The following is a 144,179-nucleotide window of genomic DNA, read 5'->3' as shown; positions in this document are numbered from 1 at the left end:
ATACTACTGTCAGGGAAGTGTCCTGTGCAGTGTCTCTACCCAAACACTTTTTTCACTCTTCAATTTTCACTTTATCAGCTGAAAATACAATTTGGGGCTTAGTGGCTTGATTGTAAATTGAAATTCATTGAAGCATTTACATGACATTTAGCAATGGTTGCATAATTCAGGAATAATAAAACGTGTCAAATTGAAAGGATTCCCTTTCTGCTTGTGCCGTCTCATCATTAAGCCTACACACATAGTAATAAAAAATGTTTGTACATATTGTATGTGTTTGTACACGTGTGAGACTGTGTTATTGAGCAGAATTATATATGCATGGGTGGGGATCTGCTTGGAAGAATATTAATGCTACTGTCATGCAATGTATGCTTCACAGTAACACGAATGCATACATGGAATTCTTAATATATAGTAGACATCAAGGAAAATTCAAGTTAGGCATCAATCACACAGTCGTAGAAACTGCCTGGTAACCTCTGGTCACTAAGGGAAAATGTCTATTGCTGGTTGTTGCTGGTTGTTGCTAGTTGAAAAAAATGTAGCAAGAAAAAAGCCTTCTTGTGCTTGCTTTGGGCTCTAACAGATTGCTGTGGTTGTCTTTATGTTGCATGGAAGATGCTGACTTGTCTGCAAACACTAGCCAAATACTCACCAAGTGGTAATCAAAGTTGAAAAATTGTGACCAAATCTGGACATATTTGCTTTCATATTAAAAGTCGTGCCTTGCTGCACTTCAGTAAACATGTTTCAAAAGCCCCAGCTTTTAATTGAGATCTATGGTTCCTTGAAAGGAAGGGGGGAGGAGGAGGGAGGGGGAGTCTTTAGTCCTGCATGTCTGGGGATTTAGCAGTTGATTTCACAGCGATTTCCAGCAACCAGCTAACATACATGCACAGTTTGTTCTGCAGTTTGTATATGCTATTTTGCATCAGTATAAGGGAAAAAAAGGGCAAGATTGAGGTGAAAAACAGAGAGTAGAGCAATCCAAGCCAAATATAAAGGGCTCTCGAAGCAGCTACAGAAAAAGCAGGTGTTTGTGCTCTTATCGGGCTGGAGACATGCCATATCAGCCACAGTCTTTGAAATATGAGATAGCATTGCATGATAAAGAACATTTGATGTTGAAATAGACTGATAGATGCACACTGTGTGAAGCAAAGGAAGAGCCTTTAAATTTGCATGTCACATCCTGAAGATCAGATTTAAGGCTTTCAACCATCTGTGATAATTCAGGGCTGAAGATGCTGAAAATTGTTATCTGTGGAATCATATGCTGTGAGTAGATTGCTTTATGAATTATTTGTATACTTGAATTATACATAACAGCATGTCTCTTTGCTAAGTTTCAACTGCCAGATTTTCCCCTTTTTTTCTGAATTTTATAAATGTTACAATAAAACAATTTTGTTAGGGGTAAAAAAAAAAAAGGTTACTTACAAAAATGCATTCTCATTTAAAAAATGGTCTGGATGGGCTAGATCTACCAGTTAGATGTGATATTTCTTAAACTTGCACTTTGTTGATGACATGCACACTTTAAGCATCTTATAAAACAGAATGTCAGAAAGCATGCTGCTGATTTGAACCGAGGAGAGTTCTGTAACTCCATTTAGCTCAGTTCTGTAGCTGTCATTCTACATCTGTTAAACTCCTTTACTCAGTGTGTTCTTTCCCTCTCTCTGTGTGTATTCTGAATGAAAGGACACTGAGTACATTAAGCACTTAAATGCCTGAATGTGGATAAATCTGGGGAAATAAAAATGAGTTATGAGCTTTATTACAATCTTGTGCAATCTCAAACACCTTTCTCTCTTATTTTCCAATTCTAATTACAGTTGTTCTATATGTATGTATGTGTGCGTGTGTGTGGTTTAGATGATGTATGAATACATGGTGAAAACGTGCCTTCTACTCTCAGTAATCTAAACTGTTTTGAGTGGTCAGTGACAGTAGAAAAAGGCTTTATAAATGTGGGCATGTATGGGACTGGGTTCTCTGCTTAAGTTCATGCCCATTTCTGTATCTATCAAGGCACAAAAATCTACAAATAACGCCTCATTGTGTGCAACATATGCATGCATGAGAGCATCCAGGTGTTTGGTGTATGCATGTGTGTGAGTGTAAGCTCGTTTCATTGCAGCTGGCTCACTGCTGTATGCTCCTCTACACTGAGGCACTCGGACAGACCCCTTCAGCATTAATTACTGCAGCCATTAATCAGACCAGCACAGATAGCTGTGTAATCCCTCTATAATGCAGTTTTCTGGAGGGGGCCACCAGTGTTAATTGTATTTGATTGGATGCTAGTATGATGCTGCACACAGAACATCTTAAGGTAATAATTAGAAGATAGATCAATTGGTCCTTTGTGACACTGATCCTGTAGTCGAGGCTGCACTGCAGTTCCAAGGTCTGTTTAAATCAAGAGCGTAATTTTGGCCTTAAGTCCTAGGCTGAATTGGCTAAGATGCTTATAACCTATAATAAAATGTAGTAAATTAATGTACAGAAATGTATTTGCATCTGTACACAAATACATCACAAAAGGATAACATATAATTAGTGGTATTACATAAACTGGTTTTTTTGGCATTGGTTTTGAAGATGACATTAATGACTTTAGCTTATTATTTAACTGGGTTAGAAACTTTGTGTTTAAAGTACATGAGAAATATACATAACAGCACACCTATTCCATTATAGTACATTTATTAAAGAATTATTAATGTGTGTTTTCGGTTGTTCCTCAAGGTCCTATTCTGTCCTTTTACAGAGCTGAATTTGGGGCATACGTGAGAAGCATTCCACCCACCCATAGTATTTTACCAGTGTCTGTGTGATTTTAGTCAATCCTACCTCAATATATTCAGCTTCCTGCGCTCATGTTGTACTCTGTATGTGCAGAGCATATTATTCTAATGGAGGAAAAATATATAATTTTGTGAAACATTAAATGTATCCATAATAAAAGACATGATTTAATGCTTGGCTACTGTAATATATTATTTTACTTATCCTTTCTCCACCATGTCTGCTTTCTGTACCAGTTTTGAAATGACACATCAATCATTTGTAAAAGCCTCAGGTGTCATTTTTACATGACGTGTTAAAAATAAATTCACTCTAAATGCAAAAGAACAGCTCATGAACATTTTCAGTGCTCACCTACACAAAGGTGTTACCTTTGGTTTTGTGAAATTAAGATTCTTCAGTCTTAAGTTCTCAGACACAAACGCCACATGGGACTTTTGTGTCCCGTGCCACATTTGTGTATGTTGAGTTTGGTAGTGATTTGCGGATCGATACTGAAATATCGATTCCTCCGATACCAGTCATTTATGTTCTAGAATCGATTCTCACATTAAAATATCGATATTTTAGTAATTTAGGGTAAATTTGTAGTTTATCATTAACAGGAACACGATGGAAAGAAACTATTTCATTTGGATTGTCTACAACTGGAAGGAACTACTTCCTCTTCCGCCTTTCATAGTCATGTGCGAAATACGGCTGTATAAATGTGACAGCCCTCACATCGCTAGAGTTTGGCATTTCTTGGGGCAGTCTCGATTTGGTTGCTTCACTGGTTCTCTTGGTTCTCTCGAGTAAGAACACATAGCCTCACTTCAGATTCAATGCAGAAAAAAAGTGCAAGAAAAAAAAAATAGATGTGGCTATCTGGAGTTTGGTTAGATTTGTATAGAGGCCTGTATACTCCAGTGCAGTGTGCAGGGTCCTAAGTTCATCACATCTCATGATTTTTATAGACTAATCTTTAATAAATTTATATTTATTGCAACTTAACCATACTTGCACTGTGAACTGCAATGTTGTATAACCTGCTTTTTGTCACCCTTCTGTTGCAACAGTGTTTTCAGTCATTCACTCTGAGATGTAGATATGTCTTCGCCCACTTTAAGTGTCTGGCCTTGTTTCCACTAGAAGTACTATAGTTTATAGACTGCTATTCATTCTCTGACATCACTATTAGATACCCTTCTTTTTACAGTAATCTTGATTATATGAGTCCCATTGAACAAAGCTTGTGTTAATCTTCTGATGGGGTTATCACTCTTGTTCTGATTGTGCTTCAGGTTTCTGGGTAATTGATCCAGTTTCCAGAAAGAGGTTTAGCATCCTGTGCCATACACTACTCCCATAAAAACCTTCAGTATGATCATGTCAACACTGAGAAAGCCTCTCTTTGTTTAGAAAAACAACATCTGATACTTTAAGTTCTGATACCATGTCTGACACACTATCACAACGCTACAAAAGCAATTTTGTACAGGAAGAGCCAATGTTTTTGGCTTTCTTTACATTCTGTTTATCATTATTTTTTTTTTATATTAGACACTGACCATAGGGGTTGATTTGCAAAGCAATATCTTCACATTGTCTGAGCCGTCACTGTCAAACATATTTCCACTACTAATACTTAAAAACTACTTAATACTTGAAGTTGTTTACTTGAAGTACCTGGATGTCTGTTTAATAGTGGTGCAACGGATCGCGGTTGATCCGTAATCCGAACCGATCCCACTCCACGGTTCGGCACGCACGTGATCCAAAGATTCAAAAAAGAAGAAAAAAAAGTATGTGTATGGTGGCGTGGTGGGTCTGTCAAGCGATAGTTATGGCCAGTGCTAGCGATCCAAGTGGAGGAGCAGAGGAGTTTGCGGTGTTTAAGCAGCCCTTTGCTGCCCAATCCGACCGGGCTAAAGCTATTACAAAAGCTATTGGGGTGTTTAGCTGCAGACGGGAGGCCGTATTCCGTTGTGCAAAACAAGGGGTTTAAACTATGATGAACATGCTTGAGCCACACTATGATATCCCGTTGTGCGTCCACTTTAGTGGCAAGATCGTTCCAAGCATGTATGAGCAGGAAAAGATTTAAGTTATGGCTGAACTGTCCCAGGCATCTTCTGTTGCCCTAACTACTACAAACGGGTGGACCTCCAGGGCAACGGAAAGCTACGTGACCGTGACAGCTCATTATATTACAGCGGAGTGCGATATAATGAGCGGTATGTATTATTGTAGGGTCTACCTTACAATATAAAGCACCTTGAGGCGACTGTTGTTGTGATTGGGTGCTTTATAAATAAAATTGAATTGAATTGAGTGGTAGATACACAAAGCCCTATACTGCCCTATATTGTACCATAATCTTTTTTTTTAATAACTGCGTGGAATGAGTCTAGACTTTAATGTTTTTAACAGGCAAAAAATACTTCAATAAGTAATTAATTAAATGTTCAATTTTTGTCTTTCTTTTTTTGCTGATCCGAAAATTGATCCGATCCGTGACTTAAAACCGTGACCCGATCCGAACCGTGAGATTTTTGATCTGTTGCACCACTACTGTTTATGATTTAAGTATAGAGCATTTATAGATTGGAAAGTCGGAGGTTTGATCCCTGGCTGCCGTTTCTCTCCTGCCCATGCTTTTCTATTCTTTTTAGGCCCCCTTGAACTGTTCCACATTTTGCCACATTACAGCCACAAACATGAATCAATTTTATTGGAATTCCACGTGAAAGACCAATACAAAGTGGTGTACACGTGAGAAGTGGAACGAAAATCATACATGATTCCAAACATTTTTTATAAATAAATAACTGCAAAGTGGGGTGTGTGTAATTATTCAGCCCCCTGAGTCAATACTTTGTAGAACCACCTTTTGCTGCAATTACAGCTGCCAGTCTTTTAGGGTATGTCTCTACCAGCTTTACACATCTAGAGACTGAAATCTTTGCCCATTCTTCTTTGCAAAACAGCTCCAGCTCAGTCAGATTAGATGGACAGCATTTGTGAACAGCAGTTTCCAGATCTTGCCACAGATTCTCGATTGGATTTAGATCTGGACTTTGACTGGGCCATTCTAACACATGGATATGTTTTGTTTTAAACCATTCCATTGTTACCCTGGCTTTATGTGTAGGGTCGTTGTCCTGCTGGAAGGTGAACCTCCGCCCCAGTCTCAAGTCTTTTACAGACTCCAAGAGGTTTTCTTCCAAGATTGCCCTGTATTTGGCTCCATCCATCTTCCCATCAACTCTGACCAGCTGTCCCTGCTGAAGAGAAGCGCCCCCAGAGCATGATGCTGCCACCACCATATTTGACAGTGGGGATGGTGTGTTCAGAGTGATGTGCAGTGTTAGTTTTCTGCCACACATAGCGTTTTGCATTTTGGCCAAAAAGTTCCATTTTGGTCTCATCTGACCAGAGCACCTTCTTCCAGCCTCTTTCGAGGATGCCAATGTTCACATTTTAGACAGAGAGGACACATGGTTTGAAAGAGGAGTGAAAGAAGCCATCTATGTCCACTGTGAGCGACCATCTTTGAACAGAGGCGGTGGTTTACGACACCAACTGTCTGCCATCTATAATTCAGTTTTGAGTTCCCTCCCCAGACGCCTTAACGCCCACTCACATCCTGGGCCATCTGACCTCAGGAATTCGCATGATAAGGTGGGGCCAGGTTTCACAATGAGCTCACCCGAAACCGTGGCTGATTGGGACCCACACCCATTTTCACACCTTGGTTTAGGCGATTAGAGAATCATCAGGGGGTCCTTTTGTCCCTCTGTGGGGGGATATTCTCCCACTAGGTTTAAATCTGGGACTCACCACCATTTGACATTAGAACTGAAGAAGCTTCTCGGATGAGAGGTGAAACGTCTTCAAGCAACTTAAAGAAGTCCAGACGCTTGTCTTTGCAAGCTCCTTTGACTACGATGACCTGGATGACTGAGAACCTTCACAGACTTCTTCCACATGTTTGCACATGGCTTGTGGCAAACTGCAAACAGGGATTCTTATGGTTTTCTGTTAACAATGGCTTTCTTCTTGCCACTCTTCCATAAAGGTCAACTTTGTGCAGTGCACGACTAATAGTTGTCCTATGGACAGATTCCCCCACCTGAGCTGTAGATCTCTGCAGCTCGTTCAGAGTCACCATGGGCCTCTTGGCTGCATTTCTGATCAGCGCTCTCCTTGTTCGGCCTGTGAGTTTAGGTGGACGGCCTTGTCTTGGTAGGTTTACAGTTGTTCCATACTCCTTCCATTTCTGAATGATCGCTTGAACAGTGGTCCGTGGGATGTTCAAGGCTTGGGAAATCTTTTTGTAGCCTAAGCCTGCTTTAAATTTCTCAATAACTTTATCCCTGACCTGTCTGGTGTGTTCTTTGGACTTCATGGTGTTGTTGCTCCCAATATTCTCTTAGACAATCTCTGAGGCTGTCACAGAGCAGCTGTATTTGTACTGACATTAGATTACACACAGGTGCACTCTATTTAGTCATCAGGCAGTGTCTATGGGCAACTGACTGCACTCAGACCAAAGGGGGCTGAATAATTACGCACACCCCACTTTGCAGTTACTTATTTGTAAAAAATGTTTGGGATAATGTATGATTTTCATTCCACTTCTCACGTGTACACCACTTTGTGTTGGTCTTTCACGTGGAATTCCAATAAAATTGATTCATGTTTGTGGCTGTAATGTGACAAAAGTTCAAGGGGGCCAAATACTTTTGCAAGCCACTGTATAAAGTGGCTGCAATATGTAAACAGTTAATGCTATTACAGATAGATACATAAGGTGGTTCAGGTATTAGGTTAGTATGCTTATAGGGACAAGTCATAGGTACATTTAGGTCATATTTCAAAGGGTCAAAATACACACAAGGGTTTTGCGACTGGCTTGGGAATGCCTTGTCATCACCAGGGAGAATCTGGAGGTGGCTTGGGAGAGTTGGGCATTTCTACTTAGACTGACAAATCTGTGAATCTGACGTGGAGAATTGTTGAAAAGTTCTTTCCATCACATAAACAATTAATCCAATTATTCTGTTGAACTACTTGATTTAAACTCCAGATTTAAAGTCCATGAAAGTCTACCAGTTTACTTGTGTTTTGTCGACATGGAGAAGGAATTCAACATTTGTTTTCAGGGTGTACTTTTTGGGAGTATTCAGTATCAAGCCTGTTATTATGGGGTATTTGGTCCCTGTCTATATGTTAGGCTGCCCTTCGTCATGGATTGTGTTCTGTTCATTTTTGCAACTAATTGTTGGCACAGCCAAAGGCTGAAACCTGTCCACTGGAGTGGTTAGAAGCTCGGTGCAAAGTAGTCAGGATAAAATTAGACTCTCAGAGTCTGAGGCATAGAGGTACAGAGCTGAAAAGCCATCTTTCATAACGTTTGAGCTTATTAAATAGGTAGTTTGATAAAGGACTCTTATTGGCTTTTAACCACACAGCTTTTGATAGCAGTTACAGTAGCAGCTGGACAATCTACTTGTCCAACATATTTCATGGCCCCAGGCCGCTGGTTGTGTCAAACCCTGATAAGAGGCAGAAGTGATTCCTCTGAAGGGTTTCTGGGCTTACCCTCAAATATAGGGTGAGGAACTCGGTTATTCAAGAGGTGCTCAGGCTAGATAGAGTAGGAGTTTCTTTGCAGTGAAAGTAGCAAGTGGAGGTGGCTTGAGCATCAGATTAGTATGTTCTGGGACAGCTCTGAGGTGAGATGCCATCATTGTAAAATCAAGAAAAAATTATTTCTCACTCCACCTGGGTTAGTTTCTTTGGCCTCATTGCTGCACACTGTTTGTGTGTGTCAGAAATGGGCCAGCTTCACCGATAACAGTGGCATTTTAACTGCTGTTGTGAAAAAGAAAACAGTATTTGGGTTGAATATTTTTCTCGACTTTTAGTCACAAATATTAGTGAAATGCCCACTCTGTTCAGTCCTGCGGCACCACTAAGAACTGCAGTTTTATTTCAGTAATTTATGATGCTTCATGTAATATGAAAATAGGTTACTGATATAAAAAAATCTGTTATTGTTGTTGCATCTGCCTGCTTGCTTTGCAGGTGAAATAATGTAACTGACCAGAACAGGACAGCAGCTGGCCAGTCTACTTGTCCGACATACTTTTTTAATGTGTCTGGGCCATAGGTGTTGATCTATGATAACAGACTGAAGTGACTCTTCTAAAGACTTTCTGGACGCATCCACAGCAATAGGGTGAAGAGCTCCGTTATTCAAGAGACACTCATAGAGTAGATAGGTAATTTCTTTGCAACAAAAATAACCAGTTGAGGTGGTTCAGGCATTAGATTAGATAGTATTCTTAGGAACAACTCCCAGGTATGTTTAGGTCATATCTGAAAGACACAGAACACATAAGAGACTTGTGACTGGTTTGGGAATGCCTCGGCATCACCCAGGATAAGGTGGAGGTGGTGACTTGGTAGAGAGATGGCACAGCATTTCTGCTTAGACTGACAAATCTATGAGTCTGACATAGACAATTGTTCTTTCTTTCCACCACCAAAAAGAGTTGATAGGCATGTGATAACACAATACCTCTCGGCAGTGATCTCCTGGTAGCCGTGGTGCTTTTTGTTTTGTTTGCTGACATTTACCAAAATAATTTTCAGTCAAATTACATTAACTTCATTTTTTTTCTTAAACAATCCTTCATCACCATTAGAAAATAAAATCAAGCAATAGAGTAATAATAATGAGCTTGAATTAATCTTCACTTTAAAACCACTTGTATCTTTTCCTTCAATTCCTTTTTAAAATAAGACCTACAATAGAAATTCTAGTGGGAGAATATGCTATCGTTTTTCAAGCGCCACTAAGTCCCCAGCAGCATCAATCAATGTAGAACGCTTTCCACAACAAACACAATCTCATTAATGTGTATAGAACCTCGTGTGAGTACAATGTGCACTGAAACAGCAGCAGACAAAGGGAACACTAACCTGTTATTTGTCTCCATCTTCCTCTATTGGGCATATCGATTTTTTTTCTCCTTTGTTTTCAATGTAGTGTAAGAATGTTAAAAACACATAAAACATTAAATTAACACTAACAAACATGTATAACATAGATATATAACATTAATAACATGTTGTTTTCTGGTACTGAGAAAGTCTCATGTATTCTGTTAGATTAACCTTTTTTAATTTGTTTATTTTTGTGATTAAAAAATAGCATCAATTAAAGTGACTGCAGTTCATCCTGAGGGTATTTGATGGCAATACGTCCTGTAGTTATTGAAATATTTCTCTCACAGGCACAAATATGAACCTCATAGTACTAGTAACGAAAAGGTACCTCATGCAACTCGGATTTGTCATCAAGAAACCATACCAGACATAGCATAACCAAACTAGTTCCACAATTTGGATGTCCAACCATTACCCACTTTGGACGTCAATGTGACGTTCAAAGTGGGTACTTTAGACTGGACAAGTTTTTGGGCTCTACCAAGTAATCTCCCTCACTGTGCCACAAAAGGCAATTTGGTTCTCATCTGAAAACTTTGTAAATGGACAAGATCCAGAATTCAGAGGTCAGGTTTACAAACAAATGAGACAAGAACATTCAACGAGCACAAAGGGCAAGGGCTATACTAAAACGGGGATATTTTATGATTTTTTTTACAACATTTTTAAATGTTAAAGCATCACCTTGAAGCATTACATACTAAATTACTTATTTTATTATTTTTACACATATGTATGAAAGAGGATGAGGGCCACTGGAAAAAAAAAGTGGGCACAACTTTTTTCTCAAAATTTTTCAAAAAATGAAAATAAGAATCTCTGTGTTACGCCCCTAGTCTAGGCGTGTAGAGACGCACATAAGGTTGGAGGAGAGAGAGACAAGTACCCGCCCGGGTTCCCAAGCCAAACATCTGAAACCAGTTATGAGTAAAACAAAGGTGATTTTATTGAAGGTCAGGAAGCATAGCTCCAGGGTGAACCCAGGCCAAAATAATAAACAAAACCAACTAAGTCCCGCCAGAGGAAACTAACTAAACCCTAAGAAAGAAACAAAACAAACAAATGACAATAATATCCCTGGCTCCCTGGCTCCGAAAACAGGATAAAACTGTTCAAAAGAAAAAGGGTTAGGGTTAGGGTCACCCCTTCCGCTTCAGCCTATGCGTGCCTAAGCACTACGTTAATACACCAGTGGCGGCTCACACAGATACACAGAAAAGTATAGGTTGGAAACCAGGGCCAGGTCCTCGTCTGCTGTCAAACTGCTCACTCGCTTTTCTCTCTCTCTCCCTCTGGCGGCAGCTGTCAGAGGGGCTTTTTGAACGCAGTCACGTGTTCCATGGTCCAATCAGCAGCTCACTACTCTTCATTAGGGGAGGAACCTGCAAAGAGTTTTAAGCACATTAGAGAGACACAGAAACAAAGCAGCCCACACAGAGTCCTTATGGCCACAGCCGTAACACTCTGATATACTAATTGTAAAGGTAATAGTCACTGATCAAACTTGGGTGGATTATTTCAGTAGTGGTCACTTTCAGTCACTTCGTCAGTTTTAGCCTTACACACTGCCACCTTATAATGCGCACTCTATTTTTTTGAGATAGCATATTTTCAAGTAGAATCTATTTTTATGATGCAACTCATTTTATTTCATGTAGAAAATAACAGTTATTAAGTTTAAAGTACACTCTCAAGTTTGTCTAATAAATTCAACAAAAAAACCCCAACATTTTTTGGTGGTGTTGAAGTCCCCCCAGAAAAGTCAATAAAAAAGTCTACGCCATGCATGCATGCAACAATGAGACAGTCCCAGTCTGAGAGAGCTGTCATGTGTCAGTCTGATGATTTAGTACCTAAGAAGCAAGGCAGTTCAACCCCCCCTTCAAAAAGTATAATATTTTGTAAAATATGAACAAAAACTGTTCCTGCCAAAGTAGGAAACAACAAGCTTGTTTCACTACTTGAGGCAAAAACACAACATTCGAGTACAAGCAGGCTATGAAGGAGGAGATGCTAGCAACTAGTGATGTGCAAACCAAATTTAAACAATTGAGCATTACTGGAGCACTCACTAACTGCACTACATATGACAGGGACAGCAGACGGTGGATGGAAATTACCAATATGGTTACATGGTGGAAAAGCAGGGCTTAAAGCAGCTGGTTAAAAAGCTTGAGGCAAGATACTACATGACAGGTAGAAAACATTTTTCAGTATGACAATATGGTGTATGATTCTGAAAACGTATACTGTTATTTAAGTTATTATTAAACTAAAGGGTTAATCAGCCATTTCATAGTTTTATTATTAAAATTTAGAGGGAAAACAATCTGTTACTTTTGTCATTACATTTGAGTTATGCTGTGTCCCTACTTTTACATGATAGTGCTGTTGCTGACAGCGTGTTACAAATGTTACAAATGGCCCAAATCATTTCATCTTCAATAAAATGATTAATGTGGCAACTCTCCTAGGTGTTAAAATAAAGTTTATTGACATCAATAGAAAAAGTTGATTTAAGAGGTTAGCATGAAGTTAGCTTGCTAGGTTTATGCCATGCTCTAAGGAATGAGTGAGGAATTTAAAAAAAAAATGGTTCTGGTATTACTTTGGACATGAATAAAAACAGAAAGCTAAACAGCAGAAATGTTTGTAAGGTTCTTCAATTTGGGCTAGCTGGTATATAATGATGTGCTAGGTGGATATCTACAGACCTGTGGTTAAGGTAATATAAACACATTCAGTGTGTCATCATTTTAGGTGGGGGAACTTGCACAATCGGTGGCTGACTAAATACTTTTTTGCCCCACTGTATATATAAGCGCTATGTAAATGCAGGCCATTTATATTTTAGAGTGGGATTTGGGGCAATTATCTCAGATTTGACACATTTCAGGGTGAGTAACAGTAACAGTACATAGATGTATGAACAGAATAATTATGTTTATTAACCTCTGACTGAGCAGGAGTATACTCCAGTCCAGTATACTACAATTACCACTGCAAGAAGTCAATTACAGTTTTTTTTTTCTTTCTCGGCACTAATTCATGCACACATTACTTGCACCATTTGATGATTAAATTGCATTTATGTTTAATAGTGGCCACATAGAAACAGTATTCATCCATTTTTCCGTCAGTATATAGTGTATATTATACTGTATTTGTTTACTTGCACTACTCTAATTTATGTGCAGGAAACTTGGGAAACATTGAGGAAAAGTTTAAATGAAGAGGGCAACATAAAACAACTGTAAACAGGGCTCTAGACTAACTTCTTAGGTGTATCAGTGGAAAATTTACGTGCACCCAAATTTTTCAACCGCATCCCTTAACACCGCAGCTTTACATGTTCACTTTTTTTTAAAAGAAAATTGCTGTCCATACAGACAATACTGATTTGTAAATGATTAACTAACAATCTTGTCAACACAAAGTTCTTTATTTGGAGCACATTTTTACAAGAAAGATAAGCTACCCTATTTTTCAGACCATAAGGTGCACTTGATTATAAGGCGCATAAAGCAAAACCAAACAGTCAGATAGGTCTAACTTTACTCAACTCATTCTTCTTGCTTCCTCCATTTCCGTACCATTTTGGGATCCTTATAAACACACAATACGGTAATATTATGTTGAAGCACGGTACGTACTCTGCGAGGCTCTTGACTACGGTACCCATAATATTCCAACAATCCATCAAGTGGTGCTTACCAAAGTCATACTAAAACATTTTGACAGCTTTTTGCGCACCATGTACCACATAAAATCAGTTCGTGGTCAGTAAGCACAACCAGAATTCATACATAAGGCACACTTTTGAGAAAATGAAGGGATTTTAAGTGCACCTTATAGTCTGAAAAATATGGTATTGAATAAGTTCTTGTGCTTAAAGTGCTTCACTGAGCTGAAATTTAAACTTAAACTATCTCAAGATATATAAAATAAAAAGAAAGTCAAAATCAAAAAATGCCTCAAAAGCTTCAAACTGAACATTTCAATATCTGAACATCTTACCTTGGGCATGGGGATCTGAGAGGTTCCGCCCTTGACTATTGCTGATTGGTTTAGACCACGATATGGGCATAATGTGTGTCTGTTGTCGACCACACAGAAACTTTCAGAGCTGCTGAGACTTTTTTTTTTTTTTTTTTTTTTTTTTACTCGAACCGTTGGTCGACCTACGATTTTCTTTTAGTCGCACCATTGAGAGATTAGGTCGCATTTGCGACCACATTGGTCGCACTCTAGAGCCCTGGTAAATCAAGGCTCTAATCAAATCAAGTCAGCACTTGCTCTTCCAGTTGTACAAAATAAAGGCAAAATGTTTTCACTTCTTAAGCATGATCATCCATATCAATAAGTGAAATAGAGAAAGCTCAACAAAGCAAAAAGCAAAAAAAACAAAAACAAAAAACAAAACAACAGGAAAGCTAATGTGAAATGTCATTAGGTATGTTATTAGCTAAAAAAAATTGTCAAAAATTTAACATTTGTGAGCTAAAATCATAGTGATTGATCAATGCAGGGTACTACTACAGCAACGGTTCAGTAGACTGTTGTAGCATGCTAGATACCTTTTATCTCATGTTCATTTGGGTTTTATTCTTTACCTTTAGTGTTTGATCACCTTTTAAGTTAGTTAAATCTTAGCTCCTGCACTTGCATTTTTTCACAAATCATCTAATACATTACCAATTGACAGGAAAAAAGTGCATTACTAACACATTTGTATACAGTGCTGACACCACCCAATTACATCTGTTCAGACAGTGAAATTGGGCTATTTTTTGAATTTCTGTACCACATCTATTTAAATTAAACTTGTCATGCTCCAAATATGATGGCTGTCAAAATGCTAGAGTGAACCAGCAATAACTCAACAAGGAAATAAATAAATAATTACATAGAAGGCTGTGGTCAGCAAAAGTGCTTACTACCACAGCCTTCTGCCTCTTTCTCTACCCTCCCCAAAATATTATTGTCCCAACTCAGCAACACTGGGCTTATGTTTTTGGATTAGATGTCTCGGAATTTAGGGATAGTCACGCAAGTAAGGCAAACCAGGTAGTGTCACAGGTGTGAAGAGAATTAGACTATGAGATTAGAGCTGAGATGAGCTACTAAGGGACTCTACCTCTGGACAGCTGCAAAGTTATAGTGGTTCTAATTTCCCTTCCCGAATGAGGAATGGTATCTCACTTGGCAGAGATTCAAGCCAGAATATGGGAACAGAGAAAGGACTGAAAACAACAGAGCAGCTTTGTCCTTATGTGCCTTTACCTTCAGTGAAGCCATTGCGTTAAAATCTATTAGTTTTTAATCCCTTTTTCATATATATAGCATAATCTGCCTGGGATTGATAAAGATTGCTAAAATACATTGCTTTAGGAGGTCTTTACTAAATGGATTTTCAATGCCACATTTGAGATCTTTCCTCAGTTGGAATACAAATTGAATATATTTGGGACTTTTTGCACAACTGTGCTTTGCCTGAGCTACAAGATGCAAAGATTTGATACAGTGTTATAATTTCACAGTTTTCTCCAGTTGTCTGACACAGAAAGTACTGATTGATTCAGGAAAAAAACAAGGCACTTTATGAAACTACTCAAGGGTACAACTTTCTCATTAAAAAGAACCTTTCTTAGAGTATTTTATCTTGTGTCTTCTGTGGAGGGTAGAGATCTGTCTAAGTCATGGACACAAAGTACACAAACCATAGAAGCATAGATCAGAGCCATCAAAATCATGCAATTAGCATGGAAGCAGCATTTCTCAGCTTCCCATGATGATATTTCAAATTGAGTTATTTTCTGTTTTTTATCATCGAAGACCAAAACACATTTTCAGACATTCCTAAAATGGCAAAATTGTTCTTCAGCCACATGTTGTTGAAGGCTCACTCTTGCATCATCTATCTGATTTAGACGTCTTCTTCGTCTTTCAACTTTGAGGCAGAAAGTGATTCCGTTTACCGTGCTTCTTTGCTTAATCTTTAGTCTCACAAAAACATGTATTTTTTACAGGATTAAATGAGGTATCATAACCTGCAGTCAAAAAGAACTGTGCCTTAAATATAAAGAATGTAAAATCACTTTCTGAGGATAGATTGACAACAGCGAGGCTGAAAAGAAAGTGACACTATGTAATCACTTCTTCAAATTCTATTGCATTGTTATTAGAGCAGAAAATAAAAATAGAAAAACTAGACCACAGCATAAACTATTATAAAGAGTAAATAATTTTTTGATTTTATTTTTATTATTATTCATACATCAGTAAAAGATACAGTATCAGTAAGATCAATAAGTGGAGGTATGAAGAAGTAGAAGTTTGGTGTTTTGATATTCTTTACAAACTTGGGGCAACTTTTGTAAGAACTTTTCTCATATATGTGCCTTATGAGCCAAGATAGGTCGGTGTGTAATAGTAATAGATACTGTATTGTGTTTTACAATAATCTTATTGAATGGAAAGGTTATTTCAGAATGCTGCAATCAATTAAATAATAATAGAAACTTTCACAGTGTTATTTAGAGACTACTACTGGTGATTTGGGACATAAACAATTTAAGTTTTCTATTAGTCCTATTCTCCCAAGTTTTGAGGCAAAAATGGTAGAGTTCATTGTATTGATTGCTGTATGGGTTTGAAATGTTTGTTTTTTTGTATTCTTGTCTAGTATAATTGTTTATCTTAGAAGAAGACAGAGAGATCACGGCCGCCTCCAAGACTATGAGCTACTGTGAGCTTTCTCAAAAATATGGTGGCAGGTCATAAAAGGCATTCCCTTTTTTGAGATTATTTTTCTCTAAAACAATGAGTAAAGAGATTCAGAGGCCAGCCTGTAGCTACTCATCACAATTCAAATGTTCAAAGCAAAGGGCATCATGCTAGTGTCCACTGAAAATAAGGATGCAAAGAACAGGGATGATACACAGAACTCAAGATTTAAGGAGAATTGTAGATTTAGACAAATTGGAAATGTCTCATTCTGGAACTTTGAATCACAGTGAAGTGATTTTTATGCCGGATTGAGAGGGTGTGAACCATGCATAAAGCCCCTGGTTCACAAACCACACCTTCAAAACTTGAATGAAATGTGCCGCTGTCCACTTGGACAGTTCACATGCCTTCTGGAGAAAACTTCTATAAATCAGAATACTTTATTAATCTCTGAGGAAGCTGACTATGGTTAGTTATGAGAAAGATTGAGCAAGTTTACACAGTGGCAAGAGATATATTTGGAGGAGCAAATGTGAGGCTTTTAAAGAACACTTTACCAAATGTCAGGCAAGGTGGTAGCATCATGCTCTGGGGCTGTTTGCTGTAAGTTGTTCTGGTGGACTGCATAAACTGGATGGACTAATGAAGAAGAGAACAACCTCCAAATTCTTCATTGTTACCTCACTCATTAGCTTAATGTTCAACCATATTGGTTACAACTGGGTGTTTCAAAAGGACAAATACACATCAAGACTGATTTTGGTCCTGATGAAGCAGGCTAGCATTAAGCTTCTGAAAAATCTTTCCCAAAGCAAATTTATAGACTACACTTAAAAGGTCTGTGCCAGGAAACCAGCCAACTTTAACTGACTCTGCCAATTCTGCCCAGAAAACTGGTCATATAGCAAAGCAAAATTATGTCAGAAGCTTGTTGGAAACTCGTGCTCACAATTCTTGTTTTCTTAAGATTTTAAAGGAGTGTGCTGTACCATCATTTCATCCTGCAAAACCAACAGTTCAAAGAGGTCATTTAAAACCCCAAATTACCATGGCATTTATGCCCATGATGAGTGTATGTAAACATTTGACCACAACTGTAAGCCGATAATGTGTGCTGAATGTACACAATAAAACATGTGCAACTCCCATAATTGTTGGTACCATCTCAGGCTGTATATTCTATCAGCAGAGTGAACGCAAATGTGTGGTGGGAACCTACTGAAATAATATACTCTGCTTAATTTTAAGTATGCAATAATTAATGAGCTAATAGTGTCATATTAAAGTCTATATGTCTGAGCTCTTCTTTTAATAAGATAGATAAAGGCAAAACGAATAAATAAATAAAAGGACTACATCATTGCTTTTCACCTTCATAGTTGGGGGCAGAAGTGGTTCTGTGTTTCCTCCTGCTGTCATAACTGGTGTTTATACTTTGACCTGTTGGCAACAAAGCTTCTAATCATCTGACCTTAAAGAGCCTGAGGTTTGGGGGTGTTTTTGTGATTGCTGTGTAGGACAGTGAATGAGTCATACTACAAGGGCTTTTTCCAAGGCCACTTTCCCAGTGGTGGCTCCTGCGGCATATTTATATTACTTCACCACCAAAGAGGTTGTGGAGAAGAAGGAGGAACAAACATAGATCACTAGTGGTTTGGCATCATGTATGCAAACTGCTACTAAAACACACAATAATTACTTTAATATTATTATTCTATCCTTTATTTGGGAAGGATAATATTTTCTGTATAATTCCTTGAGAGAAAGTAGGTGGATGCAAGATGGATGCAAAACAATCTACAGTTTTCCTTGAAAGTCTGCCCTTTGTATTCAGTGGTATCCGTGTATAACAGCATTGTTACTTGCAAGTCTCCATCTCTTCAAGACATGAATTCTCTTTTGGTCTTTGTCAGTGACAGTGTTGATGTTCTCTGGGTTTAAGGTCAGACTTCTGGCATGATGACTAGTCAGTGGAGAATGAGAAAATTATAGAAGTACAAAGAGGGAGTCTAGCTTCAGAACTGCAGACATTGCAGTTAGTTACATAGGACACAGTTCAAATGTGTTTATTCAGCCAGCCATTTTTGACACAGGGGATTTGTATTGAAGTGACATAGAACAGAAAACCTGAAATCCTTTACCCTAATGCCACATCCACCTCCCACTCATGTGAAATCCAGAGGTATTTTGAAGCCACTCTGGCTCTGATGGAATGGCTCTATTGGGAGATGCCTGGAAGGCATCCTAATCAATGCCTGATTTACCCCCAACTGGCTCGTTTCAATGCAAATGGTCAGAATTGCTTTACTGAGCCATTTAAGCATGTTTTAACACCTACTTTTTTTTAATTGCTAATTTTAGTCATGTGTTTTTCTTGGATTTTTGTCTCATTTATTTCATTTTTATGTCATTTTTATTTATTCCATGGATTTTAAATGTTTGTGTATTCAGAGTATTTTCAGGCAACAGTTTCCACCATTTTTCTTGAGTACTATTGTGCTGTTTACAGGTTACAGTATTTCAGGTTGTCCGCAGGAATAATAATAATTCTTTATATATCAAACTGAAAATTCTAAACTTTTAATATTTGAACACAATTGTCCAGTTTGCCCATTTTACATTTGTAGTAACTTATTCCTAAGTGTGCAGTATTATTAATATTTATATTAATTGTATTTATATTAAAATATTTATAATGTAAGAAAATTTTTTTGAAGAAAAAAACCCAAAATAAACAAAAAAATAATGATGATGATAATGTACTTATGTTTTTGTGAAAAGAAATATAATTTCTTTGCTCTTATCTCTTAATATTTTAAACAGGGTGATAGTGTTACATTATGCTAAAAATGTATCCAACGTTGTTTCTGATTTGCTATTTCAAAAACTGTTTATGGTTGCTGAAGAAGACACAACAGAGCCACTTCGATGTCTGTGGTGACTCTAGGACTTACTGTAGTACTGTTACTTTATAAATCTGCTCTTTGTTACTAAGTGAAGTTGTGACAGATAAACAATAGCAATCTTTCTGATTGTTATTTAAATCTACATGAATCCAGGAGATGGACAGAGTTAAAGCAACATAAACTTTAACTGTAGGCCTTCATTGTTAACACACCATGTTCTGCTATCTTAAAATGTGTTTAGCCTATGGACAAACAAAACTTCTTCACCTACAAATATAATACTACAACATAGCAGAACTTAGTAGAGTCAACCTCCCATCTTGAGCCATAGTCTACTCATTTTACTATTGGAGGTGTTTGTCAGTGGAAGAAACCACGGCGTGTTCTAATAGAGACGATGAATTCGACACATAGTAATTCAACCAGACAGTCATCTTCCCTTTTTGACACATCAGTCAAAGTGCATGACATGCTATTTAGCTGCCAGGCAGTAATAGGTGGAATAAAGGTCACATTCTATGTTTAAACAAATATCGACAACCTCAGAAACCCAATTTTTTTTTTTTTGCTGCAAATCATGGTGACTTAATGAAACATAAATAACAAAAGGACAGATGGATAGATTTGGCTTTTATGCACAACCAAGTGCTCTTCTTCATCCTCTTTAAAACTAAACACAAGCACAAACATATTCCAGTGGTACAGTAACTTTTTTAAGTATAGTGAAAGTACAGACTCAACCCGATGTCTTATTGCTGCTTATTGATTTTTTTTCCTAACAAACGTCCTGTAAAATGTGAAAGCAACATATCAGTGATTACTGATTTTGGCGACTCAGATCTAGAGCTACTGAGAGCCTGTCAGTTTTCCTTTCCTGCTTCATCCTTTTATTCCTGCCTGTCGGCCAGAAGACTGGACAGAAGGTCAGAGAGTTGATCTGTGCCAAAACTCTGAGGATTTTACCCCTCCCCCTTTTCTCTCGTTCTCCCTTTCATATGTGCAGATTCTGGACCTCCTAATGAGAATATGTTACTCCCCAATACCATCTGTTCCACTTGCACTCTGTATGAGAAAATAAAGAAAATGTGACATCATTCCAACGAGACTGATTAATCAAAGTCATGGGGTATTTGCACTTTGTAGAAGTATGTCACTGTCTGTCTGCAGAATACTTTTCTGTGTTTAACAGAAAACACATGTGAATAAGGATAATGAATATGGAAAATTGAGCATCCTAAGTTTATTTAAAACAAATTTGACACTTTTAGTTATCTGCACATCGCCTGGACTCAAACTCTAACTCTGTTTTTTTTTTTCAAATATAGCTGCATATTTATTTAACTCTGATAACATGTACAACAATCACCATAGCAGTCCACACAATGCATTTATTGTTCTTTCATTTGAAGAACAATAATATCTTGAAATGACAGCTTAGACTTTTAATAATGAAAGACACTCATCAAGGGGCCAAAATAATGATGTAGGCAGGGCTTTGTTATTCGCCTCTGTCTTTTGACCCTGGTCATTCTGTAAATATGCAGACTTGTTTATTTTTCTCCATTAAATCGCCACACACACACACACTGATTAATACCATGGAAATGGCTGTTGTGAAGAAAGACATTCATATCTACAATTTTTAGTAAAAACTAGTAGAAGATGATTTGTCTTGGTGGCTGGTTTCCATTTCTGCAGCATCGCAGCAAACATACAGTGCTGTCACTGTCAAGATGGGCATTTCTGTGAGCTCAGTGCACACCAGTATTATTCCAATCAAATCTAGTCCTGTCTGTGGGCATGAACTTCCTCCCTTTCCCAAATAAGAAATGACAGCCCAGAGTGCTGCTCTGGTAGACCAATCAAAGAACAGCTTCGGGATGTTACAGTGATTACCAGGACAACCTATGCTGGACCAGAAAGAGGCCACAGGCATCAGAAAGAGAAAAGTAACTTAATAACACAGTTAGTGTCAGCGGTCATACAACCTTGTGCACAGCAGACACAGCAGGGATAAAAATTATAGAGTTACAGTTAAGTTGCTACAACCATGGCTGTTAAATGTGAAAGGTTGCACAAGACAGACATGAGCTCAGAGCAGTAAAACAGTATTTAAAGATTTGGGAGGGAATTCGATTTTAATCAAGACTGGTAACATTCTTACTGACTGTTCTTTTCAATATATCTGGCATTTAATTAAGAAAAGGCACTGAAAGAGGTGAACAAGTTCAATACACTTTAATAAATTTTAGAACTCTACTGATTCAGAAATAGACATTACCAAATGATTTCAACAGCTTCACTGCATAGACTGTACTGTAGGCTTGTGACCAAACCATGAATTCTTTACCAGTTACTTATTTTTGATGGAAAAATAGTCACTCATTAATTGTTACACTGCTCTTGCTAAAAACCTAGGCCAGGCTAACGCGTGGTGAAACATAGTATATAGTATACCTTTATACTAGGTGGTACAGCCTTGCACTGGTTAGCATGTCATCCCTGTGCATCTGCCTTCTCTCTAGGTACTCCAGCTTCTCCCCACACTCCAAAGACATGCATGTTAGGTTAAGTAGTGGTTTTAAATTAGCCATATATGGGAATGTGTTTCTCCTGTGTCCAGCAGGTCCCCTGGATGCTTGTCTTGGTTATTATCGGGTATCATTAAATCATGGATGATTTAAATCAATTTGAAAAACTGGATAGCATTAGTGGGACATTGCAGTGCTGTCACTGTGTTTGGCCTGAAGCACTTTCTAAATAAGTTTAAGAGAGTTAAAGTGAATGTAATATGGTGGAAAATGCCAAGAGCAATTGCTTTAAAGGCCGTAGTCACAGAAACTAATTCCATTGATTTGGATTAAGTTGGATTTTGACTCCACTCCACAAAGAAATAAGCATCAGACAGTCCCAGACAAAAGTCATTAAAAAAAAAACCTAAAAATGGATATGATACATTTGAGATAATAAATAAATACAAAAAATGCAAGAAGCACATTTTCACTAATATGAAGTTAACCATAGTAATTATTTTCCTAGGCAAAAGACAAATAAGACATGTGGGATTTTTAGTTGTTCTTCATGTGAAATCTGTGTAATTCATGTCAGTGCTACCACCTCCTTACTCCTATGCTGTTCCTTGACACTCCAAGTACAATTTGTGTCCATGAAGAGGAATGAATAGATTACTATTTTAAAAGCTGCCACCAGTCAGACTGTGTTAAAGCCATTCTTCAATCCGTGTACTTAAAAAATGAAAAATATAAAAAGCGTGTTGAAACCATGCATCAAAGCTTAAACGTAGTTACTGTTTCATAAACTGCCATTTTACTGTTTTGTGTAGCAAAGCCACTTGGCTCACAACACTGAGGCACAATGAATACTATAATAGTATTCAGTTTGAAATGTGAAAAAAACTAAAAAAAACATAGTACTTATAGAAAAAAAATGATATAACAACATCTAACGTCTTCTTCTTAGAAGTCTGAATTGTTGGTGTAAAGACCCATTGACTGAGCTCTTCCAATCAATATATGCATTCATCTATTAGCTACAGTGTTTTGCTTTAGTTTCTGATCCAGAAAGGTAAATACAAACTAAAATAGAATAAAATTTCGAGGAAGCAGCATCTTCCAGGAATTTTATTTCCTGGTGTTTTTTTTATTTTTGAGTATCTTAGTAGAACAGTCCACAATGTCTTTTGGAAATACTAGTAAGTATTGCACATAATGCCTCATCAAGTGCTTATCTCCGAATGAAAATGATATAATGTGATGAAATTCAAAGGCTCCTGATATAAATGACAAAAACATCACACTTTGGTTGTTTTTGGACTAACTAAGAAATAGATTATTTGTCACTCTTCTTGTCTGATACGTAGAATAAAGTTTTCAAGAAAAGAAGATTTTTCTTTTTTTCCTTGTGTTGATTTTTTCCCAGTATTTCTAGTCCCTATTATTTATTTGTAGGAACTACACTTAACAGTAATAGTCGATACATTTATAAGCTAACAGATATATTATGTGTTTGAAATTTGAACTGATTTGAGGAGTATGAACCTGGAGCAACAGAGCTTAAGTAAAATATTTTACTTTACACAAAGTCAGAAAGGAAAGTAAGGTGGATGTGAAAGTTTGTACATTATTGCAAGGCTGTGGTTGTGATAACTTTTGAGGGATCACATCGCCCCAGTATTCAAATATGTTCATAACCAACTTCCTAAACTTGTCTTCCCCATAACAGCAGAGGTCATTTTGACCTCTGCTGAACAATCTGTACTCAGACCAAAAAGTCTTTTAATATTCTAACAAGAAAATCCTTTAAGAATTCAATCACACTCTAACCTCCTCCAGAACAAATCTTAAAGGCACTGCTTAAGAACTAGAAAAGAAAAGATTAGGATCATATTGTAAAGAACTTGGATCTGAAGAACGGAGTTAGGAATTTCTGAGTTATGGGTATTCAGAGCGATATCCTAGAAAGCTTCCAGTATCCATTGGGATTAACTATCCAAGTACTGTATCATTGGCACCATTATTCAGTGATTGAAATGCAACAAAGACGAAAGCTCACTCTCTGTACTTCATTTGATGCCATCTTCAAAGAATGTTTGATGTCTTTTGATTTTACAGTAATGCCACCCATGACCCCACCTTTGCAAATACTTACTGATATGCAATAAAGTGCTATTTTGATATTAAATCTGATATTGCACTCAGCAGTGTGTCCCACAGTAGAAACTTGGCTTTCTCTTTGAACACACAGACTGTCTCATTTTCTTCCAGCCCAGTACCATACACAAGTGTATCTCACACACAACTTGAATGTTAAAGTAATCATTGAAACAGATGGCATTACTTGGATGCAAATAGAATGCCAAGAAATTGTTTGAACATGCTGAGTGCAAACTGTTTTATCACAGACAGGAATCTGATCATTGGGCTGTTTTTTTTTTTAGTTTTTTTTTTTTTTAGAATGCTTATATGGTCAAATCACACATCAAGACACTATCCCATATTACATCAACACGTGGCAATAACATATTTCCATCCCAAGGACATGTGCTCCTTCAGATGTTCAAATCTGAAACTGCTTTCTCAAACTATAGCTAGTGTTGATGATGCGCATTATATCATTTTAATATATTCACATTTTCTTTTTGTCTTACTGCTCTCTGCATTTCCTTCTGTAAAATGTCTGTAATTTTACCTTTTCTGTCATTTTTTGACATCCACATCTTGTATGATTAAAGGCTAAAGAAATATTCTTGAAATACAGAAAGCACACTAGTCTCTTTTTCATGCTTTTACTGTACTTTGAGATAGTAAGAGAACTGTTGTTGTCAACAAAAATCAAGGACCATCTAGTGTGAATGAGAATGAAGGTAATAATGAAAGAGAGAATAATTCATGCATTAGCTGGAAACCTTCTTGACACATTTGAATCATGAAAGTCATTTACTAGAAAGGCCAATATTGTAAAGGGAGATGAAAGTCTTATATGAATGCTTGCCCAGCTTGCTTCTCTTATATGGCTTTAGTAAAGAGAGATTTATATCCTCCCTCTGAAGCTTCCAGGAGTGTCATATTTGTCTGTTTTTTTCCTCCACACTGTCATATTCAGACTATATTGACTTGCGTGTTTTCTCAGTATGAATGCTTCTCCAATGATATTGTGTCTTTAGACAAATGGATGGCCATCTATATCCATCCATCTACCTACTGTTCCATATTGCCTAACAAAGAACCTTATTAAAAGTAGATGTTAGTTTTTTTTTTAATCAGCCTGTATTGTATATTCTAGGTTAAACACAGGAAGTCATTTAAACGAAAACGAAATAAAACGAATGAATAAAAATAGAGAATTCTGGTGAGATTAAAAAAAAAAAAAAAAACAGTTAATGCACTTATGTAGCCATGGTGACCAGGACCAGTCGCTAATCAACATGATGCTAAACTAATCAATAGACTCGCTCATGTAAACTCTTTTCCACATCACAGGCCTTATCCTTCTTAAGAAGAGTAAGATTAAGGCACCGTTTAAAACAGGCATTCCAGTCATAGGATAATACACATGGAAGTGCATGTTTTACCCAGTATGTAAATGAGATACATTTGTTACTCTGATTCACTGATTGCTCAAATTTTTAGATTGCTCCATATTGCACTTACTCTTTCCACAATTTACAACAGGCTGGCAGATGCTTAAAAATAATGACCAAGTGACAGAATAAACAGAAATAAATTTCAGACTTGGAAATTATTAAACTAGCAAATATTATCAGCAGTTTTACTTCTGTTTATCTTAGCAGCATGCAAATAAGTGTATTTTATAAACATTGACATAAAACATGAACTTAAAGCTAGAGGGATTATTTTTTATTGTATTTTGTTTTGAATATTTAGGTCTGAAATACCTATTTGAATTGAATGCTTCAGCAATTATCTGTGGTAGAAATGTTAACAAAAATGTTGATTGAAGCAGTAGCAGCGGCACACACAACATAAATGATGCATTGGAAGCCTCAATTCCAAATAAATTTGATGTACTTTATACATATCAGTGCACAGTGGGGTTAAAAAATATCTCTCTCGCGCGCGCTCTCCTTTCTCTCGCCAATTATATTCATTAAATAAATTTAGCGATTTTTTTTTTTAATGTTCATGTAAAAATGTGGAAATCTCATTTATGGCTTGATCCTTTTCCTTGGTTGTGTTAGAAAATTATTTTCCAAGGACCATTGCTATTGAAAAACTGACATAAAATCAACAGATGGCATCATGCATGAATCTCAATTTCCATATCAGAGCACTTTCTACACTCCCCGGATGGATGGCTACGCAGTATATGGAAAGCACTGATCATCAGAAGCCTTAGATTAGACATGAAACAGAACAAATATGCAGTAGTTGTACAAATTTGTCTCCAAATATGCATTAATCATAACATTAGCGGTTTTTCCCATGGTTAAAAAAAAATAAATGGAGGGAAATAAAGTCTCTGATTTGTCAATCTGGAGAAATAGAGATGCCAGGATTTCAGCAGTTAGCAAAGCCGTGACAAATTTGCAATCTCTGGAGATTTGGTTTTATCCAAAAGAAGTTATTTTATGACTTCTTAAGTTTGTTATTATTGACTGCATCATCTAGAATCAAAGGAGAGGCATTTTACTAAGTTTTAACTATAGAAATAAGGCAACATGGGGAAAAAAAGCATAATTTTATACCTTTGAGTCTGTATTGTTAACATCTGCTGTCTAATTTAAAACTAAAAAAAGGACTTGTGAACATTTTGTTCCTTCTTTGGAGTGTTTTTTAAGGATGGTATACATCACATCTTATTTTCCACTTGTCTCAATATATAATGATGAATGGCATTATTAAATTTGGAACCAAATACTTGGTATTTATACTGCGTAGTCCTGTTCACTCTACAGTTACCCCACAAAAGATGAATTTTCATGTCAGCACAGACGAGTTGAAGACAGGGAAGTAACAATCTCTTAACAAAAGAACAAGTGGAAAAAAGCAGCAACAAAATAGAACAATGCAGTGAAATTCCTTGAACACTGTTATGGTGCCATGCTGATATTTGTGCAGGAAATATTTGTATATAAAATTATAAAGACCACATGTTGTAATAGTGACATTAGGTAATGAGCAATCAAAGTCAGTGCTTATTTAATTGTTTCAATGACTGATCGGTAGACTACAAAGTGCACAACTACCAGTGTTGGAAGGAAAAAGTAATTAGTTATAGTTACTTCTTCAAAAAAGTAACTGAGTTACACTATTATAAAACTACCTAATTACTAGGAAAAGTAACTATTGTGTTACTTTAAAAAAAAAAAGTTTAACCCTCTGGGGCCCAGGGTATAATTGGCTGTTTTTTTTTCTCTATCATTGATTTTACCTCTGCATTTCACCTTTAAAAACTATTTATCTTGCCTTGTTTGGTATCATTCTTTTCAGCACAACCTCACACGTTTAAATTTGATGTTATTTTTTCATTTTGACATACTATATTAACACAATTCATATAAAATCAGACAAAAAAAAACAGTAGAAAAAAAGTTACATTTTTTACTGTAACAACCACAAATATGTTTAACAAATCATTTTCATAACTTGAAATGCAAATATACACTGTAAATTTTAAAAACCTATGCAAAAGTTTTGCAAACAACAAAGTTATATGCAACTATTTACCTAAAGATGCAGCCAAGGCATTTTTTTATAACCATTTCAAACTATTTACAGAGCATTGAGGTGTTCTGCATCAAATAAGAAGTTTTACAAAGGATCTGTGCCACTCCAAAAAATTATTTATGTCCACTAAGACAGAGGAGCACATCACAAGCCTGATACCTGCAGGCCTGAATGCAAGAAGCGTATAACTCCTCCTGTTTTCCACCTGGAGACAGCGTTTACACTGCCTTTGGTGGCACTTAGACAGCCACTGTGACACTGAGTCGCTGCCTCATTGTTTTGACACACAAAACAAAACTATTGACTAGACTACACACTAACTACACAATCCAAACATGCCAAACGTCACAAATCTCTCACATCTCAAAACTCACTGTCTCTCTTGTCGACGTCACTCCTAAAACTTCACCCTCTTCCTAAACAACGGCACATGTTTCCATATAATTTTTTGATTGGTCGACATGGTACATTTTCCACCAATAGTAAAGGGGTGTTTTTTGTTTTCTTAAAATTGACTAAAGTATTTATGAAAAAACATTTTGTATATTTTTTTTATCATGACTCTGGTTTCACGTGACCTATCAACACAATTTAAAAACTGGTATATCTCAGTTCAGTTTAGTTAACTAAGCTCCATAAACACACCGGTGTGCTTATGGAGTGAACCCTAACCCAAAAGCAGACACGGGAGAAGTGAACTGATGCTCAAACAAAAAGCGAGCCATTTATTTCAGGCTGGTGTCCAAAAACAGGAAAAACAAGGCAAGGTGGACAAGGGCATAACTAAACTAAAACCTAAACTGGGAAAGAACTAAACTAACTATGAAAACACTGACGAGAGACAAGAACATGAAACTGAACAGGAACATGCAAAACATAAACATGAAAAAGTCTAAACATGAGCATGCAAATGAAACTGAAACTTGGCAGTAGCAAAACAAAAGGAACAGCTAGAGACAGAGGACTTAAATACACAAGAGGGTAATGAGAGAAGTGGAAACACCTGGGGAGACACAGCTGACACAAATGATCATGACGCCAAAGGAAAAAGTAAAACAAAAAGAGAAACAAAACAGTTGCCGACATGTCTATTCCATCAGATTTGTAATCAAATTAAAGAGAAGCTTAAATGCAAAAAGATAAAATTGGTTCTGATTCTTTGATATATGTCTGCTGTTTATTGTCTTTAAGCTGCTTTGTTAAATGTCTCTTAGGTCTCTTTGCCAGTCAGTCCCCACTTTGTGTGGGATTAGCTTTGCTATTCAATATCAAGCCAATGCATGTTTGGTGGAACATGTTGAGAAACAGGCTAAAAATGCTTGTTTAAGTTCATCTGTCTGGGCCTGCAGAGCTCCCTCCCTTTGTCTCTGTCTAATTATATGAGATCTGCAAGCTGCCATTTGGTGGTATCGATTTGTGCTACCAGTTACACACAAGGCTCTGGCCCCTCTAGATAATGTCTGTGGAGTGTTTGCCCACACTGTGTAGTAATTATTGGCTTGCCAGCTCTGTTGTTCAGGATATGAATAAGTATCAACACTACAGGTAAGCCATTATCATCCATGATGTGTCTTTCTCCTGAGATTTTGCAACTCAGAGACAGAGCAGCAGAGAGAGAGAGACAAGTTTAGGAGCATGGCAAGCTCAAGGTGTTTATGTGTTTGGGAGAGACAGAGGCATATGAAAAGGCAGAGAGGGAGAAATCACAAAGTAATGTAGCATGTAATTCAGCCATATGTTAATATTCACCTGGGGGCAGAGGCAATACCAGAAGAACATATCTATGGAACTCTGATGCCATGATTTTCCATGGCAACAGGTAAATAAAAAGCAGTGCCTCCATTTTATTCCAGTGGAGCTAGAAATATTAATGCCTGTCATTGTGGACCATGACATTTATCTTAAAAACACATGAGAGGAGAGAGGAGTCAATAAGTTAACTCTATTACATTTTATTCAGCACGCTTGCCTCATTCATCATTTACCTGACTTGAATTTCCTTTAATGGATGATGATGATGATGATAAAGGAATCCTTCTGGAATCCTACCTTATATTATATTGATACTAATGTACTTTAAATGCACTTATACGGTTGTTACTTTTTCAGTTGTACGAGCTAAATGCAGGTGACAGCAACTGAATATGAAAATATGGCTCAAAAAGAGGGAGTGTTTACTCAGTCATAATAATTTTCATTTCCAGTTAGTGTTGATATGCTAGTTTACATGTAAAACTCTTTTTCAGCAGTCTTTAATGAGCAAATTTTTATCATCACATTATTTTCAACAACAAAAATTGTCGTGATGTGTGCTGTGGCAGGCAGGAGATTGGACCCAAAAGGACTCGCAGGACACAAAGGGATGAACTAAAAGAGGCAGCTTTTATTGCAGTGTGAAAAACTCAAATACAGAAAACAAAAACAAATAATAACTATAGCTAACAAACTAAGGACAAAAGGAACTGGAAAAAAAGAAACCAGAACTAGGAACTATGGAGACCAGGAACATGAAGGAAACGCACAGCACTGAGGAGATATGACGTGACAACGAGCAAGGGAAGACTGAGAACTAAAATACACAGGCAGAAACATGAGAGGATGGGGGATATGTGGAAACACAGCTGAGACAAATCAGACATAATGAGACAAAGGAAAGCAAAACTAGATACACTGACACTGGACAAGGACTATCAAAATAAAACAGGAAACACAGAGACCGAAACTCCGACTTAGGACACACAAGCTTAACACAACAACTGGGGACAATTTGCAGTATCCACCACTCAGTGACAGAATTAACATTATGCACCAATTAAGGAAGAAATTTTCTCCCAATGTGACTGATCACTAAAAAAATGAAAAATTAAAGTTTGTTCCCTTATCTGCCTCTTTATGGAGATTTGTTTTTATTTCAATTCACCTAAAGGCACTTTATATTGTAGGGTAGAGACCATACAATAATAGAATAAGTGCATGTATTAGTGTAATTGACACTCTGAGAATTACTTTAATGTTTGCAGCGTTATTTTGCCCATAATACAAAGAATAATTGATGAATCCCAGATATTCCTACCACCACCATAGTATACGGGTGAAAGACATAGCATCTTAGATCTGTAGGTTCTCACTCATCCAGGTCATGGTAGTCTAAGGAGCTTGAAAAGAAGGCGATTGAACTTCTCTAAGTTGTTTATTTTTTGTTTTGTTTTGTTTTTTTAAGATGTTTCACCTCTTGTCCAATAGACTTGCCCTAACCCTAAAAAACACAGGATCATAATTTGTTTTTAACAGCGTTGCAAGTCTGCAATGTGGACACACTGAATCTGTGTTACGTTCTAGCAAGGGAAGGACCGCAGGGCTTCTGTTGCAAAGTGACTCAGCTTGTGACTTGGCAAGTGCAAGTACATGGCTTTGCTCTATAAAAAAGTCCTGCATGGTAGTCGTTGTGGCTCTGGGAAAACAGCTAGTATTAAACAAATCTGCTTTCTTAAGTGTGTGTGTACTTTGTTTGAGTGAATCCAGTGAGAGAAACAGAGCAAGTTATTTGTTTGACTCACCAATTGGCAAAGTAGAATATTGTGTTTATTAATGTGCCACATTTGAGGTTATATTTGAGCTGTGAAAATTACACCAGACTTGACTTTCTTGTCTTGATGGCCAAAATGTGCACTGTGAGACTTCGTCGTAGTAGTAAGACAACTATACTAAAAAAAAACACTCATTCAAAGTTCCTAATAACAAATCTGAGACTTTTTCTTAATGTTTTTTTGTCTGTTTCTTTTTTGTGTGTTTTTAAGGGGCGATGCATTGGGTTGACCGGGGTCTTTGTTTGTAGTAATATTACTTTTATTATTATTATTTGTATATTTCTCTTTGCATGTTTGAGTTTCCTTTGAGGTGCTGCTGTTCCCTTCCACATTCTTTCTTTTTTTTTTTTTTTTAGATGGCTTCCATTTAATTAACCATAATTCCTGGGTTCATAATGCTGTCAATATGGTCTTCTGAAGTGTAAGTCCTTGTTAAAGGTGCCTTTATTGACTAGCTAAAGTGATCTAACATCCACAGATACACCTATGGATCACATAACCACCACTATGGCCTTCATTTTAGATTAAGATCATGTGTACATGCTGCATGGTTGTGCTCTGGCAGAGGTGGGTCGAGTACCCAAAAATTGCACTCAAGTAAGAGTAGCATTACTTTAAAATATTATTACTCAAGTAAAAGTGAAAAATAGTTGTCAAAAAAGTTACTCAAGTAAGAGTAAAAAAGTACTTGGCAAAAAGCCTACTCAAGTAGTGAGTAACTGTTTGAAATGTCCGATTTATTTTATAAATAAATGCTATCAGACAAACAAAAATAAATAAATATACAAATTGTAGTATTTTCAAATAGAATATATGTAAAAACATCAAAAAATAAGGCACAAAAATCCTAATTTCCAGATTTCAGTTTTTCACAACAAAGCTTTTTTCAGCAATACCTACAGTAAATAATATAAATATATAAACAGTGCAAACAATATACAGCGACAAGATATGCTGTAAACTTTATATTCATTTTTGCTCCAAATGGCACAGCAGCCTCAGAGAAAACATTAGAACGAGGCAACTTCAACATACAAGGCAGCTCAGTTTACCATAAATTGTATAAGTGCGCATTTATTTCTACATATTTAGCAAAAATGTGCCATTTCTTCACTCAGTGAAGTGATGGTTAAGCTTCAGCAGCAGTTTGCTGTCAAGGTTCTTGCTGTGAAGCTGTAACTGTTTAGCAGTTAACAGGAGTCCTGCATGACTGAGAAGTCCTTCACAAGCTCCAGATGCAGGAAGAGTTATACTGATTTTAATCGACAGCTTCCTGATGTGAGGAAAGCTATGCAATAGATCCACACCTCCAGTGAATGGACATGAAAGGTACCTCTCCAGCTCCCCTGCTTCTGGCTTTCCTGACCCCATGGATCCATCATCTTAGTCGATTAGGCTGTTGTTTGCGCTGGCCTCATCCAGCTCTGAGTCTAGGTGATGTCTGATGAAGTTGAGACCTGTGGAAAGATGTATGGTTTTCAATAGAATTAGCTCTGGTCATTATAGTGCTGTACACTGGCAAACTGCAGATGTTTGGCAAGAAGATTTGATCACACTGGAGATGTTTTTTACTAACTCTTGTCCAAAAACAAAATCTTGTCATTCATATCCCACACAAACAGTTTGCAATTAATTCCGGACTGCTAGCCAATAGATCATCCTGTTTGGCTGTTACTCTGGGCATCACTGTGTTTCTCGTCTTTTCCCATAACGTGATATAGCTCTATTTTTCTTTTGCCTGGGTGGCAGCTCTACGCTTCCGTATCCGAGGCTTTTCAATGTGGCCTCACAAAATTATCACGACTACAACAACCATGAAAAGAGTTGGATGGACATTGCTGATCAATTGCACCTGTCTGGTCAATGTTTTTCATTAGTAATTTAGCAAAGTTGATGGTGGTGGTGGTGTGTGTGTGCCTGTGTGAGTGAAAGACAGAGAGAGGGAGAGCGAGGGACAGATTTTGTATGATAAGCTTCATGTTATGGACACACAGTTTGAGCACTCAAGTCGCATCAGAGCACCAGGCCGTATAGTGTGAGACCCTGCATCGTGATCTATGAACTTCTAACCCCTGACATTCAATTGTACAGTTTGAGCAGGAGCTGAATAACGCGACTGAAAAAAAAATCGCAGTGTTTGTCCAGCTTAATGCAGACTGTTTAAACTAAACAAGCTGCTGTTTCACATAATAAATCATGTCACCCGCAGTATTGCCTTCTGTTTTAACAGTTAAAGCAGTAGAGACGAGCTGTTTGCATGTGCGTGGGACTCTAGCGTCATTAACCAGGCTAGCTGTTAGCGAAACATTCTTTGTATCTGAGGCCAAGGGTGTTCATCCTCTTCAGCTCTAGTGTAGACAACTAGCTCTGCCATGTTTTCATATGTTTCTTCTTTCCGTGTGTCCGCTACTTTGAAACGCTTGGGCGGCCACAGTTTGGTAAAACAGTTACCGGAAACTCCACTGGCGGCATATTATCTAGTGTGTTAAACTTTTTTTTTTTAAGTAACGAGTCGAATTTTGCAAATGTAGCGGAGTAAAAGTACAGTTTCTTCTTTACAAATGTACTCAAGTAAAAGTAAAAAGTAAAAGTACATTTTTTTTCAAAAACTTACTCAAGTAAATGTAACTCTTTACTACCCACCTCTGTGCTCTGGACATGGTTGTATCTTTTTTATGATTAATTTTTCACTTTACACAGTGGAGTAACCAGGCCATCAATCTAAATGAAACGAAATAAGACCAGAAACATAAGCAAAATGAGACCCATATATCAATACTTTTTTTTTTTCTTCGTGATTTTCTGTTTTTGGCAACATTTCTAATTTTTCCATAGCTATTGGATTCATCTAATGCACCATTAGTTGAGCCCACTATAGTGAGGTTTGCATGATAGTAGATGTCCAGTTTTAGGCGACTGTGCCTCCAACCTTATGGCAATGTTGGAATAATCACATATGTAAAAAAAAAAATCAGAATAAAACTTTAAAGATGAAAGACTGTAATTTAGACTGCTATAAAGTTAAAGTCACTTGAAGCAACTCAAAGTTTGGATTTGCACTTCTGACTTTGCGTGGTCTATCCTCCATCCCACTTGTGAGTAATTTGTTTTGGCAGGGGGATCTACTATCCATCCCACTTTCTTCCTCTTCCAAACAGAAATACAATATTTTAATATTGTTTTCTAGTCACATTGCAAGTGGCAGAGATCAAGTGACTGTTTGTGCCAACAGCTTTTTGTGGTATGGTGGAACAGAAGAGTAATACCTGCAAGCAATCTTTACATTTCATAAAGAACACTACAGTACATGCCCTTCACATTTTTTGGCAACAGCTGTTAGGTATTCACTCAAGTTCTTCATATTAATTGTCTATTTGCTGAAGTAGTCAGAATTGAAGGCATTCTTCCTTTGAAATGGAAGATTGTTTATTGTATAAATGCATAGATTGCATGTATTGCAGGAATCCTTGAATATGGAGAAAACTTCTGATTGGATATCACTGAGACGTCCTCCTTTACTTTACCCACAACCTGACATGAACATTTGTCTTGATAAAAGAACAACAAGCAGTACGTTTGAATTTTACCCAAATGTTTTTTTTTCCACAGAGAAAGTAATTGTACTTATTGTCTGTGTGTGAGTGTGTGTGTGTGTGTGTGTGTGTGTGTGTGTGTGTGTGTGTGTGTGTGTGTGTGTGTGTGTGTGTGTGTGTGTGTGAGTGAACCAAATACAATGCCTCAAGGTCTTTTCAAATTGAAAATGTAATGACCCCCAAAAACGTTGTCCTTCAGTGTGGTATAAAGTAACACTGGTTGAATATTTTTAACCATACTATAACATTTAAACCAGTCTAGGCTAGAGCTGATATAGATTTAACATATAGATTTAACAAACTTTATTTACATCATATTGCATATAACATATGATATTATCCACAAGGTTTTACAATTGCTACAAGTTTTTTTTTACCTGACAGCTGTTTTTGAACTGCTAATTTAAAACAAAAAAAAGGTATATTTCTGATCCAGACTTACTGGAATTGCTTAGAAGACATCATCTTACCCTTAGCTGATTTATTAGAGGGTTTAAAAAGGTTAAAAAGTAATCATGAAGTAGCCATTTAGTAACTAAGCCGAGTGCAGAGGTGGCAAATTATGTTCTGGTCATCCGCTGTTTAATGGTCAGAGTTTTTTATCCCGTGTCACATCTGGCTCCATATTCTATTCCTCTTCTTACTAATCACTTTAAAATATTGTTAGCCTGCCTATTAGGCATTAACACAAGCAGCTCTTTTGAATGCTATCATTTACCAGGCATTGATTCCCATTGTCTTACTTAACCAGGCTGTAAATGACCTTTCAAGGAGAAAGATGATTAAGGTGATCAAGAGGGAGCCTCATGGTGTTGAATTATTTTCAACCTCTCAAGGTTATACCTTATAGCAGCCAAATAAAGACTACCTAATAACACCTAATGTTGCATGTTTCCTTTCCACTTGTGCTTTTTTTAAGCTTACATTGGGATTTTGGCATGTAAGAAGTCAAAGGCATAGGATTGACTTTTAATGAGAGCCTTCTGAACAGTTTTCTCTGCATCCGTATGCTTTTTAGCTCCTTTCACATATACAATTATAGATTCTTTTGAGACAGATTTATTGATTGATTGAATCACCAACCAATGTGTAGTTTAGCCTTAATGTTATAATGATGATTTACACATTATTAAAGTCAAGTATGATTAATGGTTGGATTACTTACATCAGCTAGGTGTCAATGAGAGTCTTTACAGGGGGATTTTTACCTACTAAAGCTATTAAAATCATGTTACACAGACTACATGACATACTGGATAATGTTGATTGTATTCACCCATCACTGTTTACTGCAGATGTTACAAATGCAAATGCAGCTCACTAGCAATTCATAGTACCCCCCATGCCCTGTTTTTTCATACCTTTTTATATTGGCAATAATATATACAAACCTGGCAGGTCTTCATAGACCTATACTCAGTTTAATACATTTAATACATTTTGAAATCTATTAAAAATTAAAAAAAAAAAAAAGACTAAACGCAAGTATGTTAAAACTGCTATGGAAAGGTTCACACAATCTACACCTCAATCACTGCACTGAGTAAATGAATGAATCATTTTTCCAAAGTGAAACCACTGAAAAATGACATGGTCTTTATCTAACCTTAAATCTTGCTAAGTAAAAAAATGCAAACACAGATGTGCACTACTTATGTTTCTTTGGGGTTTAGTGGCCATTTACTGTTTTTTTCCCCTCTGTTTATCTGCCCTATGGCAGGCAGGTTGTGAATAGATGGCCCACTCGATCCCTTATGAGCCTGAGCAGAAATACAGCCACACAGAGGATTAGAGTGAGAGAGGATCGGCCGTCAGATCCAGATGCTGCAAATCTGCTCCCAGCCTCACATGTGAATAGGTATACCATTGTTTAGAACACTGCTTGTTTTGCAAGAACAGAGACATGGCCGTGGAGATAAATAAGCTGAAACTGAGGTTACACCAAATCTAAATCTGCTATGATACAGGATTACAAGGTTTATGTCATGCTTAAATCTTTATCCTCTGATTGTCACTCAAGATTTCCTCAGTAGCAAACTTACTAAGCCTTTAATGGTTGTGCATTAGCAGATAATTCTAACAGAAATATGGGAGCTGTGAAGAGATGTATAGCATGCTGATGATAACCAGAGATGGGCAGTAACGCATTACTGTAATCCGATTACTTTTTTCAAGTAACGAGTAAAGTAAGGGATTACTATTGCAAAAAAGGTAATTAGATTACTGTTACTTTCCCGTAAGCACGCTGCGTTACTAAAACCGTGATTTTTTTGCAAGAGTGTCTCATGACAATGATGTAAGCGAGTGAGACGTTCGTGACAACAGCTGTGTACAGATCAACAATGGATGATATAAGGAGTGCGGCAGAGAGTATGCCTGTGCAGTGTTTAAAGCGTGGAAGTACTGACCTTACTTTGAATTTGATTCTGTAAAAAGTGACAAAAACATTAGCGTCCGCTGCTCACTGCGTGGGAAGAAAACTTCTTTTTACAGCAAAAAAAATCCCCCTAAACTTCCAAGCAAGCACCGACAGTACACTGCCACGGGAATGTGAAACTCCCAGATCCTTCCACTAACCGCTACGACACACCTGCACCAGGGCAAACCTCCGCCTGCCCCACTCCTGCTATACAGGTGAAAATAGAGCAACAGGAGCGCTGACTCTTTGATTTTATTCATTTTCTGCTGTAAACACAAAAAACTATTTTATTTTATATGCTGGAATATGCAGAAATTAGGTTTAAATGTTAAACAAATTTCTTCCAGTCAGAGAATGTTGCATATAATTTAATATTTGCTTGATGCGTAAAGTTAATGGATTAAAACTAATAAAACTAGTTTCAAAAATAGACTTTTTCATTTGATTACATTTTATATGATGGATTATGCAGAAAAAATAGAACTGGGCTGAAAGATCTATTGCTTTATTACCTATTCAGGTTGTAAATCATTTTTTAAAAAAAGTAACTAAGTAACTAAGTAACTAATTACTTTTGAAAATAAGTAATCAGTAAAGTAGCAGATTACTTTTCAGGGGAAGTAATCAGTAATTAGTTACTGATTACATTTTCAAGTAACTTGACCAACACTGATGATAACCTATTGTCATGTAACTGGTTTCATGGTTATGACTCAAATTGTGCTCGTTTTGGGTAATTTGATGAAGATTCTACATTGTACACTGTATTTTATTCCAAAGACACACTGTTGCACTAATGCAGCGATAGCTCTCTTACCATAATTACAACATGAAATGCCTTCAACACTCACATTAAGGTCTGTATGGAAAAATTATTGTTAATTTTTTTTCAGTGATCATCTTAATGTGACAGTCTACAGTGTCACTATTAACACTATTAACACTGTATTAACACTATCCGCTATTAAAAAAAAGTAATGTATGATTGTGCCAGAGGCACTTCACGTTTTGTGATGAGGGCATAAAAAATATTTATTCATTAGGGGATATCAAAATTATAATGGGTGATTGGGGAAACTGATGACTAATAAATTAAAGCTTAATTTCTGACATTAAAGTAGTGGGGATAGCTCAGGATTCAGCATGATAATCTGCCAAGTACAGTAAATAATATGGTTTTTATTTTAAGGATTTGAAAAACATTATTTGACATAAATCAACACAACCAAACTTGCTAAAGAATGTGACTTTCAGATGCATAATTTGGATGGACTAAATCACATATCATCTATAACATAAATCTGTTTTTTTCCCTTATCACCTTTTTTTCCTTTCAAATTTTACACAGCATATTTCAGCTGCCTACATCATCTTTGCATCACTAAATTCTGATACTTAGCCATAATCCACAAAAGAAGTTACACACTGGCTAAAAGGAATACATAATTTCTTAATGCCCACGCATTCTGGCAACCAAACCTCACATAACCCTGAAAGTTTGTCAGACCATATTTGCTTGGGCTGTACTTTACTGCCCAAACAGTGGCAGAGAGTCAGTTGGCAATATGGTTGGCAACAACTCGTCTGCTGTCACTTATAAAATGGTCTCAAAGAGAAAACACTGAAAAAGTAAGAATGAATCTTTGATTTTGATAAGTTATTTGAGCCATAATCATGATGGGTATGGGGAGGTCAAAATGGCTAATTTTGTACATGAAAAATGATTTTGTTAATATTCACAAAAATGATGTTAGTTACTCATTTCCACTGTACATTATTTAAACTAAAAATAGAAGGTAGCTTAAGTTTACTTCTTTGCGAAAGGAGTTCATTGCTTATCAAAAAAACATATTGACTTCAATATATTCTGAACTTCTCAAACAAATTTTGGCACATGACAGTTTTATCCAGTATTTCAAAGGATGTAATATATGACTTTATTTTATTTTTTTTATGTAATTTTTGGCACTATAACATATGGCACTGCTTAAATTATTTATATAATATGTTGGTTAAAATCCCTTTCCTTTCTTTTCTTTGCAAGCCTCCCTGAAATCAAAGAGATAGTCTGAGGAAGCTCTGCGAAAACGTGTGCTGTCCTCACTGGTATGGTTGAATAGATATGCAGTGTGCATGTAGTGTTTAGCATCTTTTAAAAGACAGAAGCGCTTAGAAATATTTAATAACTTTATGTAAAATGCTTTTTATTGGGATCTCATTACAGATTTCATTAACCTCAACTGACTCAGAATTTGTAGTGTCTCTGCAATGAGAATAAGGGCTCTCATTAATTTATTTAGCCATTCATTCATTCCATAAGTACTTCTGTTCAACCAATGTTCAAAGCACATCTTGAGCCATAATAGAGGCAAAAAGTTTAAATGGTTGTCTGCTGAAGTTCAAACCAAGGGCCAGAAAGTAAGAAATGTGACTTAAATCATGGTTGTAAGTCAGGCAGATGTTTCTTAAACTGCTGATCTACAGAGTGCTTCTTTCTTTCCAAAAAAAAAAGAGAGACAAAGAAAGCATGAAAGAAGGAATTGCTTCTTGCAAGGTAATAAAATGGACAGTGAGTGTATATAATTTGTGTGATAAATGTTCATGTTTTATCATTGTTAATATCAGTACACATGCTAACAGGTACCATTTGCACATGGCAATGATTTGTAATATATTGGTTATTTAATGATGAACTGATTTAATAACTAAGCCAGTTATTCAGTCCCTTCACTCTAGTATCACAGTTAGAACATTTTAGAGTTCATTATTTTAAACCATGGTTTTAATTTTTTTTGTTTTAATTCCAGATACATGAATGAATCAAAAACTGAGCAAAAACTGGTTAAAGATGGAAACTACAAATTCATTCTTCTAACATGAGCCTTATGGGCCAAAGGAAGCCACTGATAAGCGGTACAGTTAGAGATTAGTGAGGATCAAAGTGGACATTAAATAGGATGAGAAACACACTGATGCACTAATTATCAAGTCTGTGAAATATGATGAATTGCTTTGGATTTCAGAAACAACTTTACTGTGGCGTTAGTAAAATATTTTCCATTGGCTCTACACGCTAACCCAATTCAAAACGATTTGTGACTGCAAAGGAGTAAATATGGATGTGGACAATTACACAAGTGATCAACTAGTGAAATATGCACAGGCCTGCAGTCTTGCCTTTCTGTCCTATCTCTCGCACACCTTACAACATTATTTTATTGCTGCTGAGCCCTGCAGGAAATCACTTGTGATGTCTCGTACCCTCCAAAAACATCATGAATAATGAATGGAAGATCTCAAAATAAATAACACACATTATTAATGTATTCAGAGCCTCATTTAGAGGGGGCAGCTGTAGGTGCCACAGCACCCCTTTCTCACTAAATATGTGAGCATGTAGAATCACAAAGAACACTAAACAATGGGAAGGGTATTGTGCACTTCATCAAATCTGCAATGCAACTGAAAAATAACAAAACCAAATAATGGAGAAATGGGAATTTTAGAGCGAGGAGAAGTAGGGCGAACGTTGAGTGAAGAGTGTGTTGGAGTGGTCAAAAAACTCCTGGGCTTTCAATGGGCAGATGGCACACTCAACGTTTTAGGTCACACAAACACAATTTTCACCCACCATTTATTCTTTGTCTGTCCACAGAGGACAGATTTATAGTGCATGATCCTGTAAATATCCGCAAAAACGACAAGAATCTCACTGAAGATTTTTTTTGGGGGTTCTGAGTTGTACCCAGTTCTCATGACCAGTGATCATTCTAAATATGAAGGTTAGATCAGAAAAAGAAACTGAGGTTTGCTGTTTGTGCAACCGTGAAGTAGGTGGTCAAGAGGTGAATGAGGACGCAACTTAAAAAATTTAGTCAGTCAAATGATTTCTTGCTTTTGTTGCTAGAGCTGCAGAATTACACATGGCTACCAACCTCTGAGGGTGTTTTTAGTCATCTGGCCTCTGGTTGTGCAGCGTCTTTGGGTCCTCTGGGTTATTAGGAGAATTCTTGTTTCTTGTTCTGGTGCTTGTTTAGTTTAAATCTTGGAATTTGGGAGCAAAGTAAAAATTCTGGACTTTGTGTCAAGTTGTTCTTATGCACTTTTGGTGGTGAGGTACAGCACATTTTGTGCCTGGTCTGAAATTGTGTTTAGGTGGGCTATGGAATGAAGCCAACAGCTACAAAAATGCCAGGGCTCAGAGTGTCCCAGCAAAGCACCTCTTGCCTGATATGTGGTCTACCAGTGGTCAGCTTGAGAACAGCTGATTGGCTTGTCCAGCCATAGATATTCCAACTCAAGCAGCACTGGTGTCCTGCTGTATGATGAAACACTATAGCTAACTTTGACCACAGAGAATGTTCCTGCATACTTGTATTATAATAATAAAAAACGTTAGAAAGATCAAAAGGAGTGAAATGATATTCTCTACTTAAACAAAGAATTAATGGCAAATGCCTTTAGTTTTGTTTTTGCAATTCACATCAAATGTGCAAAAATTATATTTGCTAAATTATACTAAATTGATTGAATTTCCCACACCTTTCTGCTTTTAGACACTCGACATTTTCACGTGGTATCATTTTTAAAATTGAATGTGCCAAAGCAAAACTAAATAAATAAATTGTGTAACTGTGCAAATAGCTACAGTTCGTTGTGATGGTTTAGTTAAGAATATGTCAAATGGCGTGCTTGAATACTCAAGCGATTTTATATATTAAAAGGTTTAATTCATGCTCTGAGGCAAATATGTAGCAAGAAGATTTTACTGAAAAGGGGGGTTTACTTAATGATGTCTCCCTCAACTGGAAAGCAAAGAGGGCGGTGCTCTTTACTACCATATGCCAGACACACAGACAGGCAGGTCGACAGTTATGAAGACAGATGAATGATGCAACGCCTTCAGCACTGAGGGAAATGAGATCAGATGTTGACAGCTAGATCGACAGATCCCTGGTCTGGCATTCAAATGTTTTCTCACATCTCTTATTGCATGGTTCATGAATGGATACACTCTACAAGATAAGACATACTGTAACTGGCCTATCTGTAAATAAATGCTTTGCTTTTTTCCCTTTGCTCTATTATACATGCTGTATAATATACCTGAGTTTAGCATATGTGCAGTACAGCAGGTTGCCTAAGATAAACGCTTCACAAGCAATAATCTTCCTGAAGACCTGAAGTCTTTGGTGTCAGCCGCCATGTTAAAAAACTGCATCGTGTAGGCCTATTTCATAATTCATGTACAACTCAGCCAGCATTTATAAATAAGTTCTAAGGTGCTGAAGCCTGTGAGGGAATATAACACATATTAATCGACCTCCAGAATTGTCAAAGGTGTTTCTTCTCTTATCTTTCATTCTCATTTACTTTGTTTTATTTGCAGTATAGCATAGGCCCCTCTCTCCTGATGATTCTTACAGCATTTTAAAATACAAATAGACATGATATAAATAACCCAATATAAACAAAATCTAGTCTGTCATGGGAGAGCAGTCCTATGCGACAATCTGCCCGAGGCCATCATCAGAATACCATACACCTAACAGCAGAAGCGAACCAGTAGGTGGCAGTGGCGTCCCATTTGCAAGATACACATGGGAGGAATCTGTCTGTCTCTGCACTTAAGCTAAATCACTCTCTCTCTTTCTTCCTCTCTGTCGCTTGCTTGCTTGCTCGCCTGCTGGATGTTTTCTGCCACGCACGCACACACTAATAAACAACTATTTGTGTTTGTTTCCCCCTTTTTTAAACTGACCAGTGAATAAAAGGGGCGATGGTAAAGAATCGGTTAATGAATGCCAGTCTTCAGGACGACATGAACGCACACGGTGAAATTTTAGAAGCTGTAGAAGTTCAAAGAGAGCACCATGAAGACTGAAAGAGAGGGAAAACAATATCTCCTGCCCTCGCTGCTCCAGTCCTGCGGTTGACGGCAGAGTCGATCCACCAGCAGTGACTGGCGGAACAGTCTCAGTTGGAGAAAGCAGCTTGTCAGTGGGAGGTAACCTACATGATGCCCCCTCCTGAACTTATCAATTCATCGTCCGTCCGTGCTGCGCCCGGCGTTTTATTTTGGTACGAAAATGCTGAGCGCACTGAGGCACTGTAAAGCGCACCGATGGATACAGCCTGCTTGCACGTCTTGGAACGGGTTATTTTGTGAAGCAGCCTAAAACACACGGCAGTCTACAAGAGAGAGAGAGGAAGCCTGGACTTGGACAACCACCCATTTGTGGATAATAACCCTAAAAAAAAATTAAACATTAAATAAAAAAAACCTTACCCCGGTGTGTGTCACATCAATGGAGAGGCGAGGGTCGAATATCCGAAATATACAGCGGGGGCGCAGAAGTGATGACAGCCTTTGATGAACCATAACTCCCGTCCAGACAAGGTGAGATCAAAGCTCCGTTCGGAAAACATGTAAGAATAGAGCTTTTGGTGTATAACGAAGGCTCTTCACACTTGGGAGCCGCTGCCTGAATTTGTGATGGGGTTTTAAAGGCTTCTGAAGGATACCGCCTGGAATTTTTTCTTCCGATGCTGCATCCCAGAATAACGAATTTCCCTCTTAAATATGGAGAACGGAGCAATCTGAAGAGAGAGATTATCTCTAATCGTGACAACTTTATCACTTCAACAACATACAGGATACCCTTTCAATCACTGTACTGCGGAACTTCTTTTTATCGGTAAAACCAGGAGGGGGAAGAGAAATAAGCATCTTGAAATCCGCACTGGGCTGTGCGGTGAAATTTAATCAGGGCTGATAGCTAAGAAGCAATAGGGACTTGATGAAAAGTTACATTTGACACGTAGGCGAGCAGTCGGGTTCTTAAAATAACCCCACCTTAACAGCTCAACGTGTGGATGATGGTCTACCGTAAGGTCTACATGAAAGGCTTTAAGAGCATATTATTGATATCAGAGAGAAAATAAAAAGTCGTCACTTGGAGAAAATCTTGGACCACAGTGGGCATCGCTTTGCCACGAGTTGTTTCAACAATGGCACTTGTGGGTGCCTTCTGAAATGTGCGTCTTGAAAAGGGAGGAAATATCGGATGCATTATCATCACTGTGAGAGTTAATTGCATTGCATCCGGACTAATGTTTGGATTACATACAAAGTCGTGTTGAGACGTGGAAGAAAATGAGTGTGAAAAGCAAAGGTAACAAAGGATTCTCCAAAACTGCCTGAGTATTGCGGATTTTTTTTTTCGATGCAGTTTTTGCGGAGGCAGCGGAAGAAGAGCTGTTCTTCGCCGGCGGAGATCTTCCAGACCTTGGCATTTCTCTGTAAATAAGTAAGTTATTGTTTATAATGTACTGGGAGGGAAAGCATATTTCTAAATGTCTTACTATTCTCTATAGTATAACTATCCTATTCAGCCCTTTCGCTCTGTTGGATGTCAAAATGCGGAAGTTTATCTTCGCTGTTTGATGATTGATATGTACAAAATCAGCACGCAGCGCTCCCGAGGTTTTGCCATTTATATTACTTATACTGCGACCTCTAACGAAGAGATATTTAATTGTAGGGTGATTCAGAGCATCATGGAATGACGCGCGCTTTCGCATTGGTGTGCTTGTTTTAACTGCGCGTCTTCGAGTGCGCAGTATCAAGATTAGATGTCTTAAACTCTTAAAAGAAAAAGGGAGAGACCGATTTGAGCCTCTAAATTAAACAGGTAAAGAAGAATCTTTGTGAATGGAAGTGCACTTAAAGCATCTGATTTTGGTTTTTCACACTGTAACGTGACTAAACGGGGACACGCCACCTGCAATCCCTACACCCGCCTATCAATCCATCCAGTCTGTACTTCTGTGCGCTCAACCTACTTTCAGTATAGGAAAGTCTGCCATGTTTTAGCACGTGTTCTTGTACGCTACAGCAACCGCGAAAAATACTTAACATGACCCAAAACATGTTCAAGTTAGATTTGAAAATCCAAGCTTTGGATGACCTAGCTGACGATTGATTAATGACCAAATATTGTGTTTTCTTCCTCTCCACCCTCCCCCTTCTTTTCTCGGGGTCCCTTACACAAAAAGCACTTGTTCACCGCCCTCCGTGGTAGCCGGAGAGGGAGCTGTCCTTTCTCCTGGTGCTGAAATTAAAAGTGGCGGCAGTCACTCATCCTCTACTCAGCTGGAAAAGGCATAGATGTTATAGATAATGGCTCAAGAATCACAACCACTAAAAAGGCTGAAGAATATCCTTGACTGTGTGCAACTAAGCAACAGATGTGATATTGGCGAAGTTCATAGCATTTCATGTGGCACAACATGTTTTGTAAATCATTTTGTAATCTGACTCATTTTACCTGCTCCTCGAATTAAAGATTAAACATTTTATTAAAGTATCAACCCCAGCACATATACATACACCACACCCACAACTCATAAAATATGCAGATAAGTACATGAAGTGCCACTGGTTGTGTGTTATGTTGGTGGTGGGCTTAAAAATAGATGTTTGTCAAGAAGGTGACAAACCAGTGTTGGTGGTAAAAGCATAAATAGAGGTGGCTGTCACTCTTGAGACAAAGAATAAATTGCATCTCTCACCTGTGAAAGTGAGAAACATGGCAGACATTATTCACCCACTTGAAAGGAAAGCCCTCCATATGATGGAGTGGCATCACCTTGGGGAGACAAATTAGACTGCTGATTTTATGTTTTTGCCCTGTCAGAGGCTTATGCAAGATAAATCCCCCCTACATTTTCCCAAGTTTGCTGATGTTTGTTGGCAGCTGGTACAGAGTGATTCATAGTAATAAGCAGAGAGACTCTTCCTCCTCCCCATTTAACACTACTCAAACCTTTTTTTCATCCCCGTGGAGATTTTCTTGGAGAGGGAAATGGGTTGTAGCTATGGGTTGTAAGGATCCAGCCAAAATAAGGAGCAAATGGGTTTGAAACTGACTGATTCACTGGGCCACTCTGGATTAGTGCTTGTTTATTTCACTACACTAGATGGACAACAACTGTATCTCCAGTGTGTCCCTATTAGTCCTTCTAAACAGTAGGAAATAGCCTTAGAGCAGGTGCAACTCAGGGACCAAGTGGGACTTTCATCTGCTCACACAAATCCAGTCTTCGGCTGATGATGTTTCTACCATAGACATCTGTTTCATGTCCAATTTCTCTAGCCATTGTTGTCTGACTTATCTATTGAAAATCATTCCAAGCAGCCGCGTCAGAAAATTAATGAACTTGTCATCTGGGAAAGGGCACCATTGCAATAAGGTGCCAGGGTCTTGCAAAGCGACAGGCTGTATACCCATGTTCCCTCCCCACACTCCCTTTGTCATTTTTCCCCTCCTCAGCTTGTGACTCAGTTCAGATCAAGGCCAGCACTGTGTGCCTTATAATAAAATGTTCATTTTTCAAATCGGATTAATCTCTGTAAAGCCTGGCTTAGGACACCATTAGCATTCATTTCTTTCACTGCCGGGGACTTGTATCAATAATGGAACTACCCCTACATTTTTCATCTTCTCTGGGTATAAAATCTCTCAGGGGGTTTCATTCAGTGAGAAAGAGAACAGTTACAGTGATCCGTTATCTACTCCCTTTTGTATTGGAAACCAGCAGTGCAATGCTGGGGGTCTTGAGTGCTAGGCTAGATAGGAGCTGAAAGCCATAATGCTGGAGGTGAAAGGCAGAGGTGGGACCAAGTCATTGTTTTGCAAGTCTCAAGTAAGTCTCAAGTCTTTATCCTCAAGTCTCAAGTCAAGTCTCAAGTAATGTCAGGCAAGTCAGAGTCGAGTCTCAAGTCACTGGTGTAAAAGTCCGAGTCAAGTCACAAGTCTGAAACTTTGAATTTCAAGTCCTTTCGAGTCTTTAAAAAAAACAAACGAAAAAATAATGTTGCAGTTATGCTAAATGTAAATATTAGACCATGTAATTTTAAAATCTGTGTTTTTCTCAACACATGACAAAATAGTGAACTTAGAAAATATACACAAATTGTGAAATTGCACCTCTTTAAAATGCAGCTCAATTAAACCTAGCTCCAAGAATAATTTTCACCGACAGTTCTGAGATAAGCTGCATGTTATTCTTGGATGCGGTTGTAGGACCGGCTTTAAAATCGCATGACAAAAATATCATACACATTAAAAAAAAACTGTATCACCAACATAGCCTGGACAACATTTGCTAGTTAGATGAATTCAGCTATCTCATCTTAGCATATTTATATGCATATTTATAATCATACGGTTCTTGGAGTGAGTGCACACACTCATGAAGTTTAGTAACTTCCGGTCACTGCAACAAGCCCAGGTACAGTTTACCGACAGATGGGTGCAGGACCTTGAAACGCACCGTGTCGAACGAAAGACCATCGTACGTATCATAAGTTTACCAGTCTCACAAATCGTCGTCATAAATATACATTCCTTAACCGTTTATTAATAGGACCTTTGAGCTCAACGGTAATTAATTAGTAGTGGAAATAATTTCTGGTAGCATCACAGAAATGTAGCAGTGACAACAATATTGTATGCTGTAATCGTACTGGGCAATTAGTGATACAAAAAACCTGTTTTATCCTGTGAATAAAAGTATATGTTTTTGTCAATGTACCATAATAACAGAAGCGAAACACAATATTGTGTCAGGACAATTCACTATTTATGCACAATAAATAAAGGAGCATAGCGCGACAATTTCTGTTCAGCGGCAGACTTGCTTGTAACCTATATCACCAATTATGTTATGAAAATGACGTATTAACTACTAAAAAACACTGACCTTCGTGTAAATGCTTGGAGCAGACTAACCTGTGAGCTGGAGGGTTCTGGGACGTTATATTTGATCTTTGAATGGCTGCAATCCAGGCCATCCCTCGCCTCTTTGTTACTTCGGAAACATGGCTCGAACAATTTCTCTTCAACGACGTAATCCGATAACAACCGATCTCTTTACCCGTCGGCTTCCCGTGGCTGTCATGCGACCGGCTATTGCAGTTAATAATACAACGGCTTCTTGACATTTTTGTGTTTCTTTTTATCGCTGTATAACTGATTTTAATTGAAAGCCTGCGTGCGCTAGTACCGCTTGCCACGAGTTCCCAGAATCCTTCGCGGTTCTACCCGTGAATGACGTCACATTTTCAATCTCTATATAATATGCATGTTAAATTTTATATTTGGGGTAAAATATCAAGTCTTTTCAAGTAAACCGGTTCAAGTCCAATTCAAGTCCCAAGTCATTGGTGTAAAAGTCCAAGTCAAGTCACAAGTCTTAGAACATTTTTTCAAGTCAAGTCTAAAGTCATAAAATTAATGACTCGAGTCTGACTCGAGTCCAAGTCATGTGACTCGAGTCCACACCTCTGGTGAAAGGAGCCTTCATACGAAGATGATGTTGATAGATATGGTATAATTAATTATAATAATAATGGACTCAAGCTAAAACCATATACTTGCAGTAATAATTAATTGTGCTCTTAGCTTACGGTACATTTGGATTTTAGTATTGTGAATGTATTTTTATTAAACACCCCGTTGAGCATAACTATACATAGTGGCACAGGGTTTATGGCAATATTATATCCACATAGATATTATATTAGAGAAACTTGTAAGTGTGTGGAGCTCAAGAATAGGACAGAAGCAGCAAAAATATATTTTGAAGCTGTTGGAAGTGCATGTCTAAAATCCACAGTCATGGCTGATGACTGCAGATTTTAGACATGTGGGTGTGACATGTTGATTAATCATGCATAGCTGAAGAGGTAGGCGAGAAGAGAGTCACCTTAAAGGAAACATCTGAAAGATGCTTTCATAAGCCAGCGGTGGATTACTACTAATGTGATGGCTACTGACACAGTGTTGCAAATCTGCATCTTATGCAGCTATTGTGAGTGTGATAAAGAAGCTAACCTCAGTTTCTTCTTCTGGATGACGCATGTAATCTTTTGAAGAGAGTGCTGTGGTAAAATGTGGGAATTTGTCACAGTTTTGTCACTGTAAGTGCACTATATCAGTGGCTTCCTCATGTAGTCGTTACAGTACTCTACCACTGTGTAAGATCATCTGAACCTGAGATTTCTTTTTTATCAACTAGACACAAGCAAGCATCTTGGGCACAGCACAGCACACATGCACCATGAATGGTATCTGCAGCAGCCCTGCTCATTAGTCATCCTTTCCTGCATGTCTGTCTGAATGTTCTGTCCAAAAGAAAGAACAGCTGAGCAGGGGGACGGCCACAGCACATTCCACCATCCGATGGATTAATCAATTGGTGTTCCAGCTCAGCCCATCCAGCTCAGCCCATCCAGCTCAGCCCATCCATCTCAGCGAATAATCTGGGAGACATCATAAAAGTGCCATTCTATCATTCTAGAGGTCAGAGAGCATTGCTTCTTTTTTTCTGTCCCGGCTCCCACTCACATCGTGGGAACACTAGTAGACTGAATGAAATGTAGATAAGTGTACTCGGTGTGGCAACATTGTGCGGTGTTTGCTGGTGTTTTGAATCAACATAGATTCAAACATTTTTGCTACTGTGATTCATGGCTAATAAAGAATTCTTTCAACTCCATCATAATTGCTCTGATTCGTTGCTTCCCTTGTAAAATTCAGCTAAGAGTACTGACCTGAATTCAGGATGCGTCATTACTCACCGCTTGCCTTACATCACCCACCTTACCAGTCATGATGATGGTGTCTTTTCGACTTAGTAATCCTCACCTTCCTCTTCACTGCCAGTTTCTCTTTTCTTGACCTCACTGGAATGTCACATGCTACTAAAATGAGAGTGACAGCACCCGAGGTAGGAATGATGTGATGACTCGGTTAATAATATCTTGCTTAATAAGTACAGGGCAAACACAGACACATTCTTTCCCTCTTTCTTTCGCTGTCACACACATGCATGTGCACATGCACAGATACACACACTTCCACAGCAAATTAATATGTATGCACCACAGAGGAGTCATTCTTCCTGTCTTCAGGGCAACTGGGCAGTGTCTGTTTAAAGTGATACTGGCCCTGGCCTCCACATTAATTCTTGCTCTTAAATTAAAAGGTTAAATGAGGTGGGAATGGGTGCCAGGCTATCTCTTTCTCCCTCATTTTACTTTTCTCCAGAATCTGCCTTATGGAGGTATGGATATCTAAGTATTGTTTAAAAAAAAGACAAAAATTAAATTGACAGCAGGTTACAAAAGAAGACATTTCCCCTCAAGTGCTGTTTCCTCAATCTTTTGCTGTTGACAGTGGAATTTAAGAGTGAGCTTTGTGTGCTGGGGGCTTCATACCCTGTGCTCTAAACACTCAAAGTTAAAAACATTTGAACTGGAGATATGCCCTTCAAACAGGTTTTTAGTGGTCGCATAGCAACAGATCCATGACTAGCACATCCCAAGGCAGCTTCTAAGCTGTTAACTAAAACACAGGTTGTCAGTGGACACCAGCTTTTAGTGACAAAACTAAAATCTAAATTTGATACGGTCGGATGTTTTAAAATTAAACACCACAATTCTGTCTTTCTTCACTTTCTTAACAAGGTTTTGTAATATGCAGCCTGAATCCTGTTAGCATAATCAATCTGAAAGAGGATGATGAATGGTGGAAAAGCCATGTCTATATGGTTGCAAGTGTTTAGCTTTAAACATATACTGTTTTTGAGATTAAAAAATATATATTTATTTGACGGCTCTCTGCGGATAGGAGGATTTTTTTGTCCGGATAGTGTTGTGTCCTTAGAAATAGCAAGCTTTATCTGCTGGGTAGATGCACAGATTTTGTATCTCACTCTCCAAGACAGCAAAAATAGCACTTAACTAGGGGTTCCTTATTTTTACCCTTATTGTAGTTTTTGGAGTCCCCAGGTGAAAGCATCAAAGCATAGGAAACCTGGAAAAAGAAAGCAATGACACAATAAAAGAAAAAAAAGATTCAGCTGTTGGAACATAAATGACTTATATGGAAGAGAAAAAAAATCTACAACAAAAAAGTACAACACGGTGCCCAAACAAGCAACAACATATTCTGGCCACTGAACATAAGCCTGTTGATTCACTGACTGATAAAAGGTTATATTTTTAACATTTAATAAGCTCTTTGAAGCATAAGCTGTTTGCACACCATTACATGCAAAATCTAAACTGGCTGATTTGTCCTCAATGGCCATGCATGTGAATTTTGATTATCAAATGGATTCTCTGTAGATTTTTGCTTAGCATATGTATGTGTGTGAAACCACATGCAGGTGCCTTTCAAAACTAGTGTCTTCTGCAGACCCAAGAGTGCAGAAAGAGTGCCTGGGATCTGGACATCTGGGTCTAGCTTTGCCGTCTGTCTCTCAGATCAGCTTTTTAACTCATAAGCTCAGTCGGGCTGGCAATCACATGGTAGCTCAACTGAGATCCGCAGCAGGAGTCTGGTCATCAGTCAAAGCCCCACAATACAACACAGCATGGTCACACACCAGTTAGTCGTCTCATTGTTAGACTTTCAAGTTATACAGACATTGCATCTTTGATCATTCAAAAACAAGCTATATATATAACATGTGTTGCTGACAACTCTAGCACCTTTAAAGATACTCTTATACTCTTATCATGCGTTTTCATTCAGGTACATGTGCATGCACGCAGAATCGTGTTTTTATTTTTTAAATAAATGATATATTTTTGATTTGTGCATCAGTGTATCAGTGAGTCTCAGTATCTTTTTTTGTTGCTTTTCTCTCACTACCCACTCACCCTGTTAGACTCTGACCTTAATGTGTCACTCATCCTAGCACCTGCATGTAGGCAAGGCTGCCCTACTATGATAGTTTTGATCTGACAAGAATTGACTTACACTTGATTTAATCCAAGTTGTCTCTATAGAGTCTTCTGTGGTACCAGTCTGTTTCGCCGCTTAGGTCAAGGCCTTGTGACAGCGGCTGTCAGTCCGCTCTGCAACTGCATGTGTGAAAAGAAATAAAAGCTGCCGAAAATGCTGGATGGAAATAAGAGAACTCATGCATGCCTGGCTAATGGCTCATCTCCCTCATAGACAACAATGGGGCTCAAGAGTTGCGAGTTCGCTTTGTAATTGGAAGGTTGCCGGTTCGAGCCCCGGCTCGAACAGTCTCGGTCGTTTTGTCCTTGGGCAAGACACTTCACCTGTTGCCAGTGTTGGGAAGGTTACTTTTAAAATGTATTCCATTACAGATAAGATAAGATAACCTTTATTAGTCCCACACGTGGGAAATTTGTTTTGTCACAGCAGGAAGTGGACAGTGCAAAAGTTATGACGCAAAAATTAGAATACAATAAGAATAAATACAGTACACAACTGTACAGAATAGAATAAAATAATATACTATATACAGTAGAATAAAATAGAATAAAAATATACAATAAGATAAAAATAGAATACGAATGCTATATACAACTGAGTAAAAATACAACGATGCCAGAAAAGATTATTGCACTTAGTGTTATTGCATATGTATGGATGTGTGTGTTTGTTCAGTTAAAGTCTTTGTTGTGGAGTCTGACAGCAGTGGGGATTACAGATCACAGATTACAGAATACATGCCCCAAAATGTATTCTGTAACCTATTCCGTTACGTTACTCAATGAGAGTAACGTATTCTGAATACTTTGGATTACTTAATATATTATCATGCTGTTTACAACTACATGAATGTGCTATTGTTGTGATTTATTATGGTTACTGAAGGTCCGCGGCTCCGAACCGTAGTAAAGGGACCTCTGGCTAATACGGTGGGTTCTGTGTCGGGCTCGTAGCCGAAAACTAGCTTTACTTTGTTGTCTGGGTCAACTTTGCTTGCGAGAGACAGAGAGAGGCGTTGAAAGGCTGCTCCAACTTAACTTATTGTTTTTGGAGGAAAATACGAACACGGTGTACAGTCGAGTCTTAATAGCTTACTTACAACTGGGCTCGTCAGGCACTCTTCTTGGCTGCAGTGGTTATTATTATATTTACATGCTTCCAGCTCCCTTTTTTGCTTGATGACAGCTCGTACTTTTCCTTTTTCTCCCTCCCTCGCTCACAGACACATAACGGGTATGGCAGTCCATTCTCCCTGCAGCACGGACTACACTGCCTATGATGCTACATTCTTTAGAGGTATACCTGTAGCATTCTGCCTATTAGCTTAGCACAACAACAACAAAAAGGCCTCTCTCACCCAGGAAACACGCAGAGAGAGAGCGTCACCCTGTAACCATGGCAACCGTAACGCTGCCGCCTGGAACAACAGAACGTAGCTGTCAAACAAAACCGAAACAGTCCTGACCCACCACAATATGAAACAGGAAAGTACTGCAGTGTAATCCATTTATTTCAACAAAGTAACTGTATTCTAAATATCACCTTTTTAAACGGTAACTGTAACGGAATACAGTTACTCATATTTTGTCATTTAAATACGTAACGGCGGTACATGTATTCCGTTACTCCCCAACACTGCCCGTTGCCTACTGGTGGTGGTCAGAGGGTCCGGTGGCACCAGTGTCCGGCAGCCTCGCCTCTGTCAGATGTGGATGTGTAAAGCGCAGTGTTGGGGAGTAACGGAATACATGTACCGCCGTTACATATTAAAATACAAACTATGAGTAACTGTAACTGTAATACATTTTAAAAGTAACCTTCCCAACACTGGTAAAGCGCTATACAAATACAGGCCATTTACCATTTACAAGTAGTATGTTTAATTCTAAACATATGAAACCCTTAAACATTCAAACTGTCAGTTTGTCAGGAATTAAGACTGGGAGACAATTATTTTCTTCCTGGTTACAACTCATCAATAAAGATAATTGGAAAGCTGTAAAAAACAAACAAACCAAAAAGCAACACATAACAACAACAAAGTTCTCTATGAATGACTCATGTTTATCTGTACATCAGGGTGTAATTCTAATGGATAAAAACACAAAATTAAACTGATTGGTCTAAGCAGTCATAGAGAGAAAAGCCAAAAGCAAAACTCCTTGCACAGAGTTTTTCTTTGAGCTGTTTTTAAAAAAAAGAAATGTTTGTTAAAGAGCCATTTGGCAGCTGCCAATCTGAAAAAAATATCTGCCAGTTTTAAATGCATCACGTGAGGTGGTTATAGACAGGTTGATAAATCACATTGCTACAGCGAAATCTGGAAATATTAGGGAATGTAATTTTCCTTTTGGGCACTCAGACTGAAAAATTGTACTTGTGTCCACATAACAGAAACTAAGACATAATTCCCAGCAGTAATACACCCAACTGTTTTGTGTCAGTGCTTGCAGATGGGAAGCCTATTAGGAATCACATAACAGAAGACAACAAAGTTCTTGTTAAGTGTTTGTCATATTTTTATTGCTACTGAATTGCCACTTAGCATAACTGCACAAAAGTGGGTCGGATCTCAGGAATTTTGTCTCAGATCTCTGTGAAATAGCTTAAGGATTATATTTCTTCCTTTAAACTTTAGATTTTTCTTTACACTTCTAAGCTACTAACTCCCACACTGGGCTGAATCATAAGTAATCTACTGTCAAACATCATCAAGTTTTAATGGTGATACTCATTTTACAGCATACGATGTTGCATAATATGTGATATTATTTATAATGGAGGATTTTGTGTCATGTGGAACTCAGGTGTAATATTTCTAGTTTTCTAGTTTGTTTGAATATTATGAAACAGCTGTGACCTCCTCATCGAGTCGCGCTATCCATAGAAGAGTCTCTGATATTCCTTGTATGTGACTGTGGTTTGATCCTTCCCTGCTCCGAGTCTGTCGCAGTGATATAGTGATTATGTATAGTAACAGGGGAACGTTCCAGGCTCTATGTTGACTGCTAATTGGGCTCCAGTGTAACGACTGTGTCATATTAATGACCCAGATCCAGCTCATTGTAATATTCATTAGGTGTGAGGATTGCCTTTTCTCTCTGGGGCTGCATAGTACAGAGGTTTATGAGTGTGTGTCTGTTTGTGTGTGTAAACGATGGTGTTTGTATGTCTGTGTTGATGCAAGCGTGGGTGTTGGAAACAAAGGTCGATCACTGCGTACGGCTCTTCTTCACTTGATCCTTTTGTGTTTCTGGAAAGCACTATCCTTGCTTCACTGATTTGGGTTTCCTCCTTTGCAACTTTATTTTTAGGAAAAAGTGATAGGGATTCAAATCTCCACCTGACTTGCAAACAAATATTGAGCCACAAGTATGTCTCTTTGTGCAAAATTACTGAAAAAGATGATGGAAAAACAGACTTGAAATCAGGTGGACTATGCTAAACCATGCGTTTCAAAACAAAATCCAGAATAAACCTTTTTTTTAGCAGAGGCTCACAAAACCCTTCGGGAGACTTACTGTTTTTAGGACAGTGTGGACAGGTTAAAAGAATATTCTGTGCTTGATGAAACAGGTGGGACGCCTATGGTCACTGGCATGCAATCATTCCTCTTCCCCACCCCCACTGATATGGTCTGGATTTGCATAACACTAAGCATGCATGAGCATAAAAGCGAGTCAGTTTCTTTCTGTTTTCATTAGCTTCATCTCTACCTCTTTCTTTAATCTATAAGGGCCCTATCATGTCCAGGCCATCATATTGCTTTTTTTTTTTTGCTCCAAGGCACAGTTCTGCTATTCTATTTCATTTTGCAATGCTTGAATTGGAATGTGGAGTTTTGTAGTTAAAAGAGGTCATATGAATGTTAGGTGCCCCTTACAGCGAAAAAGGTTAAAACCCTTCAGTAAGGAAGTGGAATAGAAACAAGCTCTTCCTATTGTACTCTGGATAAGATCACAGCAGACATGCCTGGTTGACTGCTATAACAGGACAAGGTCTTTTGAAGGACAAAGCAGTTCCGTAAATGCAGAATGTATAAGTCATGAACTGCTGTCTTGCTATTTCCTTATCACTGTCTGTACTGTGGACAATCAACCTCAAACTTCACAGCACCCTGCCCTACGTGACTCTCTCTTAATTTGAATTCTTTCTTTAGTTTCATTTCAGTGTTCATTTTTGAATGATGAACCTTAATGGCAAATTGTGTTTCCTTGTACTGACTAAAGTGATGCATAAAAACAGGGGGTGTTAAAAAGGCTTCTGTCTTCTAAAGACAAATTAGGTTTTAATGAAGAATGAAAGTGGCTCTGTGGAGTCTCTGGCATAAAGTCAGAGCACAGTAACTTTTGTGCAGTGATGAGGTATTCATTATATCCAGTTAAGAATGGCAGCTATCAATCTGTAAATGAGCTGTATAAGTCACATCAATTATACTGCAAGTGTTGGAAGGACACCCATAAATGTCAAAAATGCAAATAGTCTTCAATGGATGGCTGGGCAAACAGGAGAAAGTCTTTTTTCAACCCAAAAAGCTCGGATACTCGATCCTCTCATTTAACGTGACAATGGAGGATTTCATCATGCTGAAGAAAACGAGATTCATTGACTTAGGGGAGATACAGTGTTCTCACTAGTGAAATAGGAGAACAAATCTTCATAACACTGTTCTGCCATTTTTGTACTCATTTGTAACAACATCAAAGGATCAGCTGCATTGTGATTACAGCCTCTGTGAAGTGGACCTTAATCCAAATTAACCGACGGAAAAATGCTGGAATATGGTAACAAGGACTATATTGTTTTGAATACTTCAATAAGAAAGTTCTGCATAAACTTTTAGAATTAAATTAAGCATTTTTTATCCAGTGTTGTCAAGCGACTGTACGTCAGGAACATTTTAATTTCTTTCTTCATATCAAGTGTCTTGTTTTCACCCTTTTTAGTGCTACAGAGGTACAGTAACATGAAGTGGGACACTGGGTCTCTCCTTATGAATTCAATGTATAACAAAAATAAAATATAGTTTGATAACGACTGAAAACACATATCAGTATGTATATTTACTGGTAGATTTATTATTGCTAATTCCAAGTGGGCATTTGCTTGCTTGTTCATCGATGGCAAACAGTAGTGTGCAGCAGTGGAAACAGCTGTTTGGTAAAACCTCATCATCAGACCATTTTCTACTGCTTATCTGGGTCTGAATCACAGGGACACCCTAAGCAAGGAAGCCCAGACCTCACTCTCCCTAGCCACTTCCTCCAGCTCACCCGGGGTACACATAATCTCTCCACCGTGTCCTGAGAGAAAACTCATTTTAGCCACTTGTACCCATGGTCTTTTTCTTTCACTTGTGACCATAGGTGGGTAAATCGACAACTACAAACTACAACTGCAGAATGATAAATAGTCCCCATTGATACAGGTGCTATACCAATCCATGTTTCAATATCATGCTTTCCTCTCCCCTCACTCATAAAGGCCCCTATACTTAAACTCTTCCACTTGGGTCAGCCACTCATCCCTGATCTGGGCTCAGACTTGGAGAGACTCATTTTTAATCCTGCCAAAACAACCATGTCATCTCTCCAAAAAACAGAGACAAGATTCTGAGGCCACCAAGGTGGAAGCTTCCTGCCCCTTAGCGCCACCTAGACATTCTGGTTGGATGCCTGCTCCATGCATCAGTGTGATTGCAGATTGCCTTGAAGTAATGCTTCCACTCCATGAACATATCCTCAGTGAAGTCAGAAGCACCCCACCCACACTGTAAACCGGGTGTGTCGAGTACCACTTTCACCTGATAGTTTGCCAGAATCGCTTTGAGGCTGACTGAAAGTCTTGTTCCATCAAACCCCTCCCACATTTGAGTTTTTGCCTCACCTACTCCCAGAGCTACCTGCTAGTACCTGTCAGCTGCCTACGGAGTCCCACAAGCTAACCAAGCCCAGTGGGACTCCTTCTTTGGCTCGGTGGATCCCTTCACCATCTGGATGATGGGGCTAAGACCTGGTACCTAGTGGTAAAGGTTTATAATAACCTTAACCTAAAAAACAAAACAAAAAAATACTACACATAATAACAGTTTCATTGATTGTTGAAATTTCAACCTTGCTTCTCAGATGACAGATTTTGACTAGATTTTGAGGATCTGAATTTTATAGATCCAGTGGAAATATTATCACATTTTCTTTTGAATTTACACTATAAATGACAAGTTCACTGGGAAGAACACTCCATAAGAGTGTTAGTGTCATTGTGGGAAATATGTAATTCCATATTTATATTATAAATTTAACCCATGAAGTTACAAAGGTTGAACACGTATATCTAATGGTATATTACAGTATATGAGGTCCATTATTATGGGAATGTTCAACCTGCACTCACACAAATAATTTAATTAAAAAAATGTTGTTGCTTTTTTCTAATTGGTTAGAATTTGGCTTTAGGCACTAAAACTGCTTGACTGGATATAGGAAAATATGTTAACGTAGAACCCAATCAGTAGTGATTGAATGCATACTTTAATACAAATTGGTCAGTATATTGTACTTTGGCATAATGTCTGGATAAAATGTCCACGGGACAAAGCATTATCTATTTTATTTGACCGTAAAATATATCACACATTTAGTTTAATGCCTCACCTTGAAAATGGGTAACTGGCCAAGAAGACTGCTGTTCACTCCACATGTCATGTGTGCTGAGTGTGGTTGCTGTAGCTTTTGGTGTGTCAGACCTGCTTGTGAACTCAGACAGCAAGTTAATTCCACTCACCAGATGCCTGGCTAACTTGGTGTTGTGTTTGACATTGCTGTCCCTCCTTCTCTAGCTGTGTCTTTGGTTGTCATTCAATTTAGCAAGATCAGGCAAACCTTCTCTCCTTCTCTACCCAATCAAGGAAGTCACAGAAATAATGATGCTTCTGGATTATGCAGTAAATTTGCATTAAAATGACAGTTTAATTGCAATTTCTAAAAGAAATATACATAAGGCCATACATCTCACACATTAGTTGATATTATGTCTATGAAAACCCTAAAGATGTGGGAAAAGGAAATACAAATGGAAAAAAGAAAGAAAGAAAGCTTCAGAGAGTGTGTTAAAATGGAGAACTGCACTTTGATATACCACGGTAAAGCTCTTGCCTTTTCAGTGCAGCTAGGGTCCACAGTGATTTACCATGTTTCAAACTCAATGCCCAGAGCTGTTACAGGATTAAAGTCTTTATGAAATGTGGTGGACCACATATGCTTACATATGAAAGATTACTGAGTGTTTGAGAGGGGCATATCCTGGTTAGCATAAATATACAGTAATTGTCCTAATTAGAGAAGGTAAATAAAGAGGTGTCCCACAAAGACATTAAACTGCAGATATAAATATCAGGGAAACACATTATTAGGTTATAGTATATAGTTAGTATTCAACCGAGTTGCTGCTATAAGTAACAGCACACTGTATTTCGTATAAAATGGAAATAATACTGCAAGATTTGCAAGGCCTAATCCTACTAAGGCATCGTTATGTTATGCAGTAGTAGTAGCTTGGATTTACAGGAGGATCCCAGACTGATGTGTGAGGACAAAGAAAGTCACTGAAGGTCTATTTAAACCAGTCACCCTCTTTTAGAAAACCAGGTTACTTATAGTGAATTGTCAATTAAAGTATGCTTTAGGCAGTATTTCTATTACCCTGTAGTGAGGCTTCTCAGGCAGATAGCTGAGCATTGTCTCACTGTATGAACAAGAATGTGAACATGACAAACTTCTACTGAAATATGAAGTGAACAACCAATGAGAGCAGGTACATGTCTGTCTCTCAGTGAAAACATCAAAAAGAATCTGTGCTTTTGACTTCATATACTTGACAAACAGCCATGCGATGTATGATCGGTATAATTCAATTCAAAATGTCCCAGTATGTTTTTTTTTACTTTATAGATTTATTATTTTGGAATGTGCTTCTTTCATTTCGTCTAAGGGAATCTATTCATTTCCACTCTTGTTGAACTCTTCCAAACTCTCTTCTTCTATTGCCAGTCTAAATACCCTAAACACTAAGTGTTATATCTTCCCCTCTTATCGTCGCTATCCTGCTCCACATTTTCTCTTTCACTAATCTCATTGTGCTTTATGCAAAGGAGCTGGTTTTGAGAACTGTTTATCCACATTTTCCTCATTTCCTGGTGCCTGTGATGGCAGATCCAGTAACCTGTGTGCCTTCAATCACACAGCTATTCCAGGAGAGCAACAATACCCGAGCTGATTTCAGCTCTACTGTTCCCTTGGTAATGGGAAAGTTAAAGATGGTTGGCTGCTGGAGCATCGTGCAAACAAGGCAGACTTGTGGGGTGCACTGTTCCTCCATAAAGCAAGCACATCAGTGCTATTGTTAGCACTTAGCAGGAGATTAGCACTGATGGCTGTATGGGAGCTAGCAGGCTTGGCTGGTGTTCTGAGTCGGATGCTAACCCAGCCCACCCCTGCTGCTTTTGCCACCATGTCAAAATTAGTCTAAAAAGCTGCAGACATGATTTCTTGCCCTGATGGCAATGCAGTCAATCCATCTCCAGTGACTGTGATACCACCACTCTGGAGATCACTATCAGCATAATGAATAGTGCACCCAATCCCATCTAGTAGATGATAAAACTCCAGAATCAAAGATTTACTTGGCCATTGTTCACTGGTCTGATTTCTTTAAGTCTAACAAACTCACAGTACATCATCAAAAGACAACTCATAGGTGCCAAGCAAAAAGTGAAGTCTGCACTGTATTTTTGCAACTTGAACCTAGCTAAGTAAATGCCAAAGCCTGATTTCATTAACATTGCAATTATAGATGAGATTACTGAAACAGCAAATGGCATTCAGTCTGTATCTTTTATTCTGTGTACCTGTTTCCTAATACATATGAACACAGACTATTTTTCACTACCTATCTGATTGATTACAGTGCATGATTAATTAGCAGACAGATTGCTAAACGGTGGTGAACATGGTATGATGTGCAGAGGTAAAGAGTAGACTCTCCAAGGAATTCAGTAATGTCCTCTTTGCCCTGCTCACTCTCTCACTCTTTCCCTCTCATCCTTCTATCCCATCTATTTCTTCCTCTCCTTCTATATTAAGCTCTTCTGGGTTAATCATTCCTAGAGGACGACAGTACCACAGTGCTGCAAAAAGTGATACACAGCTGTGTGGAGTGGGGTCTTGTGCAACTACTTCCAGTGATTACAGACCCTTTCAGGGATAACTAGATATCTTACAGCCACACTGTGCTTAGCACTATACACTTCAAAAGACGTGATGGGTTTTAATGCTGTCTTTGCTTTGTCACAGAGCCAATTTAATTGACCTTATTTGTCATTTATTCTTATATTTGCCTGAACTTTTACTCTAGCATCACAAGAGGGTTTTCTAATCTCCATCTTATTATAGGGCATTTCTTCACCTCACCTAACACCCTTGCACCCTATTCTGCTCATGGATCCGGTGGGAGGGCACGTGCTCTGATTCATTTGCTTGCATATGGAGGATACGTCCAGCTCTGATGGATGGCTTTGGCTCTTGTAATCCCTCAGCAGTTCACAGTTTACATAGAATTTGTTTTCAGTGTCCCAAAGGGCCACATCCTCAAATAAAGTGAAACAAATAAAAGCTCCACATGCATGCAGTGGTACAAAACATGCCGACAAGCAATTCCACGGCTATAACTAGATCTATGTACACACATACACACAATAGCTGTTTCTTTATTTAAAAAATTACATGTGCTTATAATCCATTATTCACTAATGCCTAGACATATGACTAAAAAAGTAAAAATAAAAGCTGCACAGAAAGGGGAAAAAAAATTATTTATGGTGATGTGAGATAATTAAAGTGTTCTAATGTCCTCACATAAAATCAGAGGTTGCCAGTAACCGTTTAGTCTGCTCCATGTCCAAATTAGTCTGCATGGTAACTCTCTTAATCAATGTGGTTGCAAACTGTGATGTGATGTGACTGCTAACATGAAGTCTCTCTCTCTTCTTTACGCACACACACATACATAAACACACACAGACACACACACACTCGGGGGTTCTCCAGCTAAAGTTAAATGTCTGCCAGCTGAGCGTGTCCCTCAGTTGGGCTTTTGTTCATTTCCAGCTGAAGGTCTGTAATTTGTCCGCCAGTAATTTGTCAGGAACGAAGGCCTAGGGATGCCAAGTTTGTCAGAAGTTATATAAAATATAAAAATACACAGCTGAGATTTTCAATTAATATTTTTTGCTTTTTAACATAGAGAGTGAGCCTGTGTGTGTGCAAGCATCTGCTCTTACAGGCTTCACTTCTAAACACTGTCTACTTTATGGGTGTATAGGTGTGTACGCTGTCTGTGTGCAATGATTTCTGTCATTTCTTTAGTTCATGCATTGCTAAATTGCCCTCCCAAGCATTATTGTCATAGTAAGATGTTTGTTGGGGTAATTTTGGGAAGGAACTGGGTTTAATTAATTCCACTGTAAAAACCTTGAACCACAGATCCACTGAGATTCTTATCCAGATGGCTATTTGTCATTCTAAGGTTTAGAAAACAAAAGCACTTTTGGGGATTATAGATAGACTGTGAGTTTGGTTTAATGTAAATATACACATCACATCTAGATCATGATTCTTAGCAGCAGCATAACCAAAATTAATCCTGTAGTAGCAAACGGCAGAAAAACTGGGAATTGAAATATTCTGTAGGGGAAAATGTGTTGTCAATTAACAATATTATGTTCATTGTTAACATACACACAAGTGATAAGTTAAGAGAAATTGACATTAAGTCCCTTAGTAAGGTGTGTGCTCCCAGAGTGCCTTGAATTTTGTACCTTATACTTGTATCTCATCATTCATTCCTCAAGCTTCCATAACTTTATTGGAAAGATGGAACATCCCCCTTTAAAAAGATATTCCCTGATTTGGTATTTTGAAGATGATGGAGGAAAGTAACACTTCAGCCAATAACAGCCCCCACAGCAAATGCCCTGGAATGTGATTGACATCATTTTCATCAAACCATTTTGTGAGCTTTATAACCCCTTGGATGTGAGCATTCTCATCCTGGAAGAAAATACTCCCATCACAGAAATGTTTTATCGCTAGATGAACGTGATCGCTCAGAACAAAGTGATTGTTCTGAGCGATCGGTGATTTTCTGTGATCCTGTGAACGGGCCAGTAAAATACCCCCAGCTGTCAACAAGAATCACCGGATCCCCTCACTGTGAGGGTCAAGCATTCAGGTTCTCCATTAATTTGTTCCTCTTTTGTATTCATGGCTTGTTAGACAGTTGGGTTAATAACTGACAATAATTGAAAATGAAGTCTTTGTTTAATATACTTGCTGATACGTTCATTCCCTATAATTCCTCTTGCTGTGATACGAGGATATATTTCAGTCATGTAATATAAAAAACAAAAGAAAAAAGAAAAACAGGCTAAAGATTGTTTGGTTCTGAATTTTGTGTACAGCATACTTTTTCAGTATCTACTGAAAGGGTTCACCTTGTCTTGTTTGCAGATCTGAAACAAACTGTATACGCTCTTGTTTTGATCCATGCTTTTTGATGCCAAATTGAATGCACAAGCCCTTGAAAGATTTCTACATCTGTAAAACCTCAGTGACCAAAATGCCTGAGACTCTGCTGGGTAAAAGGAAGGCATGTGGCAGGAGCCATGTACTTCTTCGGTTCATTTCATCTCTCTATGCTCTCTCTTTCTCTCATTCTGTATTTCTACAGGTCTCTGCCTGACTCAGAATAGCTCTACAAACCCAAGTACTGCTTCTTAGACAAGGAGCAGCAGTAGTATTGTGGGAGAGCATTCACACACTTGTTTTATTATTAAATCCTGGTTATGTAAACCATGAGCAGACATCACTAACGCATAATGATTCACCACAGTTCAATTGTGTAACGGGCCTAATTCAAGGAATCATGAGCAATGTATGTGAGTGAGAATATGTAAGGAGGTGGCTGCGTCATTTGATTGATTTCTAGTTTTACTTCAACTGTTTCTTTCAGGACTTTGATCTTCATGTGTAATTAAGTGCCTAGAAGTGGTTGGTGGTTGAACTGTATCTGACGAACTCAAAATTGTGTCATACATTCTTTGGCAAAAAAAAGGTTTTCAGTTTGTATTATATAGCACTAGTTCTTAAGTACTGGCTATTACAATTAGTTTGTAAGAGCCAATCAAAATCTGGTTAATACTGTAAAGCAGTGGTTGATAATATCACTTCAAAGCCAGATTATTTAACTTTTGATAGACAAATGTGCCAGTCTATTATTTTATAAACTGAAAAAGTTTGAATTCATCAAAACTAAAACTTCCTTTTGTAAAGAAGTGGTTTATAGCTAGACCTACCTATTTTAGCAAATCTGTAATAAAAATATTTCTGAATTACCACAGTGCTTTTATTTATTAATCTTATTTAATTTTTTGTATTATTTTAATTTTAATAAAGAGAATCTTAGTTTTATTTATTTTTACAAATGAGCTCGAGTCATTTATCAATCAAGTAAAAATGCCACAGGCAGTCATCCTGTTTAGCACGATGTTTGACTTATTCCTGTAATTAATAAATACTCTGTTGATGCATCTTGCAAATGGTTACCATATCAAAACAAGAAATAACTGATCAACCGGTTCCCAAAAGACAAAATGAACATTAAAATACAAGACTTTGAACACTACTTTTAACCTCAGGAAAATTAGCCTTTAGCATCCTAATCACAATTGAAGACCCACCTTTTGTGTATCTTACAGCCACTACTACTAGTAGATGACATTTATTTTGTTGCTACATTCTCAAATCAAGCATGACCTAGCCATTTGGGTTATAGCTCAGACCGTAGTTTAGTAAATCATAATGGCATACCTCCTCTGACAGACAATGGGTGGAATATTTATGAAAGAAAAAATATCAACTATTACAAAACCTGTAAGAACAAACTGCATGAACAAAAATGAAAGGTATTGGAACAGCCAATAACTCCCTGACACACAAATACACCGAGCTATACACAGCTGCCAGACACAACAGGATCAACTTTAGTTAAAATACATCTCAGTAAATATGCAACATACAAATTCAAGTTCAATTCAAGTTTATTTATATAAAGCAAAAGCACAACAGTTCCCCCAAGGCATTTTATACAGTAATATTCTACAAAAATATTAGAGAGAAAATCCCAGCAGTCAGACAATCCCCTATGAGCAAGCATTAGGTGATGGTGGGAAGAATAAAATCCCTTTTGACAGGAAGAAACCTCCAGCAGATCCAGGCTCTGGAGAGAGAAGACAAAATTAAATGATATGCAGCAAGGAGTGAAAAAGGGTGAGAGACTTAGTGTATCATCTTAGTGTAGACGTTCCCTAGCAACTTAAACCTAAATACTGAGGGATGGTTCAGGGTCACCTGATCTAACCGTAACTATGAGCTTCATCAAAAAAAACACTAATTTTAAGTATAATCTTTAAAGTATAGTCTCACTCTCTCTTAATAAATTACAATTATTAATCAAAAATGTTGATGATTACAAAGAGGTCTATTCATATGTATTCAATTATTATTATTTTTTTTTTTGAAGAATGTAAGGGCAACCATTTGGCTAATCATTGTTTTGCCAAGTAGAAGTGCCTTATTTTGGAATAATTATGGACAAAGGTGAATGAAGCACCATTAAGATCGGCGGCAACATCTTCAGAGAAAACAACTTTTGTGCTGAAAATTCAACACTTCCTTCTGAAATCCTCCCTAAAATACTGGAAAGAGGAAAGTTTGTCAACCAGTTGTAAAAAAGCATAGTTTTAAAAGAAATGGTGTAATCAAGTAGTTTTTGCCGCTTTTTTGTCATATATTCTTAATAAATAATGTGTAATAGCCAAATGAAGACTTGTGTTCAGGGACATAATATACAAAGTTTGTGTTGAGGAACATAGTAAAAAAACAGTTCCAAAAAATTGTAAATTCATGTCCAGCAACAAAAATGAATAGATTTAAAGTTATGACAATATCACGAACTAGGGCTGCTCAATTAATCGAATTTTAATCACGATTACGATCTGGGCTTTCAACGATCATTAAAAATGACTGAGCCGATTATTAGCCCCTCCCTCGTTTATCCGCGACACCTTAAAGGCCGGTCCGTGAAAATATTGTCGGGCATAAACCGGTCCGTGGTGCAAAAAAGGTTGGAGACCGCTGATTAAGAGGACCCGAGGGAAGCTCGGAAAGCTAAGCAGAAGTTATTTGGAAAGGAGAGTGACTGCCGTTGGTTGAAAAGAGAGGTAAAAAAAAAAAAACTTCAGTGGTGTTGCACACTATTTTATATTATTTTTTAAAGTCATTGTTAACCCTTTAAAGCCATCAGAGCAGCATGCTCCGTTTTGTGTAACTATTTTTAAATCCCTGTAGAACCTGGACCATGTAAGCTAGCGCAATAATTTGTTTTGCATATGAAACCAGAGGAGTTGTACTTACATCTCATACCATCAGCTTGTCCTCGTCACGGTTTCGTTCCACATAAAGCTTTGCAAAAATTGCATAAAAAGCGCTTGCAGGAACAAAAACATAATATTCCAGAAACACGCTTCGCTGATCCGATCAGCTGTTCGTAACACTTCCCACAGTGAAACAGGCGTCAGCGCGAACTATCACATGTCCGCCATTTCCTGGCCGAAACCGGAAGTGACGTCATTTTCGCGGAAATGTAGTTTTTTTTACTTGTAGGCCTTAAAGGCCTATACTGGTCATGTGTGACTTTTCTGAATAGTTTCTGGGATGCTTAGAACTCGAATTGCACTGCTGGAAATAGTTTATTTTGATGCACCTGCTGTTTTCTTTGAAAATTTGCATCATAGGATTGTTTTTTTGTTTTTCCTGCAGTATATAAAAATTGGTGTATCTCCAAAATAAAACTATGAACACACTCAAAATAAGTTTCCTGTTGTTGTAAACTATTTTTTGCAACTTTTTTGTATTTAAAGTTTTGAGGGATAAACCTCTTAAATTTCTCCAAGTAGAAATACATGTAAAAAAACAAACAAAAACGATTTTCAATTTTTTTTTGTAGTTTATTGCACTTTTTTGCAATTAATGTAGTTACTATGGACTTAATTCATACATATTATTAAAATATGGGCTATAACAGTTGTATAGCAACTTGAAATGCTCCCATAAATGGCACTACAACATGTAAAAAAATAATATAAGCTCTGGCGGACTTGGTTCTATAGTAGGTCTTAAAGGGTTAAATAAATATCGTCAAATAATCGAGATCTCAATTTCAGTGAAAATAATCGTGATTATCATTTTTGCCATAATCGAGCAGCCCTATCACGAACTGTTGGGAGGCTGGGCTGAACCGACACAATGCACTAAAAGGATTTATCGAAAAACACATACTAAAAGATAAGACTTTTAACAGACATAACAACTGAGACAGTGGAATACTGGAGGAAGATGATCCTGAAGCTAAAAAAAAAAGACCAAGACCTCAAAACTAGGCATAGAATAGTAAACCATCTTCAAATAGTTATTATATCGTACAAAAAAACTGAGTCTGAGCATTGCTAGAACACAAGGAGACTGCAACAGGATGGTTCCCGTTGTAGTCTCCTTTTAAACTTAACCTGCAAAACATATGAATCAAAACCAACTCAGATACACATCAACATTAAATGTCAAATATCAGGGACAGCACACAGTCCTTGGGCCATGACAATATCATCATTTTAATGGTTTTTCAGATTTGAATAGACAGCTTTATTTTACCTTTCAAGTCATATTATATCTATTCATTAAAAAATAATATGAAAATAACCCTTACTGAATCTCAGGCATTTTGGTCCTTACTGAAAAAATAACTTGAATGAAATGGCTCCTCTCATCTTATCTGTTGACGTGCAACACTGATGGCCTATTTTATCCTTTCATCTTACTCTTACCTTAATTCTCTTGCTCTTATTTGGTTGATGTCCTTGATATCCTCAAGGGCTCCATAGTGATGAAGCCAAATTACTTTAATAATGGAGTATCTAGATTAATAATCTAAAATCCCGCATCATTACCTTGATATTTGGTGCACAAGCCTGTTATTTAGCAGCCATTTTGAAATGAATTATACTTAATTAAATACTTTTTAAAAAAATCCGAATATGACTGGTGAACGTTCATTTTCTTTTTTCTGATGACTTGACAAGCTGCCATTTTTAGATTATTAAATTAGATTATTCCTGATATTTTACCACAGCAAAGAATCCGCTTAAATATAAATGAAAAGCTGACTTTCCATCGAGGTCATATGTTGATGGTACACAATCAACAATGCTCACTTAAAAAGATAAAGATAAAACATTGGCAGGTCTTGCTGTGCAGTGCCATCTGACCTGGCACCCCTCCCAAAACTGAAATAGAGGGGAATCACAGCTGCTGTCTCGCACGTTCTCTCCACTCTCTGTGTCTTGCTCCCCCACAGACACACATTACCCCATCCATCCAAGCCACGTTGTGGAAAGCACCATTTTAGTTATGTTTAATTTGTTTTCCTCTGCATTCCCAGCGTTCCTGAATGAATTATCATAGTGATCTCATGTCTTGACACAGTAGGTAAGAAGATTAAGTCATGTATATAATATAAGTAGAAGATTATTTAAAAAAAATAATGCCATGGGGTTTTCAGTGTAACATTTTAATATTATTATTATTATTATTATTATTATTATTATTATACCTATTATTTCATACATTTTAATGTAACTTACCTGTTAATTACATATGACTTCTTTCATGAATAGTGTGAACAATTAAAGGTTGTCTGGAGCAACATGGACATAGAATATCATCCGGCCAGTTCATTGGTCACACCTTGCTAGTACCGGGTTGCACCTGCTTTTGCCTACAGAACTCTTTTTTTTATGTTATTTTTATGCTGTCAGACCCTCCCATCATAATCTCAGAGCTGATATTGAAACTGATCAGTCCGAAACTTTGCTTTCCAATTTTGGTGAGCCAGAGTGAATTGTAGCCTCAGTTTCTTTTTGCAGCTGACAGGAGTGGCACCCAATCTTTGGACACTGTAGTCCATCTGCTTCAAGGGTTGATGTGTTGTATGCAAGGCATGCAAAGATGCTCTCCTGCTTACTGTAGAAGCAAAGAGTGGTTATTTGAGAGTGCTTCCTATCAGCTCAAAGCAGTTTGGCTATTCTCCTCTGACCTTTGGAATTAACAAGGTATTTTTACCCAGAGGACTGCTGATTACTGGATATTTTAGCTTTTTTGGCCCATTCTCTGTAAACCCTAGAGATAGTTTTATTAGAAAGTTTCAGCAGATCAGCAATTTCTGAAATACTCAGCCCGCTGGCACTCAAAGTCACTTAAATCATCTTTATTCCCTGTTTTGATGCAGGGTTTAGACTTTAGCAGGTTTTCTTGACCTTGTCTACACACCAAAATGACTTGTTGTCATGTTAATAGCTGGTTATATTTTTGAATTAATGAACAGATGTATGAAAGACAGTATATGATGGACTAGCAGTGATATGTGACCAAGCGGGTTTGATTATAAAATAAGACTCATTTTGCAGAATTTACATCCCTGAGAAGATCCAAACAGTGGCTCTAAGCCAGAACGTGTGTAGTGTAGGAGCACACAGTTATGTGGAGTGTAGTGAGCAATGACCCATGCTGAGGTTCTGCTTCGATAATTAAAGTTCATTGCTTTTCCATTGCGCTTTTTTTATTTATAGTGTAATTTAATTTGGCATACGGGGACAAAAAATAAAGTGCACTTTAGAGTCTAATTGATGCTCGTTTCTTCTTAGTCTTGCCTTCTCAGCATTCTTCCTCCTCGACCAATGAAGTTAACTAGGCAGAGGATGGAGTGCAGGGGAGAGTTACAGGAGAAGGAGGAAGTCATAGAGAAGGCTAGACGAGGAAAGAAATAAGAAAATAAGAAGGTTAACAGGTGGGGGTGGGTGGTTGGGGGGTGCAAATTTGATTTCTTCTACACCCATTGTTAGCTTGTGGCTTTGAGAGGCAGTGAAAGCAGAGTCCATTTTCTTGTTACAGTCGTGAGGGAGATTAGCAGAGACTGGGCTTGTTTCTATTTGAGGAATAATGAACAGTCTCTCTTTCTATACAAGCCCCACTCTTGCAGCAGGTCCCTTATTCATCTCCCCCGTCCCTCACACCCGTCGTCTCTCTCTCCATAGAAATGTAGAAGCATTTGATGGTTCGTCATTCCTCATCATGTTTTCATCCAGCTTATGAAATCTGACAGTAGATGGGGATTGTGTTGTGCCACGACAGAGAGAAAAGCATCACACGGAAATAGCAAACTCCTGGGGTCACACACCAGCGCCAGGTGAGAATTCCTACAGGGGAGCGTCACTGCTAAGGAGCACTTTGCTGTAGCAACAATGTCAACTTAATTATGTAGTTGCTCAAAACTTGCACTGTATAAAGGCTGAAGCCTTCCCTGGATGATAGAAAGGGGAAGGGGTTGTCTCAAATCACTCTCAAAGTATAAGCTGCCATGCATACTTTCTGCTGCACTTGTATTTTTAGCATCCTGACTTCTTGCAGCTATGGAGAACCTCCCAAATGACCTGAATATGAGATCGCATTTGACACCTTTGTTCATTAAGAGAAATTGGGAACAAAAAAGCATCTTTTCATTGCCTCCCATGGTAACACCAGAATGTCTGGAACGGGTCATGGAGAGGTAGCTTTATGATGCTTATGTAACCGCAGTTCTCTGCCTCCCAATAATTCACTCTGGTCCTGGTGGAGTAAAGGTGTCAGCCATTCACACTACTAGTTCATCCAAACAGAAATTGAATGATGAAAGGAGAATATCAAGGGGGATGGAGGAGGACAAGTGGCTCTTTTAATGACTGTGGTGTGTGATGGGAATGCTGTTAATGAGGAGGGCTGGGATAAGAAGCTATGCTTCCCACGTAGAGGGAGACAAACCTGGGAGGAGCCTTAAGAACAACTCAGCTCAGCTTTCTTGGTGCTTCTAGAGCAAAGCAAAGCCAAGCAAAGCTCTGCAGACCACAGGCGTGTGGGATGAATAGAGTTTGACTGTGAGGCAGGAAAAGATGGCATTGAGAATGAGCAATTTCCCTTTTTCTTCTTCTCTTCCCCCTTCTCCCAGAGAGACAGTGGCAGCTCTCTGGTGAAGATCAGAAAGGTGGGAGATGGAAAGTGAGCAGGAGTGGGAGAAAGAGGGAGAAGAGAGAGACTGTAGCCCTGGGAGGGTATATCTCCAGTCAGTAATTCCACTGGGGGGTCTCCCCTCTGCTCTTCAGCTTCCATCTCCAGATGAAACATAAATAACCTCAGACGGCCTCCCTCTCTGCTGAGAGAGAGAGAGAGAGAGAGGGTTCCCAAGAACTGTGTTCACTTTCCATACAGTTATCGCCCTGTCACCCCTCTTTAACTCAGTCTTTTTTTTTCACACACACTACCAGACATGCATGTCAGTGATTTCAGTCTAACATAGTTTTACATGACCACAGCATAGGTATGGAAAACTTTGATAAAATATTTACAATAAGACATCAAAACACACACATGGACATGGCATGATGTACCAATTCACCCAATCTGTGGACACACAGTAAGAAACCATAGTTATTTTTATTTTTTAGTCTTAGTCTTAGTTTAGGAATTATGTTACATTATGGTTGTATGTTGTGTATGCAAATACAGTAACTACAATGATTTTTGTGTTGGCTTTGTGCACTTCCAAAAGATGGAGGAATCACAACACACTCCAGCTGTGTTGGAAAACCTCTTCTGGAGACCTAACATGCTGTTCATACCATGTCGATTCTTTGTGGGCAGAAACAGTTCCCCATTACAAATCAATGCAATAATGCACCAGATGTTAAATAATCTCACTTATAAGTTTGTTCATCACCCAAAAGTAACTTGTATTACTAACAAAGTGACCACATTTAATTTTTGCCTTCATTTCTTGCCACTTAAGCACTCTCTCAAGTATTACATGCATAATAAAACTCCACAATCCAGTTTCATGGCATGTGTTAAGGTGCAACTCTAATTCTGAAAATGCTGTGGCACTATGTAAAATTGTTAATACAAATAGAATGCAATGATTTGCAAGGGTCCTAAACCTATACTTTGATCATAATTTTTGAATTTTCTCCAAATTCTCTGACTCTCTTGACAATGTTAGCGAACATTATTCTGGAAGTGTTCCACAATATGTAGACACACAGATTTTTTTTATTTTGTTTTTGTTCTTTGCAGACTGCTGAACTTCTTCCCATCTATATTTCTGCAAAACTGCCTTTTAAAGACATTCTTTTCATATTACGTTATGTTACTGACCTGTAATATAAGTAATTAGCAGCATGTCAGTAACATAACCAATTATAACCTAATTGGTTATAACATTTTTCTCCAGGCGTTTCTTTTCTTTACCATTTACTTACATAGTATGATGCAGATTTTGTAAATAATATTTTGTGGTAAATTTCATTTACATATTGTATGGACACTTATATTGCATATACATACATTTACAACATAATACCATATTCTGGTGATTCATGCACTCACTTTACTTGGCTTCAGGAAGACACAAATTAAGTCATATTCTAATCTATAGATCCTCACTTCTTCTCTTATTCCTCTTTCACCGCCTCCGTCTACAATGAAAATGTTCAACATCATAATCTGGCACTCATATTACATCCTTTCTTTGATACTATGTCAGCATTTCCTTTCTTAACTGTATTATCAACTTCAACTCTTGATACCTGTAATGAATGCTCTGCTTGGTGTAGATATTGTACTGTAAATCCGCTTAGCATGCCTAGCGCTGAGCCCACCAGGGAAGGGTAGCTACACTTCTGCATCCTCACTCTGTTGCATGGGTTATAGCTGTAGTCTAATATCAAGTCTTTTGTGTGAAAATGTGTCCACGTGGATTTTCAGACAGGTGGGTGAAAAATTGTCTTAGTATGTGGAAACAGAGATGCATGCATTTACAGATTGTTATACTAACCTGTGGACCAGAATCTGGGATCTTTCTTACATGGCTGAAAAGTCAAGGGAAATACAAAATTCTGCACATGGACACATACCAAAGCCTTCACACTTCTCTAGAGAAGTCCACAACACCACGCAGCTTTAAAGTACTTGATGATGAAAACAGTAGCTTAATGTAAAGGTTGTTTTGAGAGTAACATAACAGAAAATATCATTGGGGTGGTTAAATTAAATGGACTTGTCTCCCTGGAAACAACAATATATTTAACAAAATACAGTGCAATATGCCTCACAGATTATGGTTTCTTGTTAGGAGAAATATGCATAAAAAGCTACAAGGTCAGTAAAAAATATGCTAACTAATTGGTGATGGAGTCTGATTATTTGAAATTAATATTTCCTGTGTGGAGGTAGAAATGGTTGTCTCACCGCAGCAGAAAACACCAGCTAAACAACTTCAATGTGTGCAATCATAGTCAGATCAGTCAATAAAAGAGACCCAAGAACAGAACTCATACTCTAGGGACCTTGATCATATAAACAAGATTACATTAGACAAGTCAGTGCCTTTGGAAATTTAAAACTCAGAGTTTCATATCTTCAGTGTAACGAAAATGATAGAGCAAGCAGGATCATTCTATCATAAAATAGCTTAATTAGACTGTACCGATAAGTCTGTTTTTCTACCAAATGAGACACCAATTGAAGTCCACTTTTTAATTTCTGAAAAAGAACAGATGGAGGAAATTACTCCAACTTGTCAGTTTGCCACGGAGCATGTTATTCACTTCAACAACTGCTCAAGTTTAGTTCTCAAAAAGTATGGTGTACATTTCACATGCGGTGAATTACCATCACATGTGCCACGAGTAAAGTTTGCTTTCAGGGTTTTCTGCCAAGTAGACTCACTAAGATGTGATTTATGTTGCTGAAAATTTGGATTTTAACATTGACTCTTTTCTGGCACGATGCTCGTAGGAGCAGTGGTTACGCTGTCACAGCAAGAGAATTCCTGGTTTAAACCCACTGACTGGAAATATACTGAAACAAACATGTCCATTAACCTGCTTGGGCCTTTTTGTGTGGAGTTTGCATGTTCTCTCTGGGTACTCTGGCTTCTTCCCACAGACATGCATGCTAGGCTGATTGGTGATGCTAAATTGCCCAGGTGTTCATGTGAGCACGAACGGTTGTCTCTATGTGTTAGATGTGCAATAAACTGGTGCACACCACCTTTCCCCCTATGACAGCTCGGACGGGCTCCGGCATACCTTTACCCTTAGCTGGACAAGCAGTTTAAGACAATGGGTGGATATTATTCTTCCCTACACCTAACCAGAGTTTTGTTGACTAAACCTATTCAAACTGTAAGAGAAAACTGAATCGAATATAAAAGAATTGAAAGCTTTCTTTTAGAAAGCCTTTCTGGTGCAAAGTCATGAAAGCAAACTTCTCTCAACAGCCATCACACCACAAAATGAAATAAATAATAAGAATTCTACTGCTCTCCACTCTTCTCTTTCCCCATGTGTCTCTCACCCTCTTTGCTCATATATCACTCATTTGCCCAAAGTAATCCACATACCACTTTGCCTTTTCTTCTTAATTTGTATTCACCTTTTCTCCTGCTCGAAGGTTTTCATTTCTCTGTCTTACCTTGCATTTTATTCCTTGGCTGCGCTTTTTACCTTGATCGCTTCACTCTGTTCTTTTAAGAGTAATCTTGTCCTCTTTTTATTCTCTTTCACTTTTGCTCTCTTTTTTTTTTGTTAATTAAGAGGGACCGCGCACAGATTCAATTTCAGTGTCAGATCAAATAGATTTGCATTGCATATGCTGTTTTGCTTACTGTTCTGTGCCTCCTCTGTTAATCAAGACGTCATCTGTTCTCATGCCTTTTTCTCCGGCTTTCACCAGAATTTCAAGTTAGACATTTTAAGGAAGAAACACCATATTGATAACTTATTTCTCTCTCTCTCCGAGGGGCGAGTCATGTTTCCTCTTTCATCTTCCATTCATCTCCTCGTACTACTTTTTCCCTCTGTTTTTCATCACCTTTTTTTTTCATAAGTGTTGGTATTGTGTCCTTATTTGCCTGTCTCTAAATACTTGTCACATTTTTTAATTCTTAATGTCTTTGTTCTCTAAGTATAACCATCTCCATGTAGTCATTCAGTTCCTAATTACTGGGTCTACATGAAAACAGATCATAGTGTCTTTGAAGGCACTAACTTTTTTGATGGGGCCAAACCAATTACCTCTCACATCATGAACAACTGACAGCTGCTTTCTGTATTGGTGAAAATCTAAGATAAGGCAGCGAGTGTGAATCCATTCCGCAAGCAGATCAGGAGAAAACAAAATTCTGTTGTTTTTTTATTTGTTAAAATTATTTAACGACTGATCTGAGTAAAACCAAGAGTCATAACTGTTCCTTCTATCATTTCCCTCCGTCTTGTTGTTTTAGCTACTCTATTATCCTCTATAGTGCAATCTGTCAGCCTTTCTTCTTCTCAGAACATATCTCATCCCTCCCCTCGTGTTTGAAATCTCTTTGGACTCCAAATGCTAATTTAGTCAGGCACTTAATCAGACATATTAATTCCATATCTCCCCTGATTGCACTAATTCCACTCTGCAACGAGTTCCTGTGCGGCATCCTCGGTTCAGCAGCATTTCAAACTGTTGTGCTAACCAAGGTCTGTAAAAGTGTTTCTTTTAAACAGCAAATTATAATGCTTTTACAGTGAATCTTTTGTAGGGATAATATGTTGAGGACAATGCTACATGCTGTAGTCTGTGATGTATCCCATTTTTCTCTTAGCCTTCAGCCCTGCAGGGCTTCCAATTCTATTGGACTTGAAAATAGCTATGTTTTGCATCACTCTAAAACACTACAGATGAAACTATTCTGTTACAATAGACAGACCTCATCCTGCACCGGTTTCTGAATTGCAGATAAGAAGATCTGGCAGTATGACATCATACCATCAGACACCATATTTCAAGCAAGTCTGGTTGTCAGTAGGCGTGATGATCAACTGTACTAGCACATACAGGCATTCAAACATACACAGGCACGCACACACACACTGACACACACACACATGGAGAAAAAAATCAGAATTTTCCAGAAAAGCCTGTAAGCCCTTATATTGTCTACCAACAAACTGTGCACATAGCTGAGGCATGTATTAATTAATAACATAGATTTGGTCACATTCTAATTTAATTAAGTCCCAGATCATGTAATTGAGAGAATTATGAAATGGCTTTCTTTGTTCCAGATAATTGTATTCTATCTAAATGCCTACTTTTAAGTCTGTTAATTTGTTTTATCTCGTCATCATTATCTTCCTCATTCTGTTGTTTTTAGTAGAAAATATAGCTTGGAATCCATGTGTGCTTGTACAACACATCAAAGCAAAGTTGAGAGATTTCATGGATCTTTTAAAGCTCTTGATATAATCATACCGCTTTTAGTAGTAAAATACAATATAAAAGAGGAACAGTATGCACACATTTGCTCTAACATGTCTATAGACATTAAATTTTTAACAAAGGTGTTTATTGTGTATACAACGTGTTTCTTTCTTTTTTTCCTTTTTTTCTCTTAGTGTCACTTACTGGTTGGTGAGAGCCTTCTACTAGACACACATGGATTTACCATTAGATAATGACAAATGGAAGGCTCAGCTGAGCTGATTTCAGCACTTACTGCTCCTTTGGGAGATGCATTTACCACACTGCAAACCACACGGGCCAGCCCCACCAAAGACCTTAATTGAACGAGTGGATGTGTAGTCAGTTGAATCATCCTGACATGCCTTTCTGGTCTTTTCTAGTGGGTAATGTAGTGTGACCTGCTGGTCAAAACATGCTGAGATCCTGGACAGAAAACAGTGAAGTAAGACTTTGTTAGGCTACATGGCTTGTTTTCTTTTTTTTTTAAGGCTGAGTATGGGTTTAATCTGGTACAAATAAGTGTTGTTCCTTTTAATTTAACTACAACACCTTAGTGCTGCTTGTCTGTATTAGACTACATTTTTATCTTGTTTTTTTTTCTTATTAGCTATTTTTTATTTGCAAACTGTCACTATCCTTACCTGTTTAGACCATTTTTTAAAATAACACACTGCATAACGATGTTTAGAAAATAACAATGTATAATTTTGATAACATTGGGGATACATTTTCAAGGCTTGGCATTTATTCTATTATTCTAGATCATCCATGGGTTGCTATTTCTTACCTTGTAGTTAAATTACAAAATATAGCATACTGACTGAAGAAACACATCATACTTTCTTATCCTACAAATGTCCAAACACCATCAAAGTCGCAGCTGTCTCTGACAGACCAGACTTTTTTCTTAATTAGAAAAAAACACATACGTCTTTTAAAATACAGGATCGAAACATGCTTTTTAAAAATGTAATAATGTAGATCTTTGTCAGAGGAAGAGGAAAGTCAGAAGGCGTTTTCTGTGCTCTCTTTGGAGGATAGAAGGTGGGGGTGGAAGGGTGGTTACAATATTGATGTTGTTGATAATAACAACAGTGATAATGATTATAGCACATAGTCCATATCCATCATCGCTATCATCTACTTTGTCGACATAATTGGTCATTTTTAGCAAAGTTTAAGACAGATAGCACTGAATACTTCTCCCTCAACTAATTGTGTTACAATATTTATTGATAAACTTACTTATTCCAGTAAGGGATCTTGTCATTGCTTACCAATTTTAAACACGTATGTGTTATTTACAGCTATAGACTTGGATTGAGGTATACTTTTATTATTGATGATAAATGATATTCTATTTATATTCCTACATATCATCAAGATTCATGACATGTTCATGAGTGCTAAACTATTCAGGTTCCTTTTTTCTTCCGTGAGCTACACTGTTGTGCAAAGTCACCTCTCCCCTCCTTTCGATGAGTTTATTTTGAGTCAACTACATCTGCTATAAATAGACCAACTCACCAAAGATCACCAAATCTGTGCCAATTGCCAGTTGTCAGAAAGCTCTGGGGCTAGTGGGGGAAATTATTATTATTATTGCTGTTATAATTATTAAATGTATTCAATTGTATTAAACTGTATATAACTCATTGATGTCCATTCTATTCCGCTCTAGTCTTTTCAGTTTAACTTTGCATTAAATATGAGAGAGACATATCTATGTTTGCAGTGTTTTGTGGCTATTAACTGGTATGTCTTTGGATTCAATGTAACCGTAATACAGAGACCATACTTACTGGCAATTTTGTGTAAATGAGAAATCTTTAATCAGGAATGGCTGTTATGATTGCCTGTTACTGTAGTAACAACCCACTTGATCAAACATACACTTATTTAGATTCAGGGTTCCTGCACTATACTAATGGATGCCATGCAGGATGGAGAGCTTTATCTCCATTTGCTTTTGTCCCCCATAATTTATTCAACAGGGTCTGTCCTCTGTGTGTCCGTGTTTGTGTGTTCAGGCTCTGAGTGTTTGTGTGTGTGCTGTGTGCATATGTGTTTTGCAGTGTGTTTGTGAAGTTTTATGGCTTTGACTGTCCCGTCGTCCCTGAGGAATGAGCTCTTCCGACATACAGTAGCATACTATAAAGTCCCTCTTGTTAGATGGAGGGTCTCAGAGGTACTAAAATATCAGCATCAGCAGAGAGTGCTGAGGAAGTAGTTGAAAGGAAAACTAACAAGATGACTCAATGATTATTTAGAAACAGTAAAGAGAATTTTGAATTAGGTGTACTCTATCCTGGGGGTTTAAAAAAATTGCATTTTTGGTAGCTGAGTAGATGCATCATGATCTTTCCAAAAATGTGCATTATTCATAGACTCTATTCCATGGAGCCCGGGGAATGGAGTGGACAGAAACTGTATTGCTACAAATCTATTTTAAAGGTTGCTTACATTTATCCTCTTTTATTTGCAGGTCCAGCATTTTGGTGGATTGAAAGCTAATATGTGGATGATTAAAACCCCTTGGATCTTGACTGAGCTGGCAGGTAAGACTTAGGCAGAGCTTGGCTCAACCTTGGTGATTTTCTTTCCTGGTCAAAGAGATATGCATGGTTTGTCTGATGCTTTCAGAGAAAAAGATGCACACATAGAAATGTGTAAAAAATTATTTGTTTTGCTTGTCATGCATATTTCATTGATATGAAATAATGTATAATTTCACACCTATGTCTAAACCGCTAAACCCATTGAAAACAAGGACATTATCAAGAAAACATCTTTTTGGTTCAGAGAAAATTCTGATAATTTGCCTGGTTTTTTTTTGGTTTTTTTTTTAAATCAAAGAACACTTTTGATAAATTTTTCAAGGTTTGGCATCAGAACACATCTAAATGTGTGGAATTAAGTCCAGTTAACACATTGGCAAATAAACTGGTCAGTTAATAACCTCATTGATGGAGATGGACAGAGAGAAACTTGATACTCCTGTAGACTTTACCCCATCACAGTGAAATGAGGAATGACTTGATTTTAGGCTGTGGATATAGTTGAAAAAGGAGCTAGAACTATTGAAGTGTAAAACTAAAAAGAAGCTTATGACTCTCAGTAGTTATTCTATGCTGGTGCCTATGTTCACAAAAAGTCTATTTTCACTAGACGTTTTACCTTTGTGTCAGGCGTTTTTTTTTTTTTTTTTTCCTTTTTTCTTTTTGTATCTAAGAGCGTTGTTGGACTGCACACAGATATATGCCTCTGGAGTGAACAGCTCAACTCATGCATGTAACTTCTACTACATGTCTGTTCTACATTTGGTGTGAACTGCTGTCGCAGTGTCAGAAAGCTTTTACTGGCAAACACTATTCCTCTAGGCTGATGATACTGTTTCCCTGCATTGGCAATATGTTGTCATAATTTAATACGTCTATTATCCCTGTCACAATAAATCATCCTGGAGTTGTTGTTTTTTTTTTTTTGACCAATGCAACCATGAACCCGGCGCTGACTCTTTGGCATCTTTGAAACTTTGAAACCCTAGTGATGTCTTAAAAGCTCACTAATAAAAGTGCTGTCTGTCAGACCTTTTTAAAAGCTACATGGCATTCAACTTATTTGATATGACTCGCATGAATAGTTGCTTTTGTGATTCACTTACTTCAAAGCTTCTTTTCATGTGGTATTTCTCTTATTTTCTCTTATTTTATCCACCCTTTATATCCATCCCTGTGGGGTAGGAGATTGAAAGTCTTCATGGAAATGATATTGAATTTGTGCAATGGAATCAATTGACATGTTTTTATTTCCTCTAAAATGCACCCTTTGCCTTTGGTGCCAAGTATCAGAAAAACAGCAGGTTACATACATGTTCCCAAACGTGTGCAGTCACAAGTGATTTTGTGTTATTGAATGAAAAATATTGTAATTAGTCTCATTACAGAACAAGTGCAAATGTACAATATGCCTTTCCAAAGAAGCCCTCTGTGTTTTCAGAATCTGTCTCTGGTGTCATTTAATTAGCAAACAACCCGATGGATCGCAACAAATTAGGATAAAGGCAGCTTAATTTTAAAAGTGCATGCTTTTATATTACTCCAGAAAGTGAGGATGTTGTCACTTTGTGAATATTTACAAAACCACATGTGAGGAAAAGGTTGAAAGCTACTTAAAGTAAAAAAAAAAAAATCATGAATTGTTCTTTTGAATTTACTTTCAAACCATTAGAGGTTCTTCCTCAGTGTAACTATTCTAAAAACAGTTTAATCTGTGCCACATTGCCTTTATTTGACATCTGTACCTTCTAGCTAAGCTTCTTTTAGCTGATTCTTTGCCTAACTGACCTTCAGACTAGCTGATGTTAAAAAGGTAGTGACACATCAATCAAGGGGACATTACAAGACTGTGCCCTTGGACATGTTAACACTGAAATGATATTAAAGTAAGTCACATGTTCAGGAGTGTGTGTGTGTGTGTGTGTGTGTGTGTGTGTGTGTGTGTTCAAGCATTTTAGACTGCCTACAACACTTTTTATTTTGTCAGTGGATAATCATACATAATGATCTTAGTCCAACTGGATTATAAGTGTGTAACAATTAATCCGAAAGCTCAATAAATTAATTCTCAAATTCCGGTCTTATTTGAATATATTTTCTGACATTGCAGCTTCTAGCACTGTCTTCTGTTTTTAGATACCATCAGTGTGCTCCCGCTTATCTCTCATGTTCTCTCCATCCCAAACTCAATTACAGGGAGACCATACTGCCTGCATCACCAGGTTCACAGCCTCAGTACGACCTCTCCACAGCTCGGACAGACTCAAAGTGATGCATGCTCACCCTGACCTCAACCAGACACTAGAGTGACAGCAGTATACAGACTGACTCCTTCATTCGACATCCTTGAAAACTAGTTAGCAGCTATTTTCTGCCCACAGCCTCTCTGAAATGTTCACAGGGTGACAAATGATTTTATCAATATCTCTTGTCACCCGTGAGCCCCTACTGCCGACACAGCCCTTACTGTGAAACAAGAAAGCTGTCACCCAGTTTGTGAAAATCTGCAAATGCTAAGAGCACACATTAAAGACCCACAGTTGCACACGTACACAGCTTGTGTGTGAAAATATGCAGAGGTTTTTTATGTTTTAATTTGAGTCAAAATGTGCACATCTTTACTTGAGTGTGCATTAGTTATGAGTGAGTGCAATAGTTGTGTATGTATGCGTTTTCAATGCCAGCAGACCTAAATGAGGCCCTTGGCACTTGTAGCCAATGAGGCTAGAAAATGAGTGTGTTTCATTCATCAGGAAACAGTCCAAGGGTCATCCTCTGACAGAGAGGGATGCTGGTGCCTTTGCATTTGCTCTGCATTTATGTTAAGCTGACCCACACCTGCATGTCCAACTATGATGTAATAATGCCACATCACACACCACGCTTTGGTGTTGAGTGGACTTTAAGAAGTACCTGACCTCTAAAAAGTCACAAGTGGGGAATGTTTACCTTACAATAACGTTTGCCTTTAACAATGTAAAAGGGGAGAAAATGTAATGCTTTCCATGATGTGAAGCTTATTTCCAAGAGTCCACAGCTCCTGGCTGTGAACACAGCTGCAGCTACTCTGCCTGACTGATCCATGTGAAGATGGGGCGGGATACAGTTGTTGTTATTATGACTTCACCTGCGTCTGTGGTTAAATCCATTTTAATATGAATATGTCCAGGTGTCCTACTAGTTGAACCTGGACTGAATCTATCAGCTATATATTACCAACACACCACTGGTGTTTTGATACAGAGCCAGCAGAACAATGACTGCACCCACACGACCGCATGAAGTCAATATTTATGTGTTACAACAAGAATCCAATAACCAAAGCACGGCCATGGCCACAGCCAGAATCACAGTGGGAGCTGTATCATTGCAAGGCTGCAATTTTTGACTTAAGCGAGGCAACCGTCTGTTTCTTCAGCACCAATTTTTGCAAGACCCGATGAACCAAATTCTACAGTTGGCTTTTTCAATGCAGCAATAAAGACCTTTGTCTGAACATTAGACAGACACAACATTCAAAATTGTCTAGAAAAGAAAAAAAAACATCTTCTGTGACCTTTTTAATAGTTTTTGTAAGATACAAACTGACAGATAAGCTGTTACTTTAGATAGAATCAGACAGAAGAATGTCTGAACTCTGTGGTACATTATCCATCTTTAATCGCAAAAAAAAAAAAATTTAGTTCCCTCAGATGTTCAATTTTCATTGTGCACAATCTCATAAAGAATGTGGAAAATTTGAAGCTGAAGTATGCAACTAACGTGAGACAGCCTATTATGTGAAACCAACAGTGCATGTACAATTGTCTTTTCAACAGAAGACATCTTTTGCCTAGTAGTTAAACTGTGGAAATGAACAATATTAGCATATTTATAGACCCAGGTTTTTTTTTAGTAAAGAAAGAAGTAAGTTTTTGACAAGTTAACTTATATGTCTTAAGAAATGTCTGGAAGGGATCCCATTTATTAACATCTGAGGTCCCCAGTTGCCTATATACTTAAAATGTCAAAATGTCACTTCTTTTTCTCTGCTGTCAAATCTTGGAAAAGAGAAGTCTTTACTCTCCATCTTTCTCTCTTGTTCTATATGTGTGTGTGTGTGTGTGTGTGTGTGTGTGTGTGTGTGTGTGTGTGTGTGTGTGTGTGTCTGTGACACTCAAAATACTGTTGAGGTAATGTTAATATTCATATGATCACACATACAGCTCTCCTCAGACGGGCAGCAACCTCTTTGCCCTCTCCATTTCTATTTAAACATGTTTTGGTGTCGTCAGAAAGAAAAATCATGGAAACATGTACATTTTTAATGTAAATTCTTTGTTATATCAAACTATTTCTAAAGTCTTTCTCAATGCACATGTGGTTTTATGATAAGAACTACAAAATGCATAGTGTGTTTAAAAAGGTTTGCTCGTGGTTAAGGTTAAAATTTTATAATTGCAATACATAAGCATTATTCTTGGTCTTAGTAATAGTCTTAGTATGATGGAATTATCTTTTTTAGCGTATCTTAGATCATTTTCATATGTATGTTTTCATTTTTAAGTATTTTAAGTATTTTTAAGCATTTTAACATTAACATTATTTGTGTACTGAACACATTTGATAAGCTTATTTATAAGAGCATGCTGGGTTACTCAGTTTTTGTTACATGCATCAGATTCATTTCACCATCTTGTTATAGATGACACAGACAAGCTGTGAGTGAAAGAATGTAAGGCTGTGGGCATGGGAGCAGCTGCCAGTTTGTCTCACTTGGCTAGTTAGCACCAATTCAAAGTATTTGGCTTGTCTGTTTCACTTGAGTGGTTAAAAGAAAGACACTGAAAAAGAGCTGCAGTGTGACCATTTTCTTGTTTTTTGTTTTGTTTTTTTTTGTTTTTTTTGGGGGGGGGAGCCAGCATCCCTCAACATTACATTTTAAAGTAGCTTAAAGTGCCCTTAACTGCAGAAATACAAGGCACAGTAATAGTGCATATGAAATCATAAATGTCGCTATATACATGTAGCATATATCAGTATTATAAATTAAAATCCATCCTGTTATACACTCTATAGTCCAACAGCTCGCACAATGTAGGATAAAATAATTATGCATGTAACCTACTGGCATTTAAAAAGCCCTTTTCTTGCCTTACTGACACACAAAGTACTTTAGACCACGAGTCACATTGTTAAAAAGCATTCATACAGCACTTCAAGTACTTTATCTGTTTCACATCTCTGGCCAATTTGTAATCTTCAGTTAACCTAACATGTTCACTGTGGGAGAAACCCAGAGTACCCATAACCAGCGCAGGCACAAGGTGCACATGCCAGCTTGGCAAAGAAATGCCCAGCTAAGATTCAAACCAGAAACCTTGCTGTTGGCAGGCAATGGTGTTAGCCACCCCTATGCCATCCTAATAATTCTAAATATTCCAGATATTGCTGTTATTTAACTGAAATTAAATCTAAATTTGGTTAAGGTTACGTTATTTATATCCATATGTAAATTTGCTTTACAGAAAAATGATAGCATTTGGCATCCCTTCACAAACACACACACACACCTATTGAAACCTTTTGTAATTAAACAAAATGAATCAAATCAAAAACAATTCTTATGGAGTTCAGTGACAGCATCAGGGACAAAGCTGCCCTGTCTTTACCCCAGTTAGGCTCTAATATAATGTGTGTGATTAAATGTGATGAAAGACCACTGGGAAAATGTGACTCTATATCAAAACTATGATCACATGATGAAAATATAAAGACATCTAATCGGTTTATTGTGCTGGCTCGAGAGAAGGAAAAAAGAAGGCTTGTGATGCATGTGGTGGGTATCCCTCCCACACTGGAATCCTTAAAGGATTCTGATTTATATTTGGAGCTGTTGCTGGCATTATCAAGAAGTGGCCTGATTTGATTTATATCTCATTAATCCCTCCTTCTCTTTTTCTCTCTTGCACTTTCTCCTTTCTCTCTTTCTCTAGCATACATACCAACATTCCTCTCTCACAGATGCCTCACACTCTGCAATCTTTCATCATCTTTTCTCTTCCATGCAATGTGAAAGCTGAAGCTTCTGTCAGTCACTCTTTACAGAAAAGTTCACAATCAGCAAGCACTCGAGCATTAACTGAGTGTAGAAAGCGTCAGAGGAGTCCACTCTATTTTCCCCACCTTTCAAAGGAATTAATGCATTTGTAAGGAATGAATACAGGAAGTTCATGCTGTCCATAATAAGAAAGCAGAATAAAATAACTCAGTGGCTTGTGCCAACTAGTCACAGACTTATTTTGGGGGGCTTTAGCCCCACTTGAATTTCCTGCAGTGTAACTAAATAATTCAGCCTTTTCTACCCAATTTATAATGTAAAAATATGACAGACTTCAGAATTACAGTAGTCATAAGAAGGGCTAGACTTAAGACCATGTGGAAACTACCACTACCACTACGAAAGTCCCATCCTATCTATTGGAGACATGTTTTTTAAATAAACAAAATATACCATTTTACAGATGGCAGTTAATCTAAAATACTGACCCTGATTTTTATACCCCTTTTTCTCTTGTCATAATTATTTTTATTTAAACAGTTTTATATATTTTTTCTCTGATCTTTGAGGACATTGTGCATTTTTATTTGTTAATTTATTACATAACTTCATTCATTATCTGTATATTAAATAAATTTGTTACAGTTCATGTATATGTAGTGATGGCAGGGCCTGTGAGCAATACAGTAAAGAACTGGTTGTTCTAGTCTTGAAGATTTTCCTTTATGCCCTTGTGCTCCAAACAGACCCATTAACTCCACCTCAGCATCATTTAATTACACTGACCTGATTTTTGCAGGCTCTTTTCTTCTTTTTTCTTTTTTTTATTCCAGTGGTGTCCATCATTTTGACGACTATAAATATACTAATGGTATCTCAGCTTACATTGGCCATTGCCCTATTGTGACAGTATGGTACACCAGGTTATGACCCATGAATAGAACGTGCAATAACGCTGTGAGAAAAGCTGTATTTTGGTCATTTAACATCTCTTGCCTTGTGATAGAAAAAACAGTTCTACAGCAGAGGAGTGGGATGTTAGTAATGTTACACACCATGCAGATCACTAATCCTTGATGGGATTAGAGGAATACCTCTTGGCATGTGCATAAAAGTCCCAACACGTCATTGGCTGTATAGCACACTTAAAACTGATTGAGTCAGGGAGGACTCCAAAACATGCGCAAATAGAAATGTATGAAGCGGCATGGAGAGGCCCAAGAGGCTGATGTATCTCCATCCCTCTGATGAGGGCTGAATTTAAAGTGCTTGTGAAGTTAGCAGTTAGGAGTTAGTCCTGCAAAGGCTCTGTTGATCCTGCACTGTAGGCTTTTGTGCAATTGAATCACACAGGCAGGTAGACAAACATTATTTGCACATCTGGACTGCTTTACTGTCAGAGTATGGATGGCAAGCATCATTTGTCAAATCAGGTCTCATGATTGCTTATACTACTTGTAACAGAGGTACCATCACTGTCTGCCTTAGACAAAGGTTTCTGCTCAATGATGCAGTTCCTCCAAGCGAGCACAGGACTAGAATGGAGCAAGTAGACTGCAGAGGGAGTGCCAGTCTGAGAGCATGGAAGCAAGCATTAGACTCGGGGTGAAAGTCCAGTGGGAAATAAGCGGTCTAGTAACCACTCCACAGGTGGATGCTGCAAAAACTTTTCCATCTTTCATTATTGGCTGCTTGATGAGGCAATAATTTGGAGCAAATACTGCAGAAGCAGCCCTAAGAAGAGCCTGTGTGGACAACAGGGGCACAAAAGAAAATATTCACAACTCCACATAACAGTTTCTGTAAAAGCAAGAAATGAATTCACAAATATTGCAGGTCTGGCTGTTTAATTGTCTCCACTTCTGTTAAGCAGGGTCGCGCTTCAGTATGTCTGCAAGACAAAGAGACAGCTGGCAGTTCATAATCTGTTAGGACAAAAGTTGAAAATGCTTTCTTTTCTTAATCCTATTTTCCTTATCTCTTTTCATCTAATTCCATCACAGCACTATGTAAATCCAATTTTGCTGCTTTCATTGTCAGTGTGCAGATATATTGTTTTGCTCTGTAAATCAACTTGATCTTTTCTACTGCCACAGTTTGGATTCTGTTCTGCTGATTCATTGTTTATCTTTTTATCAAGGTTTGATCTGTTGAAAAGGAGGATGAGTAAATAGCGGAGATACAGGGAGTGAGGAAGTTTTCAGAAGTCTTAACTGAAGCATGTTTTTAGTAGGTCATTATATTCATTCATGGCATTGAAAAGACATTGTTTTCACCTAAAAAGATGTGTATAATAAAGATGTGTATACAAAAATTCAGCTTCATATATTAATATTTTCTTCTTGCAGTGTCAATAGAACATCCAAGCATAAATCTTGTATTAAACCATGTGCTGCACTAAACCCTGTTGTTTTGTGCAAGGTTTTAATTTCGAACAAATTAAAACTGCAACAGTGGAATGTGATTTTCAGCCTGGTGTGTGAGCTCTGTCACATTTGCTCAGTCCCCCTGTATGAAAACAAATTCTTTTTCCACCCCCAGGCTTTGGCTGCTTGGAATTTAAATTTTGCAATTGAAGAATTAATGGAGTCAGTAATCAAGCAATTAATCAGTAGTTACAGTAATAGCCTCCCCATTCTTAAGTGAAGAGCTTTCTATTGGAGATTAGGCTGTGTGTTGAACACACTGTATGCCTACAGAAACTATGAATATTGCATCCCAACAACACTGCAATGTTACTGCATGTCTTCATTCGCAGTGCTTTTCCAATTAACACAACAAGAGAAAATCTTCTGGGGTTTTTTTTTACAAGGAAATTGTGCTTTTCCTTCTAAATAGACAAATTGTCTTGCATAAAACATTTTTGAACACTGTAATTTGTTAATATTCTTTCTAAATTTTGATGTTGACTCAGTGACAATTAACAGAGCTGTTCATTTGTGATTAGTTTCTTTAAATATAAAAGATATTTTACTTAATTAATATATAACACATCTCAAGATAACTCTTATCTCAGAGAGCTCTTTCTGTTATTGTTGAAAGATTGAACCTTGTTGTGTAAAAGACATTGTGTTCCGTTACAAAAATGTTTCACATTTCCTAAGCTATTCATAGCCGAACAACACATATTCCACAGTGGTTCAGTATTTATCGCTGACATTTCACTGGAGGTTGAAAATCTAACAGTATAGTTTACATCTTTTTCTTCATGTTCACATTGATTTTCTGAACATGCTCCAGTTTCCTCCCACATTCAAAAACATTCAGGTCAGGTAGATTAGAGGCTCTATAAATGTTTCCCTTTATCTGTGCTAGCTCTGTGACTCACTTCCGACCTGCCCAGAGTGGTTCCCTGTTTTTCACTTAGATAGTAGTGAGGAAAAAAATGACAATAAAAAAAAACATATACTAATGAACTGTATAATAAGCAAAGCAATGAGAAAGTTGTATGACTCAACATAATAAGAGTGTTGTAATTATTGTATTTGAATTCGTTTTTGAACAATGGTGTTGCAATGTAGTCATTAATAATAAGCCGGTAAAGTCCAGAGATGTTATACTGAACATGAAATTAATCAATATGTCAGCGATGTGTCTTTCAGTGGGTTTATTATTCCACAGAATGGATATGATTATGTTTAACACTAAAACACACACATACATTGATTATAGAAAACCAACAGGGTTTTTTTTATTTTTGTGTGACAGACACACTTGGCTGAGATATTTGACAATGAAGGACATCAGAGCATCAGTGGCATTTATGGCATTTAACTGTACTGATCTTTCACTTATTAAGTAGCTGAATACCCATATTGTATAAAACATGTAAGAAAAAATGTATGAAGTGCTTAGTAAAAAAGAAAAAATATTTTGAATGGTCTAATGGTTTAAGGTAAAATGTCTCAGACTTTAAAAGCCAACTTGGGCCCTGGGAAGACTCAAGTTCCTTGAGTAAAGTTTATTAAAAAAAAGAAAAAAAAATGTAAAGTGTATATTCAGCAGAAAGCAAATAAAGAGAGGCCACTGTTGTAGTGTTGACCTCACTGCTAGTCTACATTTCAGCTGCTTAATGTTCCTGCCTTAACTCACAGTGCTTTTCCAGTTAACATGAAAAGAGAAAATCTTAACCTTAATCTTTTTAAGGAAGTTGTAAATTTAAACAGAGCTTTTAATTTGTGATTTATAAAAAAAAATAAAGAAAATAAACCCAAATGGAGAGGCCACTGTTGTAGTGTTGAACTCATTGCACGTTCTCTAAATCGATATACACACACATATTATATGTGTGTATATATATCTATATATAGATATATATATATAGATATATATAGATATATATATATATAGATATATATTTTCACTTGCTTTCATGCTTTTTGTTTGCTGATTTGTGAGTTGTAATCAGAGGTTTCTAGATATCTTGACTCGATTGAAGGACTAGTGGGTGTTGAGCTTATTATTATTTATGCTCCTCCACACTGAAATATAAATCACAACGCAGCAGTCATGGCTGCTTTTTTTCACTTTTTTTCACTCGTTCCCTTCTTCTGCAAACAAACAGCACAGAAATCATTTGTTTTTTCAGGAATTTGGATTATGTGACTGAGATACAAGGACAAGGACAAATTGTTTTTTCAGGAATTTGGATTATGTGACTGAGATACAAGGACATTGTGCCTGAAAACGCATTTCTATATAAGTTCCCAGTTTGTGTGTGGATGTGGTTAATGGTTGCCACAAGACAGTATACCTTTTTTAAGGCTATCCTTGTGCTAATAATTCGAAATGGCATGGGATAAACTTTAGTATGCATTAGACTTGTTCACACACTTACCTAATGGGTGTCTTCTCTTTTCTCTTTCTCATTTCATTCCAGTGGGCCAAAATCCTCTTTTAAGAGAGTGAAAGACCAGTCAATGAATTATGAATGTTAAACAAGATGACCTCCTCTCAGCAGCAGCAGATGATGCGAGGTCCTAGGTGGAACCGGGCCTTGTCCGACCCTTTGTTTGTTCTGCTCCTGGCCCTCCAGCTGCTGGTGGTCGCAGGACTGGTTCGCGCTCAGACGTGTCCCTCTGTCTGTTCGTGCAGTAACCAGTTCAGCAAAGTCATCTGCACCCGCAGAGGCTTGCGGGATGTTCCTGATGGCATCTCTACCAACACACGCTACCTGAATCTGCAAGAAAATCTTATTCAAGTCATAAAAGTGGACAGCTTCAAACACCTAAGACATCTAGAGATACTACAGCTGAGCAAAAACCACATACGCAAAATTGAGCTTGGGGCCTTCAATGGACTGGCCAGCCTCAATACCTTGGAGCTATTTGATAACCGCCTCACCACCATCCCAAACGGGGCTTTTGAGTACTTGTCCAAACTAAAAGAGCTTTGGCTAAGGAATAACCCCATAGAGAGCATTACCTCCTATGCTTTCAACAGAGTGCCCTCATTACGAAGGCTGGACCTTGGGGAGCTCAAACGGCTCAACTACATATCTGATGGGGCCTTTGAAGGGCTGAGCAATCTGCGCTACTTAAATCTGGGAATGTGCAATCTGAAGGAAATTCCCAATCTTATTCCCCTAGTGAAGCTGGATGAACTGGAAATGTCAGGAAATCAGCTATCTGTCATCCGGCCTGGTTCATTTAAAGGGCTTATACACTTACAAAAGCTGTGGATGATGCATGCCCAGATCCAGACCATAGAAAGGAATGCTTTTGATGACCTGCAATCACTTGTGGAACTCAATCTGGCCCACAATAACCTTACCCTCTTGCCCCATGATCTATTCACTCCTCTACATCACCTGGAGAGAGTGCACTTACACCACAACCCTTGGAATTGTAACTGTGACATCCTCTGGCTAAGCTGGTGGCTTAAGGAGATGGTACCTGCAAACACCAGCTGCTGTGCCCGCTGCAGTTCACCTCCTCACCATAAGGGACGCTACATTGGTGAGCTGGACCAGAATTACTTTCACTGTTATGCTCCTGTTATTGTGGAGCCTCCCACAGACCTAAATGTAACAGAGGGAAGTGCTGCAGAGTTGAAATGCAGAGCCAGCTCTTTAACCTCAGTGAGCTGGATTACACCCAATGGTTCCATCATGACACACGGTGCATACAAGGTCAGAATCTCTGTGCTGAATGATGGCACACTGAACTTTACCAACGTTACCATGCAGGACACAGGTACATATACGTGCATGGTGAGTAATTCTGCAGGTAACACAACAGCGTCTGCCACACTCAATGTTTCCTCTACGGAAAGCAGTTTCAGCTACTTTACTACAGTGACAGTGGAGACAATAGAAACCCCGCATAATGAAGGCTTCACCACTACTGTCCAACAGAAGGTTGGCCCCACACCCTCTGCTGGTACATGGGAGTCTATCTCACCAACCTCTACAACAACCACCACCGTCCGAACCGCACTCTCCACACGTGCCACAGAGAAGACTTATACAATTCCCGTCACAGAGGTGGGTGGTGAGGGATTGCAGAATGGCTTGGATGAGGTAATGAAGACAACCAAGATCATCATTGGCTGCTTTGTTGCAATCACACTCATGGCAGCTGTCATGCTTATTATCTTCTATAAGATGCGCAAACAACACCACCAGCAGAATCACCATGCACCCACACGCACTATTGAGATCATCAATGTGGACGAGGATTGTGTAACTGGAGGCCCAGGCATGGAGGGCCACCTTACTCTGCCTCCTCTTGAGCACGAGCACCTCAACCACTATAACACCTATAAGACTGCATACAACCATGCCTCCACAATCAATTCTATACACAGCTCAGCGCACGAACCTTTGCTAATCCGGGCCAGCTCAAAAGACAATGTACAAGAGACCCAAATCTAATACTTTTGTGAGACATTTTAAAACTGATGAAATTACTTACAGGCATTATTGACAGAACATTACTGACCTTTGGTTGCGAGGACTGCGGCTGACGCTCGGAATAACAGACTTGTGTTTGGCAAATCAGCGACTAGCAATGTTAATTCAGTGACTTTCGGAATTAGAGTATGTCTACTGTTTCAAAAAGTGTCTTTACAAAGCAGAAGTTATTTATTTAAGAAAAAAATGTTGTGGTTAAATCACGAAAACTGTATTCTGCAATTATTTTTTCAACACTTAATTCATGTGGGTTTTTTTCTTCTTTTTTCCTCGCATATCACAAAATTGGTTTACTAATATACTTTCAACTTCTTTCAAAGATGTGTCAAAAAACATGAAACAAAGTATTGTTCCTTTATTGTTCTTTTTTTGGTATAGCTGCCGATTTTCGATCAGATGACACAGTAACCTCATTTTCCCCATTTATCAAGGAATCCTAGAGCACATTAGTGATTTTCTCAGCTGTGGATTAATTGATGAAATCTTTTGTGACCATCTCTAACTGAGATGAATTAAACACTTGTTCATCATTTTGGAGTGAGTGACAGAACTGTCAGTGATGGAATCTGATCATTATTCACCGTTTAATTATCTGTCACATACATTAGCCACTCTGCGCTGTCATCAATAGGCTGAGGACCTGAAAAGAGGGAAATGCATCCATTTCTGCTACTGTAAAAGTTGAAGCTCACTGCTAGAAGGACAGTTTTGTTAAATTAAATACTGTTGATCTATATGTCTTTGTGTTTCTATTGTATATGTAAAATTTAAAATGATCCCTGATCTCAAATTTGTCTTGACAAATCGCATTATTATAGAAAGCATATAATAAATTGCATTAAGAACCATTGAAATTCTGAAGGTCATGCTACAGAAGCAGCATTAACACGTACTTTAGAAAGAACATAATTATGACTGGAGAGGATGGGAATAATGCTTGTACAGATGTACATGACCTCAAATTCTGGCAAACACCCACTGCCTCAGAATATTTCCAGTGTATCATGGCTTCACCTTTACCTTGCAGTGCTGTGTAGTGTTGCATATGAAGATGATTGCTTTGAAGCCCCATTTTCATGCTGGGACCCCTTACCTCATCTGCAGTACTGCAGGAGTGCTGTCAGAAGTAGACTGATGAGCGGAAGAAAGAGCTTAAACCCTTTATACAGCTGTCTGAGCACATTGCCTGTCATCTTTGTGCCATATTTCCACATGGGCAGTGCCTGGCAGTCCCAGATTCACACCCTGCTCCCGCCAACCACAGAACTTGTCCCTGAGTGGCAAGGCTTAGCTGCAAGAGGCTTATGGGGTGAATGTGTGGGATCGGGCATCAACCAGATGTTTGGGTTGCACCTGACTCTCTCCATCGTTAGTGACAACACAATTTACATTTTAATTGATGTGCCTGTGGGCTTTGGATGGGCACAGCTCTGCTGCCATCCATACCCTGGAAAGCATTTCAAAGTCCCAAATGTAATGAATGGTGCCAAGCACCATAAATGCAGTGGTTATGCAGACATTTGAGATGGCACAGGTTTATTTTTAGCAAGTTAACTGTGGTTTTTATTCAACAGAAAAATTTGCAAAAAAAAAGTTAGGCCACTCAAATTCTTAATTCGGTTTGGGTTTTTTTTTTTTTGTTTTTTACACTTGCAGTAATGCAATCCAGAAAGGAATGCCTTTATTAAAGATGATGTCATGTGCTTTCTGTGGATTCACCATGCATATTATTTAAGTAAAAGCTGGTACTCCACTGAGAATTTGAAACATTGTCCTCTATTAGTTCAAAACATGTCTGGAAAAAAATACATGAAAACAGTCCACTGCTGTGGTCACTTTTAGATGAATGGTGGCAATAGGTGTTTTAAGTTCTGAAAGCTATTCAGAATAATGATTTAAGAAGTGAAAGATTTTCTGTGGGCTTTTCTTCAAAATCATTTACATATTTTACAGAAAATATAGCAAAAAACACAGTTTTCCTGTCAAGATAACAAGCAGCAATGTCTATAGGTCTGCACGTTACACCACCTGTTTCACAAACACATGGGCTACCACAGGTAACAATCAAACAAAAAGATCCCACTGTCTACTATACAAGTTTGTATACTATACAAGCCTCATTCAAAACTTCCACAAAGCCAAGCAAAATAAACCAATTTTTACAGAAGTTTTAAAAGAATTCACTCTCATTCAAGTGGTTATGTGTCACTATGAATAAAGGCAAATTAACAAAACGGCTTTAACCGGACATAAGTGCAAACCTTTTACAGCCAATACAGATTTTAGCTTAAATTGAAAAAAAGAATAAAATGCTGCACCCCTTAGCTTAATGCATAGAGTATGGAGATTAAATGAGATACAGTGTTAGTTTGCCTCAGAACAATATGATCTATGCTTGATTCACACCGAGTTTTTATTACCTGGGATACCTGATATATGTATTACAGTTGCACAGATTATATATTTTAATTAATTCATAATCTGTAGTGTAAAAAAACACACACACACACACACACTCCAGCACTCCACACAAACTCACACACACCCTATAATGCAGAGTATATTTAAGAATATTAATTCTATTAAAGTCATTTTATTTTCACAGCTTTTTTTCTCTGCCAGATAAGGAATTATGGAGGTTTAAGATGCGCGCCATTTGAGATGCAAGTGGTTATTGCATGTAGTGTTTCAAGGTGTTTTGATAACCAAGACGTTCTGAATGACGTTCTGAAATCAGAAGTTCTGATGTGCTGTGTACAGCACAGACGTGGGGAATACTGTAGATTCCTAAATAAAATGAGGTCACCGGGTAATATTAGTCCAGATTTAATGAATGATTCCCCTTAATTTTTTTTCAACAACTGGACAGGATTCACCCCATAATTGCCCTTATGTGGAGACTGGCACATTTGTAAACCATATTGTGCGTGTGTGTGTGTGTGTGTGTGTGTGTGTGTGTGTGTGTGTGTGTGTGTGTGTCATTCTCTGTTTCAGTTCATACTGGCAGGCAGGGGATCACGATTCTCCTCAGTTTATGTTGAGAGTGTAACCATCTTTCCCTTCTGCCTTTAGTTGGAGGTAAACTGTCTGAAAATTTCAATGGTAACTTTGTTGCATTTTAGTCAAGCTGTCTCATGTGTGTAAGATATCTAAAATATTTTTGTCAATATTCCTTTTTTTCACATCCTTTTCTTTTTCTGAGAAGGAATGCTGTTCTAGTGGTAGATTTATATAAAATACATTTTGAGAATAAAATATAACAAAAACAAAAATTTTTAAATTTTGATTTTACATGTGCCAACAATCTGTTCAAAAACTGAAAAAAAAAAAAAGATAAATATGTTGTAAAAGAATAAGAGATCGATTTTCATGTAAGCATTCTTTCATGACCTTTAAAAGATACGGAGATCGATTATAGAGACCAGTTTGTAGTTCATACACAAAATATGGTTCAAATAAACTATTGTTGTTTTTCTGTATTGTCTGATCCTTGTTTTCAACCTCTGAATTTATTACAGATATCATAGTTGATGTGAATATTTACCTTTTTTCGTCATCAGGAAAAAAAAATTATGCATACATAGTTGTCCAGGAAAAACTCACAGGGCTAAATATACAAAATCATATATAAAATTTCTCACATCCTGTCAGTAATGTCTGAGGGAAAAAAGGAATTTCAAAGACAAAGCAAACAAACTTTTGGTAAATATCAGTGTTCTTTAGTCCTAGTTAGTTCTCAGCCATGGTACTAGCTTGCATGCTACATAAACAGGATTGATAATTAAATTTATATAATTTATTTGGCACTGGATTACTTAGTAGCTTAACATTACAAACTAAACAAATGGAGAACTAATAAAACCATATTAGTGAAAAAATATCTTATCTAAAGCAAAGCACAAGGCAAACACGATGATTGTATTTTTCTAATTTAATTCTCCATTATCTGCATCCACGGGACATTGTTCCAGTTGATAATCAGCCAAGTAAAGTCAGATTCTGAATCTTGATATGACTGATGGAAAGTCATATGAGGAAGTGAAAACTAATAGTCATAAATTGTTAACAAATGAAATAGCTACAACATCAAGCTGGGGCTTTCGAGCAGTTTTGCTGAGAACAAGAACATCCAATGTTATTTAAAAAATAAAAAAATAAAAAAAATAAATAAATGCATCAGACTCTTGCTTGCTATTTTTGGATAGATGAAGATGCCGCTGATTGATTACAGTGAAGGACCTGGGCTAGATTCAACCCCAAACTTCCATGGTAAGGATCAGGCCCAACTGAAATGTGTGGCCGTAAAAACAAACGATAACTTAGAGGAATGTTTTTTGATTCTAAGATATAAATAGCACAATAGATTCCAGCCAGGTATGAGTAAAGGAACCACAAATTGGCAGTCAAAAAAGCAGACAAAAAAATGGAAGATTCACAATAATTGAAGAATTTACATAATGCAGTAATGGCATAATGTCATTAAAAATATTTGCTATTTGCACCCAAGACTTCCAACTTAATAGAAAAATGAAAACGTCTGTGTCCTGTGGAAGTCCAAATCTATTTAAATTAATATATGAGAAATAAGCAACTAAACTGCATGAAAACTATCAATCTGAACCTTTAAAATAAATCTGTAATCATAATTGGAAACTGCTAAATGGAATTGTTCCAAAACATGTTTTTACCCCAAAGTGAAAATGTGGTTGTTGCATTATTCTCAAAAATAACATATTTCAATTTATTTACTTTTTATTTATGAGTCTGCTTTTCACGGATGATGTGGTTCTGTTGGCTTCATCGGGTGAAGGCCTCCAGCTCGCACTGGAACGGCCGAGTGTGAAGCAGCAGGAATGAGGATCAGCACCTCCAAAGCTGAGGCCATGGTTCTCAGCCGGAAAAGGGTGGAGTGCACACTCTGGGTCGGGGATGAGTTCCTGCCCCAAGTGGAGGAGTTCAAGTATCTCGGGGTCTTGTTCGCGAATGATGGGAGAAGGGAGCCGGAGATCGACAGACGGATTGGTGCGGTGGCTGCAGGGATGCGGACGCTGCACCGGTCCGTCGTGGTGAAGAGGGAGCTGAGTGTAAAAGCGAAGCTCTCAATTTACCGGTTGAGCTACGTCCCTACCCTCACCTATGGCCACGAGCTGTGGGTAGTGACCGAAAGAACGAGATCGCGGCTACAAGCAGCGGAAATGAGCTTCTGGCTGGCCTCTCCCTTAGAGATATAAGTTCGGCCATCCGGGAGGGGCTCAGAGTAGAGCCGCTGCTACTCCACATCGAAAGGAGCCAGCTGAGGTGGTTCGGGCATCTGACAAGGATGCCTCCTGGGGTTGGTGTTCCGGGCATGTCCCACCGGGAGGAGGCCCCGGGGCAGACCCAGGACACGCTGGAGAGATTATATCTCTCGGCTGGCCTGGGAACGCCTTGGTGTTCCCCCAGATAAGCTGGAGGAGGTGGCTGGGGAGAGGGAGGTCTGGGCTTCTCTGCTTAGGCTGCTGCCCCCACGATCCGGCCCCGGATGAAGATGGATGGATGGATACTTTTTATTTATTTTAAAGGTTGAATATACAACCTTTCCACTTCTGTGGAACTTTCTTATTAATCAGTCTTCTTCTTGAGGAACCATTTCAATTGTAGTGCCAAGTGATCTTCTCTGGAAAGTGTGTGATAAATTGGTTTTCATAATGGTTGCCTATTGAAAACATAACCCAGGGCCTTTTCCACTGGCTCCTTACTAATGCACCATTAAACTCCTCTTTTTCTTATTTATTCTGTTCCTAAGGCTCAGATGAATTAATGGATGCTTTCTGACAGTGCATTGCTTGGTATGTTACTGGCATTTTTTTGTTTGTTTTGTTTTGTTTTTTTTATAATGTAATATGTCAGCATTCATATAAAACTGTGAAGAAAAATATGTCACTACAAGAAATGTTTAAAGAGGACCTATTATGCTCATTTTCAGCTCAGTATTTATGTTCTTGGACTCTACACAAGTAGTTGTTCATGATTCACAGCATAAAAAAATAATAATAATGACAATATTTTATTCTGGATCCTGATGCAGTCCCTGGGTGTTTCCACAATTCAAAACAAGCTGCTTCATTTTCTGTGTCTTTAAGATCCCCCAAAGCTTAGCACCACCCAACTCCTCTTGCCAGTATGGAAATTGCCATGACAAATAAACTGGCATTTTCTCCAGTCATTCCCTTTATGTTTGTGTACAAATGTTATCCAGATGGGACATTTCTGTTCACTAAATATTACAGTCATTACATGATAACTGAGAGACACACTGGTGGCTTTAGTGTTTTAGTCACAATGTCTCTATATGTGAGACATGTTATGCTACAGACTTTTCTAGACTGTAGCACATACATTTTATAAGATGAACTACTAATCAGTAACAAAGTGTCCATATATTTGTTGTTGGGGTGTTCTCTATATAAACCTGAAGTCTCTATAGAACAGCTGAATATGCAGAAGGACAAAAAACATTGTTCACTTTCAGGTCACAAGCCATCCCAGTTACTATGTTATTGTACCACATGCATGTATATGCGCATCAGTTTTTAATATTAATAGAACATTGGAATATTCAGGCATTAACTAACACACTAACTTTTATTTGTTACAGATTCAACAGAGAGAAGTTGCTTGCAGTGTGCAAATTGCTGCGAAAAAGAAGCTAATTTCAGTTAATTTCTGCTCTGTTTCATGAAACCAGTGTTGCTGAGGAACAATAAGTGAGGCTTGTCTCTAAACACACAGCATGAGGACTAAATGAAGAGTTTTATGACACAGCCAAAGTTTTAGCACTGAAATAACTTGCCAATTACAAACACGTTCTGACAACATCTCTCTCCTGAAAATAAATTCTCCTTGTACCGACTGTCACAACCGCAGCAGGGATAATCTGTGCTTTTTTCAACATTAGTTTTTGCAATTTGCAGTAAATTGTGTTCCACTGATTTTGTAATTCACATTTGTGTGACTCATCTCAATATTCTTCTGCTGAAAGTTCTACTGAAATATATATAGCATAAGGCCAACTGTAAAAATACTCCTGTTCACAACTGTCAGTCACAAACTGACACTGAGCCTCTTTAATAAATCCAGTAATTTTTTTTCTTATGTCAAGAGAAGGTTTTCGGCTGCTGACATTAGTAAAACTGGCCCTAAAAGTTCCTTCTTTTTTATCAAATTCTGTTAAGAAATATACTCTTTTTTTTTTTTTTTTGCCTGTCCCATTTGGTTCTTTAGCCATCAGAATTGTTGTCTGAAGACCAACAAGGATACCCAATGGATTTACTTTGCCAAATGGATCATCGTGGCATTGCCGTATTGGTCCATTTGGTCGATTTTTGTTTTTATTATTTATTATTTTTTATTTTCAGATGTTACAGACGGGACAGACATGAGTGAGGGATAGGAAAGGGAGAAAGAAAGAGGAAGGAAAGGAAAAACAGAAAGGGAGAGGGACAGTGAGAAAGGGGGGGAGAAAAAAAATAAAAATCTCCTGGATCACCTGTTGAGAGAAGAATAGAAAACAAGCAAATAAAAAAAACAAAGCAACATACTAAACGCAACACCATCGCATTAATCTAGCTAAGTGTAAACAGCAGTAAATACTAAATATTCAATGTTGTTGTGCAGCACGCAGGACAGATGTGCTTCGGAGTAGCAGTCAAGAAAGGTGTAATTTGGGTCTACGAGCAGTGAACACCCGTGTGCATACCTGTGTGGATCAGCGCGCTTGTATTCCAAAGGTTTCTCCATGTAACAATCTGCTAGGGAGTGTGGGGGGGCCACAGCCCCGTCCTCCGGGGTGTGAAGCGGGTATGGAGGAGATCAAAACTCCAGACATCCAGAGGCCCCCAGAACACAAGAGACCATGGAAGACCAACAGAGGGGCAGCCGCGCCACTGTTCCAGTAAGAGCTGAGGAGAGTCCCAGATGAGGGTTCACTCAGCAGCCGCGGAGCAGAAGCCAGGGGGAGTTGCAGTGACGCGCCCATGAGCTCCGCCGGCCCCCAGCTGTGCCTGAGTGACCGAGCCCCAGGCCGAGAGGCCGGGGGCACCCCACCTCCGAAGGGGCCCAAGCGAGCCCCAGGCTCCAGGCCCCGATAAGCGGCCGCCAAGGAGTGAGCCGGTGTGTACCTGGACGCCCACCCCCAGACACAAAGAACCACCAACGCACCGACACCTGAGGGAGTCCGCCACTGGCAGGGGAAGTGGTGGTGGGCGGAGATAGGCCTCCAAACCTTGGAGGGCCTGAGGTGTCCCCAGAGAGGTGGCGTCTGATACCCAACCTGACATATAGACACAGACATACAGGCACACACAGACACAAACATCCATCCCCCCCCCCCCCCCCCCCCCCCCCCCCCCCTCATGCTCTCATATGCACTCACTCCACACTCAACCAACGTGGAGACAGACATAAAGAGACGCTGTACACACGATCACACTCCCCAAGCGTACTCTACAAACCGGGTCTAGGTACCCTTGCCCCTGGAGGGGGGAACTGCACCCAGACCCAGGTGGTGTTACCCTTTTCCCTGCGGTGGGGAGAGGCAGACCACCCCGACTCCGTAGCAGCAGGGAGGCCCCACACCCCAGACCGCAGTCGGACGGCCAACTCCTCCTACTAGCCCTCCCGCTCCAGCAGGCCGCAGAGAACGGGGGTGGGAGAAGACTCCAAACCTCACTCCACCCGCTCATTGTAGTGTTGATGCATGTGTGTTCTAAGGTGCAATCCAGTAATCCAGTAATTTTTTTTCTTATGTCAAGAGAAGGTTTTCGGCTGCTGACATTAGTAAAACTGGCCCTAAAAGTTCCTTCTTTTTTATCAAATTCTGTTAAGAAATATACTCTAAAACACTTCTTCAGTAAAGACTCAGAGAAGAGAAACACACAGAACTTCTTGCTAGCAAGGGCAGCCTCCAGACTGAGACTCGCACTAAGAAACTGCCCTGGTCTTTATTTATACTTCAGTGAGTGTTTGTTCCTTACATTGGAATGTGTGTGTGTGTGTGTGTGTGTGTGTGTGTGTGTGTGTGTGTGTGTGTGTGTGTGTGTGTGTTCAGTCAGAGTGTGGCCCCATAACCGACTTCCCTTAACCTGCTGGTCTGGAAAATCCAACAGTTCATCTATATGTAAAAACGCACTTAAACTAAAACTGACATAGCTACGTTAATCCTACCGTAAAACAATAAGACAAGGTACGACCTCTCTCATGCTCCTAGGATGTGGGGGTGAACACCCTAGAATGTTACAGACCTCCTAGGATGAGACATTCTTTCAATATGCCACCAACTATATACTTCTACACACAAATGATTACATGCAGCATTCTACCATATGCAAACTTACTGTATATCATTAAAAGATTATACTGACTACTAAGTACAATTTTCTTATTAACAAATTCCATCATTTGTAATGAAGAAAAAATTTTCACAGACTCTTCTCGTTTATGTGTCCTCTGTAAAACAATGGGGTTAGAACACATCGTGGCAAAGTAATATGCACATTTTGTAGTCCATCTTCTGTCGCTGATTGTAATGTAATGACTGTAGTTTCAGCAGGGTGGACAGCTGGCGTCACATTGTTAAGGAGAGACAAATGTAATGCTGTTCCAATTCTGAGCGCATGGTCCTTCTAAAGTCCTTAGCAATACTCCTACCCACTCTTCATTGACCTCGATGAGGCCAGGAATAGGAGATAGGAGGTACTTTTTTGAATGCGCCCTAGGTTTGGCCTGTTTACCAGGTTATCTGGGGGAACCTGCACGACACAGCTGGTCTTCTTTTACTGACATTGACAAAGAAGATGATAATTAGGTGTGCACAGCTGAAGAACATGAAATCCAAAGCTTCACCCAAATGGGAGAAAAGTGCATGGAGGATAATTGACTTGGAGGAAAGAGAGAAACTAAAGCAAACCGACAGCCATTATGGCAAAATTATTTCAGGAGAGGGGGTTTACTATGCTTCATCTAACTAACAATGCAGTAAACCAACTGCCCAGTTGCATATACAGTACAGCAAACACAGGTGACCTGCCATGTGACCAGCCAAACTCATTCTCTCTGCCTTTCTCTCTTTTTTCTCTTAAAACCATATATATGCATTAACCACAGATGGAATAATGGTAAAGCTTCTTTCTGTGTGGGTGATCACAGGAGGTGGTGTTGCCTGATGCAGTATTCTCCGTCTGTGTTCCCGTGGAAACTGTGATAGTAGGATGCACTGAATGACTGACCCTCTTTAGCATGTCAAAAGATAGCTATGCACAATAATCACAAGTCACAATCATTTTTACATGAGTAGGTTTTCTTGGTATACATGATATGATCAGCTGACCCGCTCCTCTTTGTGGATTTGCACAAATGAATTCAAGATGTCGGCAGATTTTTCACATGTTTTTTGGCTGATACCATCCTCTACACTGCCACAATACTGTATACTGTCTTTATATTAGACTGTATACAGTTGGTATAAAGGTGTGACAAGCTAACCTTTGCATCCCATACAAACTACAAAGTATTTTCTGGTAATATTTGAATAACACAAAGTTAGTATACCTTAGTTTGTTTTTGCAGGAATATCTAATATATGATTAAAATTATGACATCACATCACATTTAAGGTTTACATTTTTTAAAGTTTATCAGGCATCACTGAGCATCCTTACCTTTAAATCTAACTTCTCTTCTCAACATGTCCTGTCTTTTCTTACATTTTTAACTGAGTGAATTTATCTCACACTCTTTTCTCTCCCTGTGAAATACAGCATCTGAACCTTTAGCTAACAACACACTATGTGACAAACTGCACACAGACAGTTTGTGTGTTTGCTGATGTTTGTTGAGCTGCTAGAAACATTGAATTTGAAATTACCTGCCACTTAAAATAACCAGAAAAACCCAAAACAAAACATTGCTCTCTTCATGCTTCCTCTTCTTCTGTCACGCTACCTAGATTCTGAATTACTGCAACTACAACTTGCGGACACCTGCACTTCTTCAGCTTAATTTAACCCTAGATTATAAACGATACATGAACCTAAAGTAATGAGTCTGTTCTCAAAATGAAAGGCGTAGAAGCTACAGAAATGTGTTTTAAAATGTAGGGAGTAAAATTAAAAAGTTGTTGGTCATCTATATCACACTTAAAGTCAATTGATAATTGTATTATTATTATGTGATTGAACGTTTGCAGCTAGCTCCTTTATTCTGTCATATACATTACATACAATATAAAAATTAAATAAATAATTAATAACATGCTTTTCTGTTATACATTTTGTAGTTTTTTTGGGGGGGAAAGCAATTTGCTATTGGTTGTATGGTATTATAGCAAGTGGTTATGTTTTGCATTACTGACCAACTCACTGACTTGTCTGCTTACAGCCCTCAGGGGCAACTATCAGTTTTGGGCATGTTTGTCACCAGTGTCAAGCTTTTATGAAAAATAATTGAACTTTTTCTTTTATTCTTCACATTTACTGATGATACTGTACCTTCATCTTTTAGTTACATGCATACACCTTGGTTATTGGAAATGCCTAATCAGACAATCACATGGCAGCAACTATATTTACATGACAACATTATCGCCACCCGCTACACTTCAAACATCAGAATGGAGAAAGTCATTTAAGTAACTTAGAATGTGGCATAGTGTTTGTTGCCAGACGGGCTAACAGATCTTCTGGGATTTTTGTGCACAACCATTTCTAGGGTTTTATAGAGAATGTCCTGAAAAAGATGATCTATCCAATGAGTGTCAGTTGTCTAGGTGAAAAACACCTTGCTAATGTCAGTGGTCAGAGGAGAATGACCAGATAGCTTTGAGCTAATAGGGAGTAACCTAAAATAATTACCAGCCAAGGTATGCAGAAGAGCTTCTCTGGTCGCTATGGTAGAGCGTAAACATTTCTTTCAAAATAAGACACACAACTACAACATGGGAAAAGACCCAGGGAAACCGGAGCTTCAACTCTCGTGGCCTGGTACCAAATGACTCGATTGGGGACCGCTGCAATAGAGCAGCAGCTTTGGGATGTCCCAGAACAGGACATTTAAATAAAATCTGCAGGAACTGTGTGATGCTATCACAACAGTATGGACCAACATCTCTAAAAATCTTTCCAGCGCCTTGGTAGTTAAAATAAATAAATTCAAGGATGTGGAAAGAGAAAATGAAAAGTAGTTTTCAATGTGAGGTGTAATGAAACAGCCTTGTGCTGTCAGCCATTTAATTTTATTCCACTAAGCTAACATACCCAACATACTAATAGAGAAAGGAGCCCTGTAGGCCATCTGCTTCGAAAACACATTGCTGCCTTGCTTGTCAAACCACAATCATTTTTGGCCAGGGACAGAATGTTCCTCTTGCAAGACTATTTGCTGGGTAAGTAAAGCAATGCATTAAAGTAACAGGTAGTTACCATATAATAGTAGTTAATACGAGTGACTGCATAATACTGCTTTAACACTTCTGGCTACCTGAATTGGTGGAGCTTATGAAAATCGTACTTTTACCTTAGTTTTGATCTCTGCTATTGCTGAGAAAAACATCTGGCCTGCACTTTAAACATGATCTTTCCTCATTAAAGATCCTTTACTCTTACCATTCTTGTATTCTCACCACAGCTAACAAATCACATATTAATCTCCATTTGATATTTTGTAATTTTGCTGCATTTTCTAATGTTCTGCTTGTTGACTAATAGGGGTGCTTATCATTGTGCATTGTTCAGTTTATCACTAAACGCTCTAAATTTGTACATATAAATTACATCTCTAAATTACAAACAACCTACTTTTATAAACTCCTGTTTTATAAAAGTGAGCTTGCTGCAAGCACATATTTGAAGGTCAGGTCTTAAGAGGGAAAAATCCTCCTAACTGTGCCAATTCATTAATCTAAAGCTCAATGCAGGAACAAAATGTATTTGGATGATGAATGTCCAGATCAAAGGCTTTTGCTCCCCCAAAGGCATGAAATTACACAGAAGTAAAGCTCTGGCTCTTTTTATGAATTTAATTCGTGATACTAGACCAGGTAATTTTTTTTCAGATTTATATTGTAGTGTTTTAACGATGCTTGATACACAGATTTTTCTGAAGAAGCCAAAAGCATGGGTAGAACACATGACATCAATTAATTAATAATAAGCACTATAAAAAATAACAAACAGAAACAGCCCAAATAGTAAGACATGGCATATGAAGAATTACACTGAAGCAGACATGGAACTAACAAGTATGTAATGAGTGTATGGTGGAAATCTGGTTATGTATGATCTTAATTGTCAGTTTTAAATGAAATATTGTTGTGGTGTTTTAACATATAATAGACCTTTGTGCCATCTCACCCTTTTCTTTTTCAATTTTGTTGAGTCAGAAGACCCTGACTCTGAAGTAAGAACGTTGGAGAAAGTGTGCAATGCTTACAAACTGGGACACTTTAAAACATTTTAAACCAGACATACCAATTCATCTTTCTTTGAGACTTTGACAGAAGACACAAATTAATCTCATAAAATTCAGATTAAAATATATAATACCAGCAAAGAAAGACAAGTAGCATACATATCATCAATCTATCTATCCTTTGTGTTTCCTTCTATTTGATAGAGTTGGATGTCTCGAGACATTTACGTGGTCTTGGTCTTGCCTTGGTCTCGGATCCCTCAGTCTTGCTTTCTCAGATTGACATAGTGTTCGGGAGATTTGGAGTCAACCATCGGCAGGGGTTTACTGGGCTTAAGCTCGGGTCATTTTATCAGAAGCCCGGGGACTTCTGGAGTGTAATTTGTTTTATAGTTAGATGCCTGACTGACAACTGTATAAAACAAAAACTACACACAATATTTGATGCACATAGCGCACAGTCGTAAATCCCCCCTAATTTTGGTATAATCTGAGCTCAGGCACTAGGCGACTGAGCACAGCACATACGCATGTGAGCGCCTGCGAGTTTGCTGTAGGAGAAGCGCAGCCAGGCAGACAGAGGAGGGCTTAAGTTTGACCAGGTACCAAAGCAAATCTTTCATACTGTACAAATAATGTAAATATGACGGTGTATCACAAAAGATTGATATCAAACTGATCACAACAAATGGAATGAAAAGCCGAATAACAATGTTGTTTTTTTAAAGAGTCTTAGCTTACATGTGTGTGAATGGGTGGATGACTGGATATGTAAAGCGGTTTGGGGTCCTTAGGGACTAGTAAAGCGCTATATAAATACAGGCCATTTACAGGCCAGGGCATGTGTTTATTTCATATTTTCAGTTGTTACCCTCCACGGCTAAACAAAGCACTCTTAATCGGTTTCAGTTATGTACTGATGAACACAACAATGGACATAAGGGGCTTGTCTGTGAAGGTTCTCAGTCATCCAGGTCATCGTAGTCAAAGGAGCTTGCAAAGAAAAGCGTCTGGACTTCTTTAAGTTGCTTGAAGACGTTTCACCTCTCATCCGATAAGCTTCTTCAGTTCTAAGGTCAAATGGTGGAGAGTCCCACATATAAGCCTATTGGGAGTAACCCCCCACAGAGGGACAAAAGGACCCCCTGATGATCCTCTAATCGCCTGAGCCAAGGTGTGAAATTGGGTGTGGGTCCCAATCAGCCAGAGTTTCGGGTGAGTTCATTGTGAAACCTGGCCCCACCTTATCATGCAAATTCCTGAGATCAGATGGCCCAGGATGTGAGTGGGCATTAAGGCGTCTGGGAAGGGATCTCAAAACTGGATTATAGATGGCAGAGAGTTGGTGTCGTAAACCCCCGCCTCTGTTCAAAGATGGTCGCTCACAGTGGACATAGATGGCTTCTTTCACTCCTCTTTCAAACCATCTGTCCTCTCTGTCCAAAATGTGAACATTGGCATCCTCGAAAGAGTGTCCTATATGGGCTCAAAATGTGGTCATAAATATTTTGTACTTGTAAAAAAGATTTGTATGTGTAAAAAAGATTTGTATGTGTAAAAAAGATTTGTGTGTGCGTAAAAAAGATTTGTATGTGTAAAAAGAATTTGTGTGTGCGTAAAAAAGATTTGTATGTGTAAAAAATATTTGTATGTGTAAAAAGAATTTGTGTGTGCGTAAAAAAGATTTGTGTGTGCGTAAAAAAGATTTGTATGTGTAAAAAAGATTTGTGTGTGCGTAAAAAAGATTTGTGTGTGGACTTAGAAAAAAAAACCCTGCAAGTTACAAGTACGGATTTTTGACCCTATTTTTCTTCCCTTCATCTGATTGGTCAATGTCATGTCAATCACAAATGTAACAATCCAATCAGAGAACAGATGGGTTTGGCTGTCGAGGGGCGCTTTTTTTGAACTGCAGGTCTTTGAAGGGAATAAATGCCCTTTTACATGCCAACCCAGCGTTTTCCTTCATCACCACGAAGGAAAACAGTCTGTGGTCGTCCGAGTTTGGTGATTTTTATGTCACAGGTCTATGTGTTTAATACAGGGACTTCCACAGCCTTTTCAACAGCGCTGCGGACCGCGGGGTGGGGGCGGGCAGTGTTTTGGAAATGACAGTCTTTATTACAAAGCTTTCTTCGTTATGAATTAGCATACATGTTTTTATTGAACATTTGAAGAACTAGCAAAAAAAACAAACTCTTGTAGAGGACATAAAGTCAGAGATAAAAACGACAAGGAGCAGGTGCATCTAGTACAGGTAGAGCTGCTGCAAAAACCCACAGAGCCCAGCAGCCAGCGTAACAAATTCTGGATCCTTTGCTTTTAGTTAGCATTAGCAGCACATCCTGCGTCCGATGTGAAAGGACTTTTATGCTGTGCACTGTGACTCACAGCAATGGTCCTGGGTCAGCCCTGACTTTTTTTTAAACTAATCCTAAAGCAATAATGTTATTTCTAACCACTGATATACCACAACCTTTTCCTTTCAACAGCTACTGAAAGTTAGGGGACCTAGCTGCTATCGGATATTTATATAGCGATCCTCCAGCTTCAAACGGTATCACCCTTCAAGGACCTGCAGTTCAAAAAAGCGCCCCTCCGACAGCCAAACCCATCTGTTCTCTGATTGGATTGTTACATTTGTGATTGACATGACACTGACCAATCAGATGAAGGGAAGAAAAATAGGGTCAAAAATCCGTACTTGTAACTTGCAGAGGGTTTTTTTCTAAGTCCACACACAAATCTTTTTTACGCACACACAAATCTTTTTTACACATACAAATCTTTTTTACGCACACACAAATCTTTTTTACACATACAAATCTTTTTTACACACACACAAATCTTTTTTACACATACACAAATTCTTTTTACACATACAAATCTTTTTTACGCACACACAAATCTTTTTTACACATACAAATCTTTTTTACACATACAAAATATTTATGACCACATTTTGAGCCCATAGTCCTTTATCCTTAAGATGCAGATGGACTGCTGAGTCTTGTCCTGTGGAGGTGGCTCTTCTGTGTTGTGCCATGCGCTTGTGAAGTGGCTGTTTGGTCTCTCCAATGTAGAGGTCTGTCCCTCTGTGGGGGGATACTCCCACTAGGTTTATATTTGGGACTCTCCACCATTTGACCTTAGAACTGAAGAAGCTTCTCGGATGAGAGGTGAAACGTCTTCAAGTAACTTAAAGAAGTCCAGACGCTTTTCTTTGCAAGCTCCTTTGACATAAGGGGCTTCTTTCACAGAAAAAACTCATACACATACACTTTAGGGAAAAAACATAAAAACATTTTTTTTTACTGTTAAACATCAATTTAGAGTAAACTTTTTTGTTTTAGATAAACAGATATTGAAATATCTTTTGAATTAGTCAAATGTCAGAATAAAGAGAGAGAGGGCTGTCTATTTTTTATCACTTTCATCAAATTTAGGAGTACATATACACTAAGTTTATTGTTAAGTAATAATAAAACTCCAGACGATTCCATTCTGAGCTTAAGAAGCCTCTGATAGGTTAGACTAGTAGAGTCAATTTGAGTAAACTGGTGGCACACCTGTGGATGCATATAAGGCACCCCCAAAACACAGAGTCTGTTTCTTTGACATTTGAAAATCAAAAGATATCAACCAAAACCTCCATAAGTGTGGCTCAATTTTGAATACAATTTGGGTGCCATTTGCAATTAAGAAATACATACAATGTCTCTCTTTACTCTTAAATTTAACAAATATGTCTTTTTTTATTTATCAATCTAAAAAAATAAACATTTAGTCTGATTTGATGTTACTATTAAAAAAGTGTTTGTGTTTTTATCTGAAGAGTATGTAAATATCTGGTTTCAACTGTATATTTGATGATGTTGGTGTTTGGCTTGCTTGTCAGCACAAAGAGGGAGAGAGAGGAACAGAGTGGGAGATGGAGAGGAGAATGAGGACAGAACAGAGATGGAACAAGAGCCAGGTGAGACACACATGTTAGTCAAACGGTTGTTTGCCAAAACTCATCAGAACATGTATCTAGTACCTAGTGTATCTTTTTAGATACCATTTGTTACTTTTCAAATTCTATATTTATTAAGTTTTGCAGGCTTGTTTGCGCAACAAGGCTAAATAATTATATAAACTTTTCTGAATCTAAATAGTGTACTTTGGTAGAATTAAAAAATAAGTGTAGTGCAGGTCTATGATGAATTTTAGTGCTACTATCATCTAATTTTGATTCTGGTTCTGTCTTGGTTAAGTTTTGAACTGATTTTGAACTCTTGTAGTCCTGTTTTAATTCCCGATCAGTTCTGGGTCTGGTTGAATTGGGGTTTAGTCCTTGTGTCTAGATACAGCCCTGATTTTGTTCTGCCTTGCTGCTTAATTAAAAAACTACTTTAAGGTGTCCTGCATATGTGATATATATATATTTTTTTCCTATATGAAGTCATTCTTTTTTGAACAAAACTCAAAACACAGCCTAATAAATCTTTCAGTAATTTCTGCCGTGCTTAGAGACTGCTTTGTAGTGAATCAGAAGAGTCGACACCCATTGAGTGAAAGCTGGCTCCTCACTTAATTTCCTTTCGCTGCTCAGCTCTCACACAGTGGCTCAGCTGTGCTCCAATCCCCCCATATTGTGCCCAATCACATGCGAGGATATAGGATAATATCATTATGTGAAAAACAGAGAGGGTGAGAGACGCGACAGTCAAGTGGAGCATGTGTCTGTCCTCTCAGTAAGTGAGTGAGACAGTAGACAGCGTTGAGGAGGGCTGTGCGAGTGCATCGCAAAACCACATAAATATGCCTGACACCTGTAAACGAAGCAGCATCTGGATGCAATTTAAAGACTTTTTTGTCTTGGTCTCGATACCCTCTGGTCTTGGTCTTGTCTTGGTCTCAGTTTAGGCGGTCTTGACTACAAGTCTACTATCTGCAGAGGTGGGACCAAGTCATTGTTTTGCAAGTCTCAAGTAAGTCTCAAGTCTTTATCCTCAAGTCTCAAGTCAAGTCTCAAGTAATGTCAGGCAAGTCAGAGTCGAGTCTCAAGTCACTGGTGTAAAAGTCCGAGTCAAGTCACAAGTCTGAAACTTTGAATTTCAAGTCCTTTCGAGTCTTTAAAAAAAAAAAAAAACGAAAAAATAATGTTGCAGTTATGCTAAATGTAAATATTAGACCATGTAATTTTAAAATCTGTGTTTTTCTCAACACATGACAAAATAGTGAACTTAGAAAATATACACAAATTGTGAAATTGCACCTCTTTAAAATGCAGCTCAATTAAACCTAGCTCCTAGAATAATTTTCACCGACAGTTCTGTGATAAGCTGCATGTTATTCTTGGATGTGGTTGTAGGACCAGCTTTAAAATCGCATGACAAAAATATCATACACATTAAAAAAAACTGCATCACCAACGTAGCCTGGAAAACATTTGCTAGTTAGATGAAGTCAGCTATCTCATCGTAGCATATTTATATGCATATTTATAATCATACGGCTCTTGGAGTGAGTGCATACACTCGTGAAGTTTAGTAACTTCAGGTCACTGCAACAAGCCCAGGTACAGTTTACCGACGGATGGGTGCAGGACCTTGAAATGTACCGTGTAGAACGAAAGACCATCGTACGTATCATAAGTTTACCACTCTCACAAATCGTCTTCATAAATACACATTCCTTAACCGTTTATTAATAGGACCTTTGAGCTCAACGGTAATTAATTAGCAGTGGAAATAATTTCTGGTACGCATCACAGAAATGTAGCAGTGACAATAAGACTGTATGCTGTAATCGCACTGGGCAATTAGTGATACAAACCTGTTTTATCCTGTGAATAAAAGTATATGTTTTTGTCAATGTACCATAATAACAGAAGCGAAACGCAATATTGTGTCAGGACAATTCACTATTTATGCACAATAAATAAAGGAGCATAGCGCGACAATTTCTGTTCAGCGCCAGACTTGCTTGTAACCTATATCACCAATTATGTTATGAAAATGACGCATTAACTACTAAAAAACACTGACCTTCGTGTAAATGCTTGGAGCAGACTAACCTGTGAGCTGGAGTGTTCTGGGACGTTATATTTGGTCTTTGAATGGCTGCAATCCAGGCCATCCGTCGCCTCTTTGTTACTTCGGAAACATGGCTCGAACAATTTCTCTTCAACGAGGTAATCCGATAACAACCGATCTCTTTACCCGTCGGCTTCCCGTGGCTGTCATGCGACCGGCTATTGCAGTTAATAATACAACGGCTTCTTGACATTTTTGTGTTTCTTTTTATCGCTGTGTAACTGATTTCAATTGAAAGCCTGCGTGCGCTAGTACCGCTTGCCACGAGTTCCCAGAATCCTTTGCGGTTCTACCCGTGAATGACGTCACATTTTCAATCTCTATATAATATGCATGTTAAATTTTATATTTGGGGTAAAATATCAAGTCTTTTCAAGTAAACCGGTTCAAGTCCAATTCAAGTCCCAAGTCATTGGTGTAAAAGTCCAAGTCAAGTCACAAGTCTTAGAACATTTTTTCAAGTCAAGTCTAAAGTCATAAAATTAATGACTCGAGTCTGACTCGAGTCCAAGTCATGTGACTCGAGTCCACACCTCTGACTATCTGATACCATTTGCTGCTGAAGTGAATGTGGAAACCCCTGCACTATACAAAAGAAGGTTTTAGCTAACTGGATCCTCTTTATTTAGCATTTCTTGAATCCAGTTATAAGAATGTGGGCTGGTACTTATATAGTGCCTTTCTATACTAATTGCGCACTCAAAGCACTTACTGCTACTAGCCTCATTCATCCAGTCACACACACAATCTTTTTTATTTCATTTTTTGAAATGTAAGTGCTTTTTACCTAACATTCTCATGCACACATTCTGTCACGACTAGTGAAGCAGACTCAGGCACAGACCACAAACTCCTTCAAACAAGAGTGAATTTATTTACAGTGCTCTCCACAGTGAAATATATACACAAAGGTGTTTGGGAAAAGGGGCCGGGGTTCCAGGGTCTGGGAGTGAAAGGGGCAGGAGTCCAGGAAGGGAAGATTTCCACACAGCTTTCTTAAACACCAACAGCTCCTCTTCTCTCCACCACCACTCTGGCTCACACTCAGTCACAGTGCACAGGGAACGGGTCCATGGGGGAATCTACACACATACAGATAAACCGTTAGTCTCCAGGTTCAGGCATACTCACGACTTAAACTTTGCAGATTGCAGGACAACTGACGCTGATGGCTCAACGATCCAGCAACTACTTGAGCAGGTCCGCCATCTTAAGTAGCACTCTAATTCATAATCAGCGGTAGGTGTGCTGATCATCCCCAGGTGCGTGGGCCAGGGGCGGGAGCCCACACTGAGCTCTGCCCCGGCAGGAGAAAGAGAGAGCGGGAGAGAGCGAGAGAGAAAGAGAGAGCAGAGGCGAGAGAGGGAGAATAAATAAAACAAGGATGTGCATCTGGCTCAAAAAAAACACACATACATACACAGAAGCAAACAACCAGTCATGATATATATGTTGTGTTTTCTCCCTGCCCTGGATCAAGGCCTGGGGAGGGTGTCCAATGGCGAGCATCTGGTGGTGAGCCTTAATCCATCAGGCCCGGCTAGGCACACCCCGAAGAAGGGACATGCTTGATTGTGTGATCGTATGATCAGATCTACGGCCATCCAAGATGGCACCGCGTGTGGATGCCCTGGTGCTTCAGTGCGTTACTTCTGTTTTGTTTTTGTGCATAACTTCTGTGTCTGGGCACTCCTCTGGATATTCTTACACCAGAGAAGAGCTTCTCAACTACAGGACTACAACACCTGTGGATTTACTTCCAATATTTGTCGCATCTGCGGCAGATTTACTGCAGACTCTGATCAGGAAAGTGAGACGCCAAAAGAGAGGAAAGCGAGCCGGCACACTCGTACGTCTGAGGAGACGCGGACTGCGAACTGCTCTTCCTGGGATCTTCCTTTCCAATGTATGTGCACTCGGGAATAAGATAGACGAGCTGGCCCTGATGAGAAGCATGAACAGAGACTTTGCCTCCTCCTGTGTCTTATGTTTTATGGAGTCGTGGCTCTGTGAGGACATCCCGGACTGCGCGCTCAAGCTGGAGGGCTTTCATCTGCTGCGCGCGGACCGGCAGGCCTCTCTCTCTGGTAAGACCAAAGGTGGAGGTGTCTGCTTCTACATTAATAGTGGCTGGTGCACAGATGTAACAGTGATTGCTCAGCACTGCTCTTCCTCTCTGGAATACCTTTTTATTCACTGCAAACCGTTTTATTCTCCGCGGGAGTTTGCTTCATTCATCCTGGCCGCTGTTTACATCCCGCCAGATGCGGATGCGCAGGCAGCTCAGTGCGCACTCGCGGAGCAGATACTGCACATGGAGCGGACATTCCCGGACTCTCTCATTATTGCTCTTGGGGACTTTAACAAAGCCAATCTGAGCCATGAGCTTCCCAAATACAAGCAGTATATTAAATGCCCGACCAGAGAGGAGAGGACATTAGACCACTGTTACAGCACGATCAGCGGGGCCTATCGCGCGGTGCCCCGCGCTTCACTCTGACTTTCTGACCACGTCATGATCCACCTAATCCCCGCGTACAGACAGAGGCTGAAGCTCTCCAAATCTGTCGTGAGGACCAAAAAACTGTGGAGCAACGAGGCTGTGGAGGAGCTTTGCACGTGTTTGGAGTCTACAGACTGGGACACAATGAAGGCTGCTTCTAACAGCTTGGACGAGTTTACGGACACTGTCACCTCCTATATCCACTTCTGTGAGGACAGCATCGTGCCATCACGCACCAGGGTGTTTACTCCTAAACTCAAAAAGCTGTGGCTGGAAAAGAGAAAGGCGTTCAGAAGCGGAGACAGGGACTGCTACAGAGAGGCCAAGTACAGGTTCACTAAAGAAGTGGACATTGCTAAACATCAGCACTCTGAGAAGATGCAGCAGCAGATCTCAGAGAATGACTCGGCCTCTGTGTGGAAAGGTTTTAGGAATATCACCAACTACAAGCCTAAAACCCCCCACTCCACTGATGACTTGCTCTTGGCCAACACCCTTAACGACTTTTACTGCCGTTTTGACGAGCCACCAGGCAGCCTTCACACCTCCAACGGCCCCAACAATAGAGGCACTTTGGACACTCATTCCCCCACCTCTCCCCCCTCCATAGAGCCATCACCACCTTCAAACACTTCACCTACAACATCCCCCTCCTCACCCTACACAAAAGAGGATTTCACACCACCTCCTCCCACCACAACTCTTCATATTCATGAAGCAGGTGTGAGGAAGCAGTTTAAGAGTCTGAATGCTCGAAAAGCTCCCGGCCCAGACGGTGTGTCTCCTGCCACCCTCAGACACTGTGCAAACGAGCTGGCCCCAGTGTTTTCTGGCATTTTTAACTCCTCACTGCAGGCATGTCATGTGCCTGCCTGCTTCAAGTCCTCTACCATAATCCCTGTCCCCAAGAAACCTAGGATCACTGGACTAAATGACTACAGACCCGTGGCTCTGACATCTGTGGTCATGAAGTCATTTGAGCGCCTGGTTCTCTCCTATCTCAAGACCCTCACAGCCCCCCTCCTGGACCCCCTGCAGTTTGCATACAGAGCCAACAGGTCTGTAGATGACGCCATCAACATGGCCCTACACTTCATCCTGCAGCATCTGGACTCCCCAGGAACCTACGCCAGGATCCTGTTTGTGGACTTCAGCTCTGCCTTCAACACCATCCTTCCAGACCATCTCCAAGGCAAGCTTTCCCAGATGAATGTGCCTGATCCCATCTGCCGGTGGATCACTGACTTCCTGACGGACAGGAAGCAGCATGTGAGGCTGGGAAAGAATGTCTCTGCCTTCAACACCATCCTTCCAGACCATCTCCAAGGCAAGCTTTCCCAGATGAATGTGCCTGATCCCATCTGCCGGTGGATCACTGACTTCCTGACGGACAGGAAGCAGCATGTGAGGCTGGGAAAGAATGTCTCGGACTCCCGGACCATCAGCACCGGCTCCCCTCAGGGCTGTGTTCTTTCTCCTCTGCTCTTCTCCCTGTATACCAACTGCTGCACCTCCACCCACCAGTCTGTCAAGCTAATCAAGTTTGCAGATGACACCACCGTTATTGGACTCATCTCGGACGGGGATGAGTCTGCCTACAGGAGGGAGGTTGAACGTCTGGTGTCTTGGTGCAGCCACAACAACCTGGTGCTGAATACCCAGAAGACAGTGGAGATTATTGTGGACTTCAGGAAGCACACAGCCCCACTCCCCCCCATCATCCTGACTGACACCCCCATCACCTCTGTGGACTCATTCCGCTTCCTGGGTACCACCATCACCCAGGACCTGAAGTGGGAGCCCACCAACACCTCCGTCATTAAGAAAGCCCAGCAGAGGATGTACTTCCTGAGGCAGCTGAAGAAATTCAACCTGCCAACACGGACGATGATGCAATCATCGAGTCCATCCTCACCTCCTCCATCACCGTACCGCTGGAGCCACTATCAGGGACAAACAGAGACTGCAGCGTGTTGTGCACTCTGCTGAGAAGGTGATTGGCTGCAGACTCCCATCTCTGCAGGACCTGTACACCTCCAGGACACTGGGGCGTGCAGCTCGGATCTCAGCTGACCCTTCTCACCCTGGACACAGTCTGTTTGACCTGCTCCCCTCAGGCAGGAGGCTCCGGTCCATTCGCACAAGAACCTCTCGCCATAAGAACAGTTTCTTCCCCTCTGCTGTTGGACACATGAACAATAACCGTATGACTGTTCCCACCACTAACACATGACCCTACGCTGTGTTCACTGCATCATTCCATGTTTGGCACTGATCACCACCTGCACTCATGTATATATCTTTCTACGTAGCACTTTAATTCTTATTTTTATTTTTATTTTTTCATGTCTATTTAAGCGTAATTTATGACAGTATGTTTGCACTGAAGCACCGCAGCAATTTCCTAATGTTGTAAACCTGCTCAACATTTGGCAATAAAACCCTTTCTGATTCTGATTGTGTGATCATATGATCAGATCTATGGCCATACTTTCTGGACACTTGGGTGAAGAGAAACAGCATTCCACTCTCTGGACTCTGGACATCAAGTCCAAATGGACCATGTTCAGCACCTCCATTGCTAAAGCTGCTGCACTGAGTTGTGGCCACAAGGTGGTTGGTGCCTGTCATGGTGGTAAGCCCTGAACCAGATAGTGGACACCAGAGGTGAAGGAAATCATTATGCTGGAGAACGAGTCCTCTAGTGCTTGGCTAGCCTGTGGGACTTCTGAGGCAGCCAATAAGTACCCGACAGGCCGAGTGGAGCACGTTGTGGGCAATGGTTAAAGCAAAAGCTCAGGTTTGGGAGTTCGGAGAGGCCATGCAAAAAGACTTTTGGACTGCCTCGAAGAGATTCTGGCAAACCATCAGGCGAACCAGGAAGGGAAAGCAGTGGAGCATTGTTGTTTACTTTGACTGAGGGCATTGTCAGGCAGTGGAAGGAATACTTTGAGGACTTTCCATAAAGAAAGCAGAGTCTGGGGATGACTCGTCTATACCAGGGGTGAGCTCCCTGAGGCAGTTAACCAACTAATTGGTGGCAGGGCTCCTGGAGTGGATGAGGTTGGCCTTGAGTTCCTGAAGGTTCTGGATATTATATGACTGTTTTGGTTGACACGCCTCTACAATGTTATTTGGAGATTAGGGGTCTGGATTGGCAGACTGGGGTGTTGGTCATCTTCAAAAAAGGAGACCAGAGGGGACTATAGGGAATAAAACTTCTCACCCTCACAGGGAAAGTCTATGCCAAGGTGCTGGAAAAGAGAGCCGTCTATTAGTTGAACCTAGGATACAGGAGAAACAATGCACTTTTCATCTTGGCTGCAGAACGCTGGACCAGCTCTTTACCCTGTTGAGGACACTTGAGGGTGCATGAGAGTTTGCCCGTCAGTCTACATGTTTTTTGTGGACTTGGAGAAGGCATTGATTGTGTCCCTTGGGGTGTCCTGGACTATCTGCTCGACAGTCTTTGTTGATATGCACATTATGCAAACTGCTTGTGAGAATCTGGAGACAAGACTGAGTGTCCTGAGACAAAAATTCAGCCCTGACATTTCGGGTCCAGACGGCCCACCATGATCACTCTCGCTCTCTCTCTCTCTCTCTCTCCCTCTCTCTCTCTCATGGATACACATGTATATATTTCATTTTGTTTGATTGAAACAGGTTTTAATCAGTTATAACCAAAAGTCGTTGTTGGGTTAGTTCTCAGTTGCACTTCAGCATATGACAATAATTTAAAGTTACACAGTATCTGTTAGCAACGTGGCCATTCATTTTATCTGAATCATTGAATCCCTTCCTAATCATGTTCCTCATCTAATCTGTGACCATGCTAATTTTACCTTCTTCGTCTCTTGCGCACTTCTCCACACTAGCAACAGCAACCTCCTGTAACTGTGAGGCCTGGTCACTAGTTGTTACTATTTGTTGCTGGTACTACTGTTCACGGTGCGCAGTGCAGCAGCCTGATAGCTAACATGTCAGTTAATTTGACACATTTTGCTGCATCTATTTTTAGTTTCTTTTTATTATCTTATTTCAGCTTTTAGCTCCACCTTTTTGCCACTTCTTCCACACTAAACTTTTTCTACAATCTGCATGAACCAGTGTCATTAATGAAAAAAAGGCTTCTTTTAGTCCCTGTACAGCCAGTGTTTAGTGGTCCATCGGCTCAAAAGTGCGTCGGACCACCAGGAAAATATCAGGTGTTCCCAATTACCAGTCCAGCCCTGACTTGGGACATTTCTGCTCAAAATCCACCCTGCAGCTGCTCATTTTTGCTTTAGCATCAAGAGCCCGCTCGATCTTTAGATGTTCACTGATCACTCTGCATTCCTTCAAACATAACTGTTATGATTTAGTCCCATTTCAGAAGGTGGCATACTGTTCCAGATCATTTTCTAATAACATCATTTGATTGCCTCAGCTCAGATTGTAGCTGGAGACACATGCAAAGGTGTAAACTAAGCTACAGAAAGATTAAGTGCTATAGAAAGCATGTCTTCCACCCTATGGAAACATATGACTACTGATTCTATAGAAGCAGCATAAAAACGTCTAAAATGAGTCTAGTTTGACGTTGAAAAGAGGGAATCCTTACAGCTATCAGGCACTGACTGAAGGGAAGAACATTCTATTTCTTATATGTTAAAGATAAAAACCAAAAACAGATTAAAATACAGTGCTTATAAGTAACACTACAATAGTATTATCTAAGTAAAACCAATTAACTGATGCATTCCATTTCATCAGGAGCTTGGGAACCATCGATCAACCTAGGACGGACAAACAAAATACAGTACTCATGTAAATTAAAGTCCTGGAAAACCTCTGGCTCAGAATCAGAATCTTTTCATCCAGTTATTAATTTATTTCTTCACAACTCCTTATTGATTAACCAATGGAATGAACAAAATGAGCTTAAGGGGAAATGCTTAAACAACATCTGTTACTGAAAAAAATCAAGAATGTCACACGCAGCTTACTTGAATCTTTGAAGATGTAAAATATTTTCTGTTCACTAACTTTTAGGACACCTTAACTTGATGTGTGTTGATTCCAACTGGAACAGCAGTATAGAAAAGTCTACTCTGTATACAGTAATAGCAAACAGTCAATTTATGTTATATGTAAATTAAAACATTACTTTGTGTCACAAGAACCTCACTTCACCCTGGTATTTTCTTCAGTCAAAAACAGGATTTGCACGTTTAAGAAAGCAGAGATGAAAAATCTGGATTATACTGAGTTAAGCCTATTCCTATTGAAAGCTATAGATTTGTAATAAGATGGATAGGGTAAGCTTTACCTCCACTCTATTTCTGCCAAGTTGTAAAAGTAATCAGCAATACACTTCAGATGATTGGCGGAACAAACTAGAGGTCTTATCATACGCAGTACCATGCAGCCATAGAAAAATCCATAGTAACTCTAGCTTGCAAAATGTAGTTATTGTCTCTCCTCTGGTTGATCAATCATAGAAGCATATTTGAAAATGAAAAATATTTGGGTTTGAACATGGGGGCCTTTATTTCCCATGTTTTTTCCAAGTTTGGTCCTGGGCTTTTTGACCCAGCATTTTGTGTTTTCTTTGGACTCCTAAGTTCTATTCACCATTAATTGTCTTGCGTTTATTTTGTGTATTGTTTTTTATTCTCTGTACCAGTTACTATTGTGTTTATCATGTTCCTTTTTTCAGTTAACCCTATCTCCCTGGTGTTCCTCATGTATTGTTAAGTGAGTGATGCTTCCTCCCATATGGAAAAGATATATATAAATCTTATAAAGTTTGTATCTGTCTTGTGTGAAACTTGTATGAAAAGTATATAACAGTGAAAACAGATATAAGATCCCTTGAAAAATTATATAAATGAAACTTGTATGTTTTGGATACTTACTAAAACAATTTATGAAAGTAATGAGAAAGTGTCCACTTTCATGAGTAAGTCATATAAGTCTTATATGATTCACTATATGAAGTAGGCCACATCTTATGCAAGTCTTTTATAAGTTTTTACTATTTCCTTTCCATATGGGCTTGTTTAGTTCTGTTTGCTTTATTTTGTTAGTCATTTGTCCTTGTGCTGTATTTTTTGTTTTTAGATACTTCCTATGTCTTGTTATCAGATTTAGTTCAGCTTTCTTTTATTCCCAGGTGTGTCTTGTAAATGCTCATCACCTCATGGATTTATTCCCACCATTTGTCTTAGTTCATTGTCGCATCATCCTGTTTTCTGTTTACTGAGTACCAAGTCCCTGCTCTCAGTGTTTCCCTAGTGTCTCTGTGTATTCTTTTTTTTCCTTCAGTAATAGATAGCTTTCATTTTATCCTTGCCTGCTGTTGCATATCATTGCTTGATTTGGTAATATGACTGAAGAACAAGAATAGGTTACGACTTCTGGCAAAAACTGCCAGAAAAATCTCAGTGCACTGGAAAGACAGGCTTTTGGACATTCATAACAAGCATGTGCTGCAGAAGGTTTATTTTATTATTAATTGTTTTAACCACCCACTCCACATTGAGTTTGACTTTTGCCCACTGGCCATCATTTTAGAGTATCTGTGAGGAGGACCAAAAGACTCCAGGTCTCTTTCATTCCTATTGCAACCCATCCCCTAACAACAAATAGCCACTTTAATGGGTTTTTATCATTGTTAATTTTATTGCATTAATAGAATTGTCTTGTTTCAGGGTTTGTTGTTTATTCATTGTGACACTGTTTTATTCTTTGGAATCATTTACTCATTGGGTATGTCTCCCCATCTATGTCGTCCTTGTTGGCCCTGCTACTAAACTAATTTCCCCTTGTGGGACAACATAGTATAACACTGTGTTGCCACAACACTGAATGTAATGGAATTGAATTGAACTGAATTGCCTAAGAGTCTGCATTTGGAGTCTTTCATCACTAAATCTGACATGCTAGAATTTTTTAATGTTTTGATCTTTTAATGAGCCCAAATCAGAAATCTGCAAAAAATTATTCTCTACCGGTCTTTTTGGATATTTAATATACGTCAAATATTGCTACTGTTTTAAACTCAAAACTAGTATGTCAAGTAAGATGCATTGGCTTAGAAAATTATGTGCAAGTGTTGAGACAAACTGAGAATGTAAAGCGGATAATTTTTCTGTACTACCTTTGTAGCAGTTTAAATACTGTACTGGGGAATTCTAAGGAAACCATCAGCACAGGAAAATCATTTAACCAATATCATTTTAGAAGTAAAAATATTGGTGGTGGCCATGATTACCATTCAGCCATCTAGTAGATCCACCAGTTGTAGGAATTTCAGAATCCTGCGTTACAGTTTTCGCATTCACAAGCTTTTCAGAAAACTCGACCTCTGACCTTGACCTTGAGATCAAGGTCACTGAGCTTTAAACTTCCCCGAGATTTTTAGTAGATACATCAATGGTATTAATTTCTACCCAGTCTGGATGAAGGATTGTGTGGTGGTTAGCCCTGTTGCCTTACAGCAAAAAGGTCCTGAGTTGGACTTCATTTAGCTGGGTACTTTCTGTGTGGAGTTTACATGTTCTCCCCATGTTTGCGTGGGTTCTCTTCAGGTACTCCGGCTTCCTCCCACAATCCAAAGACATCTGTCTGTCTGTTTCAGAAAAGAACTCTTTGGCTCTTAGAGGAGGCAGACGCATCTTTCACCCTCTCCTTCCCTTATCTTCCTTGGTTGCTGCTTCTATGTCCTTGTCTGGTCTTGCCGTGTGCCAAGCGGGACTGTCTGTTGAGGACATTGAAGACATCTACCTATTCTGAACCATGATAGGGGGGTTCTTGCCGATCGGAGCTGGCATGGCCCTTGCTTAACGGAAAGTGAAGAAAGCGCTGACTGTTGTTCAAAAGCCTACAAGGCTAGCCGCTATGATTGAAAGTGTGGGAAGAGCTGTGAGTACTCAGGGTGTTCTTACCGAACGCAATATGGGAAAGATCTTTGAGGAGCTCACGGCTCTTAAAGGGGAGATACACCTGGAGACCAGTGATGGACATTAAGGCTACCGACTGTTGATCTTCGCCTAATAGGTGAAAGGACACTTTCTCAGGCTGAACACAGGACAGACATCCTGACACGCACACACACATGTACACTAATACTGATACGCCCTCACCACCACCCTCCCTTCCCCGAATCCAACGCCTCGCCATGCTTACCTCCCATCCGATGTGGACAACAGCTCAGCCAGAGGCGCGATCGCGAGATTGCAGCATCCCAGATGCAGCTGTGCACAGATGTTGCTTATCTGTCCTTTCTTTATGTGCTATGGAGTTTTTGTTTTCTCCTTATACTGACTCCCTTTTGGGGACCAGTATGAGCAGAATTTCTTTTTTTCTCTTAGATTGCCCTTCTGTGTTACACATTTCACTGTTTTTCCTTTTTGCTATCTAGCCTGACCTGTCTCCCCAATGTGATGTTTGTGTATTTTATGCATGGTCGGTAAGGTCAGTAATTTCAGTTGCAGCCAACTGCAACCGACAAATAAAGGCATTTATCCAATCCAATCCGATCCAGTCCAATGGATGGATATCAGAATTTCAGTTATACTAACGTATGAAAATTGTATTATAGTATATAAATTGTGGTATATGATGATGCTCAGACTTTGTGCAAAGATAATAATAATATCTTTCACAAACTATGGGTATGGGTACTACTTCAGGCAAAGTAAGCCTGTGCCCGCCCTTAATGGGCTCTGTTTTCAGGCTTTAGAAAATCTAGCGCCTATTTGGAAACTTCTCAAAGATTAGTTTCAGACCAGACTAAGTAGTATGTGTATTCACCAGGAGGCTAGAGCCTTTCTTAGCTGCCAGACTCACAGTTATGGCAAATTGAAAATCACTAATTAACTCAACAAGTGTGTCTTGAAACTGGGGGAGGAAGCCAGAGTAGCCAGAGAGAACCCAAATGGGCAAAGGAAAACTAGACCAACTTCAACATATAAATGTCTCAACCAACTCAAAGGTTGACCATGAACCTTCATACTGTGGGGCAACAGAGATAACCACCGGACCATTATGCTATCATAAATTAACACATACATACAAGATTTTTTGCTAATACAATAAGCCGCCATGCTACTCTACAGTTGGGCTGTGAGTGATTCTGGGTTGAGAAATGCATCCAAAAACAGGTATTAGTGTTGCAGCAGGTTTGTTCAGCTGTATGAATATTCAATATATTTAGTCACATATTGAATGTGACTAAATATTCTTATATTTCTTATAATGAATTTGTGAAACATAAACAACATGAAATGTTGTGACCACTTGATATCTCAGACCTCACCATCATGGTTCAGTCTTTGTTTACACAAGGCGTTGTGTGCTTCAATTAAATATGTCAGTAATATAATCTAACCTGGTTACATTCTGTTACTGGTTTTAGTTTTGCAGTGTTCCATATTTCTTTAAGGATTTGTTGATTTTGTTTTTTTGTTGTGCCACTACAGGATGATTAAAAAAAATCTGCAATGGCAGGCTTGAACATGTATAATATTTTGCAGGGATTTTGTAAACACACCTTTGGGGGGATTATGCATGCAGGGTTTGACTACACCAGCACCAGTAGCCATTATCTCTAAAATTTTACCACGCTTTTCCCAGATGCATTAAAAATTGTGTCTGGAAGAATTATTACTGGCGGAGGCAAATGGTAGAAAGAGAGATGAAGTGGGAAGGGGAAAAAAAAACTTGTAACAAACTTTCTGAGAAGAAGTAAGCCGGAAGAGCTGACTGGGGAATAAATAATAGAGAGGGAGAAAAAGAGAAATCAGAAGCCAACCTAGAAAGTCACTCTGTCAATTGGTCAGAGGGTACTAGGAATTTTTAAGTTTCTTATTAAACATGACTTTGTGGTATAGAACAGCAAAGGAAATGCTCTTCCATAACAACAACCCATGACTTTCATCTTAATTCAGGACTAAGATAAGCAAAATAAATCACAATAAGTTTCAATAAGGTTACCACAAGCAACATGTTTCTATATTTTATTTTATGAGAAAATAAAAGCACAAAAAGTTTTAACCAGTGTTGTATGAAGTGTTTGATCAATATAACCTACAAGTCTTTTCAGATGTCAGGCTTGTTGTAAAATCAAACAAGAAGGGAGAATGTGTGTGCCACAGAAGTGGTTTCCAGCATTTGTCCTGTAATGTCAAATGAGCTAAACAAGTCAATGCAAAGGTTACTATGCAGCTTACTGTAAGTACAGCAGCAAAGTCTGGACTGGCTGCTACACTAGTTGTCCTCCATATTTTGTTACTGCATTCATTACTACAGTACTTTTTCAGTGAAATTCTGTTTGCATGACACTTAACTACTTCATTTTGGTTAATTCATATTTGCTTTTTGGAAAAAAAAAAATGAGTACAAAATAATATCAAAGTATGTGATAATTACAAACATACCATTTGACATCCACTTATGATTTGAGCATTTGCACTACATATGCTAAAACATGGTCATAATTTTTGTTAGGTATGAGGTTAAAGAAATGTTAATTACAAAGGATATACCATTCATTTGCTCTTATTGCTCCACAATAGAGAAGGCACCCAGTGAGTAAAGATCTGCTCTTCTTTCTTTGCTGTTAGTTCAAAATGCTTTGTGAGTGCAGTGGATTTAACCTTCTGTTATTGCTTAGCAACCATCTCAGAGGACCCTAGGTGTGGCCAGTGCCTCATGTGTGGTGCTTCCCAAATTTCTTCAAAGCACTATGTCCCATGCTAACTGCTACTAATTATCCTGCCAATGTCCTGAATGCAGGTTTAGCCGTACAGCAGAGTGAGATATCACCAGCACCGATTCTATCGGACTGCAGCGCACACTACTACAGACTAAACAGGTGGATCCCAAATGGATACATGAAGGTTATGGGAGACTCCAGCTAGACCACAGATTTTTTCACTATAATCTGAACAGGTACAATCTAGCTGCTTTACATGTTCCTTTTTGTACTGCTTCAGCACAATTGCATCCATCATAGATATACACAGTCCTTTATGGAATCCTTTAGGCATCCTTTCCTGATTCACCTTCTGATAAATCAAACTTAGTTCAGTCACTGGTGAAGTACTTGACAGAATCATTAGCTATTAAAGCTTAATCAATGTCTCTAGTCACCATGCCAATTAAGCGCCACAGAAAGCATTGATATTCAGGATTATTCACGTTGTTCTTATTGAGTCATCCCACTGCTATTTCAAACACATTATATCACCAATAGAATGTAAAAATTTAATAAAATAATTATATCAGAAGATCTCGATATATGAAAAAGCTATCCCGCAGTTTAACTGCCTCTTACTCCCCCGCATCCCCTCCCCAATTGCTGTTTGCAGCATTTAAGTATTTAAAATAAACTGATTCATATTTACAGTTCATGGCTAATCAATTTACAGCACCAGAATCATCCATATGTACAGGGTATAAATGTATTGACCATTCTGCTTGTTGCAATGAAAAATTGTTCAGTGGAAAACATGTGCTAATTAGTTCAAGCTCCATTGCAGTGTGGATATTGATCTGTTTTGGCAGCAGTTCCATTAATTGCAATTCCTGTTTATGAACAATTGTAGTGGTAAAGATCGAGAAACACTGATTTCACTTTGGTGGAAGTTGTGGCATGTTTCTAATGTTTATATTGTTGCATGCTGATTCTTTTTCTAGTCTGTAATTATTAAATGTTTGACCAAATTCATTTATTTACAGCCAGTGTGCACGTGTCTGTTATCGGTCTCCATGTGATGTGTTGTACAGCCAAAATAAGAAAAGAATGAAGTCATCAAGAGCTTCCTCCTACAATGTCAAGCTTTGATATGTTGAAATTTGATGTGTGGTTGTTAGAGGGAGTTTTAAATCCTTCATGCCAAGAATTGGGAGGGGGGCTGGGGTGGGAATACTCAGACATGTTTGAAGTGAGTGGGCCTGTTTGTTAATCATTTGTCATCATCTTTTGCTTTTCTTATGTCACTCGTTTCTACCAGTAATGTGGGGTTGAGGAGCAATTTAATTACTGCTTGCCACTAGGTTTTTTCCTGTCTCACAGTTGCCCTTTTTTTGGTGAATTACCTCCACACTTATTACAAACTCTTATTACTCAAAGTAGAGAGGAATGTGGCTGGCTGAAAGGAGCTAGTAAAGCAATGAATGTCTTGTTTTGTTGATTATTTAAGTCAAGTAGGACAGATTATTTATTTTTTGTATTGTTTTGGTAAAAAACAAAAACAAAGGAATACAATCTGAATAAATAAATGAGGCATTAATATGGAACAAATATGGCTGACTACATTACTGAGCTGTAATGTACATTACAGTGAATAAAAGTGGCTTAGTATAAATTAGACTTCCTGTCAAGGATAAACCAATTAAATTCTTTAAAAAAAGCAAAAAAAATGAATGCCCAATGCATGTAGATCACGGTGAGATTAAAAAAATTATTAAAAAAGCAAAACAAGTCCTGCTTACAACAAAAATAATAAATACAAGATGAGCATTTCCAATTAATGCTTGTTTATTAGGACTTAAAACTGATTATTTTTTTTGGAAAGTGATTTCATAGTAAATAAACTGACATTGCTGGTTGGCAGAGAGAATGAGTGTACTGTCGCTACACTCTGTCCTGTTCCATTAAAATATCCCATTCAGATGGTGATTTGTTTATTGATATTTTTCTAGTCTAAATGATCTGAAGGGGTTTGTTTTTGTAGCACTTCCACTAACTTGGGCATTATTTCTTTCTTTCTGGAGCTGCAGTTTAGATCATTATTGAGGTTTAGCTTCTTCAACTTGGAACAAAACAAGTACAGCTGGAGACCTGTTGCTACCTGAGAAAGATTCTGGACTCTAAAGTCTTTGAATGACAAAAAAACAAAAATCCAAAACCAACCAAACACAAATAACAAAACAAACAAAAATGGGCTACCAACAGTTTTTGTAATTTTGCAAACAATTTAGTGTGTTAACTATTTGCTTACTGTGAGGAACCTGAAGTCAGATTGTCATGTTCACAAACATGTTTTTCAATTTGCTTTAGCCTTTATTTCAAAAATCAGTCAATGAGATGTGTTGTTGTTAAATCCACACCAATTACCAAAACAGCTCTCGTGCTCTTTTGGTAAGGCATGTGCAGTTTTTGATTTTGACAGTCATATGTATCCAGAATGTGTCACATTAAAACAAAAAAAAAAAAAATCCTGTTTTTCCACAAGAGCCGAAAATCACTTTATGCCAGTGTTGATAACATCCACTTGTTGAGTTTCATTTTAAAGGCACAATCTCCAAAAAGACAAATGGTCCAGCTTACGTTTTTCATTAACAACATGATTTTAAAAAAAATAAATAAATAAAAAGTCCATATTATGAAGAATATCAGTCAGTATATTCTTAGTTGGGGGCGATCATGGCTCAAGATTTGGGAGTTCGTCTTGTAATTGGAAGGTTGCCAGTTCGAGCCCCGGCTCCACCAGTCTCGGTCATTGTGTCCTTGGGCAAAACACTTCACCCGTTGCCTACTGGTGGTGCTCAGAGGGCCCAGTGGCGCCCATGTCCGGCAGCCTCACCTCTGTCAATGCGCTCCAGGGCAGCTGTGGCCCCAGGCAGATGTGGCTACAATGTAGCTTGCCATCACCAGTGTGTGAATGGGTGGATGACTGAATGTAGTGTAAAGCGCTTTGGGGTCCTTAGGGACCAAGTAAAGCGCTATACAAATACAGGCCATTTACCATTTAATTGTCAGTTCAACCTGATTTAATGTATTTTATATTTTAGATTCACTATTGGCTCATTATAATGAGAATATAAAAATCCTTCATATCATATCCTTCATCACTGTTATTCCCAAACAGTGATTGTGACAGAACTCAGCCATAAAAATAGAGGGGATACTGAATGCTGAAAAGGGTGAACCAAGTGTGTCCTCCAAATTCGAGCAAGAGACGGCTGCATTTCTCAGCGGCCTTTTGGAGGAGTCTTTGAAATATGACAGATCTTGTCAGCGCCTTATGACATATTCAGCCAAGAAATGTAGACTTCAGAAGATACTGTCCTCGACAGACAGAGTATCAGTGGATTCCTGCTGTGTTAGATGATGGTGCAGATGTAGTCTTTTGCTCACAAATTCCTGACATTGTTCTGCTTTGTTGCCACTTAAAGCAGCATCTACTTTCCTGATCTAAACAAGCTAAAATTACAATATTTGAGTTGAAAATGAAATGTAAGCATGAAAACAAATGAGAACATTTTCTGATTAGAACTCCACTCAGTGCAGTCCTCTTTTACACAAGAATATGAGATGAAAACATTTTTAAGAAAAAATAACTGAATACAGTAAAAAAAAAAAAAATTCTGAAAAAGTACAGTATATGGGCAACAGTGGCAAGGTGGAATTCCAAGACACAATGCTAAAATAAACTTGTCCTACATACATAAATACATGGCATTGTTGTTATTAGTCAATGAATGGCAGGTGTCAAAAGGGTTCTTTATACAATATAGGATCAGACTTTAGAAGACAGACACAATGGAGAAGGACTGATTAAAAAAAATCCTCTTCTATCATCACTATCATACCTTTGTTGAACTGTAAGCAAAATTGTGTAGATTACATCAAACACTGACAAAGAAAAGTTTCCTGATTGCTTTCTATTTCTTCTGGTGTTCCAACCAAAGAAGTAATCTAATTTACCCTGTTGCAAACCGTATACATCCCAGAACTCCTTGCTATAATACAGTGGCAAGCATGGGCTCTTATTTCATATTATTGACACCCTTTCATGTGTCTCTTAACTGTTATAAGCCTGTGGCCTGTCTCCACCCGCTCAATATCACTGACCGTTTGAGTGATTGGCCTATTTATTCCCACAGTGTTCATTGATTTTGTTCTGACGCAGCTGCAACCTCTCATCTTGGAGCCCAACCTTGGACATGTGCCTTTAATAGCGGTCTCCTATGTCAGTTTTCTGTATAGACGAGATCCATAATAGTAACATATCTATGCTAGAGATTTTACAGGAGCCACCTCTCGTGAGAAACAGCTCAACACTAATTGTTGAACTGTGTCTGTATTGAAAATATAGGAATCTTTTTATCAGTTAAGAACATCAGCAACTCATGTTGTTGAACTCAATTCTGCTGTCATCACTCTGATCCAGTAATTTTCATCTCTGTGAGCCGGTCAGCCTCGATTGCCTTGTACATGTGACCAGCTTCCTCCAGGTTTTGATTATTTAAAGCTGGACAGTATTTCAATAACAGCAGCACAACTTTAGGGTCATTATTTTTTGTTTTTTTTTAGAATAAGTGCGGTTTGAGATGGACATCGATTTCACAGCTCATCCACTTTATTTTTGAATGTAAATATATATTTATACATATAAATATATGAATATATGTATGCTTTTGACCATGTGTGAATCATTTTTTTATATTATATTATCTGTATAGCACTTTAGAGCACACCTTTCACTTTATTAAAAGCACCTTATCAAGCACTTTATTTAGCATTGCACTTTAAGCATGGATTTGTACACAAGAAGTTTAAATATTTATTGACTATTTATTGGGAATTTTAAAATCAGTTGGTAGCCTTATTTCAGATCCTGCACAGCTGCTCCTCATCAAGGAATGTGGTGGTTGTCTGTCAGAAGAAAAGAATGGTGATTGAGATTTTGATTAAGGTTTACCAGTAAGGAAAACTAATGCAAATGTGTGTGTGAAATCTAGGGATAAAAGTGGTGCAAATAAGTGTTTGTAAGATAATGATTACTCACCTTTATTGCCTGTGTCCTCTTCAAGGTGTTTGGGCAAATGTTTCCCCGGGGTCCAGACACCATTTAAAGGTTCCGGGAGAGACCATTGGTAAAGAGTGTGGTGAATCTTTATTCTTATTGATATATTGTATACTGTGGTGGAAGGTTGGGATTTAAGAATTTACCTGAGAGTGGAATAATGGTTTAGTCTGTGACAGCTGAACATATTTAAGGCTGCCAATTGTCATTAGAGGGTGGATTTTTGTGCTGTGAAGAAGCGCGACAAATTAATTGTTGTAAGGAGAGCTGTATAGGAAATAAATGCTTTTTTTGTTCCACTACACATCTACCTGACCTCATCTGTTCTAAAACTTAGCTCACCAAGACTCTCACTGTCCTCATACATGTTCTGCACAGCCCTCACATACTTCTCCGCTGCTACTCACTCACTCATACAGTACTACAGTCCCTCTCCTGACATCCTGTCATATATCCTTCTGACCTTCTCTATACTTCACCATCAAGACTCTCAAATCAAACTTTGCATTGGTTGTGATCTGTACTTCTTTCTCATATCTTCATGTTATAGCTCATCAGCTTCATCCCTTTATGAAGGGGAAGGGAGGGTGTGGACAGTAGAGAATAGCAGGCCTCCACAATTACCCCCACCAACCCTGGAGCCAACTCAGGACATAATGCAATAATCCAGTATCCTTCAAGGAAAATTAGAGAAGATGGATAAAGAAAGAGAGGTCTGGGCAACTCTGTTTAGGGTACTGTCCTAAAACCTGAATGGATCTGGAAGACTGTCCTCTCTGTCGGTCTCTCCCACAGTCCAAAGTTCTCCCATATGGATGGGGTCAGAATACTTTGTGATTCTAAACTGACTGTTCATGTGGATGTGAATGTTAATGCTTATCTTTCTCTGTCTCTGTATAGCCCTGCAACAGATCAGAGTCCTGTCCACAGTATAGCCTTCCTCTTGCTGGGATAGGCTCCAGCCATGCCGACCCTGAACTGGATAAGTGGAAGAAATGGATGGATGGAAAAAGTATATAATTTCTTAAATACACATTTAATTAATTAATTAATTAAATCCACCATTAGTTAATTAAAATATCAATTTCTTTCATTTAAAGTATATTTAATAATTTATTGGCTCCTGCAGCTCAGGAATCGTGAAATAATTAATTAAACAGTGAAATAATTAAATTTGTGTTTAAACAAAATTATATATTAATCATATATTTATTTAGTTAATTTTGCAACTCTTACTCTGCTGGCTTAATCTTTTGTCTTTCTGTGATTCAATGGCTTTGAAAAGATTGCTGTAAATGGCTGTGGAGTATCATTGACCTAACATGATCACACCTTAATTGGCCATTGTACTGTACATGGTGCTTTATTATAACTCACCTGACAACATTTTTAAAAATATAAATAAAATATAAAAACAATAATTCTTTAATAATGTTGATTCTTAGTAGCTCAAATGAACTGTATTAAGTGATTTTAATGACCTTTTACTAATAACATCCTGTTTTAATAATTCATATTCTTACTGTATTGAAAACCTATAGGAATCAACTGAATGCACATAAGGTAGTCACAGCAGGCTGGGAAATCTCATTTGGGAACTATGTCTGAGGGATTAAGAGATATTAGCAACACTCTGTGTTAACAAAACAGACACAGCTACACAGAAGAAGACAACATATCTGAGCAGTTAATATCAATTAATTTATAATTAGAGTTTTAAATGGTTATGTGTAGATCAGGGCACAAGGTATTAGAGAGGAAGATATTGCCAAACCTCCTGTCAGTCATAGATAATATCTACCACTGGCTACAATCAGCACTTTATGCCAAGCACTACTAATGCGTGAGTATTAGTATAGTTGAACCACCTATGATATTATGTTTTAGATTCATTAAACAAAGCACAACAACCTCTCTTTTGGATTTCCCCATCTCATAATTTATGTTCAATCAATTAACTGCATAATCGTGGCTGGTCACCATGAACTATCAGTTTTCTGCAGGGAGCTTGGTTCTGGGGATTAATTGCTATATCTTATTACAGTGCTGCAAAACTTTTTCTTTTGTCTCTTTCAGTCAGTGAATAAAAAGCACAGCAACTTCTTCTGCAGTATTACAGTAGAAATAAATAACTGGTGCTTCCTGTTATTCCAACAATTAAGTAAAGGGAAAAGACACTGCTGTCTACTGCTGACGCACTAAGCATCTGGCTTGATGCAAAAAGAAAGAGAGAGAGAGAGAGAGAGAGAGAGAGAGAGAGAGAGCTTTAAAAAACAAATAATGATGCAGATTACTCTGACTGGAAAACTCATTAGTAAATTCTTCTAGATAACTCCTTATCAGTTAAATCAAAGGCAAAGCATATATATCATCTCATGTTTAAACTTTCATCCATCCACAAAGTCTGGGATACTGTGGCTGCAATATGAGCAGAGATGCCTCAATCTCTGCCTCTGCAGGCACCGTTTGGAGGAAGCTCAATTATTTATGTTGCTATCAATTAGTGCTATAGTTAAGGGTGGTAAATAGATCAATCAATCAACAGCTTCATCTTCAGGCTCACCTTTCTCGTATAACCAAATGTAGATTCGAGCAGTCATGACACTTTTTTGAAGAGTGTCCCAAATGACACATGAAAAGAATTGGCTGCCTTCAGCTCAAATGAATTACTAACCTAAAATGGATTTTGGATTACTTTGTGTGTCAGTTTTCATCTGCTCAGGGATAATTATTAATACCATAGTGATTAACAGAAATGAATTGTTCATAATGACTTGTGTAATGATGTTTAATTTGATGGCAATTCTGCCGACTTGTGATTAATATTGAAAGACAGATATGGATATTCTAAATTATGTTGCATCCTGTTGCGCCCTTTGTTCCCTGTCATCATACAGGATGTGTAGCGCTAAGTGTACTGTAGTATGTGGCAGGACCCTAACTGAATGCTCCTCCTCATCTGAGTGACACCTTAGGGAAGGTCCTCAGATGACGAGGAGCCCACTCCTTTGTGTCTCACAGTGACAGCCCCGCTGACCCATGACTGTCTGTGACATTTAGGTCTCTGACTCCCCTCACTAGATCATTTCTAGCCAGCCTGAGGTTAGCCTTGGGGCACATTTGTCTAGCTCTAGTGGCCAGTTGTTTCTACTTGCACTTGGCTTTTGAGCGATGCATCAGTCACCCTTAAACTCTATCTTGATTTGGCACTTTTCACATCTCGAGGAAATCAAACTGAATTGGTTGCAATTTGTTATAAAAAAGAAGCTGTAGATGTTCTGCTAGTAGATTGATAGACTTTATCAAAGTCAAGGCTGTTTACTTTACACCTATTGTTAATACAGATTTTTCAAACATTAAACTTTCATGTAGATTTTTGTAAAGACTTCTACCCTGGCCTTCTACCCTGGCCAAAAGCTTTTGTGGCGAGATGAACACATTTTAATGTTTAGCTGTGATGAGTAATTTTATGAATGACCAACCATCTACTTTTCATGGGGTCTTATTTGACCTTGATTTTAGGTGCGTGAGATTTTTTCCATTGCCTGTTGAAGCGAGAAATCTATGGTGAAAACCGATGTGTCATTTGAACTTTCTTTCTACTACTAGACACAAAAGGCTTAAAAAAAACAATTATGATGAATTTGACTTAAAATGTGTGTTTACTTACTTATTTAACTCTTGTGATGATGTAACTGCATTCTTTTTATCCTGCTGGGAAAAAATAGCAATCATCATCAATTATCCCCTGTCAGGTTGTCTCTTAAATAGGACACAACCACTTGGGGGGTCAAAATTCTTTGTCTTTAATGTAAGCGACTGCTTAGTGAGATTGTTTGGATTGAAAGCAATAATGAAGGCAGTTGCACACTAAAAGACACACTTAACTATAACTTGTTTTTGTACTGTTCAGGAGCGTGTTGAAAAGAGTACATACACTGAAATAATGGTCTTTGTAAGAGTGTACTCTTGTGGTCTGCATAGATACACAAATCGAGGACTCCCAAGAATTAACATTCAGATAGTCTATCAATTTCATGGTGTATATCTGGAATCCTTACTATAATTTGAGACAACAGAAATAAAAGTACAAAAAGACTAAACAGAGACATAATTGTTCTGCTGAAGTGTTTTGATCAGCATGAAATTATGCTCATTTGTTTGCATCTGTTGCTGTTTTTGCCTTACAAAACATAAAACTGCTGAGTGGTACTAAGCGATAGCAGATAATACAAAAAAATGAGCAAGAAAGAGCCACAAATGTGATTTCATCTTTTTAAAACAAGGTCATAAAACATCTTGTTACATGATGATCCCAGTGCAACAGGGTCTTTATTCATCCAGTAATATCTTGGGCTTGTCTGGCCTCTGCTTCAGTGCCTTGCTCCCCTGGGGAATTTCACTCTGGCTGGAGTCTGGATGTAATGAGGTGGTAGCAGTATCTGCAGAAGAGAAATACCATGGACCTGCAGAGTCTGCTCTAATAAACACCCCAAAAGGATTCTGGCCTTGGTAAACAAGAGCAGTTTGTTAACTGGTTGACTGACCAACTCATCCTGTCATATTTGAGAGATATCCTCAAACACAAAGACATGATAAAATATATTTAGAAGCTGTGGGCAGTGCTCAACTCACCTCTTTCTCTCTCTTTTTATGCTATGCCTGCTTGTACGTGTCGAAAGTGTTGACACCAATTTGAAGTGTTTTGCAGTGCATTTTGTTAACTATCAGTGTCTTTCACATGAGGGCTCTGGTTTCTCCCAAGGGGGAAAAAAATCACATGTCAGCTGATTCTGGCTGACAAATAGGTAAAGGTGCACCGCCATTTTGACAGAATCTTCTTCTTTTGAAACATGTTTAAAACAATAGATATCCATGTTTTCAAATTACTTTTGTATTGTCTACCTGCTCCATAACAGTCAATGCATTTGCCAACTTCAGTGCAGAGGAGGGTTTGTTTGTTTTTAGCTCTGCCTACCACAAGTGGGTGGTTGATTGCTGCACAGTGCTTATGTGAGATCAACAGGAACCACTCAGGGACAACATGATAAATTCTCACAATTAACAAAAATATTTTGGCAGGTTTCTCATTTACATGCATTTATTTGATTTTTTTTTTCTCACTATAATCCTGACAACATCTAGCTCTCAAGGCTTAACTCTGTGTCCTTCAGTATCACAGTGTTACTAACTCACATAAAGATATTACAATTTTTCTTCCAGATTCCAAAACTGTCTCATAACTGAGAAAAGGGTTTGTACCCAGTTCATGTAGGTAACCACTTGATTTATTTATTTCTTCCCGCTGGTTCACCATGTCCATTTCACACTTTGCCTTTCCAAAATGTGAAATGTGCATGCATGCAGAATTTGCAGTAACAGCAGAGGGAGGTTTTTTTTTTTCCAAGCCACAAGTGTTTAAACAGATATTATTAACATATTTACATGTATGTGCATATTAGTTGCCTTGCTTAATCATTTCTGATCATTAAGGAACCTGGAATGTACTTAATGCATAATTTGCTCACTCGCAACTTTGAGGCTTTAAATATATTATCTCCCCCCGCTGGTAATGCAATTTCCACATGCAGTAATGCAACTTTTGAATGCGTGTCCATTTCACGTTTGGGAGAGACAAAGACAGAAATGGACACAGTCGACAAGTGTGTCTATTACATGCTTTGCAAACAGATAACTGCAATTACTGCAAAGCAATAGCAGCCTAATAATTATGAACCTTTAATTGGCACCCCTCTGTATGAATTTACTGATATGTGTCACTAATATGACCTCAGTAGTTGTTTTTCATCAAGGCAATAAAAATAAGAGAAAAAAATTCCTCCCCCATTTGTTGCCAACTCTTTTCAGGTTGACACTCATGGTGAAGCAGAAGCACATATTTGAAAAAGAGAGATAATTGAATAGACTTAGAACTAGATACTTTTCACTCTCTCAAGAGGACAGATTTTGAGAAATGGCAAGATTGCTTTTGTTTCTGTTTTGTAGATTCCACAGGGAGCCTGAAAGAGCCTGCCACGACCGCACCCTCACACACACACACCCATACACACCTGACAGTACACAAACACGGAACACAGAACAGCAGCAGTGCAGAAGACACAACCCTCAAACAACAACCATAATAATAATAATAATAATAATAATAATAGTAGTCCACACTGCTCACGGACCCCGAGTCCCTGGAACTGGGTCCGTGACATAAAATGACCCTTTGACAAAAGCTCCTGGCAAACAAAGAGGTGTCCTCTGATTTTGGAAATGAAATGGAGGATGTGTTTATGTAAAATAGCTATAGACCTTGTGGATTCCAGTTCCAAGTACTCCAACTTTTGAATGATGTTTCTGACTGTATTCATCTAGCTGCCCATTCTATCTGCCAATGTTTAATGAAAAATTATTTTACTAAAATAAAAACAGATCTAACTGGTATGCACCCTATTACTCCATTCTTTACTATAATCACAATGACTTTTTTTTTACTTTCTTGAGTTTCCTACTTCTTATATTTGTCGTCCAATTGTTCCTTACATGTTTTTCATTTTTAATATAAGCTTCCTGAGTGTGGATATTTAGGCCTACTGGTGGCAATTGTATTCTTTGCTTTTTTCCCCCTCATTTATAGTGGATTAAAATTGAAATCCTGTCTTCTAAAGTATATAAGCTGCTGCCTATTGTCGCTTTTCTGCTCATTCTACTAATCCCTGGTTGACAGCTTCTGCTTTGCAAAGACCTTAAACATCTCTCTCGCTCTCTCTCTCTCTGTCGCTGTCTGTCTTTCACTTGCATAAAAGAAACCCACTGCATTTTTTACCCTCACAAATTGCCACTAATTTTATACAGAACCAGACCTCAAATGTGGAATGTTCAGAAAACTATATTACTCACATATTAAAATCCAAGTATGCAAATATTCTCCTATATTTTTTTGAAATATACTTTTCATTGATATTGTGACCATACCTCATCACTTAACTCTATGAAATTCACTTGACAATGAAGCTGTAGTAAAAGTAGTTTAAAAGAGGTGAAAGAACCTCTATTTTGCTGACTAATTGTTGCAATACCCAGGTCTCTACAATTTTGTCTTATGAAAAATGAATGAAACCAAGGACATATTAGGGGAGGGAGCTCACAGTTAACTCCATGTTGGCAGAGACAGGTAGGTCTTTGGTGGAAATTTAAAAAAAAAATTAAAAGCATCACATCATCTAATTATCCCTGACTGTTCATTTCGACTGACTTATCTTTAGTTCCTTTAGTTGTGTAAAGTGTGATCCTGCATCGCACTACACAGTGAAACGAGACAATGTTCCTCCGAGACCATGGTCCTACGTATATCATATAACAGACAATCAACACAGGAGTACATAAAGTGCAAGTGTGCAAAAATTGCAAAAAACCCAAAACAAAAACAGTAGAACACCAGACACAACAGAACTATACAGACGCAAGACAGTGAAGACACAACAGCGCAATAGAAAAGTGCAACAATGACAGTGGGTTGTACAAAAGACTGAGCATTGTGCAAAAAGTAACTTGATGTATGAAGGTATGTGTCTGTGTGTCAGGGGAAGAAACTGCTTTGCAGTCTGGGAGTGAGGGCCCAAATGCTCCGGTACCTCTTGCCAGAATGCAGCAGGGTGAAGAGTGTGTGTGAGGAGTGCGTGGGCTCAGGAAGTCCTTCTGTAAAAGGTGGTGAGAATGGGTGGTAGGAGATGGGCTTTTCTCAACTTCCACAGGAAGTAGAGATGCTGTTGGGCCTTCTTAGTTTAAGGAGCTGGCGTTGAGGGGCCAGGAGACGTTCTCTGCCAGGTAAATGCCAAGGAATTTGGTGCTCTTGACAACCTCCAAAGAGGATCTACCAATGTTAAGTGGACAGTGGGCTGAGCACACAGCCCTGATGGGCTCCAGTGCTCAGTGTGGTGGTGTTCGAGATGCTGGTAGTAAGCAATTGCCCCCTGGTTTTTTTTGTGGCTAAGCGAAACAGAGGATGAAACTGACCTACCCTTCTGCTCCTTCAAAGAGTTATGAGTACAGGAAGAGGAAACAAAACATTATTACAGGAGGTAAACTTCATCAGCAAGTTTGATGACAAATGATACTGAGTGTTTGCCTGCAATATTTATTCAAATTCAAATTCAAATTTTATTTGTCACGTACACAGACATACACAGTACGATATGCAGTGAAATGCTTAGACAACTGCTCGTGACCTAAAGAAAAAAAGAAAAGTCTATGAATAAGATAGGAAATAAATATGAAAATTAAAAAGGGTAAATTTAACTAGGAAGGAATAAAATAAAATATAAAAATTAAAGTTAAAAATGAAATAACTGTACAACACAAATTAGAATGAAGGGTAAATTTAACTGGGAAAGAATAAGATAAAATATATAAATTAAAGTTGAAAAATAAAATAACTGTACAACAAAATACACAATACACAGTATAGAACTATATAAGAATGTATGAGAAATATAAATATATATATACAATAACAGCAGCTGTACAAGTATTAACCCTTGTGTGGTGTTCGTATTTTTGTTACTCAGCCAGTGTTCATGGGTCTGGTGGACCCGCTAGAGTTTTGGCTTTCCAAATTAACACTATCAAACAATTTTATGTTAAATTACTCAACAGATGTTTACTTCATCCCAATTACAAGACATATGAACAGCAAACATGGTTAATTTTTTCCCTTTACCTTTGTTAGATCACATTTATGAATTAATGTGCTTCTCGTTTTTCTTTTATATAAAATGTTATAATAAATCAGTTATAATCAAGTGGAGTGAGTGGAAAGACACAACACATTTACACGTGAAAAAATAATTAATTGTTTAATTTTTCTTTTGAAAAAAACTGAACACGGGTCTCACAGACCCGAACACCATACAAGGGTTAACTGGAAATGAAGAATATAATGACCAGTGTTGTGCAATCCACATTATTTAGTGTCTTGTGCAGTGCAAATATGCTTAAAGTGATTAAGTGATGAAGTGAAAACAATGTCCAGAATGTCCAGTGTGTGTGTAAGAACCATATGTGTGGGTCAGTACTGTGTGGTGGTGTGATTGAGAGACCGTATCGCCTGCGGGAAGAAGCTCCTCCTCAGTCTCTCTGTGTTGGTCTTCAGGGAGCGGAATCGCTTTCCTGACCTCAGCAGAGAGAACAGTCTGTTGTTGGGATGGCTGAGGTCCTTCACGATCTTCCTGGCCTTGGTCCAGCACCACCTGCTGTAGATTGAGTTCAGGTCAGGGAGCTCGGAGCGGATGGTGCGCTCAGCTGACCGCACAACCCTCTGTAGAGCTCGTCTGTCCTGCATGGTGCTGTTCCCGAACCAGGTTAAGATGTTTCCCATCAGGATGCTCTCTATGGTGCACGAGTAAAAGTTCCTGATCACCTTGGAGGGCAGTTGGAAGTCTCTCAAGCGTGTGAGGTGGTAGAGACGCTGACGGGCCTTTTTCACCACGGTGTTGATGTGACAGGACCATGACAGGTCCTGCGTGATGTGAACTCCGAGGTATTTGAAGCTGTCCACTCTCTCCACTGGGCACTCGTTGATGACGGGGGTCTGGTAGTTCCTCTCCTGCTTAGTGCTGAAGTCCACTATCAGCTCCTTTGTCTTACTGAAGTTTAGAAGGAGGTTATTCCTCTGGCACCAGTTCTCCAGATTCCTAATCTCCTTCAGGTAGGCCGTCTCGTGGTTATCAGAGATCAGGCCCACCACGACGGTGTCGTCAGCAAACTTGATGATGGTGGTGGAGCTGGTAGTGGCCACACAGTCATATGTGTACAGAGAGTACAGCAGGGGGCTCAGAACACACCCCTGTGGGGCTCTAGTGCTGAGAGTGGTGGAGGCTGAGACATGTCCGCCCATCCTTACTGCCTGTGGTCTGCCAGTTAGGAAGTTGGAGATCCACTGACACATAGATGAGCTGAGTCCCAGATGCTCCAGCTTAGTGGTGAGTGTGGAGGGAATTATGGTATTAAATGCAGAGCTGTAGAATATGAAGAGCATTTTAACATAATTCCCCCTTCCTTCTAGTGTCCGAGTAAGTGATGTGTGGAGGAGATGAGAGATGGCATTGTCTGTGGAACGATTTGGACGGTAAGCGAACTGTAGTGGGTCCAGTGTGTCTGGTAGTGAAGAAATGATGAAGTCTTTGACCAGGCATTCAAAGCACTTCATCACTACTGAGGTGAGGGCTACAGGGCGATAGTCATTGAGAGAAGTAGGGTGGGGTTTCTTCGGGACAGGAACAATGATGGACTCTTTAAAGCATGTGGGGATCACCGACTGAGATAAAGAGATGTTGAATATCTCAGTGAACACAGGAGCTAGTTGGTATGCGCAGTCTCTGAGGATACGATCTGGGATGCCGTCTGGTCCTGCTGCTTTCCTGGTGTTCACTCTCTTGAAGGCTCTCCTTACTTCATGCTCGGAGATGACAAGCACGTTTCCGGTGCTGGCAGTATCTTCCTGTCTGCAGCCGTTAGCACCGCTAGCACTAGCATCGTTGGAGTCCTTAGCTGCAGCCTCGAAGCGAACATAGAAAGTGTTCAGCTCGTCTGCCAGAGTCACGGCCGCGTTTGTCATACCGGTTGTTGGTACTTTATAATCCGTTATTGTCCTTAGTCCCCGCCACAGGCTCCTAGAGTCACTCTGTTGGAGTTGTGACTCTAGTTTCCTCCCGTAGAGCTGCTTCGCCTCTTTCACCACCTTCCGCATGTTATATGACGCGGCTTTGTACGGGTCCATGTCCCCTGTCGTGAGTCCCGTGTTGTAGGCAGCGGTGCGGGATCTCAGAGCATCGCGGATGGTTTTATCCACCCACGGCTTCTGGTTGGGAAACGTTGTGATAGTCTTTGTCTCCACGGTATCATCCGCTAGTTTCCCGATGAATCCCACAACCGCTTCCGTAAACACGTTGACATCATCATCGGAGCTGTTTCTGAACATGTCCCAGTCTGCGTCGTCGAGTGCATCCTGTAACGCGGCCACCGATTGATCCGTCCAGCGCGCGACCCACCTCTGAACCGGAACTTCCTGTTTCAGCCTTTGTTTGTATTTTGGCATGAGGAAGATGGCGGCATGATCGGATTTGCCAAACGGAGGGCGAGATTGTGCCTTGTAGCCGTCCTTGACCCTAGTGTAGCAGTGGTCCAGTGTCCTTTCACCTCTGGTGGGGCAGGTGATGTGTTGATAAAAGTTCGGCGCTGCGCGTTTGAGGTTGGCACTATTAAAGTCCCCCGTCACAATAAGCGCAGCGTCCCGGTGTTGTATCTGGTGCTGTGTGAGTGCCTCATGCCGCTCGCATAAGGCGGTGACCGTGCCCGCTTGTGGTGGAATATAAATGGCACTTATAATGACCGATGTAAATTCTCGAGGTAGATAAAAACGACGACACATGATGGACAGCAGTTCCAGATTTGGTGTGCAGGAGCGTGTGAGAGGAACAACGTTCGCACTGTTGCACCAATTGTTGGTCACCATTAAACACACACCGCCTCCCCTTGACTTCCCCGAGTCTCGTGTCCTGTCCATGCGATGAACCGAGAAGAACTCGGCCAGCTGGATGGCGTGGTCTGGCACCGCTGGGTTCAGCCATGTCTCGGTGAAGCAGAGGAGATTGCAGTCCAGAATGTCTCTCTGGAACTTTATCCTGGCCCTGAGGTCATCAAGCTTGTTCTCCAGTGACTGGACGTTGGCGAGCAGGATGCTAGGCAGAGGTGTGCGGTGTGCACGAGCTCTCAGCCTGTTCCTGACGCCGGCTCGCTTCCCTCTAGGCCGCCGCTTCCCTTTGTTCTCCCTCAAGATCTCACTCGGCCAGCTCGGATCCGGAGTTAAAAACTTCGAATTGTGAGTACATTGTATACCAATAAAAACAAGAGTGTCACTGTCATACCTAATGTACCCAATGGTGATGATTTTGCCAATTTAGAGACGCTGAAAACTAGCTAAAAAAACAAAGACAAAGAAAAGGTGGTCGGAGCAGTCGTGACGGCAGCCAACCTCACCGGCGCCATCTTATTTATTTATTTTTTCTTCAAGCTTCATCTTGCTAACCTAACTAGGCAGTGCTTCTCTTGCTCTGTCTATGTGTTTCTTGCTTGTCAGCCACTTCCAGGCTATTTTGGCCTGCAGCTTTGTGTCTGAAAAAAAAAGAACATCAGCTATTTATTAGCTTTGATCAACTGCTAAATCATGGAACCTATCACTGTATTGGACATACATGTATTCACATACAATTGCAGATGCCACATTCTAATCTCTGAGGAGAATAGTACAAACAATATATGGTTATAATGTAGATGACCATAATTTTCAAATAAAAAGAAATGGGCAACATGAATGCACAGTTCTCAGGAAACATGCTCTGTCACAAGAAACAGCCAGACTATATTATGGGCTAAGGTATCAGCATTGAGGTATCAGGTATGACACTGTTGCAAGTACAACAGCTCCTGAGTATGTCAGGAGAACTAAAACTCTGTAAACAACCTACTGAGCCACTAGTAACAGCACTTTGTGTTATTGCTAACAAAATGGCAATAAATGAGTGATAATAGTATATCTAATATTAATGAGAATTTGTCAATATAGATGTAAAAACCCAGAAATTCATACAGGCTATTTTCTGTATCGGTCACCTCTATAACGATAGAGGGAAAATGAATTTAGCCTACACTCGTGAATGACTCTTTTGGGGATGTAAAATAGGGAGAGCTAATGCTCAGAGTCAAATTTAACTAGTGGTGTAGTGTTCTCTTTTATTTGCTGTTGTTTTTGTTCTTATAGTCTCCCTTGTTTCACATGCCCTAGCCCCTAGAAAGCACTGGACAACATTAGACACTAACCTGAAGGCCCTGTCTCTAATAATCTAATATGCAGAGAAAGACATGCATTTAAGAGCACGTCTAGCAGTATGATTATAAAGAAAGGATTTGCTTAAAAACAACAACATAATGCTCAGTACAATGCTGTTTATGTTTTGGGAAAATTAAAACAAGCAGATAAGTTAAAAAAAACAAGTTATATATTTGATAACACTTTGTTAGTTTGCTGTTAATTGGTAGCTGGTGTGTGTATGTCAGTATGGATACATCATGGTCCTGATGAAATCTAGTCATTAACTTTGTTAATATTACTAACCGAATGTAGATCTTTAATTAATTTTGTCATTCTGATACCAGAGAATATTAAAACTTATAGGTAGATGAATGTAAGATTGCATTTACCTAAAAAAAAAAAAACACAAAAGAAACATGTTTATTTCATATTAATTAAACACTTTATTTTACAGGTTTGACGTCCTCGTCTTGTTGTCACTTTTTAGAATTCTGGCTTCTCTGGACTCCATTCAGTAAGACTGCAAATGGTATTACAGAAAAAATATCAATTGGCTTTTGTTGCTTTCCTGCTTTTCTTTGAGGCTTCCCCGCCTCAAAGAAAAGCAGAAGATGCTGGCTCAAAATAGTGCCTAGAATTGGATTATCTTAAATACTTGCATTATTGATTTACTCATTCCTCCATTAGCACTTAAGTGAAAGAGAGGGATTCATATACTAAGTAGCCTGTTTAATTGCAGAGAAAGATGTGGGAGTAAGGCTATAGTTCACTGCACAAAATTAAGCTCATTTTTTATGCTTTGGCATACTTTACTGTCTTCAATCAAAACCCAACCTACTGATTTAAATGTTAGAACTTAATCAGATGATTTATGCACTGTGTTATAGTCATAAATTATTATAAAGTTACAAATAGTGTAACATCTACATATTTTGTGTCAGTCTGTCTTTCTCTAACACCACTGCATAAAGTAGGTACCCCTTTGTTAAAGATAAGAGTTCTATTATACATAACTACTAGAGAGGTTCATGTGCAAAAAATAATTCATTTGAAATTGCTAAATGATGTGAAATGCCCCTTTGGAGGATATTTCGAGTGCAGATGTGCATAAGTTGTGGTCATGATACTTCAACATTTACAAGAAGTGTTTAGTAGAAGTAGAAGTAGAAGTGTTTCGCTCAGCTCAACAAATATCAGCAAATTCTCCAACTGTCTGTGTGCAGTTAGTCACAGTGTATCTGGTAGCTAATGGTACAGCTGCTGTATTTCCCATGAAGAGAAAAGATATCATAACTCCGGGATGTCAGGACCCGAAATTCATGTTGCCACAAGGTTTCCGGAGCCGGGAGGGGT

At 38.7% G+C, this 144,179-nt stretch overlaps 2 protein-coding genes across 5 annotated transcripts in view; one reads left to right on the top strand and one right to left on the bottom strand.

Moving 5' to 3' along the window:
* The first annotated feature begins 43,202 nt into the window (after positions 1-43,202).
* Positions 43,203-92,955, top strand: LOC308392227 (leucine-rich repeat-containing protein 4C-like). Of its 3 annotated transcripts, XM_080875178.1 has the most exons (5): positions 43,203-43,657; positions 44,490-44,567; positions 49,459-49,625; positions 79,098-79,170; positions 90,090-92,955. In XM_080875178.1, exon 5 carries the CDS (start codon positions 90,141-90,143, stop codon positions 92,082-92,084), a length of 1,944 nt encoding a protein of 647 aa, XP_080731304.1. In that variant the 5' UTR covers positions 43,203-43,657; positions 44,490-44,567; positions 49,459-49,625; positions 79,098-79,170; positions 90,090-90,140; the 3' UTR covers positions 92,085-92,955. The 3 variants fall into 3 exon arrangements, with proteins under 3 accessions (XP_080731304.1, XP_080731303.1, XP_080731302.1); XM_080875177.1 differs by having other exon boundaries at positions 43,203-44,567; XM_080875176.1 differs by lacking the exon at positions 49,459-49,625 and having other exon boundaries at positions 43,203-44,567.
* A 43,092-nt stretch (positions 92,956-136,047) lies between these two features.
* The window catches only part of LOC308391967 (uncharacterized protein), an 11,517-nt gene continuing 3,385 nt past the window's right edge, over positions 136,048-144,179 (bottom strand). For both annotated transcript variants that reach the window (XM_080874799.1, XM_080874800.1), the window contains exon 2: positions 136,048-144,179. This exon is cut by the window's right edge and continues 145 nt beyond it. In XM_080874799.1, coding sequence (XP_080730925.1) covers positions 139,026-141,521 — 2,496 coding nt within the window. In that variant the 5' untranslated portion in view covers positions 141,522-144,179 and the 3' untranslated portion in view covers positions 136,048-139,025.

The sequence above is a fragment of the Rhamphochromis sp. 'chilingali' genome, assembly GCF_963969265.1.
Source record: "Rhamphochromis sp. 'chilingali' genome assembly, chromosome: 2".
NCBI lineage: Eukaryota > Metazoa > Chordata > Actinopteri > Cichliformes > Cichlidae > Rhamphochromis > Rhamphochromis sp. 'chilingali'.
Note: the sequence above shows the minus strand (reverse complement) of the source record. Positions and strands in the feature narration are given on the sequence as shown.

Bases quoted from the DNA above. Each gene is read 5' to 3' on its own strand.
- LOC308392227 (XM_080875178.1), top strand. From the start codon at position 90,141: ATGTTAAACAAGATGACCTCCTCTCAGCAGCAGCAGATGATGCGAGGT.